Genomic DNA, 144,179 nt, shown 5'->3' on the forward strand with positions numbered 1-144,179 from the left:
CTTGCACAGCTAGATTGTGCATTTAGCCCAGTGTGCGACAGTCAAGACGAGAAGTATATTTTCAAATTTGAGACGAGACGAGAAACATGACAATTCTCGTCTAATTTTCGAACGAGACGAGAAATTCCTCAAGCTTCGTGAGCAATACTAAAGCAAACGCCAAAAATATAGGCGGGTTGCGCGCGCAACAAAAAGTGGGTGGAGAAAGCAACAGCCAACTAGCAACCTACGCACTTGCCACATTTACATTTGTCTTCCTCAGTCACTGTTAAAGTTTCATGTTTCGCGCGCGTGTTGAAGATTGGTTACGGCAGAACGCAGGCTTTGAGCTGTGGCTAGGTAAACGGCTGTCGTCTGCTTACTCCTGCAACAGGAGGGAAAGGAGGTGGCACATGACAAGGGAGAGTTGACAACAGCGGGCTGTAAGGTGCGCGCGCAACCCGACTATATTTTTGGCGTTTGCTTTAGTTCACCCATATCATAGATTTCAAAGTCTGCTCTAGTGTTACATTATTCATAGTTTAAAATCTATGAATTGACAGTGACAGTACGAATAACATTTATCAACGTTTAAATATGTACTCCCATGCGAAAAAAAAATTGCGCGTATACTGTAACTCACGATTTTTCGCAATTATTTCATTTTCCTTATGTTTATGGGTAAAATTCAGTTATTAGTATGTGGGGATAATAGAAAGCAATCCATCTAAGGAGATATTTCCAAAAAAATATAATAAAATAATAAAAATATAAGCAAAAAACAAAATTATGTTCGGTTTTGTGTATACTGGCAATAATTTTTTCTAGGGAATTTTTGGAGTAGCACAGCACGATTGTAGAGGGAATTACAGAATTGGTAACAGAACAGGGGGAGAATTGAATCAAGGAACAGGAAAGTGGAGTAAAATATTGCATTTATTGGCTTAAATCTAGGGTGTAAATTGTCTGCCAAATATAAATTAGCTTCTGTAACCAAGATGTTGTACGGAAATATATAAACAAAGAGAAAAATTGTTGTCTTAAGTACGGAAGTGACATGGTCTATAGCCATGAGCATTTATTTCTTAAGAAAAAGGTAGAGAACAACAGAAAGTCTGTGTGGTCAAGTGGATAGAGTGACGGATTAGTAATTCTTATACTGTTTTGACCTCAGATCGAATCCCATCCGATCCTGTTCAATTTTTTGAAACAATATAATAATGAAATAACTTTTTTGTTTTTCTGATGAAGTATTTATTCAGAATTAGCATACTATTTATTACTAATAGCGATTGTTTTTAGTTTATGGTATGGTATGCTTAATCATTCCCTCTCCGTTTTTTTAGCACAGCAGAAGTAACTTCAAACTTCAACTCACTGCGAGTGTGTCTGTAAAAAACAAAACAAGCGCGACCTGCAGCTTTACACACAGCGTGACGAACACAATCACAACCATAGCTCGTTGTCTGTTCTAGTGTTTCTGTGTGTGTGTGTTCCTTTTTAGAGCATTGACTCTCACTCTCTCCTTTTGTTTCATATCAACAAGTGCAACAAATGCAAGTCTGTGTAAAAAAAAATCAAGAATGCTTTCTTTAAACAAAACTAAATTTTACAGCTCTCTTTGTGAATAATACGAATGCTTCCGACGAATTATACAGTTGCGTGAAAAACTGATAATAAAATGATCTAACATGCATAAGCTTCTTTTTCTAGCGTGACAACACATTAAACATAAAAAATTAACTTTTTGGGATTACAAATTATCACATTACGTGTCGGTGTAGGCCTATTCGTTTTCACATTCGAGCGACGAAAGAAGAAAGTGTGGTTATAGTTATAAAAACCGAATACCAGATTTCAATGAATTCAAGTTACATGGCTCCTACATATCGAAAAAATGATTTTTCGATGTCTGTCCATCTATTCGTCTCTCGGTTCGTCACGCTTTTACACGCACTCAAATAGAGGCCATACTGTTCAACGTATCTGGACCGAATTCTAGACATAACGTTTTAATAACATAATATCTTTCGAATTTTATGTCCTTCGACATCTAAAAGTAAGGTTAATTTACTGAAGGATTAAAATTTAAAACAATTCAATTTTCTCAAGTAAAAAAAGCTATGACGATTTTATTTACTTTTTATAAATATATATTTTATTAACGAATCTCCACCGCATATGAATAATTTTTCTGAAAAAATATATAAGGTGTAATTTACTGTATGGTATGCGTCCTTTTTGCGGAATTTTTTCAATCACATTTCATAAATAAACGTATCATTAATAACCTAACAAACAACTCGTTCGAAGGAGTAGCTTAATCTTAGGGTGAGCTTTACCCCGATAGTTTTCCCATTAACGCCTCAGGCAATTTTGTTCATATTTCGTAAAGAAATGTTTCATTAATAAACTAACATACAGCATAAATCGTTTATTCCGATAGCATACAGAAGAAGTGGTTTTCTCAAGGGTTGAATTTTTTTGGACAATTTTGTCAGTAATAACTGAGACAAATTTGTTCTAATTTCAGTAAAATATTTTCTGTAATAATCTTACAATATGGTATAACTCGCTTGTTCCGAAAAGAAAAATCCAAAAGAGATACTTTGACAGTGAATTTTTTCCCGACGATTTGCTTAAAAATTACTCGATATACTGTCAAAATTACAGATAGAAGAGTTTACCTTTAGGGGTAAGCTTTTCCCGATGACCTTCCTAAAAAACACTCAGGAGATGTTTGTTGTTCATATTTTATAAATACATGTGACATAAATAACCTAGCTATATGGTATAATTCCCTCATCCGGAAAAACTAGAAATGGTATATTACTTTTGACAGTACGTTTTACCCTGCCATTTTCTCAAGAACGACTCAGGCGATTGTGTTCGTATTTCATAAATAAATGTTTTACGAAAACGCTAAGAATATAGCATAGCTCGTTTGTCCTGAAAAGATCCACAAGGGATAATTTATTCTTGGGGGTGACTTTTTTCATGATTTTCTCAGAAATTACTCAGACGCTTTTGCTTATAGTTCACATACAATTATATCCTTAATAATTCTAATATATGGATCAAGTTATTTCTAACGAAAATATGACCAATGGGTACTTTACTTTTGGGCCTGAAGTTTCTTCTAGCAAAGTTTTCCAAAAGATTATTTTATTCGCAATTTCCCAAATAAATGTTTCAATAATAGTTACAGCCTAACATAAGTCAGTGTAAAAAATTCGAGCGAGAAAGTACAGTGCGTTTGCTCCGTATCCTTTCTTAAATATATTTTTTGTTACACTTAATCACAATTTTCCGAACAAAATCGAAACTTCTTTTTAAATGTGTCTTGTTGTGGTCAAATGGTTCAAGTGTATTGGTTCTGGATTTGATTTCCAGTGAGAGCTAATGTATTTTCATCCAAGAGATGTGACACGTCGGTGCAAAGAAAAAAGTGTTTAAATAAGCCTAACCAAGCTAATCAACAAAAGAAATAATACAATGTTACGAAATTATCATAGAAATGTTGTTAATAGTAGGTAGGTGCGACTGAAATGTCCAAACGATTATTGTCAATTCCAAAGGCCTTTGCTTTCGTCCGGCGGGAGCTCATGTGGTTCGGATTTCACGTTAATCAGTAAGTCCATGTCTCATATAGCCTCGCTGCAGAAAGGGACGTTAAACTCAAAATCACATCACACATCTTTGTTTTCGCCTTTGTTTTAAATGTCTCTATTCATGAGCTCCTTAGTGGCTAAGCGGTTAGCGTACGAGCCTTTGGCGTGGAAGACCCGGCTTCGATTCCCGGCGAGAGCTCACGTGCTTCGGAGTCCACGTTAATCAGTAGGCCGACGTCTCATATAGCTTCGTTGCTGAGCGAGACGTTAAACTCAAACTCAATGTCTTCGTTCATAAATGTCTTTGTTTATGGTTTTGCATATACGTGGCATGGACATTAAATTTTGATTTCTACGTCATATGTATCTAATTACTTACACAGCTATAGAACGAACACAACAAACTTGGAATATCTACATTGTTTGCGTATGGAAAATAATCACGCTCTACTGCACAGGACAGCCGTGTGTATGGAATTCCATACACATGGCAATCAACGTAATAAGAAATGTATAATAATAAGAATTATTATTATTATTATTATTATTATTATTATTATTATTATTATTATTATTATTAATAATAATAATAATAATAATAATAATAATAATAAACAGAAAACGATACGATCACTTACATAATTTATAAATATAAGTTAACATTTAATAAGCACATAACTGCAATGGAATTAAGTTGTTTCTCTCTCTCCCTGAACGCAACAGCCTTATTGTGCTAAGGCGTAGAAGGGAACTTGTGGCACTCACGATTTGGGGCGGTGTGTGGTCACAACTTCGGATCCCTTTGTTGTTAGTCCTAGCTTTCTAGACGGATGCAGTTATTCCCGGTAGAATATACAAGCAAATAGATTTTGTATTACTATTAAAGTAAATAATTATACTCATTCCCTCAATGTGATACTTGTGGTTGCTTAACCGTATACAAACAGCTGATCCATGGAAGAATCGTTGATAATAATAATAATAAACTTAATAATAATAATAATAATAATAATAATAATAATAATAAATAACAGAAGCTCGACAAATATTCTTGCAAATCATAGGAAAAAGTTTGCGTCACACAGTTCACTTTGCTGGACACACCAGTGTGCCGCGTTATACCGATTGTGGCACACTGGAATATAGGGTATGTTTTTTTTTCAACTATTCCAACTGCTTCAATTGAAATGGATCTATAATAATAAGAGAGTGAATTTAGTCTTCTTACCCTTCGATTTAGAAATAAGGTTCGCGAGAATTTCATAAAAGAATAATATACTCAGAATTGTATATAGTAGTTTGTTTTATTCGAAATTACTTACTTCCTGCAACTGTTTTTTGATTGAAATGATTTGAAATGAAATCTTTAAGCTTTACGTCCCACGATTATGCCGGATAGGCTAAAGGAGACAGTGATGATAAGAAATGAATGAAATGATCGAGTGAAGAAAGTGGGATAAAACGGGAGAACCTCGAGAAAACCCACGCACAGTGTTTGTCCAGCACAAGGTTCACTTGGCGCGAGCATAGATCGAACCAAGGACTCCATGCACCAGAGGTGAACGCTCTACCACTGAAACACCGTGGGCTCTGAAATTACTTAAAGGAGAAAGGGACTACTTTATGAAAACTTGATGATGAACAGATTTGTTAAAAAATACCAGCTTTTCGTGAAATATTGCTTATAGACAGGGGCGGATTAAGGCTTTTGGGGACCTAGAACCGACTGTTTTAAGGGGGCCCTATGTTAAGAATAGTTCCATTGCATAAATTTTCTTTTCTGCCTTCCACAGCCTCATAGGCTTATAGAACTACCGAGAACTATGCTGTAATATTTGAATGTGCTCCAAGTTTAGAATAATTAGTTTAGTTAAATTCATTATTAACAGTTAAATAATTGCATTCATTATTAACAGGTAAATGCTGCTGATAGAAAGACTTAAATCTAGCGATACCGCGAGCGTAACGAGCGGGAAAAAAATAGCATCGGTCTGAAGCCTATAATATAATAAGTTGATTACTATATTTTATATTAGACAGAGGGATTTTAAAGGGCCTCCTGAGCTTGGGGCCCCGAAGCCTGGGCTCCATTGGCTCCGCCCTTAATCCGCTAATGCCTATAGATTATAAATTAAAGGGGACGGGCCGGGTCCGTTCTAAAAATTCCGGCCCGTGCAGACCTCTAACCCCTGTGTATATGCTATCTTTGAAAATACAGTAGAGTTTCGCTTATCTGACATGAAACAGGCAGGCAGAACGCCGGATAATATGGATGTATTAAGGAAAGACCTATTAAAAGTCAAACTATGATATAATTTTACATATTACGCATCTAATTATCATGTTTTGCAAGAAACATATACAATGCATTGACTCAGTGACGTATCCAGCGTGAGGTCCTGGAAGCTTTCCCTTACCAAACCTCAAGCACTTTTTAATAAACCTACTTTTTCCCTTTTGAGGTTCTTTTATGTCAGATTACTTTGAGTCAGTGTCCAAACTGTGGACAATGAATTGTTGTTATAATTCTAACAAGTAACACTTCCCAAGTGTAACACTCCTATTTTGATAAAATTTGGCAGGTAGATACTACACATAAAATAAACAAATAAGTGATTCTTTATTTTTTGCTGAAAAACGGTTTTAGGGGGCAAAAGCCCTCACCCAAAACTTTGAAAGTTGACGCACGAAAGGCAAAAACAAGTGGACCAAAGTGAACGAAATTGTGAACAGATATTGCGGACATAAAATTAGGAAATACGTGCTTTGTATTTTCCTGGAAAAAACAGTTAGGTGGGGCACAGACTCCTCCAAACCTTTGATCATGAAATATCAAAAGTGCTAATAACAGTATGCCAGAAGTGCCTAAATTTACACGAAGAATTGGAACAAAACTTTGTGTTAGTACAATAAGCAAAAAAAATAAACAAATACGGCTTTTTTATTTCCTGTGAAAAAACGGTTTTAGGGGCAAAAGGTCCCACCCAGAATTTTGAAATTGGACGCAAGAAAGGCAAGAAGAAATGGATCGAACTGAATGAAATTGTTCACAAATGTTGTAGAGGTAAGATGAGGGAATTACGTGCTTCGTATTTTCCTGAAAAGAAAAAAAAAACTGTTGAGTAGACCGAGGCGTTGAGTGTCGGAAGGAGAGGACCGAAGCGAATGAAATTGTGTAGATATTGGATATGAAAAATAAAGCCTCTCGTGTTTCACAAGCGTCTCCATCAGATTTCTTCAAATTTGGCAGATCAAGAACAAGCACAAACAGTTAGCGTATTTTGTAGTATATCACGAGGCAACTGTAACCCTTATAATGTTTTTCCGCATAAACAAAAACACGTGCCGATTAATTTCCTGTTTGTTGTTGATGTGCCAAAATTGATAGGGACATCTTAAAAACACGAAAGTCCTTATTTTACATACAGTCTATACAATATCTACACACAATTTCATTTGCTTCGGTCCATTCCTTCCTGCACTTTTACGGTAATATTTACTTTTTTTGGGAGGGGCTCTAGGTCCCAACACTGTTTTGTCGTACAAATTAAAACGCATTTCATTTATTGTTTTGCAAATTGTCCCTATACGAAGTTTCGTTGCAATTCTCCATACTCTTTAGGAACTTCTGACGTATACTTATTTGCATTTTTAATATTTCGTAATCAACAGCTTAGAAGGTCCGTTCCCCACTCAACCGCTTTTTTCCCAGGAAAATACGAAACACAATTACCTCAATTTACGTCTAGAATATCTATGCACGATTTCAAAATTTTGGGTGGGGAATTCTGCCCCCTAAAACCATTTTTTCGCAGAAAATAAACACGTATTCGTTTGTTTTTTGCGTATTGTCCCTACACAATGTGTCGTTCAAATTATTCATGTCCTTTAAGCACTTCTGACATACTATTATTAGCACTTTTGATATTTCACGATCAAAGTTTTGGAGGGGTCTGTGTCCCACCCAAACGTTTTTCTTTTTTTCCAGGAAAATACGGAACCCGTATTCCCTCATTTTTTGTCTGCAATATCTTTGCACAATTTTAATCATTTCGGTTCACTTCTTCTTGCCTTTCGGGCGTCAACTTTCAAAATTTTGGATGGGGGTTTTTGTCCCCTAAAACCATTTTTCCGCAGAAAATAAAAAAAAAACAGGTATTCGTTTAGTTTTTGCGTATTGTCCATACACAAAGTGTCGTTGGAATTCTTCGTCCTTTACACACATCAGACATATTGTTACTAGCACTTTTGATATTTCATGATCAAAGGTTTGGAGGGGTCTGTACCACACCTAACCGTTTTTCCAGGAAAATACAAAACACGTATTCCTTCATTTTACGTCTGCCATATCTGTGCACAATTTCGTTGGTCCACTTTTTTTTCTTTCGGGCAGTAACTTTCAAAATTTTGGGTGAGGGCTTTTGCCCCCTAAAACCGTTTTTCCGCAGAAAATAAAAAAAAATGTATTCGTTTATTTTATGTGTAGTATCTGCCTGTCAAATTTTAGCAAAATCGGAGTGTTACACTTGGGAAGTGTTACTTGTAAGAATATACCGTAATGCCATTGATACCAGGTGGAATTAAAGAACACTTTTAAATGGGATTACAATTTCGTTTCCGTTCTGTTTATAACATTACTGTATTAGAACGATACACTCATTGCCATTTGCTATTTTTGTTATGTTATATACGTAGCAGACAGTTTTCCTTACATGTCTCTAGAAAATATTTTTTTGATTTCGTTTGTGTTAGAATGCAGTTTGACCGGTTCATAAATGAAAAGTAAGAAATGTTTAAGAGAAATACAGAACTGTTGCATTATTATTATTATTATTATTATTATTATTATTATTATTATTATTATTATTATTATTATTGATATTTTTGAAACATTAGAATTACGTGCTTACGAGCTTTCGTGTCGGGCCCCCTCCGAAAAGTAAAGCTGGATATGTGCCTGCACTGAATGATAGACGTATGACTCTAGGTATAGACGGGCGTGCTAGGCGATCGAGTCCAGAGCATCAAAAACAGACTAAGACCACAACTTGCAGTTTTTCTTGCCGACTGATGCTGCTTTTTACCTGCTATGATATGTCGGATAATAATGTGAAATAAACGAAGGTCAAGACCATGGCGTATTGGTGTTTCATGCACCTAGACCTGTAAAATATTTGTGCCGAAAACATCTTTCACCCACTAGCTAAATTTGTGGGTATGATCGCACATCTTGCCTTATAAAGTATAGACTTATAAAGAACATATATAGCATGCTAAAAACCTAAAGACCAAATTCAATGATTTTCTATAGTTTTCTTTTTTAATAACGGGAAACTTGTTTATTTCATCACGATAAATCACGTTTGATACTAAGATGTTTGTTTCTGTCTATATATATTTTTCATACTTTATTGGAGACAATTTCTTGTTTTTTTCAAGAAAAGAGGATGATAACAGCATAAACTGAAAGCAATGGCTATTACTAATGGTACACTAATTCTAAATGAATAAGTCATCAGAGGAAACAAAAAGTTATTTCTTTATTGTATTGTTTCAGTTTTTATTAACATACAAATTATACACTTCTATAATGTTTCGTAAAAAAAATGAACAGGATCGGATGGGATTCGATCTGGGGTCAAAACAGTATAAGAATTACTAATCCGTCACTCTATCCACTTGACCACACAGACTTTCTGTTGTTCTCTACCTTTTTCTTAAGAAATAAATGCTCATGGCTATAGACCATGTCACTTCCAAACTTAAGACAACAATTTTTCTCTTTGTTTATATATTTCCGTACAACATCTTGGTTACAGAAGCTAATTTATATTTGGCAGACAATTTACACCCTAGATTTAAGCCAATAAATGCAATATTTTACTCCACTTTCCTGTTCCTTGATTCAATTCTCCCCCTGTTCTGTTACCAATTCTGTAATTCCCTCTACAATCATGCTGTGCTACTCCAAAAATTCCCTCGAAAACATTATTGCCAGTATACACAAAACCGAACATAATTTTGTTTTTTGTTTATATTTTTATCATTTTATTATATTTTTTGGAAATATCTCCTTAGATGGATTGCTTTCTATTATCTCCACATACTAATAACTGAATTTTACCCATAAACATAAGGAAAATGAAATAATTGCGAAAAATCGTGAGTTACAGTATACGCGCAATTTTTTTGCGCATGGGAGTACAAGTCAATAAAAGTTGACTGAAAAGTGTAAAGGCTTTCGCAAAACAAAATGTAAAAATGAAATCTTTTATCTAACTGATTCATACTAGCTTTGCTATATTTAATAACTTACACTAAAATACAAATGCTGAGCAAAGCAACGTTTTACTATAAAATAATAAAATAATAATTTTGACAGTTTCGGATATCTAACATATCCTTCTTCGGAAACTATCGAAATTAATTAGATTGCATATATATATAGTCATTGTTATGACAATTTTAAAATTCTTTAACAGACATATATTCATTGTTAAGTAAAAATTAATTTCTTTTAACATACAAAAAAATAGTAATTGTTAAGAATTTTAAAATTCTTAACACGGAAAATTCTGAACTTGATTGGCTGATCAATAAAAAAAATATCCAATCATAATAGAACTTGATCAAATTGAAACTAAACACCAAGATCCTCCCTGGTCCAGTGGAAACTTATCTACATATTAAGATTTTCTAATAACTTGCCCCACTGCTCGTCATTTTTAACCCCTGTATTCTAATTCATAATACAGCTTTCCTCTTTTTCAATGAACCTGGCCTCCTTCCACTTTCTTATTAACGTCCTTTGTTCCCTTGCTAACACTTCACCCTTGCACCAATTAATTTTATTTTATTTATTACCATTCTTCTTCTTCTTCTTCTTCTTCTTCTTCTTCTTCTTCTTATTATTATTATTATTATTAAGAATTACTCGCACCAAGTAATTCTTACACCAATTGTATTCTAGTGTAAGAAATATTTAAGTTTTACGTCCCATGTTATGCCGGTTAAGCTACAGGAGATTGTGATGATGAGAAATGAATGAAATATGGTGGAATGAAGAAAATGGGAGGAAACGGAAGAACCCAGAGAAACTCCACGCACATGGTGTTTGTCCACTACGAAGCGTACTTGGCGGGAGCTGGGATTGAACCAAGGACCCCTTGCACCAGATGTGAACGCTCTAGCACTGAGCCACCGCGGCCTCCCAAACGAAATGGAGTTAGCGTCTCAAATCGCAGGGTATATGAGTTGCAAAAGCACAGGCCTAACGTCATTTGGTAGCAGACAGCTCAAGCTAGAAGAACTAACTAACTAATTAAGTAACTAACTCTTTGGCTTTTGGAACCCCGACGTTTAATGCCGCGTTCACAAAAGCTCTCCACTGACTTCTATTCTTAGCCAATTGGATCCAGTTTCTAATTTGTATTCCTATCTCTGCGAGATCTATCTTAATATTGTCCTCCCATCTGCGCCTAGGTCTTCCTAACGGTCGTTTTCCGATTGGTCTTCCAGTTAAGATTTTGAAAATGTTCCTACTTTCTTCCATTTTGGCTACATGACCTGCCCACCTGAGCCTCTTAGATTTCATGACCCTAACAATGTTGGATGAACCGTTTAAATTATGTAGTTCCTTGTTATGAAATTTCCGCCATTCCCCATTCCCGTTTCACTTGGGTCCGAATATTCGTCTCAGGATCTTGTTCTCAAAAACTTTCAGTCTATGTTCCTCCCTGAGAATAAGTGACCATGTTTCGCAACCACACAGAACAACAGGCATGATTAACGTTTTATGTATTTTAAGCTCCAAATTCCTCGAAAGAATTCACGATAACAAGAGATTTTGAACTGAATAATAACACGAATTTTCTGGTTTTAGTCGACATTCAATCTCTTCGTGAATACGGGTTTCGTCTCTTAATATTGATCCTAGATATTTAAAAGTATGCACTTTATCAAAAGTATTATTTAATATTTTAACGGATCCATAATTTGCCATATTACGATCCCGATGAACTTCCATGTATTTAGTTTTCTCTGCATTTAGACCTACTACTAAACCCGTGTCCCTCCAAGCGTTTAATAAGATTTCTGCATTTCTTTCTATTGTTCTATCATCCCCATTAAATTTACATCATCAGCATATGCCATAACTTGGTAAACCCCATTCAACTCTACGCCCTGGTTACTATCTTTGATTTTCGTTATAGCATATTCCAGAACAAAGTTGAATCATAATGGCGACAACGCACCTCTTTGTTTCAGGCCATTCTCGACGTGAAAGCTAGTGAACAAAAATTTTCCTACCCGGAGTTTACTTGGGATTCATTTAAGCATATCTTAATTAATCTAATTAGCGTTTTAGGTATTTCAAATTCTGTAAGAATGTCGTACAATGCTTCTCTCCTAACCGAGTCGTCAGCCTTTCTAAAATCAATAAATAGTTGATGTACCTGAATATTGAATTCTCACTTTTCTCCGAGTATTTGTCGAACGTTAAATATTTGGTCGATAGTTGATCGATTTCGTCTTAATCCGCGCTGATAATCTCTAATAATTTCATCTCCGTATGGGGTCAATCTTGCTAACAGAATGTTTGAAAGGATTTTATAGGACATTGACAGAAGAGAAATGCCTCGATAATTATTACAGTCAGTTTTGTCGCCTTTCTTGTGAATTGAAACAATGATTCATTTTTTCCACTCTTGTAGTAATTTTTCCTTATTCTAGAAAAGGAGAATGGGTTTGTGTATCTTGTTGCACAATTTATCGCCTCCAGCTAAAAGTAACTAAGCTGGAATTTCGTCTACACCCGGAGATTTGTGTTTGTTTTATTTTCCTTATAGCGACTTCTACTTCTTTTCGGCTAGGTTCTGGAATATACGGTTCTGCGGTGTGTATTTCCCTCTCCCCGCGCACATTAACTTTGGCTGCGTGTTAAGCAATTCGTCAAACAAATCTTTCCATCTATTTAGATGCTATCTGTGTCAGTGAGAAGTGTTCCGTCAGCTTTCTTTAATATATAGGCACGAGATTGATAGCCTTTCTTAAATTCGTTGATCTCCTTATAATGTCCCGAATGCTTTTGTTTTTACTATTATCTTCAAGTTCCTTAATTTTAGCTTTCACAAAACCGCGTTTCTTTGTTCTAAAAGTTTTCGAAGTTTCTCGCCTGATGTCTACGAAATTTTGTGCAGTTATTACATTGGGATTTAGTAGGCAACGTTATTTTGTCTCTTTTGTCTTCTCCGATAGTGGAATGCATTCCTGGTCGAACCATTGTTTGCTCCTACTTACTTCCGCATGTCCTAATTTGTCTTTTGCTGAACTTCTAATGCTATCTCTAATTTCAATCCAAGTATCCTCGACATTAGTGCACTCCAAATCTTCTAAAACCGAGAATCTATTCAAAACTTCAATCTGGTATTCCTTTCTTACCTGGCTCTCTTCTAATTTCTTTAATTTAAATCTCTCCGTTTTCAGACATTGAATATTTCCTTTATTCAACATTAATCTCTCTCTCTCTTATTATCGCTGCTACCAGCTAGTGATCAGTATCACAATCAGCTCTTCTAAACGACCGGACATCAATTATGCTATATTCTCTTCTTCTATCTACTAAAACGTGATCGATTTGAATATGTGTTTTCTTCTCTGGTGAGGTCCAAGTAAATTTGTGAACGTCGAGATGTGGAAATTTTGTACTATTCATGATAAGTCTTTTGACGTTCTAAAGCTCACGAGTCTAACACCGTTGTCATTACTTTCCTTATGCAGACTTTCGTTCCCTATAATCAAAGCCGTAGCTAGAGGGGGGCCAGCGGAGTGTTGCCCCGGGCGCTGAAAGCAAGGAACCGTTGAACGTGCAAGAAGAAAGGAAAAGTATTGGAAATGAGTCAACGATGTGTCTCCCTGAAAAAGTATTGGCGCCCTATTAAATATATATTTGTCGGTTTGCAAAGAAATAATTTCATTAACATTTTCTTGGTTGCTTCGCTCGCAACCCAAACGTTTTAATAAGAGTCAAAAGATTTTTTTAAATTTCACTTAAAGAAAATTATTATATATGATTTGTTAATGACGATGTAATACACAAGGTGCATAGTAACCACTTATATTGTGTGCAGGAGCGTTTTAAAAGTCAGAACCGGCCAAAATCTGAAGTACATGTGTTGTCGTTTTGATGGTGATTAATTTGCTTGGCAAATCATGTTTTTCTACACAATAGGATTAATCACGGCGTGACGGTGAGAATGAAGGTATGACAATGAGAGAAGTGAAAAGACACAAGCAAGCTGTAGTTTGCGCGGGATTATTAAAAATGAAGGTAAACAAGGAGAATAATAACATTTTCGAACTTCAAGCAGTTGTAGAATAGGAATTTAACGGATTAGAACTTAACGAATTTCGTCTTTTTCAAAGAATCATCACACTACCATGCTTTGTTTTATTCAATTGCCATATGAAATCCTTCAAATTTGAATGAATTTATCTTGATCATTTCTCCATAAACTACTTGTATCACAAGTGTATATATATATATTTACGATTTTGTTTCGGGGGACTTAAGCCCGGAAGCCCCCTGAATACGCCACTATATATATATATATATATATATATATATATATATATATATATATATATATATATATATATTTCGACTTATTTTACATGTCGAGGTTAAGGCTGTATGAAGCCTTCTCTAACGCCTAAACATGATACAAAACTGAAAAATCAAAAAATATTATAATCAATAGCAAAAGAAAAAAGTAAGGGAGTAAAAAGAAACACAAGAAACAGACGGTCACTTGAACACACACACACACACACACACACACACACACACACACACACACACACACACACACACACGCACACATAACACACACAAATATAATATAGTGCTACACGAAAGTACATACATGTTACAATATGTAATAAATGTTGAGTTTTATATCTTTGTGACAAGCTTCTCTATTGGCCCTTCTATCTCTGTGTCCATTCAATCCTGCTTCGATAACAATAAATTATAAACTGCTCTTCTGAAAGATGCTAGAGAGTTTGACTCACGTACCGAGGTTGGCAAAGTATTCCAATCACGACACGTTGAGATTATATATGATTTCGAGGAATAAGTTGATCTATGAATAGGAATTGAGAGCTGGCTATTAAAACGTGATCTTGTGTCCCTCTCATGAAAATCGCTTAAAAAATTAAGGTGTTTTAGAAGATAGGAAGGTTCTCTAAAAGTAAGCGTTTTATACAGCAGTACCAACGAGTGCAATTTTCGCCGTTGCTGCATCTTCAGCCATTGCAGCTTTTTAAAGAATGGCGTTACCTTGATCGGAGAATTTTAAGTTAAAAATAAAACGTACATAAGCATTTTGTACTCGCTGCAAACGCTTTTGTAAATGTATATCAGCGTCAGTTAAGGCGGTGTCACAGTACTCCAATGTGGTACCACTAGGGTTTGAACAAGAGTTTTTTTCAACTGTGTTGGTAAAAAGTTTTTTAATTTGCTGAGAGAATGAAGAATTACAAAAGCCTTCTTGCATGATGCGTTAATTTCATCGGACCAAGTTAAATATTTGTTAAGTATGACGCCAAGATTTTTCACAGAGGAAGAGAAAGGAATATCTACGCCTTCTAAAGTTATATTGGGAACAAGTGAAGCATCTATTAATGTCGTTGCACGTTTGGAAGTAATTAAAATTGACTTTGATTTGACTGGATTTAGAATCAAACAATTATTTGCTGACCATTTAGCCAAATTACTCAAGTCTTCGTTCATCTTTGTAATACAAGTATCTATGTGCCTTGGTGAAGAAGATAGATACAGTTGAACATCGTCCGCATGCATGTGATACTTACAGTGTTTTAGAGATTGTGGTAAGTCATTAACATAAAGGCAGAAAAGAAGAGACCCTAAAACACTACCTTGAGGAACCCCACAAGGAAGGTTACGCTGACTAGAAACTAAGTTGGGCACAGCCACATACTGTTTTTGGTCGCATAAATAATTTTGGATCCACTTGTCAGCTGAAGTAGAGAAACTAAATTTTTGTACAAGTTTCTGTAGCAAAATGTCGTGGTTTACTGACTGGAATGCTTTGCCATAATCCAGTAAGGTAAGTATGGTTATCTCTCTCTTGTCCAAAGCCGAACGTATATCATCAGTAATACTGGTAAGGGCTGTAGAAGTGCTGCAATGTTTACGAAACCCGGATTGAGAAGTGTCTAAAAGGTTATAAGTTCGAAGGTGCTCACATATTTGGTCGCTCACAATTTATTCAAGAGCTTTAGATAGGACAGGTCTTAATAGGCCTTAAGTGTTCTGCAGACCGGACATCCTTAGTCTTAGGGAGAGGCAGGACTCGTGCTGTCTTCCACAAGACTGGGAATGTTCCAGTAGTAATGGAAAGCTTAAATAAATTGGTAATTGGGGAGAGGACGAAAGGTAATATATATACCGTGTGGCCAATTTTAATCTTTTCACGGAAATATCTCGAAAAAGGTTGAACATAAATGAAATGAACAAAAACTCAAATAGGAAATACCATAGGGCAAATCGAATGGTGATGTCATGGTGTCCCCCAGGGTCGCTCTTCAAGAGGACCCAAGGGCAAACTTGAAAATTTTAAATGGAAACATGGGGCGAATGACACTTCGTTCAATAGATCTTTAAAAACTAAAAAGCGATGTGCAAAAGATTTTTCATGTCGGTCACCGTATTCAAAATGGCCACCAAAATATGTTACCTGTATCAGATAAACGTCCAGTATAACTAATATGTAAACGGTTGAACATAAATGAACCAAACGAAACTCAAATAGGAAATTACTAAGGGGCAAATCGAATGGTGATCTCGTGGTGCCCCCAGGGCCGCTCTTCAAGGGGGCCAGGTCCCAACTTTAAAATTTTAAATTGAAACATGGGGCGAGTGACACCTCGTTCGATAGATCTTCATACACTAAACAGCGTTGTGGCAAAAAACTGTTGTCCTTTCGTTTGATCTTTATTTCTAAGTCAGTGAACACTTACTCGCTGTAAACACTGACTTGGGAATGAAGAACAAACGAAAGGACAACAGTCTCCTACATGAGTTGACAGTTAAAACCAGAATAAATAGGATTGAATATAATGGATATAGCAAACAGCAAGAACAATGAGTACTTACGGACTTTTTGTCAAGTGTGCATTTTGACTTGTATCGCCTTCTTCACCAGTGCTGCTGTGAATGTGATAAGACAGTGTTACAACTAGAGGAAAGAAACGAGCTTGAGAGCCTTGACTGGACTAACCATTCATCCTACTTTATTTTACGTCACAACAACGAATTTGCAGTTGAATTTGTGAACAAAACACTTCCTAGCGTATGACGACATTACTGAATACTTTGACCCCGCTTCTGTTACAAACACAAAACGCGCTTTGTTGTGTGCTATGGTATACTAAAGGACTAACTATTCCCAAAAATTCAGATTTTTTCATCCAGGCCTATTGGAGATATTGGACAGTGAAACATGCCAAATTGGCATAAATCCCCAATTTTACGATTTTTTCAGGCCTTTGGGAGCAGCTATAGGTCTGTAAATTTTTGTGTATTAACTTATGATCCCACAATACATGCACGCACAAATTCAGACCTCTACGTCAGTTGTTTCCTCTTCCCAAACATGTCTTAAATGCCCAAAAATATTGCTACTGTAGGCCCTGGTTTCACCCCCTTCAAGTGGTTTTAGTCAAAAATATTAATAGATCAAAGTTGAAACTCTGCACGAGTTGGAGACGTCCAGCAATTTTCAATTTGGTAGCACAAATACATGCTGAGATATTGAAAACAACGTAAACGCCTAAAATCGAAAGAATGCAAAATGGTGGCAGCCACTGCGTCGCCATGGGGTGTTGTAAAAAATAATTAATTGTGGTTTTGAAGTACCCTGATATAGGATAAACATTCATGAAAAAAATAGATTTTTTTTTTGTGATGGTCGAGGGGCACATGCTTGATCACTTAGAATGGATTGACTCGATTACATTTCATATCAGCGGCATGGTGAACATCAACAACTGCAGAATCTGGGGCAGCGAAAACCCACATCAAACCACTAAACATGTCCGTGACAGTTCAAAGGTAAATGTGTTTTGTACTATTAAAAAATTTAAAGTGAATGGCCCCTTCGTGTGTCACTGGTATCGTATATCTTGATGTGTTTGATTTTTTTAAAATTTCTCAGATAGATGAAGACGTCCAACAACAAAGCATGGCCTATTACTACCAACAAAATGGCGCACCACCTGAAATCTCCAATGAAGTTCGAGATTTCCTTGATATTCGCTTCCCATGTCAGTGGATTGGCTGTGCAGGTCCAATTGCATTGCCATCTCGCCTTATGAATTTCTTCCTGTGGAGTTTTGTTAAAGATCGAATGTATGTTTCACCCCTACTAGACACTCTTGCAGACCTGAGAAATCGCATCTACTGTGCCGTTGCAGAAGTTACCCCCGATCAGTTGGAACGGGTGTTGAAGAAATTGAGTTCCGGTGGAATGTTCGTCGTATCACCAACGACAGTCACATCGAACCAAAATAAGACTTTGATGTTAACCTTGAAGTGTTTTGCTACAAATTGACACCTCTCTCGTTCCTGTAAATAATCTAAAAAATAATCTATACGATTTCAAAGCTGTAAAGTTCTTTCTGACTCAACCTGTACAAATATTAAACTATTTTTCACTTCCATCAATCAATATTGAGGAATTTGCAAAGAAGACTTCTTCTAAATTTCCATTACATTTTACAATTTCTTTTCTACCGTAAAAGAATATAAATTAAAATGCTAACTGTGTGGTTACATAATAATAACTTGCAAAAACTTACAACTATTACTGGAAATTTATGCTGTCACTCATTTCAAACATTTTAAGTATTGTAAATAGTTATAAATTTCCAATACTGTTCATCAAGGGAATTTATATACAACCAAAGGTAGTTTTGACAAGTTTAACAAAAAGTCCAAAATAAGCCTCTTCAAAACAGCTCTTATTTGTAAAAGAATACATAATGATCGCTTTTGGCTATTGCAGTGGTTTGTCCAAGCAGCTTGATCAAAATTCAGTGTAGCGTAACAACAAAAGTTGCTTCTCTTATAAGAAAAAAAAAAAAAAGCAGGAAAAGATTGGAAGGTGAGTGTAGGGGGCACCGAATTCTACTTCGCTCCGGGCGCCGAAATCTCTAGCTACGGCTTTGCGTACAATCGGTTTGAAAATATTCTCTCGTGCTACCTTCGAATTGAAATTCCCTAATAGAATTTTCATATGGTATTGCCGGGGTTGGTCAAATATCTTTTATATCGTCATCCTTATCTTCTGTTGTTGAATGTACATTCATGTCCAAAATTATTGTCGCATGTCTATAAATATGTTGTTGTAGAAACATAACCTGATAAAGAGTTCACCCGGTATTTCTTATAATGTTAGTATGTGTATAATCGGCAAAGACATGGACGTGGAAAATTTTATGTCAAAAGAGCAGTAAATAAGAACAATAAAACGAAAATAAAACTTTCTTGTCCATTTAGCAACATTTTGTTTTACTCATTGTAATTTTCGTATTTATGATTCTTTTTGTATGAAATTTACCACAAATATAAATTTACCGATTATACACATAGTATCAGTATTAAAAGTACCCTGCAGAATCATTATCAAATTATGTTCTTACAAGAAGACAGCTATAGATATGCGACAATAATTTTATGACACGACTGTACATTTAAAAGAATAATATCACACCACCGACCCCTAAAAGTAATACAAGAAAGTCTATCATTAACAAATTAAACCCGCTTAATTGCTGATATTCGTTTGTGAACAAAAAACCCTGTTCCTAATTGATGATGTTTATTTCCTTCCCCGTAAAACAACGTAAAATTTCCGGAATTCGCAGTTCCATTTCCTTCTCACCTATCTTCCTGAACCCCTACTAGGTCCATCCCCTATTTCACTAACTCATTCGTTACTGATTTTAACGCGCTTGCCCTATAAGGCTAGTAGTTGAGCAAAAAATATTGGAATACCTATAATCAGAGTAAAGTATTTCACTATGAAGATGAGTTAACTTTGCAGAAAACTGCGCTACATTTTAAAATTTAATTTAGATAAAGGTGCAAATGCTGCGAGAAAGATTTCTTGTAGTATCGGGAGACGAGAAAGAATTCTTGTAGAATCGAGAGACAAGAAAGAATTCTTGTAGAATCGAGAGACGAGAAAGAATTTTTGTAGAATCGAGGGATGAGAAAAAATTCGTGGAGAATCGAGAGATGAGAATGAATTCTTGAAGAGTCAAGAGACGTTAAAGAATTCTTGTAGAATCGAGAGACGTTAAAGAATTCTTGCAGAATCGAGACAAGAAAGGATTCTTGGAGAATCGAGAAACGTTCAAGAATTCTTGTAGAAGCTAGAGTCGTTAAAAAATTCTTGTAGAATCGAGAGACGAGAAGAAATTCTTAAACAATCGAGAGATGTTATAGAATTCTTGTTGAATCGAGAGACGTTAAAGAATTCTTGTAGAATCGAGACAAGTCTTGGAGAACAGAGAGAAGAGAAAGAATTCTTGTAAAATCGAGAAAAGTTAAAGAATTCTTGTAGAATCGACAGACGAGGAAGAATTCTTGTAGAATCGAGAGAGAAAAATAATTCTTGTAGAATCGAGAGATGAGAAAGAATTGTTGGAGAATCGAGAGACGAGAAAGAAATCTTGTTGAATCGAGAGATGTTAAAGAATTCTTATAGAATCGAGAGACGTTAAAATAATTCTTGAAGAATCGAGACGAGAAAGAATTCTTAGAGAATCGGGAGACTTGGAGAATCGACGACGAGAATGAATTCTTGAAGAATCGAAAGGCGAGATGGAATTCTTGCAGAATCGAGAGATGAGAAAGTATTCTTGTTAGACCGAGAGACGAGAAAGTATTCTTGTAGAATCGAGAAACGAGAAAGAATACTTGGAGAATCGAGAGAGGATAAAGTATTCTTGGAGAATCGAGAGACGAGAAGAAATTTTTGAAGGATCGAGTGACGAGATGGAATTCTTGGAGAATCGAGAGACGAGAAAGAATTCTTGAAGTATCGAGAGACGAGGAGGAATTCTTGAATAATCGAGAGACGAGAAAGTATTCTTGCAGAATCGAGAGACGAGAAGGAATTCTTGAAGAATTGGGAGACCAGATGGAATTCTTGGAGAATAGGGAGACGAGAAATAATTCTTGAAGTATCGAGAGACGAGGAGGAATACTTGAAGAATCGAGAGACGAGAAAGAATTTTTGGGGAATCGAGAGGAGGCAAGGAAAAATTCTTTGAGAATCGAGAGAAGAGACTTTTACAAAATATACGAGTCGAGACGAGACGAGAAAGTCTTATTCCTCATCTCGTGAACAACACTACTAAAATAAACTATATTAGTGAACGATAAAGGTATTTTGTGCGCATAACTGTTCATTTTATTACCAAAAAAAAAAAAAAAAAAAAAAAAAAAACTTCTCAACTAAGCAGCTGACTTCTCTTTATGAGAAAACAAACATTGCTTAATTGTTTCTGAACGTTTATAATGCTCTCAACTCTCATACATCAAAAATAATAGCGGGTTTTACCTCTTCCCCTAAAGAGTGGAAACATTATTCATGAGGTGATTATGGATGACAGCGTGCCAAGAGATAAGTCGTATATCTTGCAGTATATCAGAAGTGACAATGTAGTTTCCTCGTAGTAGAGCAAGAGCGAAGTCACCGGATACAGGCATCAGATAATTATTTCCCCTAGGAAGCCACATAAGAATAAAACTGTTGTGTTTTGCCTTCCTTTCTGAAAAGGATTAAACGATTCGAATGTCGCATTTATACCGCTTTATACAACGACAGAATTAGTTACTACTTACTTGTCTTCAAGGCTTCATTTTCAGGACGTGTTGTAAGCATCCTGCATGATTACGTCAACGTAGTATACACTTCTCTTTGAATGTAAATATACTGTTTTCATGTGATAGATACAAATAAGATGAAACGAAGATTCAGTTTAACATTTCATGGTTATGTTTTTTATGTTAAAGGAGGTGAATAATTAATGAAAGTGCATGATTATGAAATTAAATATTTTCTGCCCACACCCAGAATCACGTACACCAAAGGGCACGCTCTAGTCACTAGCCTAGTGCACAGGACATAAATACAAAGAGGATGAAGGTTGAAAGGTACCTAGTCCATGACACATATAAGGTCGTTTGGGGTAGTTCCGACATTTTGGGAAGTCTGACAGTTCTAAGCTTGCAGCCCTGTAACTCGTTTCATTTTTGTGGGAGACAATTGACATTAGTAGACTCACAGAAGTTCAAGTATGTTGTAAGTTAAGACCAGTTCATCATTTCTATGATTATTATAGTATCGGATAGACGTGTTTAAGTCAGATGAGTTGCCTAAATACCTGTCTATAAGGTAATTCCATGTAAAATTCGGTTTCACGTAGCGAAACGTTCACTTGCTTGATAAGAAAGGAAGGAGAAAATAATACACCATACAGTATAAGACGGCACTCTAAAGGTTAGAATATGGCAGGTGAATGTTCCTGTTTCAGTGTTTATACGTATATTTGGATATATTTAACTAACAGCAAGTTTCGGGGTATTCGCGACAGTCAATGTTAGGGAGTTGCGAGACTTCTGCAATTTTGCAATTGTTTAAATACATTGTTTAAATACTGTGATAACAGTGTAACTACATTTCCTAAAGCACTTCGCTAAGCGCACCACCCTCTCCCTTTTTAAATTTTAGTGAACAACTTTGGAAGTAAGCTAGATAGTAACTTCAAAGCACAAGTTCTATTAAAATCTGAAAATCTGAAAATGAAATTTGCAACTTTAGCGCTGTGTTATCGTGTAGGATAGTCGCTGACGCTCTCTCGTCTTTGGTGGGATCGGTCTCGCGTTTGATTCCCGATCGGGACACTCGATCGAATAGGTCTGACTAGTTTTTCAGGCCAGCCATATTGAGTAAGGTTTGTCTTGGGTTGTTTTCCTCATTCACACCAGATAAATTCTGGAATGGTACATAACATATAGAACCCAGGTCGCTTCCTTCCTTCCCCGTTCCTTTCTTTCTTGCCCCTTTCCCGAATAATGTGCTCGTCGAGGGACGTCGTCCTTCGTACGTGACGAGCTAAGGATCCTAGATGCCGGTAGTGTCCAGAAATAATGTGTAAATATGAAATATGCAACTTCAGTGCTAAGAACAAATTGCCAGACAAAAGTCTTTCAAGGTGATGTTGTATGTTTCCAATGAATCAACGTAACTATAATGTAATTTAGCACTTTCTTCATAATATATATTTTCTCCCTGATTTTCCTCATTGGAGACGAAAATTTCCAGTTTTCGGACTTCTTGCTTTACATCTATTACAAATCCTAGACTTGTGCAAAATTTAAAGTTACTCGTGTAACTGTTGTCAGACTATTCACAAGTTTTTTTTTTTAAAACTATTATTGTGACCAATTACAGAAATCGTAGAACGTTATTTGTTACTTGGCATAAATGCCAAATATATTGCGAAAAGCGTTAAGACTATTTACTGGCTGTGAACAATGCAAATACTCAAAACCAGTAAATAATTATATCTGATATGCTCGGAAGGCGATATCACTCGTACTGAATATAAACCCAAGTAACACTTGTAAGGGGTAATCATTTAGTGTTGGGTCACCTTTATAACCAACTGACGGTTTAACATTAACCACATGTTGGGGAATGTGACATTGACTTTTTTTAACCCATTATCTCGTCATGTTTTAACTGCACCGTGGTCAATTTTACCTCATTGTTAGATTATTTGCATTTCCTCCCTTCTCTAAGCGACCCCACAATATGGTCATTTCTTACCTCACGCTTGTTCTCTTTTACCCACACAGCAATGAAATATTTTCAAAACGTTTCTAAAACGTGCCATCATTTTCCTTCAGAAAATGTATCCTACTTCCCTTAAGGAAATATATTCCATATGTTGTTGAAAACATTTTCCACATAATACTGAAAATATTCTCTGAATACACTCAAAAACGTTGTAGAAATATTTTATACGCCGTTAGAAAAGTTTTCCAATAAATGTTTCCTGTACGATTTCCAAACATTACTGAAAAGGTATTTGAAACGTTTTATACAATGTTAACGGAATGGTTTTTAAAATGTTTCTCATGGAATATTTTAAAATTATTTACCAATAACGCAGACAATATTTTCCTACATATGCCAAAATATTTTCTTTACATGACAGAATATATTTAGTGAATATTTTTTTGTACATCACAGAAAATATTTAGAGAATAGTTTCTGTGCATGACAAAATACTTAGGGAATATTTTCTGTACATGACAAAATATATACAGAATATTTTCTGTACATGATAGAACCCAAAGCCCATAGGCCAACTCGGTTACTATTGCAGATACGAAAACAAGGTAAGATACAGAAGGAAATTTTTAAAATGCAGCAAGTTTTGTTTTTATATTAGTATACTGCCCAATAATAACGAAAAGTACAACGCTGCCACTGTTGGACAACACTGAATGAAAGAAAGTGTGGTTTGAAATTATTTGGACCAAAGGGAGCGGAAAGACACAATGAAAAATATAGTGCAAGACCAAATTTCGCGTCCTTCGTATCTGCTCCCCCCCCCCCAACACCGTGGTTGCTACGCCACTGGCGTGGATACTGCATTTGCCTGTTTATCCTTCACTGTGTCTCCTTTCAATTCTTCTCGGTGTAGCTAATTTCAAACCACACATTCTTTCATTCGTGTAGCCCGACATGATGTATGGTAACGCATTTTCTTTATTGAGCGGTACACTAGTACAAAAACAAAGTGTTGCTGGAATTTAAAAGAGTCCTTGTGTTACCTTGTTTCCATACCTGCAATAGTAACCGAGTTGGCCTATGGGCTCCGGACTTTTGCGTCACTGCATATATGACGGCTTCTTGCTGGGAACAAATAGTGGGTTGAAAACAAGGCGGCCAGGCTGTGACATAGCAGCTGGAAGAAAACATAAGATTCTTCTGTAGAATTTTACCTGCTTAGACATCTTTGCCTCACTCTGTCTTCATGACGAGGAACCATAGCGGTCTACACTGACAAAAATAAATAAATAAATAAATAAATAAATAAAAACAAAATAAAATAATAATAATAATAATAATAAACAGTGTAAATTGTAACTACATAATGTTAGCTTGCTCTCATAATTTTAAGCATTTTTTTTTAACTCAAAATCTTATTTACACACAGAATATTTCTGGGTGTTTCCCTGGTACTACTGGTATGTGGCCACGCCGTGTATATATGTTGGGGGGTCTTATGTGACTTGCGAGATTCAAACTGCATATCAGTGTGTTCACAATCGTCGCCTGTCAGTTTTGAAAGCGGCTGTATTGGACTTTTTTTTTTTTAATACGAAAAAGGATTGAAGTTTAGACATCCATTTCAAGAAACAATTGTTGGCAATCCTTTTCCTATCTTAAAAATAATAAATCCAATATAGCCGCTTTGAAAACTGGCACGCGATGATTGTGAAGGCTCTAATTTGCAGTCTGAACCTCGCAACATCACATAAGACACCCTAACATACATAGACGGCGTGGCCACATACCAGTAGTAGCAGTGGAACACCCAGAAGCATTCTGTGTGTAAATAAGATTGAGTTAATAATAATAATAATAATAAAGCAGCTTATTATGAGAGCAAGCTAACATTATGTAGTTATAATTTACACTGTCCACTATAATAAATATACATATATATCAGTTTATATCGGTTAGTAGCTAAATAAAAATATAAACGTACACTATTCTGGCTTTATTTATTTAAATTCTCTTCAGCAGCATCTTCATGCTGCTCGTATTATTTGTTTCTATACATTAAGAACAATCTTCTCAAATATCAGAAATTCACATTTTAACTTGTATACACTTGTTAAGGAAAATTATGTCACTGACACTAATTAAATAAAAATCAACAACAATATTTACTGAAAATATGTTCTACAAATCTACGCCGCATGGGCAATAGATCTTTTCACGAAATGTCACTTTTTGTATTTTCAAGAAATATCACATTGCTGAATAACCAGATATATATATATTTGCTTCTTTATAACGTCACTTTTGATTACCACAACTAACTATAATTTCGATGCTGTGAATTGTCAGTTAAAGTTCTGTGGAACTGCAGCTGAATTCTTAACTGATCTTCTTATTCGTCCCTGTATGTCATGCTGAAGCCATATCCCAATAATCTACGCGATCTCATCGTTAGTTACGTTTCTCTTGTGTTACACAATTTCTGAAAATAAAAATAATAGGCAATGTTTAATAACATAATAACAGCAAGGAATGATTAAAGATTAATTTTTACATCTTAAACTTACAAAAATATTTAAAATGTTTGTGTAGGACCTACAACAGCTTGTGAAGACAATATTGTGTTACAAAAGTAAAATCCTGAAGAAAATGTAAACGGCAAGGAAGACAACAGCTACAGCTGAAAGTGACATACCTCAGACTGCAGCTTACTTACGGACGTTGTAACATGTTGAAGCGGTCACACATTTATTTTTAAAAAGTATAGCATCTTATAAATATTAAACCTAATATTAAAAAAAAAAAAAAATAAAAAATAAAAATAAAATAAAAAATTGAAAACATGTGGGCAGCATTTGAGTTGATGAAGAACTAGCGTCTCATTCCGGAGGCTCTGATATCACATCTGGACCCGATCATTCTTTTTCCCTCAGTCGCACCAGGTGAATGCCGAGGTGGTTACTAAGGCCTTGATGACCGCTACCGTGCTCGATTTCTTTCCCCACGGAGCAGGCCATACATACTACTTTACCTTATACAAATGAATAATTTTGTTAACGTTGCATTGCAAAGAATACAAAAAATCGCGAATGTAGGGATGAATCATGAAATGCTCAAGAAAACTACCATGACAGAACAATTCAGTAAAAGGATGAAATATACTCTATACATATTCAGCTCTCTCTTCCACGGACACTTAAATGTAACATGTCACTTGAAGATGGGAAAATTGCACATTTTGCTAAAATAAGGATTTTCAAAGTGTTTTAAATGTTATAACAGCGCTTGTAGTACATGCTTTTGAAAAATAAAGTTTAGGAAGATGATTCTGAGAAGTATCCATGGCACAATAGTATGTATTTAAAGCGAAAGAAAATAAAAAGGGCACCAGAAAGTTTTTCCTTTTTTACAAGAATTTAAACATAGTGTATCCCTCTTCAAATGACAACTTCTATAATTTTTTTCCACTCTGAAAATGAAATTAAAGAACAGTAGGGAGAGTTTCTTACCTATTATTGTGTTAGTGATTAATGAGTGAAAGCTGTTTCCTTTTGCACCGTGCCAACTAAATTGCTCAGCTATTACACTTCTCTTTTTCATGATGTTTCATGTGATGGCTTCTGAGCTGCGACCTCCAAGTTTTTCATTTCTTAGACCTGTAACGAAATACACACTAAGCACTCAAGTAATAGTAATGGAAATTTAGAGCATACAACTGATGCCCTTAAACAAATTACATTGATTTTAGACGACGGTGTCACAGAGTCAGTTGCAATTGGCGCATCCTCAAAAATTAATATTTGCACTGACGTTTCGTTTTTCCAATAAAAGAAAGTTACATACTAATTTTCAAGCAGTTGTACAGATTTGGCAAAAACCATGGTTTTTATTGAAAAAAAATTTTTTTTTTGTTTAAATAATTTACTCTATGTATTTATATTAGATATGGACAGAAATTAGTTTGTTTCGTCTTGGTGTTATTATGCAACAACAAGGTTATGCTGGAAGGGAATCCAAACCGTTTCTCGGCTTACATCCAAGAGAAATTGTCTATTTCGACAGGAAACCGGGACTAATTGGTCACAAATGAGATTGCCGACTCATTCACGGACTCCTGATAAAAATACGTTGTACTGATCTTTACATAGGCCTAGTGGTTAATATAATTGTCAAGAGTCATTTCAGAATTACAAAAAGATAAGCAGTTACACAAGTAAAAACATTATACAGAATTACATATAAATCGGGAAACTCCCGCCTTAGCCACTGGGAAAATCCTGTTATTAGTTTAAATGTGTTTGTATGTTAAATTTTAAGGTCAACGTATCATATTAATTACAAATTTGTTATGTAGATAACATTCAACAAAATTAAAACAAAGTCGAATCCAAGCTGATGTTGGAAGCTACGTAGGCAGTTGATACATTTTGCCAATTTCTATCAATATATTTAAGCAACCTTGGCTTCTTTATAAAACAACAGACATTCATTCAAGTAGAAATATATAATTTGGTTTCGTTTCGTATGTTTAGGCTTAACATCCTTATGAAATACCAAGGTTATCACGGAGAAGACTTTCGCTTAAAGGGACACCTTGAATGGGTTGGGTTGTGGTTCGACCGAGAATTGAACACGGGACCCTTTGATTAAAAGGTGAAAAGTAGATAAACGTAATGCAGATGGTGCGATATGTAAAGACGTCACCATGAAGTTCACATGATTAAAAGTTTTTTTTTTTTTGTTTTGTTTTGTTTAAACCAGCTAACCATGCAGTTGTAAATTAGGAATTGATGAAAGCAACGTATCTATAAAAATATTACGAAATCTACAGGAAGACAAGGAATAATTTAACAGTTTCAGAATATACACGGTGGTTGTAAAGTCAATACCTATTTTTAATCTAGATTATCCTAGAAACTAGCATCAGCTTTAGCTGGCGTGTAATACTGTTAACATTTTAGAATTTGTGAAAAATGCGGGTGTATACGTTGAAATTTAACTTAACCAAATGGTACACTCTAATAATGTATTCGATGAAAATAAAACTGTGATAGGTTGTTTACTTTTAGAAATATACATTGTTACAAATAAGAACTGACTTTACACGCACGCTGTATTCAGGGAGTAGTAATGCAGAAAACACAAACTATTCGCGAACTTCAACATGGATGAGAGATACTTTCCGGCATGCATTGAACAAGTCACGTCTTTCCAAATTACTTCCAAAGCAAAGCCTACACGAAGTTGTTCTATCAGAATTCATAAACATCAGAAAAAAATGAAATTTTTGAGTGTTACGTTCCACGATTATGCCGGTTAGGCTAAAGGAGACGGTGATGATGAGAGATGAATGAAATGGTGGAATAAAGAAAGTGGGAGGAAACGGGAGAACCCCGAGAAAACCCACGCACACGGTGTTTGTCCACCACATCATAAATATCAGAATTGTAGGCACTATAACGTCAGCAACCTATATTAATACACTAGTTTAGCATTGTTCACGGATTGAAAATATTATGTATGACTCAAGAAGCAGGTACTTTTACATGGAAATTAAGATGAAATGAAACATTTAGTTTAACGTCCCACGATTATGCATCGAGGTTAAGTGAGACGCTGATGATGAAAAATGAATGAAATAGTGGAATGAAGTAAGTGGGAGGAAACGGGACAGCCCCGAGAAAACACACGCACACGGTTTGTCTACCACAAAGCCCACTTGGCGCGAGCTGGGATCGAACCAAGGACCCCATGCAGCAGAGCTGAACTACGTACTTTCTAAACGTTTCAACTAGCTCTAAACGTACTCGTTTCGCTGTCAGACCAACAATTAAGCCCTTTTCACTCTAATATATGGAATTTTCAAAAACTCTTGGACACGTGTCTACTAATTTTTACCAGCTCCATTCTCCCTCCATCGCCGTCAGCGGCCTACTTCTTTCCTTCTAGAACATATATTTAAAAAAGAAAGTTTAATTATGTATCTAATTATTTTAAATTAGAAGTCCAAATACCAAATTCCTTGTTTCTAACCTTCAAACCAATTTTTTTTTTTCCTTTGACCCTCTTTTCTTCAAATTTTTACTAAAATATCAAAAATCAGTGAAGCACGTACAAATTATTTTGAATGAGGAGACTAAATACAAAGCATCAAGTTTTTAAGCTTAAGGGATTCGGAGATGTGGCCATCTTATTAAAATGCTTTCACCCCTTTCCGCGTATCTGCCCTTTTTCTTCCATTCTAAGTTGTGTCAAAAAGTATATATACAATAATTTTTTAAAAAAATTGAAATACGTGTCTAATTATGTTAAATGATGAGTCCAAACTCCATGTTCCTAACCTTCAAATGTTCCGGGATATCGACATTTGATTACAATAATTGCAAACCCATCTCCTGTTTTTCATTTTCCCTTCTTATCTTCCCATTTTTACTAAAATATCAAAAAACCTTTAAAAACGTATCAAATTATTTTAAATGAGAAGTCCAAATAAAACTTCAAGCATCTAAGCCTGCGAGATTCAGAGATATGGCCACCTTATTAAAGTACTTCCCACCCTTTATTGCCCCTTTCCCGTAGAATTACCAAAAAATCTTCCTTAGTGGTACCATATGTCACAAATCCTATGTACTGTCCAAATTTCAAGTTTTTAAGTTAATCGGCTTGGCTTGTGCGAGGATCAATTAGTCGTCACTCAGACCTTTAAATTTTAGGTGCTGGTTTACTTTTGGCGCACCACATTTTGGAAGATATAGAGATACAATTCAAAACTATTCAATACAGGTAGATTTAAATGTATAAATACGTACACATTCAATGTTCTTGTGACGTGTCCAACTCATACGTTCACGTTGTGAATAATTTGTATGAAAACGGGTAAAAATAAATACAATACAATCAGGGTTTGAAAACCCCGGCTTTTTTTGAAAAAAGCCCAACCCACCTGGGCCCATATGGGGGTCTTCGGGTATTTTCGGGTTTAATTGAGTTTTTTTTTTAAAGTATTCCAATGCCTTTGGGGTAAAAGTGCTAAAATGTGATTTATATTTCAAGATTATGATTGTCACAACTTGCAATGATTTTCTATTCACTGCTGTCTTGAAAAATGACTGTCATTTTGAAATTTTACGTTGGATCGCCGCCAAAATATATACAGTTTATGTAGAGTGTCTTGTGCTTCTACTCTGAAAATTTCAACTTGAAAAACAGAAAACTGCGGCGTGGATACCAACTATTTTGAAATTTTAGGTTAGTATGTCGCCAAAATCTGTACAGGATATTTAGTGTGTCTCGTAACCTGAAAATTTAAACTTAAAAGACGGAAAGTGGTACCCTGTTGTATGTGTGGTACAGGCAGACGAACGAACAAATGTAGAACGACTCAGCCCAATACCCTCAGTGACATTCGCCAAATATGAACACCAAATATATTAATTTAATTTAGAACAACTCAATCTATAACTCATGTTTTATAAAATAAATGTTTCAAAATGTCTTAAAATAAAATTAAATATTTTCTCGCGTAAAATAATTTTTTTTTTTTTTTAAGTTCACTTCCGATAGTTTGTGCGTTCAATTACGGGAATTTTCCGAGCACTTGTTGCAAGACCGTACTCCCAGAAAATTAATTTAAAACAATTAATATATATGCAGAGTGTTTCAAAACAACACCGACAACGCTTGGGAGGTGATACCTGACACCAAGATAAGACAAAAGTATAGATCAACCTAGATGAACAAATGCTTCCTTTCGGAGTTATAAGCTGCCGAAAACATGAAAAAGAGGTAGTTGGTGAGTACCGCAGGATTCTGAAAACTGTATTTTTCTATAGTGCACATTTTTGTTCCTAAGTGAAGTCTCGACACGACTACGGTAGCTCCCATAGTTTTGGCGCTATACACCATTAAAGTTCATCTTTTCATATTTTCGGCAGCCTATAAGTCCGAAAGGAAACACTTGTGCACCCAGGTTGATCTATACTTTTTGTCTTATCTTGGTGTCATGAATCATCTCCCAAACGTTGTCAGTGTTGTTTTGAAACACCCAGTACAATTCATATTTCATAAAGTAAATAGTTTTATTAGGGGCGCGGTGGCTCAGTGGTAGAGCGTTCACCTCCGGTGCTTGGGGTCCCTGGTTCGATTCCAGCTCGCGCTGTGTCGACTTTTTGGTGGACAAATACTGTGCTCGTGGGTTTTCTCGGGGTTCTTCCCTTTCCTCCCACTTTGTTCATTTCACCATTTCATTCATTTCTCATAATCACCGTCTCCTTTAGCCTAACAGGCATAAGCGTGGGACGTAAAACTCAAAGATTTTATTTCATTTTTTTCAAATAGTTTTATTGTTGAAGTATTCAGTTCCGATGCTTTGTGCGTTTAATTGCTGGAATTTCCCGAGCACTTCTTTCCAAGGTTTATTATTATTTTCCGAAAATGCAAGCTTTCTTTACTGTACATCGAAACTTCTACTAGTACGAAGGTTCAATGCAGCACTTGAAATAGTAAGCGTTACGTACTCTTCGAAACTCAGAGCATTAAGATTCTTAAATTTGACACGAATTTTTATGCTATTGCTGCTGATGATTCTACAGAAAGCTTATTTGAAAACTAGCAACAAATAACTAAACTAAACTGTTTAATACACTACATATTTACTAGTAGTACCAGCACCTATGGCCCTAAATCTATCAGATGTATGAGGGATAATGTCCTTCGACGTCGGGGAGTGGGCGAGCACACTATTCACGGAAATTATTTTCTAAAATATAAAATTGCATATTTTACTTCAAATAGGCTATAAGGACAATCCATACATTAATTTGTTCTATAATTATCTCAATCTAAGGTACGGCTTTTTTAATGCATTCAGAACTTTATAAAGGTCTTACGTTGAATGTTGTATATCTTAACGTGAAAGCAACTAATTCGCCCAAGGAAAGTCCAAAATCTAATAAGAATCACTTCCAATGTGATCACCTTAATTGCACCAATAATATACTAACGAAAACCTCAAAAATCCAGGTGGGTTTTTCCGGGCTGAGCCCACTTGGGCAAACCCTGAATACAATACACACATATATCTATATATCTATCTATCTATCTATATATATATATATATATATATATACACGCAAATCGCAAAAGAATAATTGTAATCTTTCGGCAAATCTAGTCTGATGGTCCCCTTTTATTTTATATGTGCCAAGTGAAATATTTACATGTCGCCTGCCGCAAACCATTCAAGAGTCAATAAGAAAATTAGCGAAAGAATTATAATTTTTCAACAATTATTTCGAGCGGCACGCCAGTAGTAAACCTGCACGCAGAATTAGGCAATACTAGAGCAGACTGTTTTACCAAATTTTGACGCATTTCTTCCATCTTTCGGTTCCTTTTTGCAGAACATGCACTAAACGAAAAGAAATCCTTAAGTTTAACATCCTACGATTATGCCGGTTAGGCTAAAGGAGACGGTGATAATGAGAAATGAGTGAAATGATGGCATGAAGAGAGTGGGAGGAAACGGGAGAACCCCGAGAAAGTCCACACAGCCCGAGCTTGGATCGAACCAGGGACCCCAAGCACCGGAGGTGAACGCTCTACCACTGAGCAACCGCGTCCCCCTATGCACTAAATGAGGAGCTCTAAAAGAAAAAGCGAAACAACTTCTGCTAGGTGGCCAGTAAAAAAACACGAATGCTATCTAAGTGAGTCAGGGCAGAAGCACAGCAGTTGGGCCCGAGCGAAAGCGTAGCGAGCACGCACGTCAGTGACAAGGAAGGGGGTACGCATAAACGAGGATAGTGGAAAAACATTTACAATATTTGTAATTATTCTTATCTTCAGAAACACTTAATTTCGATCCTTGAAAGAAAATATACCTTTCACAGGTAATACAGGAGTGTTACACCGCCTTTCTTTCTTATCTTTACAACAGAAAATAGTGTATGTAGGGCTATTACCTCTGTTCTGAATTTTTCTTCTTGAATAAATCTTTTCCACACTTTGCGCAGTTGATTTTACGCGCTTCACCATACCATGACTGCAGAAACTTTATAATCCTTCTCTCTTTATTACATAATTCTTTTAAAAAAAATGTTTACATTACGGCCATCGCAATGTCCACAACTGACGTATAAACCGCAAATTCCCGGAGCTTACTTCTACCCTATTTGCATTCAAAATCCATTTCAATAAGCTGTGCAATGACAGAAATATTTACATTAACGCTCTCATTCCTTCACGAAAAATATTTCACATCACATTTTATCTATAAAATTTGTTCTCGGTGTAAACGTCTGCTCGAGTGAACCCCAGAATTATTATAGCCCAGTGGTGTATTTAACGGGGGCTTCCGGGCTTAAGCCCCTTGAAATTGTTCTTACTATATTAAAGTAAATGAATTATCTTGCAGAAGAAAGTTAGCCAAGCCCTTCTACCCTGAAAAAAATCGTAAATACGTCATTAAAATAGTAATATACGCGCAATTAACCCATCATCAAAATAGAAATGTACGTGCCTACTCCCTTCGGAAGCACCCCCCTGCCCCCTCCCCCGCCTTCACCCTCCCTGATTCGGTTAGATCGTATTCGTGCTTTTTAGTAGCCCCCTAACACAGATTGGTTTGTATTTCTTGTACTGTACTTCTTATCCACACATCAGGAATCAACATAAATACGCAAATCGTAAAAGAATTGTAATTTTTCGACAATTCTGACGGTCCCCTTGAATTTTATCTATGCCAAGTGAAAAATTTATACGTCTCTTGGCGAAAATCATTAAATAGAAAACAAGAAGGAAAGTAGAGAAAGAATTATATTTCACTAAGTATTTCGAGCAGTGTTTCTTCCAGACCTGTTTTTGGGAGGGCAGTGGCTCCCCGGAGCAGACCAAAATAATACGTTTACAATAATAACTAGAACAGCATGAGCAATGTCCCCGGAAAAATACTTCTGAGATACTGCTTGCGAGTGGCACACCAGAAGTAAAACCGCACGCAGAATTTTTATAACCTGTCATAAAAATGGTAATGTACGCATCTTTTGTAACTCTTTACTTTGGGCATGGTAGTTATATTATGTCAGTACATAGTATTGCCGACCGAGCGTTAGCGAGTGAAGGCGGGTTAGAGCCCCGCAGGGCACGTCGTTTTCTCTCTCCCTTCTTAGGAACTGTTACTGCAGGAACCGGTTCAGATCAATATGTTATTGTCACTGCCTTACCTAAAGTAAAGACTTGCCCGTATCTTTTCCCTTTGGAAGCATCACCTCGCTCGTGATGTCCTCCACCTTCGCAATGCTCTGACTCAGATAGTATCGGTGCGGGAAGGTTCTAGAACACAGGTCCTCCATATAGGTTAATAGATATTTTTTTCTGTACCAAAGTAAAATATTTAATTCACATAGTATTGCCGAGCGAGCGTTAGCAAGTGAAGGCGGGTTAGAGCCCCGCAGGGCACGTTGATTTCTGTCTTTATTACAGATAAATGGAAAGAGGAACTTAGGTTCTAGAACCCTGCCTATTGGTGCTTTTTAGTGGCCACGTAGTACAGACTGATTTATATTTTTTGCACTGTAGTTTTTACGTCATACATCCGGCAGCGTATATATATACGCAAATCATAAAAGAGTAACTATACTTTTTCGACAATTACTTCTGACGCTCCTTTTGAATTTCATCTATGCCATGTGACGTATTTTAAATCACCTAGCGCAAATCATTTAGGAGACAATCTAGCATCCCACATGCCTCACAGAAAATAAAACTAAATTATTTTATGTAGTCGTTATACTTACCGACTTTTCTTGTCTGTTCATTTCATTTCATTTCGGCCTCCAATTGGACACCTTTTACATAGGCATGACAGTTTAATTCCAGTTGCCTTCTTCCTAATTATGTAATACGTATAACTGTGAAATGATATTCGAATTAGTGTTTCACATGAACTTCATGTATGTTGTCATGTATTAATTCAACATAGCGCGCAAGGAATGCTGGTACTTCTGATAAACAAATGACGGTTGATGTAGCGATACTAATTTGCAATCTCACATAATGCCTATGCGAAGGCAGGATGTCATAAATTTCAAATTTTTAACAAATATATTTCGTTGATGCTGCTATAATTAGTATAATGATTGGTAATAATGCTACTACGATACTCTCGTGAGAGAATTTATTCAACATTCCATAAAATATTCTGGAAATAATTCTAATATATTGCACGAAAATATTTCATTTAAGTTACAGGACAAGGTAACAAAAATATTTCCATACAAAATTAATACGCGTTTTAAAAATATTTCTTATATTACGAACGAAATTATTTTTAAAGTATTCGAAATATTTTAAAAATTATATTTTATGTTTTCTTGTAACAATAGAAAAGATTGTAAATGACATGTTGGAAAACATTTTATTCTGTTCATAGGCCTATTCTGTTTTCTTTATCATGCATGTAAAACATTTTTAGTGCTACTTCGAAAACATTTTCTCTCTCAACTAGTGGTAAAAGTGCGGGGGAACGCCGCCCCCACCTCAAAAAAATATATACGGCGTCTCCCCATTTCCTAAAAAAACAAAAATACAATGGGCAAAGATAGGCAGGGGGAACGGTGTGACGTCATCCGCTACCTATCGTCCCCCCCAACTTTTCAGATCCACTTTTACCCCTGCTCTCAACATTGAAAACATATTACATTACATTCAACACAATATTTCCATTACAATTCGTGAAAATTTTCCTTACATTATTTTCCTACTAACGTTCTAAAAATGCACGTCCTGTCAGTGGCGTATTTCCAATTTTGTTTCGTGGAGTGAATCTTTGCTAACTTTATTACTGGAAATGTGAAAATTGTGCAGGATATTTCATTTACTTTAATATAGTAAAACGACGCCACTGCTTCCTGTACTTCATTAAATGTTCTCCAAACACATTTTAAAAAATATTTCCGGCAAATATTTGGGATACTTCTCAGATATAACAAGGAATATGTTTTCTCCAGTAACGGAAGAGTATATTTTGAAAACAATGTAAAAATGTTTCTATAATAGACCTATAACAGAAAATGTTGTTCACTAAAGACACAAAATATCTTCCAAAACACAATGGAAAACATTTTCTATTCATTTTTAATGTTTTCTTTTACCTGTTTTAAAGTTTTATATTCAAAATTCGATAAAATATTCTGGAAATAATACTAAAATATCATACGAAAATATTTAATCTAAGTTATAGGAGAAGATTACCAAAATACTTTATTAAAATTAAGTAAACCTTTTTAAAACATTTCTGAAAAATATTTCTTATATTACGAAATAATTTATTTTTAAAATATTCTAAATGTTTTTAAAAATATATATTTAGTACGTTTTCTCGTAAAAATAGAAAATATTACAAATAACGTATTAGAAAATATTTTTTAAATATGTGGAATATATTTCGTTTCATTGTTTTCCGTATCATATATGGAAAACATTTTTAGTATCATTTCGAAAATATTTCCCTTCTTAACAGTGAAAACATATTAAATTAGATCCAAAACAATATTTCTTATATATTTTGTGAATATTTTCCTGGTTTTACTTTCCGGCAAGCATTCTCAAAATGTACTCCCGGTAATTTCTAAAATCTTTTACAAACATTTTTGGGAAAATATTTTCAGAAAATATTCGGAATACATTGGGGAAATCAGCATGGAAATCTTCAGAGAAGGAAAACCTTTTGGAAACCAAGGAAAATATTTTCTTTTGATTGAGGAAATATTCCTTGCTGTGTGGGTAACTACACGTTTAGTCAAAGGCATAACCGGGTTAAGGGAATTTACACTTTGTTGGGTCATATTGTACACCAAGTTGGGTTAAACGTATTAACCGGTTATGCGATTACACACCAATTGAGTCGTTGGGTTGGACGCCTACATTTAACTACATATTGAGTTGAATTTATTTCAACTCAGTTTAACACTTTGACCCTATTTGGATCGAAGCAGTTTTAGCCACCTGGTTGGGTTAAAATATGCACCAATAGGGTCAATTTCAAATCAACCATTTTCATCAGTAAACTGGTTGTAATAAAGTGAAAAGATCAGAGTTAGAATCTGTTCTTAATCAGTATCAAAAAGCTATTATTTGCTATTCTCTACTATTTTTGTTCTAAGGAGAAAAATTAAATGAAATGAAATTTTTGAGTTTTACGTCCCACGTTTATGCCGGTTAGGCTAAAGGAGACGGTGATGATGAGAGATGAATGAAATGGTGGAATGAAGAAAGTGGGAGGAAACGGGAGAGTCCCGAGAAAACCCACGCACACGGTGTTTGTCCACCACAAGGTTCACTTGGCGGGAGAAGGGTTTGAACCCGGGACCCCAAACAGCAGAGGTGAACGCTCTACCACTGAGCCACCGCGGAATCACGTGACAGTTGCCAGTCTGTTCAATGAATCTTTGCACATTTTGTGTCCGAATGGTTTGAAATATGACAATGTTTTGCTTTTTCTGACTGATGGTGCTTCTTACATGAGGAAAGCTGATTAAGCTCTTTCTGTATGCTACTCTAATATAATTCACGTGACATGCGTCGTATACACCCTACATCGATTGTGTGAAAAAATCCTAAGCCTTTATCCTAAAGTAGACAAGTTAATGTCAAATGGGAAAACATTTTCGTAAAATCGCCAACTAGAATTTAACTTTTCAAAGCAACAAATGCCGATCTTTCACTTCCTTTAACATCCGTAATCACACGGTGGGGTAACTGACTGAATACAGTATCATTTTATGCTGAGAATTTAGAAGCATTTATACCTGTAGTAATTAAACTAAACCCAATCAATGCTCATCCATTCAAATTGTTCAAAATTTAGTAAGCGAAAGTTCAAAAATTTAATGTAATGTAATTTAACTTTCATATCTGTCAATTACAGTTTCTTGACTCACTCTATAAAGAAACTACAAACTATGGCAGATTCATTGAGTACTTCGGTTAAAGAAGTACAGGTCGTTGAGAGAAAGCTGACTGTTTTTTTCTGCTTCGAAAGATGAAGTAAGAAAATATTTAAGGATTTGTTTGAGAAAAAGATTGGTTATAAAACCCTATATAAAATATCTTAAGTATTAGGAGACCAAAACACATGTGAAGTTGATGGTGTGAAAATTCTAACATTATGTGATGTAGAATGTTCCTTTTCTCAATAAAAGGCATTATTCCCTGACAATAGGCATGGCTTTACGATGGACAATTTGGAAGAGTCATTAGTTATTCATTGCAATGCCCACAGAATTTCGACACTTGATGAATAGAAGCTATTTTTCTTATTTTGGGCTTTTTTCCCATACTTTTCCTTGACATATGTTTCCTTGATATATGATTTTGTTAAATAGTTTATAATTTTTATCAAATATTTTTTTTCATTTTAAGCACATAAAAAACAAATATTTTAAAGTTTTCTAGCACATAAAAATCCGGGCCCTATTAATAAGCCTCTCGCGGACATATTATGTATTGTTCAACTCCATTTTTTCAATATTTAACAATGTGTCTGCAACTTCTGTTTGTACAATATTTCTGATGGCAAGTACCAGAAAGTCAGAGCTGTTTTCACTAAATGAGTTTCCCTCCATCAGGAAGTCGCGGTCGGAAAGAGGGATTGCCGCCGTGGACGGTGACGGGCCGCAGGAGGCAGCCGGCACCCGTCCACGGTGGTACGACAATCTACTTGTTCAAAGTTGCCGACCTTTTGCCGAGGCTGCAAGAGGTCAAAAATCGTAAAGTATAATGCACTTTGCCAACTCTTTGCCGACCATCAGAGTCGGCAGAACAGTCGGAAAGGCCTCTTTCCGACCCTCTGCCGACTCCTTATGCCGGCCTCTTTTCGACGGCGGCGCAAGCGCATTTACTGCGCCTTTACGGTTTTTTGCCAACTGCTCGACAAGGCAACTTTCCGACGGCGGCGCCGGCGCATTTAATGCTCATTTCCGGCTGTTTGCCGACTGCTCGGCAAGACAACTATTCGTTGCGGTCGAAAATCGTGCGGAAAGACACTGGTGTCCGGCGCCGGCAATCCGACCGCGGCATCTGGTCGGCATGGACAAATTGTCCGATTGTAGGCGGCAGGATCCTGATGGGACCAGATCTTGCATTACATATGAATAAGAGACTAGATATATTTTGCAAATGCCATTTATTAATGCTTGTTAACTTCGTCATCTTATTCCATCTCTTTATTCTGGTAGAATTAAATTCTTCAAGTAAGTACCTCATCTCTGGTCCAGACACCATTCAACGATGCAGCGCTTTTGATTTTTCTTTTAGGCCTACAGCTCCTCCATCATCTTCGACCGATGCATTAATTTGTTCATGGATTTCGTGAATATCATAGCACAGAATATTCTACTCGTCTTGTTGCACTCTGTTTCTCTGAATTATCCAGATGTATCATCAGTATTGAACGGATCCATCCATCAGTTTATTGTATCAGTATCCATTCAGTTATGCGCTAAATCTGTATTTTTTACTATTTTTTCTTGTTACTGCGTCATCTGAGAAAAGATAATGGCATGAGTATATGATACTGAGATACACATTTATATTTATATGCATATTTATAGTAATTCATGTAAAATCAAACCTAATGTGCTAATAACATTAAATAACAATAGAACAGGAGCATTATAAAATATATTCAGAGACAGCCATTTTGAATGTCTGCCATTACTGTAACAGCGGAAATTTGAGATGCCCTCACATCCAAAATTAAATCTTTATGTGCTTATATGCGTGCTCTAAGTTAGATGCTTCTATCATCAACACAATTCTTACAATTATTTTACCTATCTGCAATACTACTTCATAAAAGAAAAGTTTATGGCACAGTTATATTAAGTTCTTTAAAAATACTTACTTTATTACACTTCTGGAATTATCTCATCCTTTTATTACACGTTTACTTTTTTCCTTAGAAAATCTAAGATGGATAGAGAATATTCTCAAACGTGACAATATTTCATGTGAAACTTACGTGAATTTGTTTTGAAGAAGTCTTTACTGCAGTATATTTGTCTCACAGTAAAAATATAAATATTGTGAGATATTGAAAAGAACTGCAATTTTACATGCAGTTATAAAATATTTAAAATAAGGTTATGAATGTGAAAACAAGAATGAAGTGCGTCTTAGAACAACTTGCTAGTAATTAACCGTTTCGTAATTTTCAATACTATGTATCGTATTGAATATCTTTACGATAATTAAATACAGTAAGCATTGGAACTCGTGTGTGAGATTTCCAAAGGCCGCTATTAAAGGTAAAAATATTTCAAAAACGAAGAAGATACAAGAATCTTCCAATTGTCTATGTTATAAAATATCTGATGCGTATGAAAAGTTTCGTAATGCGTGTTTCCTTTCGTGCACATCATACGAGTGTTCGTTCACAAGTGTGAAGAAATATATAAAAAAAGGTTAGCAATTAAGTAGTCGTAGCGTCTCATGAGGGGAAGAGAAGTCTCCTCCGTAACACTTCGTTTAATTTTCACTCTTTGCTGTATAAAAGCTAGTGCTTGTTGGTCTGATAACACAGAAAAACAAACGACGACTCAAGGCTGTTGGTGTTGTTGCTGTTTGAGCGCCGTAACAAGGAAGTGAGCCTAATTGTGTTTATTGTCGTAATGGCTTCAAAAGTTCTTGTAAGTGAAGTGTGTTGTTATTAGTTGCTATGCTGATGTTGAAAAGTAATCGTATTTAAAAATGCGAAGTGTGCTTTCAATTATTTATGTATTTAAATATGTTAGTAGTGGTACTATTCACCGGTTGTTAAAATTCGTATTTCGAGTTCGCAGAACCGTTTGTTATACCCAGTGAAACTCACACATAAACACCCAGCTGGAAGGGAGATCTTATTCAATACACAATTGCACAGCCAAAACCAATCGACTTACATAAAGAACCTTTCCCGGCTCTGTACATACCAAAACATTAATGGGGGGGGGGGGGGCGGAAAATTTTATTTGAAGTGTCTTTGTTTTTAGAAATTCTTATAGGTACAGGGTTAAACACGTGAGCCATAAGAGCAAGATAAAACCGTTTATTCCCTATTCTTAAATGATCAAATATCAAAAATAAAAACTGGGAACGTATGATTGAAATGGTGAGGGTTATTCATATTTGAAACACATATGGGACATTCCATGTGAAATCAACCAATGAAATGACAAAATCTGACCTGATGATCTTAGATTTTTGTAAAACTTGGTGCACAGCTTTGTTACAGTGGGAGATGAAAATGTCCCAAATATTACCTCTCTCTTCCTGAAAGTGTCCAAACACAGGGTGTTATGTGTCCTAATACAGGAACGACATTTTCTCAGTTACAGTGATTATTAAAAATTGTCATAAAATGGTTAATATGTGCATTAGAGACTTGGAACAAACACCATTGGAAGGCATAAAGACCGTTCTATAAGATGTACTATATTAAAAGATTTATAAAATAAATAACACTTCAAAAATTTAAATTAAAATTTGAATTTTGAACTTCGCATAGAAATGTCCCTTTGAATTTGTTCAAAATTGTCCAAGTTGTAGGCTCATATGTGTACTAAAACACCACAAAGTTGCATTTTGGGCACTCAATGGGATCCGAATCAAAATTTAACAAAAACCAAATATTGCACGATATTGACCATCCAAATATCTGGGTTCAGATCGATAACCATTTGCCTGTAGCTATTTACCTGCAGCATCAAAAAAATTTATATTCAATTTCATTTGTTTCTTGATGTATTCATTTGAATTTGCACAATTATCCACCTTTCGAGTTATTTAGAGTGGTATTACGTTTCCGAACAGTACTCAATACAGGTTATTATTCTTGTTAGTCAGTATGGATGTTTTTAAATTTTTATTAGCTACATTGATACATGTTATTTTCATTCCTTTGCTTCAGGATTGCTGTTATAGAACTTATTATGAAAGGGGGGAGGGATATATTTTCCTCCCTTTGAAAATATTTGTATCAAATATTATGAAACACAGTGACGATGTTCATAATCACTTCATACACTTTCAGCGCAAAAAATTAATCAATATCTTTTTTTCTATTTCAATTATGCACTTCCACATAACTGTGACAACAATCCTGAAACAAAGGAATGAAAATAACTTGTATCAATGTAACCAATATAAATTTAGAAACATTCATACTGACTAACAAGAATGATGACCTGTATTGAGTACTGTTCGGAAACGTAATACCTCTCTAAATAACTCGAAAGGTAGATAATGGTGTAAATTCAAATGAATACATCAAGAAACAAATGAACTTGAATATAAATTCCTTGGTTTGGTTTATGTTGAATTTTGACTCGGATCCCATTGAGTGCCCAAAATGCAACTTTGTGGTGTTTTAGTACAAATATGAAGCTAAAATCTGGACAATTTTGAACAAATTCACAGGGACATTCCTATGCGAAATTCAAAATTCAAATTTTAATTCGAATTTTTGAAGTGTTATTTTTTATTTTACAGGTTTTTTTTAAATATAGCACAACTTATAGAGCAATATTTAAGCTTTCCAATGGTGTTTGTTCCACGCCTCTAGTGCACATATTAACTATTTTATGACAATTTTTAATAATCACTGTAACTGAAAAAATGTTTTTTTTGACATTTTTGAACACCCTGTATTTGGACACTTTTAAAATGAGAGAAATTTATTTGGGATATTTTCATCTTCTACTGTAATAAAGCTGTGCACTAATTTTTACAAAAATGTGAGATGGTCAAGTCTGATGACTTGTTGATTTTACATGGAATGTCCTATATAATGTTATCAACAATTGAAAACTCGCTGTAGAAAACGATGTAAGTGCACATTGAAATTGTTGCACTTATTTTATTTTATTTTATTTTATTTTTTTTAAATACCTTTATGCCTTAGTTAGATTTTCATACTTCGTTATATGCTAGGTTATACTTCTAAGCAATAGTATTTTCTATTTTGTGAAGCTTGGGCACAATTTACTGTTTTGTCTCTACTGTTACAGTAACTATTGTTGTTTCTGGCACTTACATTATTTTCTACAAGGTGTCTTCAATTGTCGATCCATTGCTGGATGAAGGTCTTTCCAGTACTTTTTGGCAACCATATACCTTGAAAAATTCGTTTCCAGAATATATATTTGAGAGTAGATAGATAGATATAATTTTCCTAGGAAACAAACAATACAACGTAGACAAAAGCAAATTTTTTACTGGATACCATGAGTGGCAAATGGAGACCTACACAGCTTCCTAATACAGGGTGGTGTGAAGAAATTACATAGCAGTGCGAATATCTTGGAAACGAATTGTTCAAAATTATAGGCTATATTATACACACAGAACCGTCTATATACATAATTGGTTGTTAAAAAATTAGAATAGCACCACCGTATATTAGCGACTAACAGTTCTTTCTTGATTCAGAATCAGTGGCGTGTTTTGTAGTACTGGTGCACGTGGTCCCGGATTCGATTCCACTTTCGAGAGCAATAAAAATGTAGGCAGGACGCCCACAAGAGTAGACGAGACAAGAAATAACGTTTCCTGGTCTCGTACCGTAAACTGCGTCGAATTCTCGTCTCGTCTCGATTCACGAGCTCCATTGCTGCTATATGGATAGGTAGGAGGCTTTAGTGTGGGGTACATGGGTTCGATTCTCAGTGAGAGCTCTTGTGATTCAGATCCCAGTTATCAGAATCATTCCGCGTCATACGAGGTCCACAAAAGGTATTATATAACATGTAAACCATATTTATTTTTGAGTAGGCTATATTGTGCAATGACTTGCGTACCTTTAAACGTCGGAAATTGCTCTTCATTATGTTTATAAAGCCACTTTATGAATTTATAGTGTTTTACCATGAGTATGAATAATGACAACACTAATAAAACTGTTTGGGATCTAGGACTTAAGTAAACTAGCGTTACCCATCAGACTCGAGAAATTTCTCGTCTCGTTTCGAAAACAAGAAGAGTATTGTTATGTTTCTCGTCTCGTCTCGAATTTGAAAACACATATCTCGTCACGAATTTGAAAATACACGTTTCGACTCGTTTTCTAGACGAAACGAGTTCTGGTGGACAACATTTGCGTAACTTCTCTGCCCCGATGCAATATGAGAGATGAACGTAAGCTTAATATGATATCCTAACTAAGTTAAATACCAATACTCAATATCCTACCACCAAGAAGGAACCCAGGACCACTTTCACCAAACTGTAAAGTTTAAATATATTACACGTTTACTGTAAACTTGTCTAATAGCTTTACCAATAACTAAACACAATGCAAGAACTCCTTGTGATAAATAAAAAAAATCTTTATTTTTTTTTCAAGATGGACAGGCACTCACATAAGCATTCAACAGGATCTCTTAACTTAGCCAGTTTTCGAGTTTGGTCTTCGTTTTAATGAAGCCTGCAATTTCTCATGAAAATATGGTTATTTATTACTAATTTTTTGCTCGATAAATTCCTACCTGCATATGTGTAGATACGGCTCGTGAGGGAAGTCTCATTGATAAAAATTACTTTTATCGCTTCAAACAAAGGGAATGAAGCTTATCAAATATATTAATTGTTACATACTACAACTAGCTGAACGCCCGTTCTTCGCACAGAAAGAACAACATTTAGGGAAAATATTTAAAAGCTATGTATAATATTTTTCTACTTTCAAATATTTGTCCATGCAATTTTGATTTTGATAAAATTATGCTTAAAATTGCTCATTAAATTGCTCCTAAAAACATTTTACTATGTTAAGACTGAGTTAAGCCACTTTCTCGTAATCGGAAATTGGTTCACTCAAATCTATACAAATTCTTAGGCAAATTTTTAGTCTATTTCCGTCATCGCGAAATATATATTTGTGTAGGCGTCAGTTTTTGTCAAAGTTATATTGTTAACTCACTTTCTTAAACACGAAATAGGAAATATTTTGTTCATCTTGTAAAAAGTATTACTCAAAATATCTAAAAAGTCAACCTTACGTTCTTGCCTAGTGTTGATAATTAGCCAAATTTTCTTCTTGTATGCTATGCATAGTATACATTAGTGCTCTCAAACGGGTCGGGTCGGGTTGTCTGGTCAGGCTACTCGGGTCGGGTCATTCGGGTCAGTTCGGGTCCGGTTATTCGGGTCGGGTCAATCGGGTCAGCTCGGGTCGGGTTGTCGGGTCGGGTTGTCAAGTCGGGTCAGTCGGGTCAGTTCGGGTCAGGCTGTCGGGTCGGGTTGTCGGGTCGGGTCAATCGGGTCAGTTCGGGTCGGGTTATCGGGTCGGGTCAGTCGGGTCAGTTCACTTTGGTCAACTGAGTTTTAGTTAAGCTTAAACTCGGCTGGAGTCGAAAGCTGCTGTTTTTCACTAGCTGCCTCATTAAAAATAGCAATTTTTAATTGATTTTATAGAAATCATAAATCTATTTTGAACACTTGCAGCTAGTGATTTTATGGTAAATGCTTATTTTTGTGCTTGTGTGTACTTTAATTTTTAAATGTGGAAGATTCATTTTACCAATCGACTGTAATATTAATATCTACGCCAATATGGAGTCTGGATTTAGAACAAAACTAGAAGTTGTTTAAGCAAGGCCAAAAGAAAGATTGGATATGGACGACCAAGCCCAAGCAGGGCCGCGGTGGCTCAGTGGTAGAGAATTCATGTCTGGTGTATGATTCCCATGGTTCGATTCCAGCTTGTGCTAAGTGGGCTTTGTGGTGGAGAAACACCGTGTAGTGGGTTTTCTCGAGGTTCTCCTGTTTTCTCTCACTTTCTTCCTTCCACCATTGCATTCATTTCTCATGGTCACCATATCCCTTAGCCTCGGTGCAGAATCGACGGACCTTAAGCTGAATATTTCATGTTATTTCACCAAGCCCAAGAACATCGATACAAGAATAAGATAAAGATTGGATATGCATTACGAAGTGCATAGTAATCTTGCTCTTGGCCTTCTTTTGGTGATAACAAAGTAGCGATGAGCATATTTTCTTGCTTTCCGTTTAGTACGAAAGAGCATAATGAAAATCACATTTGGTCTTCATTTGTACCGATGAGGCAAGCATTCTTGGGTCTTGTATAGTATGAAAGAGCTCCAAGACTACGAAATGCGGGACCAAGACTTGACTGTGCAAGACAAAGGATAAGACGCAATATTGATGACCAAGACCCAGGGTGCGAATTGTTTGAATTTCATTTGTTGGGCTGAAAGTGATGAAATAAAATTAGTACTTTATATATAACTAATACTAATACATACTGGTAATAACTAATTATCATACTGTATTTTTAAATTTTAAATTACAAAATTCATATTATGTATCTTCTTACTTGCAACTATATATAATGTAAAATACGTTTTAATTACCGAGAAAGAAAAATCAAAATGGCGCAGGTCCCGGAATCATAAGAACCTATTTTGGAATGAAAGTTGAAGCGTTGGAAAAAATCACAGGTGTTCTCCCGTTTCCTCAACCCTTATCATTGTAGTTAAACGATTTCCTTTTGTCTCCGCCAAGAGACTCTTGCTACTGGCTTCCGAGAAGACCCCCTGCCGTCCGAGCACGTGAGAACACTGACCTTGAATAAAAATTTCGTCACATAGAACTAAAGCAAAAATAAATAAATAAATAAATGAATAAATAAATAAATAAAAATAAAAATAAAAAAGTAAATAAATAAATTTCTCCCACGTCGGACATTGGTATCAGTTATAAAAAGAAATAACCAAATCTCAAAAGTGCCAAATATTCATTAAGATTCATATACAAATCCCCCGCTTGATCTAGCTAGTGGTTAACGTGTAAGACTTCGGTACACGTGGCCCGGGTTTAGTTCCCAATGGGAGTGCATTTTGGCGTTCACCCAGTGTCGTGACCATAGTGCTCTGAAACGGATCGGGTTGACCCGACCCGACCCGACTCGAGTCGGGTTACCGATCGGGTCGGGTCGGGTCAGTCGGGTCAGCTGAGGTTGGGTTGGGTCAATCGGGTCAACTCGGGTCGGGTTGTCGGGTCAGCTCGCATCACGGGTCGGGTCAGTCAATTCGGGTCACGGGTCGGGTCGGGTCGGGTTGAGGACCGACCCGACCCGTTGAGAGCACATATATGATTCATACAAATATATATGAATCAGTACATTTTAGTATTTGTATGACTGTCATGAAAACAAATATATATATATATATATATATATATATATATATATATATATATATATATATATATATATATATATATATATATATATATTTGTTTTCACGATATTCATAAATATAGTATACAGATTCTATGGCTGTTTGCTGAACTGTTCAAGTGAAGTTCGTATTAATAATGCATAACTTTTCAATAACTTTAAGTCCGCTTCGATATAGAATCACTAAAAGCTTGTTAAAAAATTTCAACTTAATAGATCAAGAATATATTTCTTCCCTTTTTCTGCACTGTTAGATCTCGATTTCGGAAATTTCTATCTTATTCATTGTCTGGAGTCTGAGGAAAACATTTTTAGTTCATTTGAATAAGCTACGCCCAACTGGTTTAGAGATCTCGTGAAAGCAAAACAATCCAAGCTCACTTTGTCCTCTTAAGTTCACTTTTCATAAAACTCTGTCCTATGCTCAGGCTAGGATTCAATGAGCAAATATGTACAAAATTTACATTCTACACCCAAGAGACCGAAAGATCTTGGAAAAGTCAAAGGAGAAGTTGAAGACCTCATTTTCCCCTGTAAGAGTGCCGCTTCCTAATACTCTATATCATCCTCACCCTAAGGTTCAAGGAGACCATTCGCACGAAACCTCAAGTTACTGAGCCCAGGAATTCCGAATATCTGGTAAATATAAACCAAAATGTACAAAACCTGCTTTTGATCTGTAAAACATTTTATGCCTACAGTCTAGGGCACATGCAATATATATTTCTATGCAAAATGTTTAGGTTCTTCTCCTGATAGTTTCTCAGATCTCAATAATGACAAACAAATATTCAAGTCTTCCACCCCATTGACTGAATTGCAGAGAAAAAAAGAAAGGAAACAAAGAAAAGACACTCATATACTCATATAGTCTTGAGTATAAGGAGAACACTTATATAAAATTTCAAGATTCTATCATGACCTAATAGTTTCGGACATCTCGCGAACAACAAATAATTATTCATGCCTCCCTATCCTTAGAGACCACATTTCGCAAAGTACTATTTTATCTACAGCCTAGAGTGTATGGAGAACAAAAATACGGAAATTTCAAGAAACTACATCTAATAGTTTGAGATATCTGGCGAACGAAATAATATCGTTCAAGCACTCTTATTCCCCCTCTTAACTGCCATATTTCGCGAAAAAAAGAACCTAGAATCAGAGAGCAAAAGAAACTTATCTAAAATTTCAAGGATCCACGCCTAATAGTTTCCGAGATCTGACGATCGCCAGATCTTTCCAGCCGCGCTCTTCTTCTTTAGGGATAGTATTTCAAAAAATCCCGTTATCTACACAGAGAAAAATCCGTTCTCCGGACAGCGGTATATTGTACAAATATACGGTATCCTCTTGCTTACTATAGAAATCAGCACGGAGCATACGTTATCCGTATGCTACATAGGTCTGCCCTTAGATGTTACATCATACCGTTGAAGGATGTCTGACATCTAACAGTTTCCTGTATATCACATGCATATACTTATATTACATTCCTCAGCTATATGTTATATACGTCCATTTGTGAGATTCTGACCGCCTATATTGTTTCATACGGAAAGTACGTATAGATGGAACACTTATACGGAAAGTATTATAAAACATGCGTTTTCAGTTATACGTCTTCTGTACGTTAAGTCCAAAAACTACAGGAATTACGCATGTAACCTATCTTTTTAAGTACGCCACCTACATTTTTTTCTCAGTGTACACACTAGAATGCAATAAAAACATTCACGCAAAATTCGAAAACTTTACGTGTAATAGTTTCGGAGATGTGATGAAAGTCAAAATATAATTCAAACCCCGTTCTACCCAGAGTTATAACGACTCTATAGAAAAGCGTCGTCAACCTGGTTCGTTTTGTAACATATAAATTACGAAGCGATAATTACTTTTCTCAATGCAAAAATCAACTCAGATATTTAAAGATTATTAGTCTCACCTTTATTGCTTGATATGTCTTAATATTCTTTTTAAGACCGTAAAATACATAAATTCACTTGACTAGGTCAACACATAACATGTACATAGTCACAACTATCCCATAATAATCTCTCTTACAGATATTAAAAACATTCTTCTTTTCTGTTAATTTAAAATGAACATTCTACTAAGTATATTACATATTTATGAACACTTTTTGCCCACGGTACAGGTAAATATTATGCAAACTAAAGTATTTCGTTATAGAAAATGTCGCCCGATAAAGGGACTGAATATAAAAGTCATGAGTGGGCTTGGCTTTTATATTCAAGAACCACTGGTCTGATTAGATTAATGTTCGTACATTACGTATGTTCTTTATATTTCGATCACACCTCGTATATATCTTCATTACATTTTGGTTAACCCTCATATATATATATAAAATATTAGTTATTATCATTCACATAAATACATTTACAATAAATCTTTGATTTCATTAATATTTCTCTTTTATTACATTATTATTTATTCTTTATCATTAAAAACATCGTCGCTTATAAATATAATTAACGAGGGTGAAATACAAACTATCAAGATTACTAGTTTCGATCATTATTACAAACGATGATATGACAAATAATATTTGTTCTTTTCGGGCGCATTGTATAACAAATAAGTTAGATGTTGCAATTGCAATGTATACAGAGTAGCACTAAGATGTCCAAAATAAAAAAAGAATTTCACTCAAGGTAGTCATTGAATAATTGATTTTATAGAATGGATCTTATTCTTAATATAATCTTTGATAATTAAACACAAATCAATCTAATATAAAATAATTTTTGTCTTTAACTAATTATAAATTGAATTATGATTCTTCATATTAATAAGAAAGAATAAAAATTAAACATAACCTACGTTTGAATAATCAAATGGAAGTAAATAAATTTATTTTACAGAAACAAAAGACACCCTTTTGTTATTAAATAAACACATTTTTCATTATTATTGTTATTTTTCATTCTTATTTATTTGATCAAGAATGTTGGGTGATACTAACTCTTTAACTAGATGCATTTCAAATATTTATAACCATCGTTTTCATTATTAATATTAACACAAACTTTAAAACGAAAATTCACAAGAATCTATAATCAACATGGGTGTAACCTAATTTCGTTAACGGTAATCATGTTACATTCGCACTGGCATATGAATCTAATAAAGTGCATTGTACCGCACAATCGTGGTTAGGTTCTACATTAGGTTGTACATGTCTTTCATCGTGATTTGAATTTGGATACGAAGTACCATCTCGTGAACAATGATTATATCTATACATAGGATTGGTAGCATCTCTAGGATTTCGATATGTATTTCTATTAATTTTGTGTCTACTTCGGTTGCTTAGGTTAGGCGGATTCCCTACATAACCTTGTCTATTTTGTTCATTTTGACTGCTAGAGTATATTCGTCTTAGGTTCGGTTCATTATTATTCACACTTCGGATATTCAAATTCCGAATAGGGACCAAATGATCTGAATTATTCTTATTTTTACCCATTCCTGATTGTGTTAGATTCATAGCATGGTATTGAGTTTCGTAGCATTGTACAAGCATTAATAAATGACTGAAACTCATACACTGTGTGGAAAATAAGATCTGCTGTAATTTAAATGGAAGCAAATTGCGAATCGATGCAATTATTCTTGATTCCGATTGCAAGGGATTAACAACCTTTAATTCATTATAGACATTTACAACAAACTCTACAATAGATTTGTGCAATCGAGGATTAAAATGTTGATTTCTAAGAGTGGCATCTCTGTTTGCCAGCAAAAAGTCATTTTCGTAATTCGCGATCAATGCCGCTTTAAATTCCTCATATGTACTAATATGATCACGTATTGCCTTAAACCATAAGGAACAAGGTGGGAGTAATACATGGGGTATTAATTTCATGTATTGTGATCGGTCGATAGACATTATATTACATTCGTCTTGGAACTTCTCTAAGAAAGAACTAGCATTTTCATTGCACTTACCACTAAATTTACTCATGGCTTTGATTTCGCTCATCTTGACACTTAACTTAACCTTTCTTTTCTCACTCCTTGTTCTTGTGGTGTGATTGTTCCGGTCCGTAGCGTGCTGTGTCATGATACCATTTATATTTCGTTCATCAGTGATCTTCGGGCAATTTTCCTCTAATATAATATCCTCCTCAGATTCCGGCGAAGGCGTATTTATATCCGGTGATCGGGGAAACTCGAAGCGATCACTGCCCAGATTATTGCAATAAATGTTATCTCTCGCCTGTAACATTTTAATTTCTTCCTGCATAGTAGCCAACTGGATCTTTTGATGCTTAACGGAAGATTCTATTGACGTTAAATCCTTTTTTACAGCACAGATTTCATGATTTTGATGATCGTGCTTTTCTTGACATTCATCGGCTAACCTTTTTAACTTCTCTTCAAACTGCGAGGATATGTCGTTCATCACCTGGACGATTGTTTGTTTCGTATCGTCTGATTTCAGTTCTATCCGTTCTATTCGTTTACTTAATTCTTCATACTCCTTGCTAGCTTCGTTGAATTTCAATTCTATCTTCTGTTCCATGGTCTGGTTAGCTTCATAGAACTTCTGTTCCATGTTTGTGTTAAATTCATTGAGCTTCTGTTCCATGGTTTGTTTTATCTCAGTCGTCATTTGCATAATTTGTCGCTGCACAGCTAACAAAAGTCGATCCTCAGATGACAAACTTGGTGTTGCACTAATTTCATCTGGATTACTGGTATTAGATTCCTGTTGCACTATTTCACTATCCATTTTTCTTTTGATGACCTTACCGCTTCGTAATACGGTTAAGTTCGTATTCATAAATGGTAATATCCAAGTAAATTCAGCCCTACTTTCCTTCTTCGGGAACTGAATTTTCAAAAGTCCCGGGTTTGGTAAACCAAATTTTTATAACGACTCTATAGAAAAGCGTCGTCAACCTGGTTCGTTTTGTAACATATAAATTACGAAGCGATAATTACTTTTCTCAATGCAAAAATCAACTCAGATATTTAAAGATTATTAGTCTCACCTTTATTGCTTGATATGTCTTAATATTCTTTTTAAGACCGTAAAATACATAAATTCACTTGACTAGGTCAACACATAACATGTACATAGTCACAACTATCCCATAATAATCTCTCTTACAGATATTAAAAACATTATTCTTTTCTGTTAATTTAAAATGAACATTCTACTAAGTATATTACATATTTATGAACACTTTTTGCCCACGGTACAGGTAAATATTATGCAAACTAAAGTATTTCGTTATAGAGTACAACAAAGAGAACTTGAAGAGGTCAATAATTTCAAGTATCAAGGAAGTATTTTGACGACAGACACTTACTTCACCAAAGAGACCAGGTCTAGAATTTCCATATCCAAAGAAGCATTCAACAGCAAAAGATCACTCTTAACTAGTAGGCTCAATATTGTACTTCGGAAGAAGTTAATCAAGTGCTGTATGGGGAGTATTGGACTGTATGGTTCAGAGACTTGGGCATTACGAAATTAGAGAAGAAATATTTAGAGAGCTTCGAAATGTGATGTTGGAGGAAAATGTGAAAGATAAAAACTGGACAGAGAGATCAACAGACAAAGATGCTTTAAAACGCATAGGAGAGAAGAGCACACTTCTAGCCAGCATCCTTCGTAGAAAGGCCAATTAGGTTGGACATATCTTGCGACGAAGTTGTCTTCTTCATACAGTCATAGAAGGAATGATGGAAGGGAAGCGAGGAATAGGAAGAAGAATAACAAAACTGATTGATGATTTGAGAAATAGAAGAAAACATTGGGAATTTAAAGAAGAAGCTGAAGATCGAGAAACGTGGAAGAAACATTTTCAAGCACAAATCTAAAATAAATAAATAAATAAAAAGAATCCTCGTTAGTCCCCGGACCTACCGGAAGGCAGAATACTTAATAATAATACTTTTCATCCCCTTTAGAAGCCACATTTCAAGAAATCTCATCTTAACTACAGTTTAAACTACAAGAAAATCATTTGTACAAAATTGAAAAGTTGTACCTCTATAATTTCGAAGATCTGACGAATCGCAACAAATTATTCAAGCCACGCTATCCACCTTAGGTGTCTCATTCCATTAAAAAGTTTGTCTCATCTACAACTTGAAATGGAAGAGCACTTATACAAAATTTCATGGTTTTACACTTAATAGTTTCGGAGAGATCTGGTGATGAGTGAATCAATTGATTTACTCACTACACCCCCCCCAAACACCGACAACGTTTGGAAGGTGATTCCTGATACCAAGATAAGACAAAAAGTATAGACCAACTTGCCTGCACAAATGCTTCCTTTCGGAGTTATAGACTGCCGAAAACACGAAAAAAATGACCTTTAAAGATCCATAGCTCCAAAACTATGGTACCTACCGTGATCGGGACAAGACTTCACTTAGGAACTAATATGTGGGCTATCTAAAAATCCATGTTTCAGAATCCTGCGGTACTCACGCAACAATTTTTATAGAGGGAGTTTGGCTATGGGCATATAATTTGAAGTACTCAGAAACTACCTCTATAAAACTTTTTGGAAGTACTGCATGATTCTGAAACATAGATATTTGGATACAGCATATACTAGTTCCCATAGGCGCCGACTTGAAGAAAACATTGGGGGGTCCAAGCAATGAATAAATATATCATCATCTTATTCAACCTTTTTCAATTAACTGTTTGATGAAGCCCCCCCCCCTCAAATCTCGATCCGCTACTCCGCTGCAATATTCACACTGCATTGATCTTCACTTGTCAGGTCAGTGTTGCCAGAGTGTTGGTTGAAACTTCAGTGCTCTATTCAACACCAGTCTGAAAACCACCTTTTCTATCGAATAATAAGGCTGTAGGGATGGCCACGAGCGACTTCGAGCGAGTTTTCTTTGAAACTCGACTCGACTCGAAACATATTTAAGCTCGGCTCGAAAAATTTCCTCCAACTCGACTCGAATTCAGGTCGAGTTTCGATTCGAGTCGAGCCACAACGAGCCAAATGGAGCTAAATTTTATGTAGTTTCAAGTACTCTCTTCAACTATCCTACATAGACAGTGTAATTATTTTCAATGATATTACTGTTACTACAATTTATTATTATTATTATTATTATTATTATTATTATTATTATTATTATTATTATTATTATTATTATTATTATTATTATTATTATTATTATTATTATTATTATTATAACACCGTGTATGAACATGAAAGATAGGTGGTTTCTATCTGAATACTAAAAACTAATTGACTGCCGACCTCGGTAGTCGTGAAGTCTAGGAGGCATGGCCATTGTTGACGAGATTCTGGATTTGAGTTCCGGAGAAGCAAGGATTTGGCTAAGGCCAAATATTGTTAAAAGTTATAGGGCGATGGCCAAACATGTTCAAAACTGCTCGGCTCGGGCTTAGGATTGTCGGCCTGGGTGAGCCGATCTAAGCCGATGGCTCACCCAAACCGAGACGAACAGAGCTGATAACTCAGTTGGGGCGAATCGATGGCTCATCCCAACCATGCCGGCTCAAGGATTTCGCTCCGTTGAACTGAGCCGAGCAAGTTTACATCACTATCCAGATTGAGCTTCTGTTTGGGCTCAAAAATTCGACCGTGCAGGTCTCAGCCTTGATGGTAAGAACTAAAGTATGTACTTGAATTGTTGCTAACGACATTTGAGGCCTCGTTATAAAATCTTTTGTCGTCTTGTTATCAAGACGAAACGAGATACAAGCAGTGTCCCCTCTCGTGAACAATACTAAAAGTATTCCACTTTATCGCTTACATTTCTCATGGCTTTTGCTTTCCAGTCTAACCATGATTCGCTTTCCAGTCTTCGCTTTCATGCCATGATTTTAAAACGAGTTAAAACGAGCTGAACGAGCGATCCATTTATCAAACTCGACTCAACTTGAAACTCGACCTAAAAACAGCGACTCGGTTCGGGATTCGACTCGAGAAAATTACGTTTGACTCTACTCGGACCTCGATTCGAGTCGAGTTTTAGCTCGACTCGTACCCATTCCTAGAAGGCTATTCCTAACGTTGAATTAAAAGAATGACGAAGTTTACAACAGAAATTTGTTGTTCCTCTTTGTTAAATTTTCCTCGGCCGGATTATATTGGAGGGGCGAGGACCCCACCTCTAAATATTGTGGGGGGGGGGCAAAAGTGTCCTGCCCTCCACAGTCGGTGCCTATGCTAGTTCCTAAAGTCTTGACCCGACAACAAAAGGTCCCATAGTTTTTGAGCTATGGACCTTTAAAGTTCATATTTTCATGTTTTCGGCAGCCTATAACTCCGAAAGGAAGCATTTGTGCACCCAAATTGGTCTATATTTGTTTTGAAACACCCTATATCTATACACTGGCTATATATAGACTGGTTTTCCTCTGTGGTAAATCATTATGCTTATTCTTCATTCTAATATAAAAATAGTAAACAATTGCAGTGAAATATATGACTCGGTTTTTTTTTTAAAAAAATCCACTTCCTCTTTCGAAAACTGTATCCAATCTTTCACTAAAAAGGAAGATCACTAAATAACGAACGAATAAACAAATCTCTTGTACCTTTAAAACACAAATGTAGGTAATTTTTACGCATGTTTGCTTTGTCAGAAGGAATGAATGATATTTTAAAATTTCAAGTTACCAAATAAACTGCAACAACAATGAATTAATAATGGTCATTACAATGATAACAAATACTTTTCTCAACATTAAACAATGTACAGAAAAGTAACACAGTATAAAACTTTTGTAGATTCATAGTAGAGGTTCATAGTAATGTGAAATACAAATATACATTTTTCGATATGTCTTGCAATTTGATTCCTATAGAATTAGCAATTTTGTTTCGATTTCCTGGCGGCACACCAGCAACCTATTCGCGGCACACCAGTGTGCCGCGGCACACCGGTTGGGAAACGCTGACGTAGGGACAGCATATAGTCTTTTATAACTCTTGCACGGTGACAGGGGGCAGAATCGTCTTGAAAAATAAAGGAACCACCGTTGGATAAATATCTACCTGCAGGTAACACTGTCGTTTCAAGAATATGTTTATAGGTTTGTGCATTAACAACACCATTACGAATGTGAATTTTACCAATTCCACTAAAAGAAGAAAAAAAAAATCTCCAAATCATTACACAAGTAGAGCACCTGGAAGTTTTATAATGCACGCAGAACTAAGTGCTTCAGCAATCATGCGATAAACTCTAGCGCGTGAATCATTGCCATAAATGGTTATTTTCGTCTAATTACTAAATAGAACTTTGCGCCACTGGTCACTTGTCCAATCCTTGTGAGTTTTGGTCAACTCTACAAGCCTTTTATGTTGTTTTGGTGTAAGATATGGCTTCGTGACAGCTCCATGTAAACGCAAATCTATTGATTTTAATTTGTTTCTCACTATTCACGGACAAATGTCGACAACAGATGTTTCTCTCCAATTTCTAGCAAGGTAGGAGCAGTCCTATTTGCAGGGTCCACGACAGTGGCGTCAGCATCACAACGGGTAGGGGCAGGAAAGAGGAGATATACGACGAAAATAAACAAATGAAAATAAGTCGTGTCCTTTTCTGATAGGTTTACTGGGACCTGCAAATAGACGAGATGCAATTCCCTGTCGTGGGCCCTGCAAATAGGTCTGCTTTTTTTTTTTTTTTAATTTGCTCCCCTTTCTATTCTCCTTGGCCCAGGGTATTTCACGTTCTAGATTATTTCATTCCATCTTGTCTTCCACAGACGTGGGAACGTTGAATTTTTCTTTATTATTGGGTGTTATACCAGTGTCGAGCTTAAAATGGTCGGTCCGATTACGAAAATTCCACCATTTTCGATTGACAATCCACACTTGGCAATCAAAATGCTTTCTTATCATTTTTTCATATATTCAATACTTACCGAGTTGGCCTATGTCAAGGGACTTTTGACTCGTTCGGTATGTACAGGGTGGGTCAAAATAAGTGATACAAGCCAATATCTCGCGAACTATACATTGAATAAGAAAATGAGAATGTTGAGAATCATTGTACAACACAGAGGGGCCTAAAAGACGGGTCAAATACTAGGTTTCCCCGCCCCCATTTTGGGGAAAGGGGGTGTACGTGAAATTTTCAAATGGGAACGTAGGTCGAGTGATACCTCGAAAAATTGCACCCGAAAAATTCGAAAGAGCTCGGAAAATTGAACAATTTTTGTAGCAAACAATTTTTGATATGGAGCATCGTTTTCAAGATGGCCCTCCAAAATGGTCCTGTATCAGATAAAATTTCCAGTACTTATAAATCAGAAACGGTTGAGTAGAAAAAGATGAAACAAAAATGAAAAACGGAAAAGCCATAGGCAACGTGGAATGGTGTTGTCGCGGTGTACCCAGGGCCCCCGTCATGGGGCCCCGGGATCAACTTAGAAATTTCAAATGGGAATATAGATCGAGTGATACCTTGTTTGATAGATCGTGGAAAACCAAACAGCTTAGTACAAAATTTGTTTTGATTTCGGGCGAACCTGTTTCAAAATGGCCACCGAAACTTTTGTACAGGATGTTTCATCCAAAAACCGTGATTTCTAGCGGCTACAAAATTTATTGAATAATAGGATAGAAATATATATATGTAAATACACCGCAAACAAAGTATAAATTTTGTTTTACAATGTTTTGTTTTTGATTCAGTTTGCATAGTCCAGTATAATAATGGCGGACAGTAGACTTACGTTGTAGCAGAAGATCTAATTTGTGACTTGGTTCATTGAATCACGCTCCCTTGTTGGTGTCCAATGACAATTCCGACAGCAGAATCATTGTGCATGGGAACCATCCACCAAGTTCATATGACGTTATGTTGATCAGTTCAATAAGACTGGTTCGCCCGAAATCAAAACAAATTTTGTACTAAGCTGTTTGGCTTTCCACGATCTCTTAAACAAGGTATCACTCGACCTATATTGCCATTTGAAATTTTCAAGTTGGTTCTGGGGCCCCACGATGCGGCCCTGGGAACACCGCGACAAAACCATTCCACGTTGCCTATGACTTTTTCCATTTTTCATTTTTTGTTTCATAGTTTTCTACTCAGCCGTTTCTGATTTATAAGTATTAGAAATTTCATCTGATACAGGACCTTTTTTGGGGCCCATCTTACACCATCTTCTCTCCAAAATGGGGGCCGGGGGAAACCTCGTGTTTGACCCGTCTTTTAGGCCCCTCTGTGTTGTTCAATGATTCTCAACATTCTCATTTTCTTATTCAATGTATAGTTCGCGAGAGATACACACGCAATCCAGAACTGTATATTTCATCAATGTGCAACGGGTGTGCAAGAAAGTGTCACAGAAATTATCCCCAGGCATATTCCCAGGCATATTCTCAACAGAAATTCTGATATACTCTGATTTCAAGGTAGGCCCAAGGTAGACAAAAGACAAGCCTTGACAACAGTAAAAGCGAAATGCTTCTGTGGAAAGTCTGAAGTGTTAAAGAACAGAAACACCATGGTACCGCGTGTTCGGAATAACGCATGCTGTGATGTTTTTTGTTTCACGTTTATACATGAAAAAAAAAAAACCGTGAAATATTCAGATATATTATTAATTTTTTCTTAATTCAATTACAAGAGAAAGAAATGACTTCCCTCACTAGCCGCCTCTGCATAGCTGCTACAAGTTATATGTTGCTTGTTCTTCTTATTGGTATAACATTTTTTTAATTTTACTTACATATTGTATAATATATTACAAACTTCCTGGACCGAGCAAGTCTATCAGAACAACTGAAATGATTGCCAAAGTTCGCGATATTATTAAACTTCCAAACTATGTTATGCAAAAACGGTCAAAAATATTGAGAAGAGGGTTTTTGAAATCAATTTAGCATCGTAAGAATCGGTTTCATCTTCTCCGTTAAGCCTCTATTCATGCAGGAAATGGTAAAAATGAACCTTTCCGGTTCTAAAGTTGATTACGATAGAAGGAAAACGGTAATATAAAGTTAACAGAGAAAGTTCTGTCGCTTTTTATGGATGTCTGTGTTCAATTGGCCCTCACACCGTGAGTTGATTGCGAATTGAGATAAGGCCAAGGTCAGTTGTTGCTGTGGGTATATCCAACATACTACCTGGTTGTGACAGTTCAGTTACCCCGTGAACTTGAGTAAGGACAGAGTGAACATGGGACCTCCACAGAGCGTTATAAGGCCGTGAATGCTGTACGAGTTCAAACTAGGGTCAAACACCGCTGCAGCGGGGAGGAAGATATGCCAGGCCTTTGGTGAGGGTATCGTGATTTCGCGGACAATAGAGCGGTGGTTTAACAAGTTTAAGGACGGTGATGAAAGCACTACGTGCCGGATGACCAACACATGTACAAAATGAAGATCTTCAAGCAGCAATTAAGGTGAACACTGGTCAGACGTGAGGAACTGGGACTAGAATTCAGTGTGAGTGGACAAACCATTCAGCAGCACCTCCATGAACTTGGAAAACACTACAAGTTGGGTTGACGGGTCTCACATGATTTAACTCCGGACCAGAAAGCAACGCGAGCGGACACCTGTGTTTCTTTGTTGTTTCGTCTGAGGAAGGAGCCATTTCTGGACAGGGTATTTATATGTGATGAGATGTGGGTCCTGTACGAAGCTCCACGGTGTCGTCACCATTGGTTAGAATTTCATGAACCGGTTCCAAAACAGCCGAAAGCAGGACTGCACCAGAAGAAGATCCTCCTCTGTGCCTGGGTTTCGACTGCTCGCGACATCGTGCATCGGGAACTGCTACCAGCTGGTCAGAGCATCAACTGTGTACTGTCAGCAGTTGAGCCATGTTCAAGGAAAACTGAAAACTGTGAAGCCAGCACTTCTTAATAGCAAAGGGATCCTCCTGTTCGAGGACAACGCTAAGCCCAACATGGCTAGGATGACACGGGACACCATTCTGCGCCTTGCATGGGAAACACTATTCAACCGCCATACTCCCCGGACATTGCACCGTCCCATTATCACTTGTTCCATTCTTTGGACAATCAGTTTAGAGGACGACAGTTTAAATCTCTGGTAGATGTGCAAAATGCACTCGATGCCTTCTTCGCTTCATGGTCCAACAAATTTTACCGTGATGGGATCCATAACCTTCTAGGACGTTGGCGGAAGATCATCGATGCTGACGGGTACTACTTTTCGTGTTCCAGGTACGTCTTAGGTGACATATCGATGTTCGAAGGTGGTTAGTGAAAAAGAGATAGAACTTTCTTGGTTGCCTTTATATATATAGCGACAGGGAGTTTTCTACGTTGGATGCAGTGTTTTAAGAGAACGTTCCAGCACTCCACTATGGATTTTTGACACAGATTCATCGTCCTAAAAATATTTCTTAAAAAAAAAGAAAGAGCGCGCGTATCTAGGGATTTACACGACGGAACGAGTTTGGTAGACTAAAAGTTACAAGTATAAGTAAGATCAGAAAACAAGGAAATCCCTTTCGCACATGTTGGTCATGTATATGTACCCAAATTCTCACAGAATATCTATAAAAATTCTAAATGATACATTCTGGAACTGGAAATTTTCCTTTAAAGGTTTATGTTGATTTTCATTGCGCAAGGCAGTTTCCGTTTAATGAAGGGAATTTATCATGTTTATCATCACTAAATTCATAGGGCTGTAAAATATTTCCGTTCAAGATAACTTTCCGTTTTATAAGAGCTCCGTTGAAGACAGATTTTACTGTATGTGCTTCTATTGGAAAAGCCCTGTCTCGTCTATTCTCTGAGCAACTTTAATGATGAACTCCGTCACTAAATTCATAGGGTTGTGAAATATTTCCGTTCAAGATAAGTTTCCATTTTATAAGGGATCCGTTGAAGACAGATTTTACTGTATCTGCTTCTATTGGAAAGGCCCTGTCTCGTCTATTCCTGTGAACAACTTTAATGATGAACTCCGTCACTAAATTCATAGGGTTGTGAAATATTTCCGTTTAAGATAAGTTTCCGTTTTATAAGGGATCCGTTGAAGACAGATTTTACTGTATCTGGTTCTATTGGAAAAGCCTTGTCTCGTCTATTCTGTGAGCAACTTTAATGATGAACCCCGTCACTAAATTCATAGGGTTGTGAAAAATTTCCGTTCAAGATAAGTTTCCGTTTTATAAGGGATCCGTTGAAGACAGATTTTACTGTATCTGCTTCTATTGGAAAAGCCCTGTCTCGCCTATTCTGTGAGCAACTTTAATGATGAACTCCGTCACTAAATTCATAGGACTGTGAAATATTTCCGTTCAAGATAAGTTTCCGTTTTATAAGGGATCCGTTGAAGACAGATTTTACTGTATCTGCTTCTATTGGAAAAGCCCTGTCTCGTCTATTCCTGTGAGCAACTTTAATGATGAACTCCGTCACTAAATTCATAGGACTGTGAATTATTTCCGTTTAAGATAAGTTTCCGTTTTATAAGGGATCCGTTGAAGACAGATTTTACTGTATCTGCTTCTATTGGAAAAGCCCTGTCTCGTCTATTCCTGTGAGCAACTTTAATGATGAACTCCGTCACGAAATTCATAGGACTGTGAAATATTTCCGTTCAAGATAAATTTCCGTTTTATAAGGGATCCGTTGAAGACAGATTTTACTGTATCTGCTTCTATTGGAAAAGCCCTGTCTCGTCTATTCTGTGAGCAACTTTAATGATGAACTCCGTCACTAAATTCATAGGGTTGTGAAATATTTCCGTTCAAGATAAGTTTCCGTTTTATAAGGGGTCCGTTGAAGACAGATTTTACTGTATCTGCTTCTATTGGAAAAGCCCTGTCTCGTCTATTCCTGTGAACAACTTTAATGATGAACTCCGTTACTAAATTCATAGGACTGTGAAATATTTCCGTTCAAGATAAGTTTCCGTTTTATAAGGGATCCGTTGAAGACAGATTTTACTGTATCTGCTTCTATTGGAAAAGCCCTGTCTCATCTATTCTGTGAGCAACTTTAATGATGAACTCCGTCACTAAATTCATAGGGTTGTGAAATATTTCCGTTCAAGATAAGTTTCCGTTTTATAAGGGATCCGTTGAAGACAGATTTTACTGTATCTGCTTCTATTGGAAAAGCCCTGTCTCGTCTATTCCTCTGAGCAACTTTAATGATGAACTCCGTCACTAAATTCATAGGACTGTGAAATATTTCCGTTCAAGATAAGTTTCCGTTTTATAAGGGATCCGTTAAAGACAGATTTTACTGTATCTGCTTCTATTGGAAAAGCCCTGTCTCGTCTATTCAGTGAGCAACTTTAATGATGAACTCCGTCACTAAATTCATAGGACTGTGAAATATTTCCGTTCAAGATAAGTTTCCGTTTTATAAGGGATCCGTTGAAGACAGATTTTACTGTATCTGCTTCTATTGGAAAAGCCCTGTCTCGTCTATTCTGTGAGCAACTTTAATGATGAACTCCGTCACTAAATTCATAGGACTGTGAAATATTTCCGTTCAAGATAAGATTCCGTTTTATAAGGGATCCGTTGAAGACAGATTTTACTGTATCTGCTTCTATTGGAAAAGCCCTGTCTCGTCTATTCTGTGAGCAACTTTAATGATGAACTCCGTCACTAAATTCATAGGACTGTGAAATATTTCCGTTCAAGATAAGTTTCCGTTTTATAAGGGATCCGTTGAAGACAGATTTTACTGTATCTGCTTCTATTGGAAAAGCCCTGTCTCTTGTATTCCTATGAGCAACTTTAATGATGAACTCCATAGTTTACTTTCGATTTCCATGAAACATGGTGAATGTTTTCTTTGAGACTAAACAATTGCCATCTTTATTGCTTAGGGTGACATTAATCCAAGAAAAGGCGTGAATTCACTCCATCTTAAAAATGATATTAAATTAAACCTTTTACTTTACTACAAGTTACTCGATTTTAAGGAAATGTAACGAGTGTCTATGTTTGTTTTAATAGATTTCGCAATAGAACTGATTGTTTGAAGGTAAAATAAATCAGAATAGGTATGAATTTATAAAAGAAGTTTAACTTCCCCTCAAGTATAAGTAATGTTAATGGTGTCGATTTCAACTTTTGAATATTCTGTTTTTAATTAATTCATTTCAAGCATTCGGACGTAAGTACATGCGTACATTATATGTTCTTACCTCTAAGCTTATAGTAAATATCTAAATATAAGAATTTAGTTTAAAAAACGAAGTTCAATAGAAAAGTAGTTCGTAAGTTTACTTTTGGTTTGCGTAATTTTGCACTTTATTTTGCTAGAGAATTATAGAATGGCGATTACTTATCAAATTATAAAGTAAAAATGTTCAGATATATTTAATATAAGGTCATTTTACACTGTAACTCGCAATACAAAATGGCGATTTCTTACAATGTTAAATATCTTTAATCTTAAGCGTTTTACGGTTTAGGCTAAGGGAAACGGATAACTAACGAAAGTGAATTGTTCCGAAAGAACAGGTGAAAGAGAATATGACTGGAAATGGGAAACCAAGAGAAAACTCATGTCTACCAGAAACTCACATGGACGATAGAGCGCTCACCTTCGGAACGCTGGCACGACATGTGAGCTCTCTACCGCCGGGTTTCCGTGCTCCTGTGAATTTTCGAAGAGTATTTAGCCGTGCATTTCCTTAATGGGATTGAAGAATTCCTTGAAGAAACAATCAGGATCACGGACTACGGAGTCCGATGTCCGGACGACTCCGGTACCATGCATGAGCGCTAATCTTCGACTCTTCAGTACGTTCAACTGTACTTTTTCTTATATATATTTTTTAAATTACTAAATAGAAACATGTATTTTTGTTACTTACTACTTTAAGGGGGCAGACTACTAAAAGTGATACAAAACCTAACCATTTTTCTTTTACCTGCTTTCGTAAGTCAAGAAAGATAATGAAATTTACTTACCACAATAATAGATAATGTTATTCTACACCCGAAAATACGAATCGGAAGAATTTTCAGTGTTGCCGTCCAGTGTGGCCAAAATTTGAATTACCCAAAAATCTAGGTTAAGGCAGCGACTAGAAAAATGAACTCAACGTTAATTGATGACTTATGTTGTCTTGGTTCTTTAATTACTTTTTAAATAATATTTGTGTTTATTTTGTACTGTTTATTAAAAAATATGTATTTTTTACTGTTTGTCACAAAGTAAACGCAAATATTATTTAAAAGTAGTTAACGAGGAACCAAGACAACATAAGTCATCAATTAACGTTGAGTTCATTTTTCTAGTCGCTGCCTTTAACCTAGATTTTTGGGTAATTCAAATTTTGGCCACACTGGATGCCAATACTGAAAAGTTTTCCGGTTCGTATTTTCGGATGTTGAATAACATTATCTATTATTGTGGTAAGTTAAATTCAGTGGCGTATTTAGGGGAGTGGCTTCAGGGCTTAAGCCCCCCCCCGAAATCTTACTTAGTATAGTAAAGTAAATGAAATATCTTGCAGAATTTTCACATTTCCAGTCAACCCCCCCCCCGAAAGTTAGCAAAGCCCTTCCCGAAACAAAATCGTAAATACGCCACTGGTTAAATTTCATTGTCTTTCTTCACTTACGAAAAACGGGCAAAAGAAAAATGGTTAGCTTTTGTATCACTTTTAGTAGTCTGTCCCCTTAAAATACTATTACTTGTAAGTTAATATTTGGTTTCATGACTTCTCATATATGAAGTCATACACCACTAGATTTGAGCTGTTTAAACTGTTTTCTCTCTTTGAGCTTTAAACAGTGCTTCGAGCGAGGACAATGAACTATGTGGAAGGTACTGTACTTCAATCATATGCTAAGGAATTGTTAATTATTGAACGAGAAACACGCTAAATCACATGTCTGCACATCACACGGAAAGACGAGTTTCCTTTATAATGTTAAGCTTTATAATTGTACTTGCTTAATGGAGTTACTTTTGCAAACTTTCATTTTTGCTAAAACAAAATGTGAAAATCATAATAATAATTATGTGATAATAATTGTTAATTATATTTGCAACATCCTATTTTCATTTTTGCAGCAACGTGGACTCTCTCGTCTCCTTCAAACTTACCATACTAATTGGCGTGGTAACTGGAATAATTTCACCTGACGTTAAGCTTCTTTGAGCAACCCCTTAATGGTTTTTCGACATACTATTTCTGACGAAGTGGAAACACTGACGTTACTTCGTTGATTTTCTCATAACAATCTTTGGCTGCCCGGTTGAGCAAATCGACTCACAAGATTTTCAGGGAATGAGCAGAATTCTGAAGGAGCATGCACGAAGTAGTACAGAGATTTGGTCGTTCGTTATATATGACGTTATGAAACGTATACCCAGATTTCTAGCCTACAAGAAAATTAAAAGAAAAATAAAGAAAAGAAAAAGAAAAATAAGATGAGTAACATATGGAAAACCGAATCCATGCTTGTCTTGCATGAGAAAATTGGATATCTCCAGAGAATTTAGTGCAAGATAGTTAGGCCTATGTCTATTTAACATAAAGTACACTTGAAGTGGACAAATGGAATTGAACTGGAACTTATTCCTCAGCACGAAAGATGAATGTTTTTCTACTAAGTCCTCGATTCTCCGCTTCCGAAACCTAAACCATTCAAATATAAGACTTTTCCCCTGAGAAATCTTTATGTTCTAGATTCATTTACAATGATGTATAAACATCAAACAGAGTACATCTCATTTTTACTTAAGCGGATGGAAAATATAAGCGTAATGTATCGATATTTTTATAAGTACAACTTTCTCACTTTAAGACTCATTTGCTCATAGAATAACATAATGCATTTGAGCTTTAAGATCTCATATTTCTTCTTGTAATTTATGCTACGTTGGTGGTCACACGGCATGTTTTGTTAGGTAATAAAACACGTAATAATTTTCACTTCAGTGCTTCTCTTAAGTGATGTTACTATTTAACGCTTTTGCAGCCATGTATGACGTGTATTGCACTATATACAAGTGTTAGAAAAGATGGGGATGTAACTTTCTGAGGTTTAAGTTTTATTTCTAATTTTGTTTAGTAGATAGGGCCAGGAGTGATTATTGGTAATTGGGTTTGTTTTCCAGATTGGATACATTTGAAATGAAATCTTTAAGTTTTACGTCCCACGTTTATGCCGGTTAGGCTAAAGGAGACGGTGATGATGAGAGATGAGTGAAACGGTGGAATGAAGAAAGTGGGAGGAAACGAGAGAATCTCGAGAAAACCCACGAGTACGGTGTTTGTCCACCAGAAAGTCCACACGGCGCGAGCTGGGATCGAACCAGGGACCCAAGCACCGGAGGTGAACGCTCTACCACTAAGCCACCGAGCCCCGTGGATACATTTGAAATGTTCTTAATGTTTCTTCGCCTGTAGATATATATTTTTTTTTTTGAGTTAGAGTTCACATTGGCGTTTATCACAGAAATTTCACAAAGCTAGAGGAACTTGGTCAGTGGCGTATTGTGGATTTTGTTTCGAGGAGGGCTATGCACAACACGCGGAAGCATGAGGTTCAATTGCTCACCTGAGTTTGAGAATTAAATATGTTTTAATTTACGCATAAATTGAAGTCTTAATGACAAGGACTGCAGACTGGTGAATCTTATGTGATACGATCTTATGTGATAAGTGCTCATCAAATCTTATCTAGAGATACTGTTATTTTGGCTCTAATGATCTCTCATTATGTTCCTGAAGTCTCCTTGAGACAAATGCATATACATATACAGTGTACAAAGGCGCCCATCGGGGGGGGGGGGGCAAGGTGGGGCGCTGGCGCCCCTAGAGGAAATTCTACTTGAGAATATCGAAAACTCAACAGAATTTTTACATTAATTACAGCAATATTTGAACTTATATTTGAAACGTCGCTTATACTTGCCCCCCTTGAAAACCACAACATGGATGCCCTTGATGTCATATGCAAGATCTTGAAAGGTACTAGACATAGCAAATACTAGACATAGTTTTCCTTTCCCCTAGCTTTGTTTTCATTCGAGATACCTAGTTTTGAAAAATATTTTCGACCCATCACCTATGTCGATATTTCAGCTTAGCGCTATCCTCTATGGATGCTTCGCACATATACTAAATGCAGTTGCATACTGATTTTATTCCTATATTGATGTCATTCGTAAAAGCTCTCATTTCTCTAAATCACCAACGCCTCATAACCTTTGCTGCCCTTTCTGACTAACTTCCTGAGGCTTTAGGGCCAAAATAACAGTTCCTCTAGATAAGGCTCGACGAGTACTTCCTATTATACCTATTGGTTAACGTCTACTTTCTGGGCCCCTTGCCAATGGAACTGTAAATGAAACCCTTTAGATTCTCAGTTCAGTTCCCTTCGAAGTCTTCAGTTTTGAAATCTTGGTAAATGGCCCTTTCCTGAATATCCGCTCTATCACACTAAAGAAAGAAGATAATATTGAGGAAATTGAAATTTGAGAGTGGTTTAGGGTCAAATGCTACGCTTTGCTATGGAACAACTTGTTTACCGTCTGTGATTCTCGCGATCTCACTTATCCTATGCGCATTAAGAGTTGAAGAGTCCATCGACCAAATGTAGGTGCCAGTGATCTGCAATTTTTTAAATGAGGTGACGTTTGTTTTTCGAATCTCACGGCAAACAGGAATAAAAATATATCCTTGCAATGATATTGGGAAGCATGATCCGATAAATTGAGTTTTCCCAAACACTGTATTGAACACATTTCTTTATAACATAAATATTGGTTTAAAGTGTAAAATTTTGAATGAAAGGCAAAATAGGCCTATTCTGCCTATTTTGACATGTAGAAATGGACACTAACAATATCAGACGTTCACCGCATATAAAATACGCAACAAATCGTGAGGAGGCTCTAAGAAACACAAAGCGCCCCTCTTGTGACAAAGGAGCGTATTTTAATAGTTACCAAAACTGAGATGATTATCGCTATAACCTACTTATTGAGCTCCACAAGATGTCTCAGTGAAGCTTATTACCTGAGATACAGCTTCTAGAGCGATGGGTGTATCTCAGGAGTAATGAACATGTCTCATAACAAAGAAGTGTATCCTGAGATACGTCTTTTTAACGTTTCATGATATAGATAAGCACCTTTGTTACGAGCGGGACTAATGATAAACGCTACTTCCGGCGAAATTGAGTTATTAGGTTGAATGGGTTCTTATCGGAGCACAGAAGAGGACGTAGGTAGTTTAATTTTGGAAATGTACCTGTATATAGCAGGGGGATCTTGTTGGGCATGTATCATTGCATTGCATTGCATGAGAATGTTGAGTTTTTTTCGGCTTTTTTCAGTTAAAAAATGTCGCTTACTATTATCTTTACCTACGCCGCTCATATGTTAGGAATAGGGATGGCCAGAACCGGTTTCTGGCGGAATCGGTTTTCGGCTCTGAACGGATCCGATTCTAGAAGATCCGGTTCCAGAACAGGGTTTTTGGATCCATGTCTGGAATCGGTTCCTAAGATCCGGTTCTGGAACCAGGTTTTCGGATCCAGGTGTGAAATCGGTCCCTAAGATCCGGTTCTGGAACCGGGTTTTCAGATCTAGGTCTGGAACCGGTTCCTAAGATCCGGTTCTGGAACCGGGCTTTCGGATCCAGGTCTGGAACCGGTTTCGAAACTGATTCTGAAAATCAGATCTCCAAGAACCGATTCCGCCGGAACCGAAACTTTGTGGCCATCCCTAGTTACGAATCACCCATAAAATTATGGAAAGAACTACATGGATCAGAAAGATGATAGGAGTTACGGAGATAATCATAAAAGTAAAGGCACCTACACGACAGTGGACAAGAAGAAATGATGAAAGATGGAGAGAAGGAATTCTTAACTGGATACCAATAGACAAAATAATACCTAAAAACCGTTCTCATACGAGGGGTCGTAATAAAAAAAATAAGAAGAACTGCGGAGTAACCACGAAATTAATTGCCCAAGATATATGTTTGTGGAGTTGTGTGGTGTGCTTGTGGTGTTGAAGAGAGTTGTGAAGAACTTATCTCCAATTTAATACACTTAAATTAGAAAAGAAATAAAAAGAAGCGTCATAACTCCCATCCATCAGTGGATTGACAATGCATTTATTAAACGTTCAAGAAATTTATGTACGATGATTGTTAAACATGATGTTTAGTAAACTATAAAATAATTGCTAGTACTTTCCATTAAGAACTGCGATAAATTTGTAACGCTGCCTGATTTTGAAATGTGAAATGTATGTAGTAATTATGTAAGCATTACCCGGAAAAAGCTAAATAATAAAGATATTTTTAGTCGTGCGTTGTGAAAGAGCGTGAAATTGTTACAAAGAATGAAAATAAGTGTGTATGTAAACGTATGAAGAGTTGCATTCAATTAGTGATCTCACACCTCCAGTGGCTTTCTCTTACATTGTTCTACACGTCCTTTTGTAACATTGCTGTCAATTGTTACCATTATCACTTTCTCATTTATTTTACTTTTGCCAGTAGCGGTTTTTCCTGCAAAAAATTGGAGCAATGTGCCTCGCAAATAACTTGAAAAACACATTTGTATTAAACATAATTACCGTTTTAACCGAGGATTTCTCGACTGGGACTTTAGATTTCGGTTATCAGTGTTATTGTTCATTTTTGTTTTAATAGACTTTTGCATGTTTTTCTTCATTAATACCATAAATTATTTTTCACTTAAAAGTAATGTAGTTTGTACAATCGTCAGAAAAAGAATCTGGGAGACCCGGGTTTTATTCTCGGTGGGAGCTTATGTGGTTCGGATCCCATGTTAAACTATAGGCCCACGTCTTATATAGCCTCGCTGCTGAACAGCACGTTAAACTGAAAATCAAAACAAAAGAAATTGTCTACTTAAATCACTTGTATACTCGGAACCTTAGAAATGAAAACAATAATTTGGGAATTATTTGTTTAATTTAGAGAGGTTACGATTTTCGTAAAATCGCAGTACACTTCACTTAAATTGGCTCTTACGTACTCCAAGAGTTTAGAGAAAACAAATTACGTAATTGAATACTCACTTTCACTAGCAAGTGTACGCGCAGTATTGGTTGGGTGCGATTCAAACATCCAATTTAACATACGATGAGAAAATACCCTCTCTAGTAGTATTAAATATCTATATCTGTATGTATGTATATATTTATGTATGTATGTATGTATGTATCTCTCTATCTATCTGTCTGTCTAGCCTAGTTAAATCACATTTAATACTTTTGAATAACTGTCGAAATTCGTTAATCTTTCTCTTTCTAGATTTTTTCCATGATTTTGCTGATAGCAGGCGTTTTGCTAAATGAAGCAAGTGGTAAGTTTGTTAACGCACTTTAAGTGAAACTTTCGAAGTAGAAACTGAAGTAAAGTGTTGCAATGCACTCTGTTTCCTTTGTGCAGTTTCCTTTATGTGCTAATTATGCATCAAGTTCCCTTTACATAACTATTTTAGGAGTTATGCTTGTTATACATAAAGCTGTTTTTATATATTTATATTTTTTTCATATGTTCCTCACTTATATAAATACAGAGGCATACTTCTATATAAGCATACTTCTAGGTAAATGTTGAAAATAGATACTAGGCTATTTACAAATTTTAAAATACGTATATAAAGGGAAGTAGGGATTTCAAAATTTATATTTAGAAATAATATTTCACGAGCCTCTCATGCTAGATACATGAATTGTTATATAGAGGACACCCACGATAGAGGAAAGTGTAGAAATAAATTGAAGACTGGAACATCGACCCCATGTAAAGATTGAAGAATGTAGAGAAAAAAAATAAAAGTATTTTTGAAAATTCCACTTGTTAAGAAGGAAGAAGGGAAAGTTTAGTAGTCTTTTTTTCTTTTGCATTCGAATCGATGTTCTTCGTTTCATTTTGATGGGATAACGTCTGAATCGTTTGAAACGAATTTCAAAACAAAACTAACATATGGACGCAGATTCTTGTTAAGTCCCTTTTTTTGTAGTGAGAAACATCGAGTCCGTAGGTTTTCTTGGGGTATTCCAGCAGGGGCGCCGATTTCTCTGTAAATTTGGGGGGGGGGGCATTCAGATGTAGAAATCATATATGAGGATTTTACGACAAATTGCATTCAAATTATGCCAAATATTGTATATCCTTAAATACAATAAGGGGCACACATGAGCTTTGTGGAGCCCGGGCCCCTCGGTCCCCCCAGAATCGGCGCCTTTGTATTCCAGTTTCTTCATACATTCTCCCCTTAGCTTAAAGGGCATATTTTTGGGACTTTAAACTGAAAGATTTCATTCAGGATAAATAGAGTCTTGCTAGCTCCTCAAGCATTTAAAATAAAATTCGGAAAATAATTGAAGTTATCACTTGGGTTTCCCTGGGTCTTTATAATTACGGTTTGATTGAAATGTGCATAATACGAGGAAGGAGTTTAAACTTTTATCAAAGAATAACGACTCTAACAATTTTTGAACATAGTTAACACTTGAATTGAGCGGGACTTTTATCGTTTCTTTTAAGCTCAAATGAGCATTTTAATAGTGGAGAAAGATATTTAAATATTTACCTCTTAAATGTTTCCCTAAACCTATTATTATCTTGCGAAGAAGTGCATTTCGGCCAGTAAAGTAACAATAATAACTGAAAAAACCGTATTACGAGAACAATCTATGGGATTTTCTATTATCGCGCCACATAACTATGTTATAGCATCTCGGTTTTCTACAAAACATAACCTAATATCGCGCAAGTGGGCATTGCCACTTTAAGTAGCTTAGATGATTAATTAGAAATTACTCTAAAATTATTACAATTTATTAAGAATTAAGAGACGTTTTTCGGGGATTGAAGTTAACGATCTCTTACGCAACTTAAGTTCAGGGCCTCATTTTCCGCTCACGTCTCTTCAGAAAGAACAAATTTTATACGTGACGATTTTAACTATGCTACCCCAACGAAGTGGAGGGAAAGCCCACTCACACTCAGAAAGGCCTAAACACTGCAAATACAGTCTCGTTGTGTCTGTTTATTCTTTAAATAATTATCTATATATTAGTAAAGACAAAGCAAACATATCTGCAGAGGAAAGATGGCAATTCTTTTCATGGAATTCAATATCGAGCTTCAATGTCAATATATCAGTTTCCCATTCTAGTGCAACTAGCTCTTTCATCTTTATTTCTGGATTTTCCTTCTACATCTGTTAAAAAATTTTTAAAAAAGCTTGTTTTCACCTTCTGTGATAAGAAACTTGTTTGTGACAAAGACAAGACGAGTTTTCATATTAAAATTGTGATAACTAACTAAATGGAAAGGTATTCTCTACTGTTCGAGAATTGAGTTCTTGTATTTAACAACAAGGAAATAACAATCAAATTGACAGGCACTTCCACTCCACACTCGACATTTAACAGTGAAGTCGATTAGTTTTGTGCAAGGAGGGCGATGACGTTGCATTCATTTATCTTCTCGAAGCCTCGTGCTAAGGTGAAATCAATGTGCAAGCAAAAGGAATGTCCTGTTTATTTTTTTTCTTTCTCTGTAGAATGACGAAAAGAGTTGAATGATTTAACAAATTTTTATCTGAGTAGAACAGAGACAAAATGTTATAGAATTGAATCAGTGTATTGAATGAAACTTAACGAAAACTTTAAAAATTTGATAATAATTTAGGAAATTTATCGAGGGCAAGGTCCTGGGAGCTGCACAGTATCATTCATACGATATTTAAAAAGTACTGCTTTTCTTAGTCACTCACACTCAAGTAATAGGCGTAATCTACTCTCTGTCACTCATTTTGTTGAATGTCGACCGATTATTTAATTATTTCTTATATTCAACTAAGAGCAAGCGTGTTAACTATTACTAAACTTTACATTTTCATAGGGTATCCCGGCTTTTTAGTCTGAAAATATGTGAGCTGTAACCAAAGGAAAAGATAATAAAATAGTATAAATTGAGAGTATCAATGGCGTTAATTCTCTTAAATAGCTAATCAATTAAAAAACAATTACTCGTAAGTACCAATTAAATCATTTGTTTCAATATTAAAGTTTGAGTAGTTTTTTTTCAAAAACATATTACTATTTAATGATTAGGGTTATTTGTGCTATTAATGATGTAGTAATACTAGCATACCACTAACATTAGTTCTAAACAGGGATGGATACAAAATATAAACACCTGGCACAAAAGAAGTAGCTATTTCAAAGACGATTTGCGTCTGAAAATGGTAGGTGTCGCTGTGGTCATCGGCACATGTGTGGTATACTACCTGGCCAATCGAACAGATAGGCCAGATACAGTTCACCGCCCGGTCCGTGTAGGTTATCATAAATCGTGTCTGTGCTGACAGAGTTTCAGAGCTGTGGGTGAGCGTATGGAGACAGCTTCCGTAACGAAAGTAGCGGACATGTTTGGTGTATCAAGAAGCACAATTTCGAAGATCATGACTGGCTACGAATGTTCCGGTAAACCCGCATCAGCGAAGCACTAGCGTGGACGCAAGTGTGTGTTGCGTGATAGAGGCAGACGCACATTGGTGACCAAGTAGAAGATCACCACGATGCCAAAAGTCGCAACTCAGCTGAATACAGTGTTTACAAACCTTGTTAGCGGTGAAAACAGTCGGCAGAGAACTCTACAAGGAGGGAATTTTTATCTGATCTTCAACTCCCTAACCACTCGTGACTGTTTACCATGCTGCTACACGGAGACAGTGGTGCTACGCTCATAAAAATTGAACAATGGAACAGTGGAACTGTCATCTGGTCGGATGAATCTTCCTTTACATTGTTTCTAACTGTTTACAACTTTACGTGCGGAGAACGCCAGCACAAACGTACGATACAGACTGTCTGTTACCAAGAGTGAAGCATGGCGGTAATTCAGTGATGATTTGGTCAGCCATTCCCTCGTATTTTTCCGCACTTGTCATTACCATGCATGAACACGTCGCTGCCAAGGACTATGTAATTATTTTGAGTGACCAGCTCCCTCCCGTGACGCAAACTTCGTTCCTAGATGTTAATGCCGTATTTCAAGATAACAGAGCTCCTGTTCATACAGCTCAAATCGTCCAGGGCTGGTTTAGTGAGCACGAAAATGAAGATCACATCTGCCACGGCCCCCATAATCGCCAGACCTCAATATCATTGAGCCCTTGTTTTCGGTTTCAATGCACAAAGTGCAAGACTGCTATTCACCACCGTTGCATATACAAAGCTAGCAACTGATTTGATGGAAGAATGCTACAACATCCGTTTGACAAACACACGCGACCTGTATTTCTCCATTCTCCATCGAGTGCAAAAAAGTGGTCCTACTCGCTATTAACAAAGGGAATGTGCAATTTTGCAGGTATTTCCGTATTTTTGCCCATTCCCTGTAAGTAACTCATAAATATTACTCAGTTTCAACTGTCTGATTTATTCAAGAGATAGAGTTGCACTGGAATCCCGTTTAAGTGAATTTGATGGAATGGGTGGTGTTTCAGTTCTACGTAAATTTGGTTAAAGTGGAATAAAATCTTGTTTTGATATACAATACTGTGTATTAAATATTTGCAGCTGAAAAGACATTATTGGCAATACGTAATGCCTTCGAAACTGAACATTGCTAACATTAGGCCATACAACTGAAACAATGAAGTATAAATTAGCTTGTAAAACAATTTGACAATTTCTTTTGGCTTTGTTTAGGAATCGGTTTTCTTAGGGGGTTTGATTAATCCGGAAATTCGGTTAATTGTAGTGTAGCTAAGATTTTTATTTGAGTAAATCTTGAGTTTTCTAAACATGAGAAATACAATGTCCCCATCAAAATATTATCATAATTTAAAGAGTTATTACGTCGCTTGGAGAATCATATTTAAATGAAATTGGTCACATTTGAAAGAAAAACTCAAATATGTTTGTGCCTGTCAACAATGGACAACAATGGACAACAATATCAATAATGGATGGGATCAAACACAGGAAAAGTAAATTCATTCATGTTTACTTTGTGATCAGACTTCATTGTTGGCTATTTAGCAGGCAATTGCTGTTTCTGCTGGAGATCACTTGAAAAGCTTTTATGTTTATGCCGTTACGTGCTAACGTAAATTTATTTCCTTTCGTTGTGTTGTGTTGTCATTAAAGAATATGTTGTAATTATTTATGTCCACCCGACAAGAACGGAGTTGGTGTGTTTTGGAATATGACAGCACGCAGAGTCTGGTGGAGGTTCAGCGTGCTTTTAGGCAAAGGTTTCAACATAAGGCTTCTACACGCACGTCAATTTTCAAGTGATACCGTGATTTTGTGGATCGTGACTGCATATGTCAACAAGGAAAGGCCATTGAGAGAGACCATCTATCAATGCGGGAATTGTGAAACAAGTGCGGGAGGCATTTGTACATATTCCTTAGAAGTCTCTCCGTAGAGTTAGTCAGCAGTTGAACATCCTTAAATCCACCGTGTCTAAGATCCTCCATGCACAACTGAAGTTTCATCCATACAAACTGCAATTAGGTCTACTGCATAGGTTTAAACCTGATGACATTGTAAAACGATTAGATTTCTGTGAACATTTTATGGTAGAAAAGGAGGGCAATGAAGAAGTGTCAGAAAAAGTAATTTTCAGTGATGAGGCAACATTCCACGTTAGTGTAAAGGTAAACATGCATAATGTTAGGATTTGGGGGAGTGAGAATCCCCATGCCATTTTGGAAGTTGAAAGAGACTTTCCTTAATGTATTTGGTGCCGTATGGAAGTGGCCCATTTTTCTTTCGAGAGGCTACTGTCGCAGGCCCAACTTATCTTAACATGCTCACTAATTGGTTATTTCCACAATTGGAAGAAGAAGAAGGCAATGACATTATTTTCCAACAAAAGGTAGCACTTCCTCATTGGCATTTACATGTTCGGGAACATCGTAATGAGCGGCTTCCAGGTAGATGGATTGGACTAGCCAGAAATGATGATAATGTCTTCTACAAGTGGCCGCCTAGGTCGCATCATTTAACGATCTTTGACTTCGTTTTATGGGTTACGTAAAGAATTGTGTTCATGTACCCCCATTGCCTCAAAACCTGCAAGAAGTGCAGTTCGTATCAGTGCTGCAATCCAGTCCATTTCATCAGATATGTTAGAGCGTGTGTAGCGTAATATCGTCTTGATGTCTGCATCGGCACTCCTGGATCTCACATTCAATGTCTATGAGGTATAGTAAGAAATATTTGAGCTTTCTTTCAAATGTGACCAATTTCGTTTCAATACGATTTCGCAAAGTGGCGTAATACCACTTTAAGATATGATGGTATTTTTTATTTGAACTATTTTTATTGAATTTTCGAAAGCGATTTGAAATGTTGAAGTTCGATTTTGTATATAATAACAGGCATTGGCAGCTCATGAGGGAAGTCACATTGATAAGAAAATACAATTTTATGATGTGTGTTAAGAAAAGAAATTTTATCCAATGACTTAACTCTTGTAAAACAATTGTGATATTAGATAAATTCTTTTTTGGCTTGTTGCAATAAAATTATAACTTTTACCCGTTTGGCATCTCTTGAAAGCCGCGATTGGAACATTGAAATATAAATATGAAGAATGCTTCTAATTTGTTTAAAATGATTCTGTTTTACTGTCTTTACAGCCGCTCCAGTCTTGACAGGCGACCAACTACGTTTCGGTGTTGGAGGTGTTGGTCTTGGGCTGTTTAGATTCGCCTTACTCAACTTAATCTTCCTGGGATAACTCCAGTTTTAAGTAGATTTTAATGAACTTTAGGATGCACTTCAGGATGGAGCGGAGGATATAATAGTTTGTTACGATAGAGATGACTACACTGTGTCAAATAGGCAATTTTTAATAACATAATGAAATGTAATTGAAAATTAAAAATGCATTGCTATATAATTGTTTGTCTTTAATAGAACACATATCGTTCTATTACAGACCTTGAAGTTTTTACGAAGTGGCGAATATCCCATTTTTCATATATCACAAAGAGGCGAATGTCCAAAATAAGACATGTTGAGTATTTTGTTGCAATTTGTATTGGAACAACTTGTGCTTTGTTCGGACAAAATGTGAAACTACTAGTAAATATTGTTTAGATTTTTTCAATGATTCATAAATAACACAAAATTTTCTACCTTTAAGTTAGTTTTCTCGAAATCAATATTTTAAACATTTACCGGTTCGTGATACATGGAAATGGAATATTTGCCAGTACGTGTAAACATCGTCGCTATATAGTATTACGTAATGTAAAATAAAACAATTTAATTGCTAAAATATGCTGAAAAGATACCTAAGTTTGCTAATTATACTAGCTGAGTTTACATAAGATGTTCGTAGATCCTATATCTCTAACTACCAGTATCCATTAATAGCATTTCGCATTCTTAAAGAAGGACCTCGCATAGAAATCGCAATTAGACTACCATGTTTTACGCGAAAGAAACTTATAGAACAGTGGTCGCCAAACTGATAAAGATTCTGAGCTACTATACCGTTTTTAGATCCTACTGTGAGCTACCAATCAAAAGAACTACCAACATTTTTTTTTGAAAAATCTTACATTTGTTTATTGCCTATAAACTTATATTTTTTAGTAAATATGAAATCAACCTTTCCAAGTTACCAAATGTCTAATATACACACGAAAAACAAAGTTAGCAAATGTCTAATATACACACGAAAAGCAGAAAGTTAGCAAATGTCTAATATACACACGAAAAACATAAAGTTAGCAAATGTATAATATACACACGAAAAACATAAAGTTAGCAAATGTCTAATATACACACGAAAAACATAAAGTTAGCAAATGTCTAATATACACACGAAAAACATAAAGTTAGCAAATGTCTAATATACACACGAAAAACATAAAGTTAGCAAATGTCTAATATACACACGAAAAACATAAAGTTATTAAATGTCTAATATACACGCGAAAAACATAACGTGCACAACCCCACGCGTGTACAATCAACGGTGAGATGAGACTGACAATGGCAGTTGCACGGGAGAAACGAAAAAAGCAGTTATTGTCGTCAGTGCCCCATGTCGTTAGCATCAGCTCAATGGAGGAATCAAGGTTAGCTAACCGGAGGTTAACGCGATCTACCGAAAATGTCCCCGTGAGCTACTAGCAGTTCGTAATTGACCGTTTGACGATCACTGCTACAGAACTTTAATTTTTTTTGGTAGAATACAAGGTAGGCTATGTAGGAAGGTATAGAATATGCACTTGGGTTTTGAGTTTAGAATGATTACGTTTTTTGTTAGTTTTTCGAACCAAAAACATACCATGTCTTCGAACTCAATTTCATTTGTGTTACAAACTTCCAACTAACAAACTAGTTTAATGTAACTTGTATTCTGTTCAGTTTATTTACTTTTTACAACAATGATAAATTTTTATGCGTAAAAAAATTTAGCGTCACTTGGTGATAATTTAACAAGAATTAGTTCAAAATTGCAGCTTTATTATAAGTAAGAAATTTAATCCAATATGAGTAAACATGTTAAATGGTTTCCCCGTTATTTGAATTATTAGAGTACTTTTAATTTTAAAAACCACGTTAAAATTCTCTATCCAGAAAACAATGTATTAGAAATATTCAGATCAATGCTTTTCAGAAAAAAAGGGAAGCTTTGAATTGCAAACGAAAAAAAGGCATCTTGCGTTTAGAAATATAGAATTCTACTAAGATTTAACTGGACAGTAAATAAGAATTTAGAACGACACAAAATCAGCTCATACTAATCACTATCATAATTCTTTTACATCACAATAATGTTGGTTTTATTTAAATATTAAGTGGCATATAAGGGAGGAACCAACAGAGTATATCCTAGCAAAGTTTCAGGAATTCAAGTTTACATAGAACATATTTGTGACTTTAAAACGAATGGTCACTTCTTTTTACTACATAATTCGAACAAACAAACGCCTCAGTACAGGTTTCATTTCTTAAAACGGTTAACTCTGTTGGCTTTAGCGTAATTTTAACTTCGCATTGAAGTCTAATCATTGCGAAATTAAAATACCACTAATTTTACAGAGATTTTGTGATATCTTGAAATAGATAGAAGATAATCGAAAAGTGGAACAAAAGCGCGCTGGACAATATTACTTTGCATGAGGTACTGTTATCACGAGTCACCTAATAGCTTTTTGTTTGCAGTCATTTACAAACGCAAAAATGCCGATTTTCTAAATGCCTGGAAATCGAAAGCAGATAAAAATGAGTCGTGATAACGGTGTCTCATGTAAGATAATATTGTCTAACGAGCTCCTGTCCCACTTTTCAATTATATTTTGTCTATTTGAAGATATCCCATAATTACTGTAAAATTAGGGTTATTTTAATTTCACCGTGATGGGGCCTCTTTTGTTGGATGACAATGAAACTAATATTTTTTAAAAAAAAAATTGACAACGATGTAGAAAAAACTATAAGCTAATACCAACATCGGAAAAGTATTCTTTTGAACATTAAGTGTGTGATAAGAGGATTTAGAAACTACATTTTTTTGGTTATGGTTACATATTAAGTTAATAAATCATAATTGCATTATGCTGCTATTATACCTTCTGTGAAGCTAATGTGAAGTATATTCTGACGATGTATAAATAATTTTATATTTATTGTATATTACATATTTGTTATATAACATCAATAAAATGCTGTTTTATTTACTACAAATGGTGTATTTACTGTGCTATTCATACAGTGAAGAAACATAACTACACAATTGAATTTTTAGGGGTAGCCCAGTAGTAGAACGCTCACCTGAGATGTTTGGTTCGATCCCAGGCAATATGAGTATGTATTGGATAACATCGTGACTGTAAATTTTCTGAGATTTCTCTCACCTCCTCTCACATTCTCATTTTACTTACGAAACGTTTCATAAAACCTCTCATTTTCAGTAATCACCAGTCTCCTTTTGCCGTGGGAAAAGTAAAACTAAGAATTTCGTTTAATTTGATTTCAATAGAATTACTAAATAAAATCTCACAGAAATTGGACTGTAGAATGAATTGGTAAAGTTGCGTGACGTGGTGGAATTGTGATAGAATAGACTATATATTTTGTCACAGATTGTCATACTTCGTTGTGCAAAGATTCTTGATTGAAATTATCGTCTTGATATAGGAATTACATTGCGTTACACTGAAGTTTATTTCCCGCAAAATAATAGGTACTCTGAAAGCATGTTACCTCCTAAATTTAATAATGAAAATAATTGTAATTGTATCATACTCCAACTTTGAGGAAATCGTGAAATTTTTCGGAAAGTGATAAATTTTATGGGGGAAATTTGAGTATTTGTTCCGAAGAATATCTGAGTGTCGATATAAAATCAACACTTAAAAGTTTAAGCTTATTACCAACAGGGTGTTTACATATTTGCACTAATGGAAGAACTTAAAGGATGTTCATTCTGATATTTGCATCGCATTGGCAGAGAGTATTGCAGTGTAAAGTAGGAAATGTAACTCTTCCATTTCATTTGCAAGGCACTTTAATCGTTGATAACTTACCAAGTAAATGTCGAAATAATCCTAATAGTTTCTGTTACGTATTTGGAAGAGTAAGTGAAAGTTAAATGATGCTAAATAATATCTAGTTTGGAAGGAGCATAATTTGTATCTCAGTCCTTCCCACTGGTCTAATAGATAGCGCGTGCACTGATGGTGCAAGAGGTCCCTAGTTCGATTACTGGTGGGAGAACATGATGCAAATCTTGGAGGTTACTAAAAGGTATATTTATACATCAATACAATCTGTTATATCAATTCTGTAGTGTACACCACAGAATTACCCCAGTAATTGTTTAATTTGTAAAATGAGTATAAGGAAATAAAGTAAGGAAATCTGTTAAGTACCCAGACCTACCATTCGCTAGATTTCTTATTCTCACAATGTAAAGTTACATGCACCTTTAAACGAACATGCTGTTGATATTAGTGACGCAGATAGCGTAAGTGGTTGCAGTAATATGAATGATGACTTTATGTATTTAGAAGTATTAACAGAACCAGAAGAAAACAATTGATCTAACTAGGGCAACAGTGTACACGATCTCAATCATCGCTCTTCGCTTCAAGATTGCAAGGTTAGAATCTCTTGCAGAAAAATGTGAAAAAATATGCTACCGTCATTGACAAAGTAACATCCAGACATGTACCGACATTTGTGAAAATGTCTATTCCAAATATGTCGATGGATTTATGCAGAAATTGTGCAAGCGACATGAAATGGATTAGTGGCTTGTCTTCATTGAGTTTTCAAAAAAATCAGTATTGGGCTGAGTTACCAATTCTGCTATCACTAAATGAAACTTGTTTTGCGGCAATCATGAAATACATATACTAAAATATAAAAAGTTTGCTGCAAAATATAAAGTGATAGTAATATTTATGACGTAGAATCTACAAGTACCAAGCAGCTGCTGCTTTTGCATCAGGTAATTCAAAATATTGTTGGTTACTATCCCATTGGGACAGTAGGACTAATGAGAAACATTATGTATAAACTGCCCTTCCTTTGTACGACTTACTCCTGAAAGGATATTGTAATATTCTACACGTGGTCTATATTTCTAAAACACCAACACATACATCTTATTTGTAAATAAAAACACGCGTTTTCTTATTACAAATATTACAAACAAGTAAACGGCAGGCATCCTTGTCAACGTTAGGTAATGGGACAGAAGAAGAACACCAGCGCCACCGCTGTCCAGAAAAGGCTATAAAACACTATGTAAGGTCTCCATCAACATATTTGCATATTCCGCTAGTCAAATGCCCTCTCTTACCTTGCCTGGAGCTATGAAAAATCTAACGGGCCGCTGTGGCTCAGTGGTAGGTGATTCGCTGACTGGCTGTTTCCGAGAGTAGACGTTGACAGTTAAGCTCCGGGAATAGTGATTTGTTTTTGCGAGCTTCGACTTTCTTTCGACATTACTATAACTGAACAGGATTTTCAAGTTTTGGTAGTGTTTTGTGGCTCCAGTGTTAGTGGTACCATGCAAGAACTTCGCAAGAATACTGTAAAATTTGGTTTTGACAAAGCAACACACACGATACACCCTAGCCCAGATGAATTACATGCATTGTTATGTGCATATTTTCCCAACATATTTGAGGATATCCAAGCTTTACAGCTCCATAACGAAGAGTATTGCATGTTTGTTCAATCCAAAAATAGTGATAGTTACGAAAAGTTTATGTCTAAGGCTCCAGACAAATTATTTTTTATCCATTTTGATTAATCTGTCAGTGATATGTATATTATGGACGCTCAAGTTAATCTCACGAGAGTTAAAATTATGGATTTGCCATTCGATTTTCCTAATGAACAAGTGTCTAAGGTATTATATAATTATGGTGAATTTAAAAGTGTTGAGTATGAAGTCTGGAAAACTGTTCCCTACACGCCTTTATAATGGTAACAGGATTTTTTCGATGACAGTAAAAAAACATATCCCTACTCGATTACATTTTGACACTATTAAAGACAATGTCTCCTATCCAGGACAGTTACAGATGGTGATCAGAAAAATGGAAACACCTGTAGTTGGCAACACGTCAGGTGTATGGGTTGGCAGTGGTGTCGTGGCGCCCGCAGGGCTGGACCGCTGGTGGTGGTGTGTTAGGTCGGTCTCTATACTACATCAGGCGCAGTGGAACAGCAGTGTCCGGTGGCTGCAGCAGACGGAGGTAGTGTAAAATGGGAGACCTCTCAGATTTTCAAAGAGGGCAAACTGTTGGTGCGCGGTTGTGTAGAGTGAGTGTGGCGGCAGTGGCTACTGTGTTAGGTGTCTTGCGTGGGACAATGTCGAAGGTGATGACGGCCACAACAACACACGGGAAAACCACATCGGGGAAGCGGAACAGTGGGCGGAAGAAAATCATGAGTGACAGGTCACGCTAGGTATTAAAGCGCATTGTCACGCAGAACCGTCATGTCACTGCCGAGCAAGTGACGGAGGAACTCAATCAACACCTCCCCCACCCTGTTTCGACAATCACAGTCCGAAGCGAATTACATGACATGAACTTACGGGGTCGTGTTGCACGGGCCAAACCGCTCATCAGGGACCATAACGCTTTCGCACGCCGCAAATGGTGCCGCGACCATGCAACTTGGACCGTTGAGTACTGGAAACGTGTGATATGGTCGGATGAGTCATCCTTCACCCTATTCCCAACCACGAGCCGTGTTTATGTGTGGAGAACGCCAAAGAAGCTTATGATCTGCAGTGTCTCCGCGCAACTGTGAAACATGGCGGCGGCTCGATGATGATGTGGCATGATGTGGCTCGGTGATATGACATGCTAAAGATACCAATCACAAGTTTTGTCAAACGGTAATTCTATAGTTAGATTAAATTTTTATACATTCGAAGTTCCATTTGTCTTTTAAGGGCGGCGGCTTGGCTGAGGGTAATAAGTATTATTCACAAGTATTATTATAAGTATTATTATTTGATAAGTATTATTCACAACTGTTGTTACTAATATTCTCATATTTATTGAAACCTAAGTAATCGAATCGTTAATTATATGCAGTCTCACGACTAAGGTACTAAGTAACTTGATCGAAGAGTGATTCGGATCTAATATGGACTAGAATACTGTAAAGTTAATCACAGTAAGCCAGGAACCATTACAAAATGCAGTGTCGGATTTGAGCAAAGTCATATGCATAAAGATCAACAACGGAGAGCATGGACTCTTAACCCAAAATACAACAGTAATCTAAACCTAAACAATAAATCAGACTCACGTATAATCCATCTTAAACGTTATAACATAAAGAATTAGTGTTCCTTCAGAAATGCATCACTGAAAAGAAAGGCTTGGAACAAGGATGATTTGGATTACCTTGAGAGGTCAGCCCTTTAGCACTGTTAAACAATTAGCATATCAAATTCATAGACTAAATATTAAACATGTAAGTTTCTGGGTGTATGTACTTGAATGTAAAGAAGATCCTATAGGAATCTTCAAGGAGGTGGACGATGCTTACTTTATATATCATTGTAACAATTTATCCCGAGGAAAAGAAAACCTATCTCCGTAAATAAGACTTATTTTAAGTACTGTTAATATTTGTACAGGAGAGTTTTCTGACGAAGCAGGTTCTCCATACATTTTTCATTCTGATCCTCGCCTAACGGGAATAAAATATTATGTCAATGCAAGAAATAAAAATACTTTTAAAATATGAAAACAGAAATAATTACTGCAATGGCGGCTCCTGAGCCATACCCATAATACTATTAGCTTTAAGCACGAGAAACCTTGATGACATCAGCCACAAACAACTTACATAATATCAACTAAAGCCAACTGGAATAGTCAATGGCTCATTTGGTCTAAAATTACATATGTATACATTGCTCAAAGGAGCTTCATGGAGGGATATCGTTTCTTCCTTTCCTTTGGTTTAGGACAATAATCTAGTGAAAATGAAATAATACAGCAATAATTCACATTAACTAAACATACGTATTCAAAAATTATACTTAATTTATATGCAGGTAGTGCTGTTCTTACGTTTAAAAGTAATTTCTTCAGATTAATCACTCGACAAAGCTCGATGACATCAACAGAGATCTACATAAAACACTATTAACTAAGAAGCAGAACAAAAGGCAATGGTTCATTCTTAAGGAAATGAAACACTTAAATTTAGCAATGGGAACTTCAGAGAGGGAAAACGAGGAGGTCCTTTAACTTTTCTTCGTGAACTCTTGTTTAATAGTGATTAAACAATATATCAACTTAACTATATATTTTTGAATTTGTCATGAGTTAAAAGAGATCATGAGGTCAGTTTCTCCATTTCGATAGTTGTAAAACTATATTGAGTAGTTTGAGTGCGACGGGCTGCTTAAACTGGTAAACAGCCATTAATCCGGGCAGGTGGTTAGTGCAATATGAAATATTCAACTATTTTAGATCGAAACTACCAAGTAAAAAGACAAACTTTTGTACCGTTCTATTTTATCGCATTTTTACTCATATGTTATTTTGTAGTACTTAATGCATATGATTTCAGTAGTTCCTCTTCAAGTATATGAAAGGATTATAGAGATGAAATATTCTTGCTACTGCTTTATTTTTATTTCAAACAACATTTCTTATAATCATTATTAACCGAGGTATCCGACACCTCCGACTCCAGCGTGAAGGTTGCTGGCAACTCTTCTCACAATTGCATTAAATCCATTGATATCATCAGCTCCGTATGTAACAATTCTACGACTGCCATCAGGTTCAATAAGGCTGTATTGTCCTCTGACGACTGGACCATCACGAACTTCAGTCTGTTGTTTGTTGTCTCCTGTGAGGCGATCACTGACTGCGTAACCAAATTGATATCGCGGGTAGGCCTAAATTAAACAAAAATAACTTAGAAATATTTCTACACTGATTAATTTATCTCATAAGTAATTAGTTACATTTTATGTAAACTGAAAATATCTATAAGGAAAGGATAACATCTAAAACATTTTCGAATCTATATAATGTAATATTTCGTCAAAAATAGATATCAGCAAGAATTGTTATGTAATATCGATAGTACTTAAATGTATATTCTAATAAATATTGGCTCCCTAAAACTGATATATATTTCTAGAAGAACTTTTAATTTTTAAATATGTACCTGTAAATGAATAGTAATTTTTATTTAAAATTTTATTAATTTGAACCTATTGATAATTGAATTCATTGTTTTTACAATCCAAATTTTTGTTGTCAGATATTTTAAATAATTACCTTAAATATTAACAAACTCACAATTCCTCCATAATAAACTTGTAACATACACCTTCGGACACATTAATATTTTGGAATCATGATTCAGATATAGTTGCTTAACGAGACTTACATAATAATCAACTCCACCAACACCTCCTAAAATGCCAACTGCATAAGCAGAAGATGCGAGAGTGATGAGAGTGAAAATGATCTGAAAGAATGAAACCATATATATTCTTAAAATATCTTTATAGTTTATTAACGAGTAATATGCACAGGTAGCAATGAAAACAATGAAAACACTCAAGTACTGTAAAACGCTTCCTTGTGAGCTACTCACAGGAGACATTTGAACATCACTATTATTGTGTGTTATACACGTATTTTGTGTTGTGTGATGGTGAGTGATTTCAGAGTACTAGTTTATTATACCTTCTATCAAAGTGTTGTGACCTTGCTGTCTAAGATCAACCCTGGCTGCTGGAAAATGTTTTTCTCAGAAAGTACATGTGTAATGTACATGTTTAGAATAGACTAATGTGGTTTGATAGTCAATTGTTTGTTCTTATTTCCTTCATTATTTGAAAATGAAACATTGTAGCTCTGAACTGTCTACTTCCTACATTTAAAGCCCTCTGTGTTGTGGGATTCATTGGAATAGAATTACGGCTAGCCTGTTATTATTTAAACAAATATACATTGTCAATGATTATTGGTAGAGATACGCGATGAGCTGCATCATATTGCATATATATGTGTGTGCGTGTTAAGTTTATCTGTAAGAAAATGTTTTCTTTTATTATAGCATGGAATTCACCTAGAAAATACAATTAAATTCTCTGGTCTTGAGCATGTGATGCTGATATATTTCTCCTTCAACAAATTACACTTTGTGGACATTCAGTTATTTCACATGTTTAATCTGTCCAGTTCGTATTGCATGTGTTGTTGTCTTTTATGACTTACTGTCTTTCAAATATTATCTTTATCCATACGTTCTACAGTTAGATGTTTGTGAGGCGTTTCCTTTACCCAAAGAGTAGGTTACATTGAAGAAAGAAAGAATTTCCATTCAGTCAAATAAAATAAATCTCTTAATCAGTATTTAAGATTTAAGTTTCTACTTTTCAAGAAAGAGCAACTGTTATTGTTATCACAGGCTTATATTACTCGTACATTTCTAAAATACATATAAGTGCAATGATCTTTATAAGAATATTCGTGAATTGTACTTACTGTGTAAGTGTTCATTTTTCGTTTTTAATTTATACAAAGTAATTTGTTAAACTGTATTATCTGCAGTCAGTCCAGAAGATTTTATTTGTTTTCAAGCGGAAAGAAAGTTGATAATGCGACGCAATTGGGAAGGAAATATTTAGTTTCTTGGTTACCAACTATAATTATTAAATCTTTATTATTTGTGTTTTCAAATATATCTTAGCCAAATATATCTTAGCCATATTGGAGTGTGGTTACATCAGAAAATAATAATGAAAATTGTAAAGTGTTTCTTAACGATTTACAGCAGTTAATTAATATAATGTAAAATAACAATTTGATTTGAAAATTTTACTTGTTAATCAAAATGTAGACATTTTGATGTAAGAATTTCCTTAATTACTTGATTCATTTCCTGAGATGTTTATATAAAAATGGTTCAGCATTTACCAAGATAACATATCTCTTTCTAAGTTTGAAAGAGAAGCTGAGTAATCGCATCCGACATGGTAAGGAATTTGTAAATGTTCACATAATTATGATTATTGTTGCACGTAATATAGATTTGTTAGATCTTTTTATGCTTGAGTTTTACGAGTAAATTGGAAATGTTTACTAGAAAATTCTATATTTACCAAATTTATAGTGTGATTGTTATTTCGGGAAAGTGATAGACTAAAATGTTCCACTGCTTTAGATAATCATTATAAAAGCATTCTGAAGTGCAATACATACAAATCACTGTAAGTATGATGAAAAATCTTATATTTTTAAAAATTAAAATTCCATGAGTTTATTATGATATTCATAAGTGTCGGAAATCTTATGGTTCGGCTTTGTGTGCTCTTCCGTCAATTGAACGTTCCAGGAACAGATTCTATCTCCCTCATTTAGTCTATTCAAACTGGAAGTTCGTACAAATTAGCCACTTTCGGCTTCATCGTTTATCGCAGTAGATCAAAAATTGAAACAGAAAGAGGGTAACGGTTATTCCCAAACAATTCTGTAACTTAAGCCAAAGAATCCTATCTTTGCGGACACTCTACCAAACCATATTTGGTACAAAGTTTAGATTACTTGGAATTTCAATACACGTTTCCACAGAGAAAAGAAAGATAAATGATATTGAGATACGACGTAGGCAATCGATTAACTTAAAAAAAATAGGTCCTACGTTGTTCATTAACCATCTTTGAAACTGCACGTAGTTTAAATAAGCGATTTCAGTTTCAACACTTATCGTCATGGAAGAAAACGAGACTACTTTTCTGCAATCGATCACTGTCTTAAGGTGTATATATTAATACATAATGAACACTTCACTAAAATCGGAAGTGATTGAAATTTACTATTACTTCTGGTTTTAATACTGAGTCCATAGAGTAAGAACAGTAAGAGATACAGGGGTGTGATTACTTAAGAACTAAAAATGTTCCCTGGCTTGGCATTCATTTTCTAGATTAACACCCTACTCAAACTGGAAACGGTTCGAATTTGAAATTTCCTGTTTCAACGCTTAATAATATATAAGAAAAATATTATATATATAGTGACAAGTGAATCTCTGTAAAAGAATCAGGATATCAAGAAAACATAAAATTATAATGTCCATACCCTACCAAACTTGGCAGGAGATGGAATTTACTAGTGTTCTCGGTTTCAATACTGATTTGCTTAGAAGGAAAATGGTAAAAATATCGACATGCGGTTACTTACAATTGATTCAGCTTCCCGAGGAAATATTGCAAATTCTCTTGTAACTCTCTACCCAAACCGAAACAGTTGAAATTAAAAAAATCGGGTTCTTCATTTATATTCATAGCATAGACATAACGACGAGCGGTTTTCTGTAACCGATTTAGGGTGTTAAGAGAACATACCATCAGCCACCGATCATCTATCAACATCCCGCAGGGAGTGAAGTTTAAACCATTTTCTTTTTAATAATGATTTTTGTAGAGCAAGAACTTAAGTAAAACCGAAACGCAGTTTATTGCAATCAATTCACTTCGCAAGAGCTGATTCCATCCCCTCTTACAAGCGCCTATATTATTCAGAAGTGGTACAAATTAACGATTTCCAATTTCAACCTTAGATTCCAATTCCGTCATAGAACAAAATCAGTAAAATAGCTATTAGGACTAACTCCTTTCTATAATGTATTAAGTGTCCGAGAAAGATAGTATATTTTCGATCTTGTTAACGATTTGCAACCAGTAGATAAAGATGTACATTTCATGTTTGAGTATTGAATTCCCGTAGTTTGTATGGCTGCAATCGTTTCAGACTGGGGAACGGAATACGCTTATTTAAAATGTCAAACTTCTCTGTATTTTAACTATAGTATGGCTTAAATTATTTTTGTCATGTTTTTAAGGACTCAAAATTTATTGCGGTAAAATACATATACAGTGCTTTTATATTGCAGATGACCTCAACATTTATCTTTGCCCTCTTGATGCTAGCCAGTACTTGCCACGGTATGTATGAATAATGTTATATAAATTATAACTCTAAATCATATAATATCAAAAACCAAAGTATCTTAAAATGCTCTTAAAATATAGTGAATTCAATGCATTACAAGACTCTGCCTTTGCTACTTGAGCGTAAGGAAAGATGGAAAATGACATTTGCTTTGTCAAGGAGTGAAAGACTTTGAAATAATTCATTAATTTAATCACATAATTTTGTCTCATTCATATCGTATCAGTAAATTACTAATTATGAAAAAATTACTGAGTGAAATTTCTATCTGATGAAGTGTAAATAAAATGAAAAGTCTAGCTATTATATTCCTTATCACACACTAAGAAGTTTCATAAACTATTTAAATTACTTATTAACTCAGTTTTAAGATAAGCAAGATAAAATATTAGAAAAATGTACGACTTACGCGTATTTAGAGAACTGCATGTAGTATGGATAGGGAGCAACTACTTTTCTGTAATGTGATACAATGTTTCTGAGTAGAATTAGGACATGAAAAGGATAGTTATGACAATTATTGCCAAATGATGACAGCAAAAAATGTTTTATCCGAGCAATAAATAAAAATGTGAAACGTATATTTTGTTCCCTTTTAAAGTGCATTTGTATTACGAAGTGCGTAATTGACCTTAATAATACACCTGAATCAAGACTTAATTTTAAATGTGAAAATATTTTCTTAATGTTGTGGCCATCAAGATCACTCTGTAAAGAAGATGGTTGTTACAGGTAAGATTGTTTAAGAGTTCTGTTTACCAAAGTTCTTTTATATCTTGTCTATTCGTGTGAATCTTCGTCCAAGACAAAATCACCTGAAGAGCTACCTCTTTATCTATTTGGCCAGCAATGAAATGGCCAAAAGCAAAGATCGGAATTCATTGCTGGAGATGAGATTCAAATGGAAAACGATAGTAATCTGAATAATTTCATAAAGAAAGTGAGTGAACCTTTTGTTTACTGGAAATAAAATTAGTCTGTAGTTATAGCAAATTATACTGAAAGTCCTCAACAAGGGACGTCATTTGGGTAAGACAGGAGGGCAATTGCTACCTTTTGCGTTTAAGAAATACTGATAGTTTAGTCAACTGTATTATAACATAATAATAAAAACCCATGGAACTCGTATACCCTCTTTAGGCAAGGTAAAGAAACGTGACTCCACAAGCAAAATGTGAAGTGACGCTAAGGTCTTAAGCAAGAACCAAAATGCCGTTTCCTTGTTACTCTATTTGTTCTCCCTCAAATGTCGATACAAAATAAGTCGTCGAATGTATTGACAATATAAACAACGTATAGGAGCTCTGAACACATTGAAATTTCTAGTGTATGAAATGGCTATTGTGTAATCTTTCAAGTTGTTTTACATCTTTTGTTAATAGTTACTAAATGTAAAATAATGATCCTTGAATAAGTGAGTACAAGTTTCGTATGATTTAATGGGGAGTCATTTTTTGATTACAATTAAGTATTGTTCGATAGGCATTTGAAGAAGTTCCGACGATATGACTTACTAAAAGCTTTTTCTGCTATATGTTGAATCCAGTATATTTTCCCCACACGAATTTTACGAATCTACTATATTTCCTCTGTACTAATGCATTTTAATGAGATAACTCATTGTTTTTAAACTATTAGACGTATTCTACTTATTCATAGTATATGTCGTAATGTAAATTATTATCTGTTTTATTTCTAGGCGTACTTGTCGGAACCGGAGTAAGCAGCCAGAATAATAACAGAATTTCAGTGCGTACAGTTCCTGTAGTTGGAGCCATTGGTGGATATGGTCTTGGTGCTACTGGACTTAGCGGTATTGGACTTAGAGGTGTTGGACTCGGCAGTATTGGAGTTGGTGCAGCTGGTCTAGGTGTCACCGGACTGACTGGTCTTGGATTAGGTGGTCTTGGTGTTGCTGGTTATGGACTTGCCGGACCAGCACTCTTGCGTGGTGGATATGGACCATGGGGTTACGCTGGACAAGGTCTCCGAGGAATTGGTCTCCTTGGTTAAGATATATGGTAATAATATTTGTAAAATATAATTAGAAATATATCCATGCAACTGAACAAGAAATTCGTTTCTTATATTAGTGAAAAATTCCGTTGTTAATATCTTCCTTCCTTGGTGTAATCTAAAACCATAAAGAATGCTCCTAATTTAGTGGCTATCACACAATCACACTTGGTCGTTGTAGGACTAGTTTCTAAGATCTAGTTATCCAAATGTCTGTAAAATGAAACAAGTATATTCTATGCATCTGAAGCAGAACTACAATTAAATTTTAGAGAACAGACCTAAACAGACAGTTAGATGTGAGGTAAAAGAGCCAGAGAAAATAAATTCGAAATTCCATTTACAAACACATGAACATGCTAAGAGGAAAATAAATGTTATTACTGTCCCTATTAATTTCAGGAACAACTTCCTCAAACAGCGTTAGGTTAACAATTTAGTACAACTCTGCAGTTAGCTTCGCAGACAATTTTTGGTGAATATGATTTTTCAGCAAAATGTATTTTATGGCGAAACTATATATATTTCAAATCAGAATAAACATGAATGAATCTAATTTAAAACAAATTAAATGTGCGAATTGTTACCTACATAGTGTAAATTAATCAATTTTGAAGCGAGGTTCGCATTCTATAGCAAAAATTATTTATAAAGAAAATTACAAGAAATTAGTCTACGGAGGCTCTGATTTACATGAACAAGTAAAATCAATATGTTTTTCTACCAAGACCTATCAAATTTGAGCATTTTGGTAACTCTCGTAATGCAAACTTGCAATAGAGCATTTTTATCACGAGCAGGGTATATCGGAAATATACTGAATACTTTTAGACATTTCCAAATAAGACTAGCATTCAATGTGTACCTTTTTAAATGATAGTGTTAATGTGATGCAAAGTGTAATGCTTCGTACATAGATTGTCGGGTGTCATATGTTTAGTTATTATTAATATTAGACTACGGGTTTCATAGTGATTTGCTGTTTCCAATTTTTCTTGGTATACTATTGCAGAATTTCTTATTAATATTTGCACTTTAAATTTCAAGGCGCAATATTCACAGAAGGATTTCTAAACATTGTATTAGAACAGTTTTAAACCTCAAGATTAATTATCTTATAGTGCATATTCAGAAGGAAATGTTGAACCACAGAGAACTTAATTCTGTAGGATCACACTTTCCCTAAACTTTACATACGAAATACCAGGAAAACCTCCTCAGATGACATGCTAAAGATATCAATCCCAAGTTTTCTCAAACGGTAATTCTCTGTAGTTAGATTAATCTTTTATACATTCGAAGTTCCATTTGTCTCTTAGGGGCGGCGGTTTAGCTGAGCGTAATGAATTGGCATGAATTTATCTGAACTGGTTTAGACCAAAACATATGTTGACTTACTCAAACTCTCCAAAATATATTATTTGATAAGTATTATTCACATCTGTTTTTACTAATATTCCGATATTCATTCAAAGCTATAATCGAATCGTTAATCATGTGCATTCTCACGACTAAGGTACTAAGTAACTTGATCGAAGAGTGATTCGGATCTAATATGGACTAGAATACTGTAAAGTTAATCACTGTAAGCCAGGAACCACTACAAAATGCAGTGTCGGATTTGAGCAAATTCATATGCATAAAGATCAACAACGGAGAGCATGGACTCTTAACCCAAAATACAACAGTAATCTAAACCTAAACAATAAATCAGACTCACGTATAATCCATCTTAAACATTATAACATAAAGAATTAGTGTTCCTTCAGAAATGCATCACTGAAAAGAAACGCTTGGAACAAAGAAGATTTGGATTACCTTGAGACGTCAGCCCTTCAGCACTGTTAAACAATTAGCATATCACATTCATAGTCTAAATATTAAACATGCAAGTTTCTGGGTGTAGGTACTTGGATGTAAAAAAGATCCTAAAGGAATCTTCAAGGAGGTGGACGATGCTTACTTTATATATCATTGTAACAATTTATCCCGAGGAAAAGAAAACCTATCTCCGTAAATAAGACTTATTTTAAGTACTGTTAAATATTTGTACAGGAGAGCTTTCTGACGAAGCAGGTTCTCCATACACTTTTCATTCTGATCCTCGCCTAACGGGAGTAAAATATTATGTCAATGCAAGAAACAAAAATACTTTTAAAATATAAAAACAGAAACACTTACACCAATGGCGGCTCTTGAGCATAGACATACTCATAATACTATTAGCTTTAAGCACGAGAAACCTTGATGACATCAGCCACAAACAACTTACATAATATCAACTAAAGCCAAGAGAAATTGTCAATGGCTCATTTGGTCTATGTATACATTGCTCAAAGGAGCTTCATGGAGGGATATCGTTTCTTCCTTTCCTTTGGTTTAGGACAATAATCTAGTGAAAATGAAATAATACAGCAATAATTCACATTAACTATACATACTTATTCAAAAATTATACTTAATTTATATGCAGGTAGTGCTGTTCTTACGTTTAAAAGTAATTTCATCAGATTAATCACTCGACAAAGCTCGATAACATCAAGAGAGATCTACATAAAACACTATTAACCAAGAAGCAGATCAAAAGGCAATGGTTTATTCTTAGGGAAATAAAACACTTAAATACAGCAATGGGAACTTCAGAAGGGGAAAACGAGGAGGTCCTTTAACTTTTCTTTGTGAACTCTTGTTTAATAGTGATTAAACAATATATCAACTTAACTATATATTTTTGAATTTGTCATGAGTTAAAAGGGATCATGAGGTCAGTTTCTCCATTTCGATAGTTGTAAAATTATATTGAGTAGTTTGAGTGCGACGGGCTGCTTAAACTGGTAAACAGCCATTAATCCGGGCAGGTGGTTAGTGCAATATGAAATATTCCACTATTTTAGATTGAAAACTACCAATTAAAAAGACAAACTTTTATAGCGTTCTATTTTATCGCATTTTTACTCATATGTTATTTTGTAGTACTTAATGCATATGATTTCAGTAGTTCCTCTTCAAGTATATGAAAGGATTATTGACCTGAAATATTCTTGCTACTACTTTATTTTTATTTCAAAGAACACTTCTTATAATCATTATTAACCGAGGTATCCGATAGCTCCGACTCCAGCGTGAAGATTTCCGCCAACTCTTCTCACAATTGCATTAAATCCATTGATATCATCAGCTCCGTATGTAACAATTCTACGACTGCCATCAGGTTCAATAAGGCTGTATTGTCCTCTGACGACTGGACCATCACGAACTTCAGTCTGTTGTTTGTTGTCTCCTGTGAGGCGATCACTCACTGCGTAACCAAATTGATATCGCGGGTAGGCCTAAATTAAACAAAAATAACTTAGAAATATTTCTACACTGATTAATTTATCTCATAAGTAATTAGTTACATTTTATGTAAACTGAAAATATCTATGAAGAAAGCATAATATCTAAAACATTTTCGAATCTATATAATGAAGTATTTCGTCAAAAGTAGATATCAGCAAGAATTGTTATGTAATATCGATAGTACTTAAATGTATATTCTAATAAATATTGGCTCCCTAAAACTGATATATATTTCTAGAAGAACTTTTAATTTTTAAATATGTACCTTTAAATGAATAGTAATTTCTATTTAATATTTTTTTTTAAATTTCAACCTACTCATAATTGAATTCACTGTTTTTACAATCCAAATTTTTGTTGGCAGATATTTTAAATAATTACCTTAAATATTAACAAACTCACAATTCCTCCATAATAAACTTGTAACATACACCTTCAGACACATTAATATTTTGGAATCATAATTCAGATATAGTTGCTTAACGAGACTTACATAATAATCAACTCTACCAACACCTCCTAAAATGCCAACTGCATAAGCAGAAGATGCGAGAGCGATGAGAGCGAAAATGATCTGAAAGAATGAAACCATATATATATATTTTTACAATATCGTTATAGTTTATTACCGACTAATATTCAAAAGTAGCAATGAAAACAATGAAAACACTCAAGTACCGTAAAACGCTTCCTTGTGAGCTACTCACAGGAGACATTTGAACATCACTATTATTGTGTGTTATACACGTATTTTGTGTTGTGTGATGGTGAGTGATTTCAGAGTACTAGTTTATTATACCTTCTATCAAAGTGTTGTGACCTTGCTGTCTAAAATCAACCCTGGCTGTTGGAAAATGTTTTTCTCAGAAAGTACATGTGTAACGTACATGTTTAGAATAGACTAATGTGGTTTGGTGGACAATTGTTTGTTTTTATTTCCTTCATTATCTGAAAATGAAACATTGTAGCTCTGAACTGTCTACTTCTTACATTTAAAGACGATCGTAGCCCTCTGTGTTGTGGGATGCATTGGAATAGAATTACCGTTAGCCTGTTATTATTTAATTAAATATACATTGTCAATGATTATTGGTAGAGATACGCGATGAGCTGCATCATATTGCATATATATGTGTGTGCGTGTTAAGTTTATCTGTAAGAAAATGTTTTCTTTTATCATAGCATGGAATTCACGTAGATAATACAATTAAATTCTCTGATCTTGCGCATGTGATGCTAATATATTTCTCCTTCAACAAATTACACTTTGTGGACATTCAGTTATTTCACATGCTTAATCTGTCCAGTTCATATTGCATGTGTTGTAGTCTTTTATGGCTTACTGTCTTTCGAATATTATCTTTATCCATACGTTCTACAGTTAGATGTTGGCGAGGCGTGTCCTTTACCCAAAGAGTAGGCTACATTGAGGAAACAAAGATTTTTCCATTCAGTCAAATCAAATAAATCTCTTAATCAGTATTTAAGATTTAAGTTTCTACTTTTCAAGAAAGAACAACTGTTATTGTTATCACAGGCTTATATTACTCGTACATTTCTAAAATACATATAAGTGCAATGATATTTATAAGAATATTGGTGAATTGTACTTACTGTGTAAGTGTTCATTTTTCGTTTTTAATTCATACAAAGTAATTTGTTAAACTGTATTATCTGCATTCAGTCCAGAAGATTTTATTTGTTTTCAAGCGGAAAGAAAGTTGATAATGCGACGCAATTAGGAAGGAAATATTTAGCTTCTTGGTTACCAACTATAATTATTAAATCTTTATTATTTCTGTTTTCAAATATATCTTAGCCAAATATATCTTAGCAATATTGGAGTGTGGTTACATCAGAAAATAATAATGAGAATTGTGAAGTTTTTCTTAACGATTTACAGCAGTTAATTAATATAATGTAAAATAACAATTTTATTTGAAAGTTTTACTTGTTAATCAAAATTTAGACATTTTGATGTAAGAATTTCCTTAATTACTTGATTCATTTCCTGAGATGTCTGTATAAAAATGGTTCAGCATTTACCAAGATAACATATCTCTTCCTAAGTTTGAAAGACAAGCTGAGTAATCGCATCCGACATGGTAAGGGATTTGTAAATTTTCACATAATTATGATTATTGTTGCACGTAATATAGATTTGTTAGATCTTTTTATGCTTGAGTTTTATGAGTAAATTTGGAAATGTTTACTAGAAAATTCTATAGTTACCAAATTTATAGTGTGATTGTTATTTCGGGAAAGTGATAGACTAAAATGTTCCACTGCTTTAGATAATCATTATAAAAGCATTCTGAAGTGCAATACATACAAATCACTGTAAGTATGATGAAAAATTAGAATTCCATGAGTTTGTTCTAATATTCATAAGTGTCGGAAATCTTATGGTTCGCCTTTGTGTGCCCTTCCGTCAATTGAACGTTCCAAGAATAGATTCTATGTCCGTCATTTAGTCTATTTAAACTGAAAGTTCGTACAAATTAGCCACTTTTGGCTTCATTGTTTATCGCAGTAGACCGAAAATTGAAACAGAAATAGGGTAACGGTTATTTCCAAACAATTCCGTAACTTAAGTCAAAGAATCCTATCTTTGCGGACACTCTACCAAACCATATTTGGTACACATTTTAGATTACTTGGAATTTCAATACACATTTCCACCGAGAAAAGAAAGATAAATGATATTGAGATACGACGTAGGCAATCGATTAACTGAACAAAAAATAGGTACTACATTGTTCATTAACCATCTTTGAAACTGCATGTAGTTTAAATAAGCGATTTCTGTTTCAACACTTATCGTCATGGAAGAAAACGAGACTGGTTTTCTGCAATCGATCAGTGTCTTAAGGTGTATATATTAATACAGAATGAAGACTTCACTAAAATCGGAAGTGATTGAAATTTACTACTACTTCCGGTTTTAATACTGAGTCCATAGAGTAAGAACAGTAAGAGATACAGGGGTGTGATTACTTAAGAACTATTAATTTTCCCTGGTTTGGCATTCATTTTCTAGATTAACACCCTACTCAAACTGGAAACGGTTCGAATTAGAAATTTCCTGTTTCAACGCTTAATAATATATATGAAAAACATTATATATATAGTGACAAATGAATCTCTGTAAACGAATCAGGATATCAAGAAAACATAAAATTACAATCTCCATACCCTACCAAACTTGGCAGGAGATGGAATTTACTAGTGTTCTCGGTTTCAATACTGATTTGCTTAGAGGGAAAATGGTAAAAATATCGACATGCGGTTACTTACAATTGATTCAGCTTCCCGAGGAAATATTGCAAATTCTCTTGTAACTCTCTACCCAAACCGAAACAGTTGAAATTAAAAAAATCGGGTTCCTCATTTATATTCATAGCATAGACATAACGACGAGCGGTTTTATGTAACCGATTTAGGGTGTTAAGAGAACATACCATCAACCACCAATCATCCATCAACATCCCGCAGGGAGTGAAGTTTAAACCATTTTCTTTTTAATAATGATTTTTGTAGAGCAAGAACTTAAGTGAAACCGAAACGCAGTTTATTGCAATCAATTCACTTCGCAAAAGCTGATTCCATCCCCTCTTACAAGCGCCTATATTATTCAGAAGTGGTACAAATTAACGATTTCCAATTTCAACCTTAGATTCCCATTCCGTCATAGAACAAAATCAGTAAAATAGCTATTAGGACTAACTCCTTTGTATAATGCATTAAGTGTCCGAAAAAAATAGTATATTTTCGATCTTATTAACGTTTTGCAACCAGTAGATAAAGATGTACATTTCATGTTTGAGTATTGAATTCCCGTAGTTTGTATGGCTGCAATCGTTTCAGACTGGGGAACGGAATACGCTTATTTAAAATGTCAAACTTCTCTGTATTTTAACTATAGTATGGCTTATATTATTTTTGTTATGTTTTTAAGGACTCAAAATTTATTTTGGTAAAATACATATACAGTGCTTTTATATTGCAGATGACCTCAACATTTATCTTTGCCCTCTTGATGCTAGCCAGTACTTGCCACGGTATGTATGAATAATGTTATATAAATTATAACTCTAAATCATATAATATCAAAAACCAAAGTATCTTAAAATGCTCTTAAAATATAGTGAATTCAATGCATTACAAGACTCTGTCTTTGCTACGTGAGCATAAGGAAAGATGGAAAATGACATTTGCATTGTCAGGGAGTGAAAGACTTTGAAATAATTCATTAATTTAATCACATAATTTTGTCTCATTCATATCGTATTAGTAAATTACTAGTTATGAAAAAATTACTGAGTAAAATTTCTATCTGATGAAGTGTAAATAAAATGAAAAGTCTGGCTATTATATTCCTTATCACACACTCAGAAGTTTCATAAACTATTTAAAATACTTATTAACTCAGTTTTAAGATAAGCAAGATAAAATATTAGAATAATGTACGACTTACGCGTATTTAGAGAACTGCATGTAGTATGGATAGGTAGCAACTACTTTTCTGTAATGTGATACAATGTTTCTGAGTAGAATTAGGACATGAAAAGGATAGTTATGACAATTATTGCCAAATGATGACAGCAAAAAATGTTTTATCCGAGCAATAAATAAAAATGTGAAACGTATATTTTGTTCCCTTTTAAAGTGCATTTGTATTACGAAGTGCGTAATTGACCTTAATAATACACCTGAATCAAGACTTAATTTTAAATGTGAAAATATTTTCTTAATGTTATGCCCATCAAGATCATTCTGTAAAGAAGATGGTTGTTACAGGTAAGATTGTTCAAGAGTTCTGTTTACAGTGTTCTTTTATATCTTGTCTATTCGTGTGTATCTTCGTCCAAGACAAAATCACCTGAAGAGCTACCTCTTCATCTATTTGGCCAGCAATGAAATGGCCAAAAGCAAAGATCGGAATTCATTGTTGGAGGTGAGATTCAAATGGAAAACGATAGTAATCTGAATAATTTCATAAAGAACGTGAGTGAACCTTTTGTTTACTGGAAATAAAATTAGTCTGTAATTATAGCAAATCATACTGAAAGTCCTCAACAAGGGACGTCATTTGGGTAAGACAGGAGGGCAATTGCTACCTTCTGCGTTTAAGAAATACTGATAGTTTAGTCAACTGTATTGTAACATAATAATAAAAAGCCATGGAACTCGTATACCGTCCGTAGACAAGAAACGTGACTCCACAAGCAAAATGTAAAGTGACACTAATGTCTTAAGCAATAACCAAAATGCCGTTTCCTTGTTACTCTATTTGTTCTCCCTCAAATGTCGATACAAAATAAGTTGTCAAATGTATTGACAATATAAACAACGTTTAGGAGCTCTGAACACATTGAAATTTCTAGCGTATGAAATGGCTATTGTGTAATCTTTCAAGTTGTTTTACATCTTTTGTTAATAGTTACTAAATGTAAAATAATGATCCTTGAATAAGTGAGTACAAGTTTCGTATGATTTAATGGGGAGTCATTATTTGATTACAATTAAGTATTGACAACCTAGCCACTCTGTGCCTAATTGGGGATGCAAAGATGAGTGCTACTAGGCGCCTTCCACTCACCATCTAGAATGAGTGGGACAAACTATAGAATTAACTTGCGAGAGGTTTTCATTTGGGGATTAGTTAAATAACGATACGTCCACTTCATTTAATATAAAAACACTGTATTTCATTAAGCTTATGAGTGAACTGTAAGATCTCAGAATATTAGTTATGACGGATATTCAGATTCATTTGCCAGACAGGTACAGAACGATCAAGTATTGAGCTTTTGAATTCTGACTCGGTGCCACACATACCTGGATAAAACTGGTGTACTCCCACGTCGTTCTGGCGTCGAACTCTGCTCCTTTTACGCTGAAACTCCTTGTTGGTGGAAAACAAAAATGAGCATTGAGGTATGGCTCCTCTCAATGCAAGTCTCTGCCGAAGTTCTGCGAAGTGTTGTCTCCTCCTATCATCTGGCTGATTCTCCAATAGAACGTGGTTCTCCAAACTCGAACCCAAGAATGATCACGGTAACTTAATCATGGACTTCCAAGAATTGTTCAATCTCAACTCTCTGAGAACTCTCCTTGAACTCTCCTAGAACTGTCCTAGAACTCTCTTCCAAACTGTCATCAAACTGTCCTCGAACTGCCCCAAAACCTTCTCGTCCTCCGGTTTTGTTTGGCGTTGTTCAACTACCATGGTCTGCTTTTTCGTCTGCTGCGGCACGTGTAACACCGTTTTCACATGGAGAGACAAATTCCTTCCATGTGTCAAAACTCAAAATTGCAATCCTCGACACGTTCTGATTTCCCGATTCTAAGCAATTCTCCGTACATCCGTAATCTCATGAAATTCGTGAAATCCTACAGATTCACTTTATACAATTTCTAGAATCTGGCTAATGTGAGGAAAGACACATTGTCAACATTTCCTTCCTACATTGCCAGACTCTCAACGATGACATTCTTATACACATGTGTTTACAATAAACTGCTGACACAAACATTAACGAGATTGTGCAGCTTGCATTTACTCACATATACAACATTTAATTCCATAACCTTAATTAATGATTTCGTGACATAAACATAAAATAAAATAAAAATATACAAATTATTTTCCTCGAAAATCGAGTCCTGCCACATGGCCTCCCCTTAAAACTTTGGTTGCTCCGCAAACCAAATTCGACATCGTAAGAGGGCGATTTTCTATAAACACCCTGTACATGATATATACTGAAACCATATTAAAAGATAAACATAAACTTGAAATGAAATAAAATATGTATTATTATGCAAAAATAATTATATAAATAGTAATCAATATTCCTTCACCTAAAATTATTCAAAAATATATATATATTTGAATTTTTAATCTTTCTCTTAATTCCTAAAAATACAATGTTTCAAATGTAATGTAGCAAAGTATATCCTCGCGACATCTAGCGAGTTTTTTCTGAAATACTTGCACATCACATTTTGTCAAGAGTGATTGTGCATGAATACATATATGTTAGTTTGCAAGTATTCTTGAGTTATCTCCTCTTAGCGACAACGCTTTTAGAGTGTCATATTACCAAAAACTTCCATTACTCTGACTGTCCATACGTGCCAACCAATGAATTTATTGGCCGTATCAGTAATGGTTCAACATCCACCGCTATGTGAATGGAAATCTAACACAAAAACTTATAACATAGTTTTTAGAACATAGTCAGTTAATATATTCACATTTGCACTGTAAAACCTGAAAATATTATTGTTTTATTTTCATGAAAATTTTATTCACTGACATTTTAACATGAACGGAAAGAAAATCCTGCCACAGGGCATTGGATATCCTGAATCTACTTCCAGAATGGTAACTGCAAAATCAACAGTTTTTCAATCAAGCTTGTCAAGGTTAACTTAACTTCCTGCCTTTCTGTTCACGCGTCACCGTTGACTGGATAACATCGAGTGCTAATATTCCATCGCAATTATTACATTATTCGTTTTAAAACACTTTATTTTACAAGACCACTATGTCGCATGGAACAAAGTATTCACTTTTCATCTTTTTCGGGCACTCAGTTTTCCCGTGTTTGTCGGAATCTTCGTTGAAAACGTCGGTTTTCGTGAATTTATAGTGTCCCATTGATGTATTAGTGTCTTTCTCATCTTCTGTAGTGATGTGGTGCAATTGTGTGTGTTCCCGTTCAGTTTCAGTGCTCTTACTATAATCTACTATACTACCATCTGGCAAATTCGTTCGTGATTAAAATATTCAAAAAGTGATATATTAAAAATTAAAATATTATAAAGTGATAAAACGTTTAAAAGTGAAAATGTTATTGATTAATATGTGATATACTTAATGGATATTATTACTTTATGGACATTACACAGGATTACACAATGGACTAATTACTGGATTATCTATATGGGTAAGTACCAAAAAAAAATTTACACGCGAATATATATTTAAATACTATGACTATTTATAAATTTATTCACATCTAAGTTCGACAAAATATGATAGGATAATTGGTTGCTAAGTATGTCGTTGAATATTTTCGTCACTCTTTCTCTAGCTAAATGAGAAAATAAATTAGTCAAAATTTTCCTTTGAGCTTGCTGCAAGTAGCAATACATCTCTTGCAGTTTACTCCTTACATTCTGAAGAACATGATGTACCTTAACTACCACACCATGTATTATTGAAATTTCCTCGTTATGCGATATTTTTAATTTATGAATTTCCTCAGCCAATACATTTTCGTGTTCAGACAATTTTTGAATTGAGGTCGACAACTGTTGTGTGTGTATTAGGTTATAGGTCGACAACCCTATAGACCCAAATCCTAATAGCATAGACCAAATTGAACGTTTAGTCCTTGCTGACTCCATACATTTAGAACTACCATTTATGAATACAAACTGACATGGTATTGAATTCTCTTTAAATCTACTGAGACCGTTACCAAAGGCGTAAGCCACCAGCGTCTCCAACATGGGAGGGAAGGGAGGGCTTAATCTACTTACTGAGATCCGATCCCAGCTCTACACCATGTTCTAAATTAATACTGGAATCGTACCCTTGATCTAAAAACATCTCACCACCATGACACGGGTGGGAAGGGCGGGAATTAATTTACTAGGATCTTTACCCAGCTCTCAACCATGACAACCTAGCCACTCTGTGCCTAATTGGGGATGCAAAGATGAGTGCTACTAGGCGCCTTCCACTCACCATCTAGAATGAGTGGGACAAACTATAGAATTAACTTGCGAGAGGTTTTCATTTGGGGATTAGTTAAATAACGATACGTCCACTTCATTTAATATAAAAACACTGTATTTCATTAAGCTTATGAGTGAACTGTAAGATCTCAGAATATTAGTTATGACGGATATTCAGATTCATTTCCCAGACAGGTACAGAACGATCAAGTATTGAGCTTTTGAATTCTGACTCGGTGCCACACATACCTGGATAAAACTGGTGTACTCCCACGTCGTTCTGGCGTCGAACTCTGCTCCTTTTACGCTGAAACTCCTTGTTGGTGGAAAACAAAAATGAGCATTGAGGTATGCCTCCTCTCAATGCAAGTCTCTGCCGAAGTTCTGCGAAGTGTTGTCTCCTCCTATCATCTGGCTGATTCTCCAATAGAACGTGGTTCTCCAAACTCGAACCCAAGAATGATCACGGTAACTTAATCATGGACTTCCAAGAATTGTTCAATCTCAACTCTCTGAGAACTCTCCTTGAACTCTCCTAGAACTGTCCTAGAACTCTCTTCCAAACTGTCATCAAACTGTCCTCGAACTGCCCCAAAACCTTCTCGTCCTCCGGTTTTGTTTGGCGTTGTTCAACTACCATGGTCTGCTTTTTCGTCTGCTGCGGCACGTGTAACACCGTTTTCACATGGAGAGACAAATTCCTTCCATGTGTCAAAACTCAAAATTGCAATCCTCGACACGTTCTGATTTCCCGATTCTAAGCAATTCTCCGTACATCCGTAATCTCATGAAATTCGTGAAATCCTACAGATTCACTTTATACAATTTCTAGAATCTGGCTAATGTGAGGAAAGACACATTGTCAACATTTCCTTCCTACATTGCCAGACTCTCAACGATGACATTCTTATACACATGTGTTTACAATAAACTGCTGACACAAACATTAACGAGATTGTGCAGCTTGCATTTACTCACATATACAACATTTAATTCCATAACCTTAATTAATGATTTCGTGACATAAACATAAAATAAAATAAAAATATACAAATTATTTTCCTCGAAAATCGAGTCCTGCCACAGTATTGTTCGATAGGCGTTTGAAGAAGTTCCGGCGATATGACTTACTAAAAGCTTTTTCTGCTATATGTTGAATCCTGTATATTTTCCCCAGACGAACTTTTCGAATCTACTATATTTCCTCTGTACTAATGCATTTTAATGAGATAACTCATTGTTTTTAAACTATTAGACGTATTCTACTTATTCATAGTATATGACGTAATGTAAATTATTATCTGTTTTATTTCTAGGCGTACTTGTCGGAACCGGAGTAAGCAGCCAGAATAATAACAGAATTTCAGTGCGTACAGTTCCTGTAGTTGGAGCCATTGGTGGATATGGTCTTGGTGCTACTGGACTTAGCGGTATTGGACTTAGTGGTGTTGGACTCGGTGGTATTGGAGTTGGTGCAGCTGGTCTAGGTGTCACCGGACTGACTGGTCTTGGATTAGGTGGTCTTGGTGTTGCTGGTTATGGACTTGCTGGACCAGCACTCTTGCGTGGTGGATATGGACCATGGGGTTACGCTGGACAAGGTCTCCGAGGAATTGGTCTCCTTGGTTAAGATATATGGAAATAATATTTGTAAAATATAATTAGAAATATATCCATGCAACTGAACAAGAAATTCGTTTCTTATATTAGTGAAAAATTCCGTTGTTAATATCTTCCTTCCTTGGTGTAATCTAAAACCATAAAGAATGCTCCTAATTTAGTGGCTATCACACAATCACACTTGGTCGTTGTAGGACTAGTTTCTAAGATCTAGTTATCCAAATGTCTGTAAAATGAAACAAGTATATTCTATGCATCTGAAGCAGAACTACAATTAAATTTTAGAAAACAGACCTAAACAGACAGTTACATGTGAGGTAAAAGAGCCAGAGAAAATAAATTCGAAATTCCATTTACAAACACATGAACATGCTAAGAGGAAAATAAATGTTATTACTGTCCCTATTAATTTCAGGAACAACTTCCTCAAACAGCGTTAGGTTAACAATTTAGTATAACTCTCCAGAATAGCTTTGCAGACAATTTTTGGTTAATATGATTTTTCAGCAAAATGTATTTTATGGCGAAACTATATATATTTCAAATCAGAATAAACATGAATGAATCTAATTTAAAACAAATTAAATGTGCGAATTGTTACCTACATAGTGTAAATTAATCAAATTTGAAGCGAGGTTCGCATTCTATAGCAAAAATTATTTATAAAAAAAATTACAAGAAATTTGTCTACGGAGGCTCTGATTTACATGAACAAGTCAAATCAATATGTTTTTCTACCAAGATCTATCAAATTTGAGCATTTTGGTAACTCTCGTAATGCAAACTTGCAATACAGCATTTTTATCACGAGCAGGGTATATCGGAAATATACTGAATACTTTTAGACATTTCCAAATAAGACTAGCATTCAATGTGTACCTTTTAAAATGATAGTGTTAATGTGATGCAAAGTGTAATGCTTCGTACATAGATTGTCGGGTGTCATATGTTTAGTTATTATTAATATTAGACTACGGGTTTCATAGTGATTTGCTGTTTTCAATTTTTCTTGGTATACTATTGCAGAACTTCTTATTAATATTTGCACTTTAAATTTCAAGGCGCAATATTCACAGAAGGATTTCTAAACACTGTATTAGAACAGTTTTAAACCTCAGGATTAATTATCTTATAGTGCATATTCAGAAGGAAATGTTGAACCACAGATAACTTAATACTGTAGGATCACACTTTCCCTAAACTTTGCATACGAAATACCAGGAAAACCTGCTCCGATGACATGCTAAAAATATCAATCCCAAGTTTTGTCAAACGGTAATTCTCTGTAGTTAGATTAATCTTTTATACATTCGAAGTTCCATTTGTCTCTTAGGGGCGGCGGTTTGGGTGAGCGTAATGAATTGGCATGAATTTATCTGAACTGGTTTAGACCAAAACATATGTTGACTTACTCAAACTCTCCAAAATATATTATTTGATAAGTATTATTCACATCTGTTTTTACTAATATTCCGATATTCATTCAAAGCTATAATCGAATCGTTAATCATGTGCACTCTCACGACTAAGGTACTAAGTAACTTGATCGAAGAGTGATTCGGATCTAATATGGACTAGAATACTGTAAAGTTAATCACTGTAAGCCAGGAACCACTACAAAATGCAGTGTCGGATTTGAACAAAGTCATATGCATAAAGATCAACAACGGAGAGCATGGACTCTTAACCCAAAGTACAACAGTAATCTAAACCTAAAAAATAAATCAGACTCACGTATAATCCATCTTAAACATTATAACATAAAGAATTAGTGTTCCTTCAGAAATGCATCACTGAAAAGAAACGCTTGGAACAAAGAAGATTTGGATTATCTTGACACGTCAGCTTTTCAGCACTGTTACACAATTAGCATATCAAATTCATAGTCTAAATATTAAACATGCAAGTTTCTGGGTGTATGTACTTGGATGTAGAAAAGATCCTACAGGAATCTTCAAGGAGGTGGACGATGCTTACTTTATATATCATTGTAACAATTTATCCCGAGGAAAAGAAAACCTATCTCCGTAAATCAGACTTATTTTAAGTACTGTTAAATATTTGTACAGGAGAGCTTTCTGACTAAGCAGGTTCTCCATACACTTTTCATTCTGATCCTCGCCTAACGGGAATAAAATATTATGTCAATGCAAGAAACAAAAATACTTTTAAAATATAAAAACAGAAACACTTACACCAATGGCGGCTCTTGAGCATAGACATACTCATAATACTATTAGCTTTAAGCACGAGAAACCTTGATGACATCAGCCACAAACAACTTACATAATATCAACTAAAGCCAACAGAAATTGTCAATGGCTCATTTGGTCTATGTATACATTGCTCAAAGGAGCTTCATGGAGGGATATCGTTTCTTCCTTTCCTTTGGTTTAGGACAATAATCTAGTGGAAATGAAATAATACAGCAATAGTTCACATTAACTAAACATATTTATTCAAAAATTATACTTAATTTATATGCAGGTAGTGCTGTTCTTACGTTTAAAAGTAATTTGTTCAGATTAATCACTCGACAAAACTCGATGACATCAACAGAGATCTACATAAAACACTATTAACCAAGAAGCAGATCAAAAGGCAATGGTTTATTCTTAGGGAAATAAAACACTTAAATAGAGCAACGGGAACTTCAGAAGTGGAAAACGAGGAGGTCCTTTATCTTTTCTTCGTGAACTCTTGTTTAATAGTGATTAAACAATATATCAACTTAACTATATATTTTTGAATTTGTCATGAGTTAAAAGGGATCATGAGGTCAGTTTCTCCATTTCGATAGTTGTAAAATTATATTGAGTAGTTTGAGTACGACGGGCTGCTTAAACTGGTAAACAGCCTTTAATCCGGGCAGGTGGTTAGTGCAATATGAAATATTCCACTATTTTAGATCGAAAACTACCAATTAAAAAGACAAACTTTTATAGCGTTCTATTTTATCGCATTTTTACTCATATGTTATTTTGTAGTACTTAATGCATATGATTTCAGTAGTTCCTCTTCAAGTATATGAAAGGATTATTGACCTGAAATATTCTTGCTACTACTTTATTTTTATTTCAAAGAACACTTCTTATAATCATTATTAACCGAGGTATCCGATACCTCCGACTCCAGCGTGAAGATTTCCGCCAACTCTTCTCACAATTGCATTAAATCCATTGATATCATCAGCTCCGTATGTAACAATTCTACGACTGCCATCAGGTTCAATAAGGCTGTATTGTCCTCTGACGACTGGACCATCACGAACTTCAGTCTGTTATTTGTTGTCTCCTGTGAGGCGATCACTCACTGCGTAACCAAATTGATATCGCGGGTAGGCCTAAATTAAACAAAAATAACTTAGAAATATTTCTACACTGATTAATTTATCTCATAAGAAATTAGTTACATTTTATGTAAACTGACAATATCTATGAAGAAAGCATAACATCTAAAACATCTTCGAATCTATATAATGAAGTATTTCGTCAAAAGTAGATATCAGCAAGAATTGTTATGTAATATCGATAGTACTTAAATGTATATTCTAATAAATATTGGCTCCCTAAAACTGATATATATATTTCTAGAAAAACTTTTAATTTTTAAATATGTACCTGTAAATGAATAGTAATTTCTACTTAACATTTTTTTTTTAAATTTGAACTTAGTCATAATTGAATTCACAGTTTTTACAATCCAAATTTTTGTTGGCAGATATTTTAAATAATTACCTTAAATATTAACAAACTCACAATTCCTCCATAATAAACTTGTAACATACACCTTCAGACACATTAATATTTTGGAATCATAATTCAGATATAGTTGCTTAACGAGACTTACATAATAATCAACTCTACCAACACCTCCTAAAATGCCAACTGCATAAGCAGAAGATGCGAGAGCGATGAGAGCGAAAATGATCTGAAAGAATGAAACCATATATATATTTTTACAATATCGTTATAGTTTATTACCGAGTAATATTCACAAGTAGCAATGAAAACAATGAAAACACTCAAGTACCGTAAAACGCATCCTTGTGAGCTACTCACAGGAGACATTTGAACATCACTATTATTGTGTGTTATACACGTATTTTGTGTTGTGTGATGGTGAGTGATTTCAGAGTACTAGTTTATTATACCTTCTATCAAAGTGTTGTGACTTTGCTGTCTAAAATCAACCCTGGCTGCTGGAAAATGTTTTTCTCAGAAAGTACATGTGTAACGTACATGTTTAGAATAGACTAATGTGGTTTGGTAGGCAATTGTTTGTTCTTATTTCCTTCATTATCTGAAAATGAAACATTGTAGCTCTGAACTGTCTACTTCTTACATTTAAAGACGATCGTAGCCATCTGTGTTATGGGATGCATTGGAATAGAATTACCGTTAGTCTGTTGTTATTTAATTAAATATACATTGTCAATGATTATTGGTAGAGATACGCGATGAGCTGCATCATATTGCATATATATGTGTGTGCGTGTTAAGTTTATCTGTAAGAAAATGTTTTCTTTTATCATAGCATGGATTTCACGTAGAAAATACAATTAAATTCTCTTATCTTGCGCATGTGATGCTAATATATTTCTCCTTCAACAAATTACACTTTGTGGACATTCAGTTATTTCACATGCTTAATCTGTCCAGTTCATATTGCATGTGTTGTAGTCTTTTATGACTTACTGTCTTTCGAATATTATCTTTATCCATACGTTCTACAGTTAGATGTTGGCGAGGCGTGTCCTTTACCCAAAGAGTAGGCTACATTGAAGAAACAAAGATTTTTCCATTCAGTCAAATCAAATAAATCTCTTAATCAGTATTTAAGATTTAAGTTTCTACTTTTCAAGAAAGAACAACTGTTATTGTTATCACAGGCTTATATTACTCGTACATTTCTAAAATACATATAAGTGCAATGATATTTATAAGAATATTGGTGAATTGTACTTAGTGTGTAAGTGTTCATTTTTCGTTTTTAATTCATACAAAGTAATTTGTTAAACTGTATTATCTGCAGTCAGTCCAGAAGATTTTATTTGTTTTCAAGCGGAAAGAAAGTTGATAATGGGACGCAATTAGGAAGGAAATATTTAGCTTCTTGGTTACCAACTATAATTATTAAATCTTTATTATTTCTGTTTTCAAATATATCTTAGCCAAATATATCTTAGCAATATTGGAGTGTGGTTACATCAGAAAAAATAATGAAAATTGTGATGTTTTTCTTAACGATTTACAGCAGTTAATTAATATAATGTAAAATAACAATTTTATTTGAAAGTTTTACTTGTTAATCAAAATTTAGACATTTTGATGTAAGAATTTCCTTAATTACTTGATTCATTTCCTGAGATGTTTGTATAAAAATGGTTCAGCATTTACCAAGATAACATATCTCTTCCTAAGTTTGAAAGACAAGCTGAGTAATCGCATCCGACATGGTAAGGGATTTGTAAATGTTCACATAATTATGATTGTTGTTGCACGTAATATAGATTTTTTTAGATCTTTTTATGCTTATGTTTTATGAGTAAATTTGGAAATGTTTACTAGAAAATTCTATAGTTACCAAATTTATAGTGTGATTGTTATTTCGGGAAAGTGATAGACTAAAATGTTCCACTGCTTTAGATAATCATTATAAAAGCATTCTGAAGTGCAATACATACAAATCACTGTAAGTATGATGAAAAATTAAAATTCCATGAGTTTATTATTATATTCATAAGTGTCGGAAATCTTATGGTTCGCCTTTGTGTGCCCTTCCGTCAATTGAACGTTCCAAGAATAGATTCTATCTCCGTCATTTAGTCTATTCAATCTGGAAGTTCGTACAAATTAGCCACTTTTGGCTTCATTGTTTATCGCAGTAGATCGAAAATTGAAACAGAAAGAGGGTAACGGTTACTTCCAAACAATTCTGTAACTTAAGTCAAAGAATCCTATCTTTGCGGACACTCTACCAAACCATATTTGGTACACATTTTAGATTACTTGGAATTTCAATACACATTTCCACCGAGAAAAGAAAGATAAATAATATTGAGATACGACGTAGGCAATCGATTAACTGAACAAAAAATAGGTTCTACGTTGTTCATTAACCATCTTTGAAACTGCATGTAGTTTAAATAAGCGATTTCTGTTTCAACACTTATCGTCATGGAAGAAAACGAGACTGGTTTTCTGCAATCGATCAGTGTCTTAAGGTGTATATATTAATACAGAATGAAGACTTCACTAAAATCGGAAGTGATTGAAATTTACTACTACTTCCGGTTTTAATACTGAGTCTATAGAGTAAGAACAGTAAGAGATACAGGGGTGTGATTACTTAAGAACTATTAATTTTCCCTGGCTTGGCATTCATTTTCTAGATTAACACCCTACTCAAACTGGAAACGGTTCGAATTAGAAATTTCCTGTTTCAACGCTTAATAATATATATGAAAAACATTATATATATAGTGACAAATGAATCTCTGTAAACGAATCAGGATATCAAGAAAACATAAAATTACAATCTCCATACCCTACCAAACTTGGCAGGAGATGGAATTTACAAGTGTTCTCGGTTTCAATACTGATTTGCTTAGAGGGAAAATGGTAAAAATATCGACATGCGGTTACTTACAATTGATTCAGCTTCCCGAGGAAATATTGCAAATTCTCTTGTAACTCTCTACCCAAACCGAAACAGTTGAAATTAAAAAAATCGGGTTCCTCATTTATATTCATAGCATAGACATAACGACGAGCGGTTTTATGTAACCGATTTAGGGTGTTAAGAGAACATACCATCAACCACCAATCATCCATCAACATCCCGCAGGGAGTGAAGTTTAAACCATTTTCTTTTTAATAATGATTTTTGTAGAGCAAGAACTTAAGTGAAACCGAAACGCAGTTTATTGCAATCAATTCACTTCGCAAAAGCTGATTCCATCCCCTCTTACAAGCGCCTATATTATTCAGAAGTGGTACAAATTAACGATTTCCAATTTCAACCTTAGATTCCCATTCCGTCATAGAACAAAATCAGTAAAATAGCTATTAGGACTAACTCCTTTGTATAATGTATTAAGTGTCCGAGAAAGATAGTATATTTTCGATCTTGTTAACGATTTGCAACCAGTAGATAAAGATGTACATTTCATGTTTGAGTATTGAATTCCCGTAGTTTTTATGGCTGCAATCGTTTCAGACTGGGGAACGGAATACGCTTATTTAAAATGTCAAACTTCTCTGTATTTTAACTATAGTATGGCTTATATTATTTTTGTTATGTTTCTAAGGACTCAAAAATTTATTTTGGTAAAATACATATACAGTGCTTTTATATTGCAGATGACCTCAACATTTATCTTTGCCCTCTTGATGCTAGCCAGTACTTGCCACGGTGTGTATGAATAATGTTATATAAATTATAACTCTAAATCATATAATATCAAAAACCAAAGTATCTTAAAATGCTCTTAAAATATAGTGAATTCAATGCATTACAAGACTCTGTCTTTGCTACTTGAGCGTAAGGAAAGATGGAAAATGACATTTGCATTGTCAAGGAGTGAAAGACTTTGAAATAATTCATTAATTTAATCACATAATTTTGTCTCATTCATATCGTATTAGTAAATTACTAGTTATGAAAAAATTACTGAGTAAAATTTCTATCTGATGAAGTGTAAATAAAATGAAAAGTCTGGCTATTATATTCCTTATCACACACTCAGAAGTTTCATAAACTATTTAAAATACTTATTAACTAAGTTTTAAGATAAGCAAGATAAAATATTAGAAAAATGTACGACTCACGCGTATTTAGAGAACTGCATGTAGTATGGATAGGGAGCAACTACTTTTCTGTAATGTGATACAATGTTTCTGAGTAGAATTAGGACATGAAAAGGATAGTTATGACAATTATTGCCAAATGATGACAGCAAAAAATTTTTTATCCGAGCAATAAATAAAAATGTGAAACGTATATTTTGTTCCCTTTTAAAGTGCATTTGTATTACGAAGTGCGTAATTGACCTTAATAATACACCTGAATCAAGACTTAATTTTAAATGTGAAAATATTTTCTTAATGTTGTGGCCATCAAGATCACTCTGTAAAGAAGATGGTTGTTACAGGTAAGATTGTTCAAGAGTTCTGTTTACAGTGTTCTTTTATATCTTGTCTATTCGTGTGTATCTTCGTCCAAGACAAAATCACCTGAAGAGCTACCTCTTCATCTATTTGGCCAGCAATGAAATTGCCAAAACCAAAGATCGGAATTCATTGTTGGAGGTGAGATTCAAATGGAAAACGATAGTAATCTGAATAATTTCATAAAGAACGTGAGTGAACCTTTTGTTTACTGGAAATAAAATTAGTCTGTAGTTATAGCAAATTATACTGAAAGTCCTCAACAAGGGACGTCATTTGGGTAAGACAGGAGGGCAATTGCTACCTTCTGCGTTTAAGAAATACTGATAGTTTAGTCAACTGTATTGTAACATAATAATAAAAAGCCATGGAACTCGTATACCGTCGGTAGACAAGAAACGTGACTCCACAAGCAAAATGTAAAGTGACACTAATGTCTTAAGCAAGAACCAAAATGCCGTTTCCTTGTTACTCTATTTGTTCTCCCTCAAATGTCGATACAAAATAAGTCGTCGAATGTATTGACAATATAAACAACGTTTAGGAGCTCTGAACACATTGAAATTTCTAGTGTATGAAATGGCTATTGTGTAATCTTTCATGTTGTTTTACATCTTTTGTTAATAGTTACTAAATGTAAAATAATGATCCTTGAATAAGTGAGTACAAGTTTCGTATGATTTAATGGGGAGTCATTATTTGATTACAATTAAGTATTGTTCGATAGGCGTTTGAAGAAGTTCCGGCGATATGACTTACTAAAAGCTTTTTCTGCTATATGTTGAATCCTGTATATTTTCCCCAGACGAACTTTTCGAATCTACTATATTTCCTCTGTACTAATGCATTTTAATGAGATAACTCATTGTTTTTAAACTATTAGACGTATTCTACTTATTCATAGTATATGACGTAATGTAAATTATTATCTGTTTTATTTCTAGGCGTACTTGTCGGAACCGGAGTAAGCAGCCAGAATAATAACAGAATTTCAGTGCGTACAGTTCCTGTAGTTGGAGCCATTGGTGGATATGGTCTTGGTGCTACTGGACTTAGCGGTATTTGACTTAGTGGTGTTGGACTCGGTGGTATTGGAGTTGGTACAGCTGGTCTAGGTGTCACCGGACTGACCGGTCTTGGATTAGGTGGTCTTGGTGTTGCTGGTTATGGACTTGCCGGACCAGCACTCTTGCGTGGTGGATATGGACCATGGGGTTACGCTGGACAAGGTCTCCGAGGAATTGGTCTCCTTGGTTAAGAAAGATGGAAATAATATTTGTAAAATATAATTAGAAATATATCCATGCAACTGAACAAGAAATTTGTCTCTTATATTAGTGAAAAATTCCGTTGTTAATATCTTCCTTCCTTGGTGTAATTTTAAACCATAAAGAATGCTCCTAATTTAGTGGCTATCACACAATCACACTTGGTCGTTGTAGGACTAGTTTCTAAGATCTAGTTATCCAAATGTCTGTAAAATGAAACAAGTATATTCTATGCATCTGAAGCAGAACTACAATTAAATTTTAGAAAACAGACCTAAACAGACAGTTACATGTGAGGTAAAAGAGCCAGAGAAAATAAATTCGAAATTCCATTTACAAACACATGAACATGCTAAGAGGAAAATAAATGTTATTACTGTCCCTATTAATTTCAGGAACAACTTCCTCAAACAGCGTTAGGTTAACAATTTAGTATAACTCTCCAGAATAGCTTTGCAGACAATTTTTGGTGAATATGATTTTTCAGCAAAATGTATTTTATGGCGAAACTATATATATTTCAAATCAGAATAAACATGAATGAATCTAATTTAAAACAAATTAAATGTGCGAATTGTTACCTACATAGTGTAAATTAATCAAATTTGAAGCGAGGTTCGCATTCTATAGCAAAAATTATTTATAAAAAAAATTACAAGAAATTTGTCTACGGAGGCTCTGATTTACATGAACAAGTCAAATCAATATGTTTTTCTACCAAGATCTATCAAATTTGAGCATTTTGGTAACTCTCGTAATGCAAACTTGCAATACAGCATTTTTATCACGAGCAGGGTATATCAGAAATATACTGAATACTTTTAGACATTTCCAAATAAGACTAGTATTCAATGTGTACCTTTTTAAATGATAGTGTTAATGTGATGCAAAGTGTAATGCTTCGTACATAGATTGTCGGGTGTCATATGTTTAGTTATTATTAATATTAGACTACGGGTTTCATAGTGATTTGCTGTTTTCAATTTTTCTTGGTATACTATTGCAGAACTTCTTATTAATATTTGCACTTTAAATTTCAAGGCGCAATATTCACAGAAGGATTTCTAAACACTGTATTAGAACAGTTTTAAACCTCAGGATTAATTATCTTATAGTGCATATTCAGAAGGAAATGTTGAACCACAGATAACTTAATACTGTAGGATCACACTTTCCCTAAACTTTGCATACGAAATACCAGGAAAACCTGCTCCGATGACATGCTAAAAATATCAATCCCAAGTTTTGTCAAACGGTAATTCTCTGTAGTTAGATTAATCTTTTATACATTCGAAGTTCCATTTGTCTCTTAGGGACGGCGGTTTGGCTGAGCGTAATGAATTGGCATGAATTTATCTGAACTGGTTTAGACCAAAACATATGTTGACTTACTCAAACTCTCCAAAATATATTATTTGATAAGTATTATTCACATCTGTTTTTACTAATATTCCGATATTCATTCAAAGCTATAATCGAATCGTTAATCATGTGCACTCTCACGACTAAGGTACTAAGTAACTTGATCGAAGAGTGATTCGGATCTAATATGGACTAGAATACTGTAAAGTTAATCACTGTAAGCCAGGAACCACTACAAAATGCAGTGTCGGATTTGAACAAAGTCATATGCATAAAGATCAACAACGGAGAGCATGGACTCTTAACCCAAAATACAACAGTAATCTAAACCTAAACAATAAATCAGACTCACGTATAATCCATCTTAAACATTATAACATAAAGAATTAGTGTTCCTTCAGAAATGCATCACTGAAAAGAAACGCTTGGAACAAAGAAGATTTGGATTATCTTGAGACGTCAGCCCTTCAGCACTGTTACACAATTAGCATATCAAATTCATAGTCTAAATATTAAACATGCAAGTTTCTGGGTGTATGTACTTGGATGTAGAAAAGATTCTACAGGAATCTTCAAGGACGTGGACGATGCTTACTTTATATATCATTGTAACAATTTATCCCGAGGAAAAGAAAACAATCTCCGTAAATCAGACTTATTTTAAGTACTGTTAAATATTTGTACAGGAGAGCTTTCTGACTAAGCAGGTTCTCCATACACTTTTCATTCTGATCCTCGCCTAACGGGAATAAAATATTATGTCAATGGAAGAAACAAAAATACTTTTAAAATATAAAAACAGAAACACTTACACCAATGGCGGCTCTTGAGCATAGACATACTCATAATACTATTAGCTTTAAGCACGAGAAACCTTGATGACATCAGCCACAAACAACTTACATAATATCAACTAAAGCCAACAGAAATTGTCAATGGCTCATTTGGTCTATGTATACATTGCTCAAAGGAGCTTCATGGAGGGATATCGTTTCTTCCTTTCCTTTGGTTTAGGACAATAATCTAGTGAAAATGAAATAATACAGCAATAATTCACATTAACTAAACATATTTATTCAAAAATTATACTTAATTTATATGCAGGTAGTGCTGTTCTTACGTTTAAAAGTAATTTGTTCAGATTAATCACTCGACAAAGCTCGATGACATCAACAGAGATCTACATAAAACACTATTAACCAAGAAGCAGATCAAAAGGCAATGGTTTATTCTTAGGGAAATAAAACACTTAAATAGAGCAACGGGAACTTCAGAAGGGGAAAACGAGGAGGTCCTTTAACTTTTCTTCGTGAACTCTTGTTTAATAGTGATTAAACAATATATCAACTTAACTATATATTTTTGAATTTGTCATGAGTTAAAAGGGATCATGAGGTCAGTTTCTCCATTTCGATAGTTGTAAAATTATATTGAGTAGTTTGAGTGCGACGGGCTGCTTAAACTGGTAAACAGCCATTAATCCGGGCAGGTGGTTAGTGCAATATGAAATATTCCACTATTTTAGATCGAAAACTACCAATTAAAAGACAAACTTTTATAGCGTTCTATTTTATCGCATTTTTACTCATATGTTATTTTGTAGTACTTAATGCATATGATTTCAGTAGTTCCTCTTCAAGTATATGAAAGGATTATTGACATGAAATATTCTTGCTACTACTTTATTTTTATTTCAAAGAACACTTCTTATAATCATTATTAACCGAGGTATCCGATACCTCCGACTCCAGCGTGAAGATTTCCGCCAACTCTTCTCACAATTGCATTAAATCCATTGATATCATCAGCTCCGTATGTAACAATTCTACGACTGCCATCAGGTTCAATAAGGCTGTATTGTCCTCTGACGACTGGACCATCACGAACTTCAGTCTGTTGTTTGTTTTCTCCTGTGAGGCGATCACTCACTGCGTAACCAAATTGATATCGCGGGTAGGCCTAAATTAAACAAAAATAACTTAGAAATATTTGTACACTGATTAATTTATCTCATAAGTAATTAGTTACATTTTATGTAAACTGACAATATCTATGAAGAAAGCATAACATCTAAAACATCTTCGAATTTATATAATGAAGTATTTCGTCAAAAGTAGATATCAGCAAGAATTGTTATGTAATATCGATAGTACTTAATGTATATTCTAATAAATATTGGCTCCCTAAAACTGATATATATTTCTAGAAAAACTTTTAATTTTTAAATATGTACCTGTAAATGAATAGTAATTTCTATTTAACATTTTTTTTTAAAATTTGAACTTACTCATAATTGAATTCAGTGTTTCTACAATCCAAATTTTTGTTGGCAGATATTTTAAATAATTACCTTAAATATTAACAAACTCACAATTCCTCCATAATAAACTTGTAACATACACCTTCAGACACATTAATATTTTGGAATCATAATTCAGATATAGTTGCTTAACGAGACTTACATAATAATCAACTCCACCAACACCTCCTAAAATGCCAACTGCATAAGCAGAAGATGCGAGAGCGATGAGAGCGAAAATGATCTGAAAGAATGAAACCATATATATATTTTTACAATATCGTTATAGTTTATTACCGAGTAATATTCACAAGTAGCAATGAAAACAATGGAAACACTCAAGTACCGTAAAACGCTTCCTTGTGAGCTACTCACAGGAGACATTTGAACATCACTATTATTGTGTGTTATACACGTATTTTGTGTTGTGTGATGGTGAGTGATTTCAGAGTACTAGTTTATTATACCTTCTATCAAAGTGTTGTGACTTTGCTTTCTAAAATCAACCCTGGCTGCTGGAAAATATTTTTCTCAGAAAGTACATGTGTAACGTACATGTTTAGAATAGACTAATGTGGTTTGGTAGGCAATTGTTTGTTCTTATTTCCTTCATTATCTGAAAATGAAACATTGTAGCTCTGAACTGTCTACTTCTTACATTTAAAGACGATCATAGCCCTCTGTGTTATGGGATGCATTGGAATAGAATTACCGTTAGTCTGTTATTATTTAATTAAATATACATTGTCAATGATTATTGGTAGAGATACGCGATGAGCTGCATCATATTGCATATATATGTGTGTGCGTGTTAAGTTTATCTGTAAGAAAATGTTTTCTTTTATCATAGCATGGAATTCACGTAGAAAATACAATTAAATTCTCTGATCTTGCGCATGTGATGCTAATATATTTCTCCTTCAACAAATTACGCTTTGTGGACATTCAGTTATTTCACATGCTTAATCTGTCCAGTTCATATTGCATGTGTTGTAGTCTTTTATGACTTACTGTCTTTCGAATATTATCTTTATCCATACGTTCTACAGTTAGATGTTGGCGAGGCGTGTCCTTTACCCAAAGAGTAGGCTACATTGAAGAAACAAAGATTTTTCCATTCAGTCAAATAAAATAAATCTCTTAATCAGTATGTAAGACTTAAGTTTCAACTTTTCAAGAAAGAACAACTGTTATTGTTATCACAGGCTTATATTACTCGTACATTTCTAAAATACATATAAGTGCAATGATATTTATAAGAATATTGGTGAATTGTACTTACTGTGTAAGTGTTCATTTTTCGTTTTTAATTCATACAAAGTAATTTGTTAAACTGTATTATCTGCATTCAGTCCAGAAGATTTTATTTGTTTTCAAGCGGAAAGAAAGTTGATAATTGGACGCAATTAGGAAGGAAATATTTAGCTTCTTGGTTACCAACTATAATTATTAAATCTTTATTATTTCTGTTTTCAAATATATCTTAGCCAAATATATCTTAGCAATATTGGAGTGTGGTTACATCAGAAAAAATAATGAAAATTGTGATGTTTTTCTTAACGATTTACAGCAGTTAATTAATATAATGTAAAATAACAATTTTATTTGAAAGTTTTACTTGTTAATCAAAATTTAGACATTTTGATGTAAGAATTTCCTTAATTACTTGATTCATTTCCTGAGATGTTTGTATAAAAATGGTTCAGCATTTACCAAGATAACATATCTCTTCCTAAGTTTGAAAGACAAGCTGAGTAATCGCATCCGACATGATAAGGGATTTGTAAATGTTCACATAATTATGGTTATTGTTGCACGTAATATAGATTTTTTTTAGATCTTTTTATGCTTGAGTTTTATGAGTAAATTTGGAAATGTTTACTAGAAAATTCTATAGTTACCAAATTTATAGTGTGATTGTTATTTCGGGAAAGTGATAGACTAAAATGTTCCACTGCTTTAGATAATCATTATAAAAGCATTCTGAAGTGCAATACATACAAATCACTGTAAGTATGATGAAAATTTAAAATTCCATGAGTTTATTATTATATTCATAAGTGTCGGAAATCTTATGGTTCGCCTTTGTGTGCCCTTCCGTCAATTGAACGTTCCAAGAATAGATTCTATCTCCGTCATTTAGTCTATTCAATCTGGAAGTTCGTACAAATTAGCCACTTTTGGCTTCATTGTTTATCGCAGTAGACCGAAAATTGAAACAGAAAGAGGGTAACGGTTATTTCCAAACAATTCTGTAGCTTAAGTCAAAGAATCCTATCTTTGCGGACACTCTACCAAACCATATTTGGTACACATTTTAGATTACTTGGAATTTCAATACACATTTCCACCGAGAAAAGAAAGATAAATTATATTGAGATACGACGTAGGCAATCGATTAACTGAACAAAAAATAGGTTCTACGTTGTTCATTAACCATCTTTGAAACTGCATGTAGTTTAAATAAGCGATTTCTGTTTCAACACTTATCGTCATGGAAGAAAACGAGACTGGTTTTCTGCAATCGATCAGTGTCTTAAGGTGTATATATTAATACAGAATGAACACTTCACTAAAATCGGAAGTGATTGAAATTTACTACTACTTCCGGTTTTAATACTGAGTCCATAGAGTAAGAACAGTAAGAGATACAGGGGTGTGATTACTTAAGAACTATTAATTTTCCCTGGCTTGGCATTCATTTTCTAGATTAACACCCTACTCAAACTGGAAACGGTTCGAATTAGAAATTTCCTGTTTCAACGCTTAATAATATATATGAAAAACATTATATATATAGTGACAAATGAATCTCTGTAAACGAATCAGGATATCAAGAAAACATAAAATTACAATCTCCATACCCTACCAAACTTGGCAGGAGATGGAATTTACAAGTGTTCTCGGTTTCAATACTGATTTGCTTAGAGGGAAAATGGTAAAAATATCGACATGCGGTTACTTACAATTGATTCAGCTTCCCGAGGAAATATTGCAAATTCTCTTGTAACTCTCTACCCAAACCGAAACAGTTGAAATTAAAAAAGAATCGGGTTCTTCATTTATATTCATAGCATAGACATAACGACGAGCGGTTTTCTGTAACCGATTTAGGGTGTTAAGAGAACATACCATCAGCCACCAATGATCTATCAACATCCCGCAGGGAGTGAAGTTTAAACCATTTTCTTTTTAATAATGATTTTTGTAGAGCAAGAACTTAAGTAAAACCGAAACGCAGTTTATTGCAATCAATTCACTTTGCAAGAGCTGATTCCATCCCCTCTTACAAGCGCCTATATTATTCAGAAGTGGTACAAATTAACGAGTTCCAATTTCAACCTTAGATTCCCATTCCGTCATAGAACAAAATCAGTAAAATATCTATTAGGACTAACTCCTTTGTATAATGCATTAAGTGTCCGAGAAAAATAGTATATTTTCGATCTTATTAACGTTTTGCAACCAGTAGATAAAGATGTACATTTCATGTTTGAGTATTGAATTCCGGTAGTTTTTATGGCTGCAATCGTTTCAGACTGGGGAACGGAACACCCTTATTTAAAATGTCAAACTTCTCTGTATTTTAACTATAGTATGGCTCATATTATTTTTGTTATGTTTTTAAGGACTCAAAATTTATTTTGGTAAAATACATATACAGTGCTTTTATATTGCAGATGACCTCAACATTTATCTTTGCCCTCTTGATGCTATCCAGTACTTGCCACGGTATGTATGAATAATGTTATATAAATTATAACTCTAAATCATATAATATTAAAAACCAAAGTATCTTAAAATGCTCTTAAAATATAGTGAATTCAATGCATTACAAGACTCTGTCTTTGCTACTTGAGCGTAAGGAAAAATGGAAAATGACATTTGCATTGTCAAGGAGTGAAAGACTTTGAAATAATTCATTAATTTAATCACATAATTTTGTCTCATTCATATCGTATTAGTAAATTACTAGTTATGAAAAAATTACTGAGTAAAATTTCTATCTGATGAAGTGTAAATAAAATGAAAAGTCTGGCTATTATATTCCTTATCACACACTCAGAAGTTTCATAAACTATTTAAAATACTTATTAACTAAGTTTTAAGATAAGCAAGATAAAATATTAGAAAAATGTACGACTCACGCGTATTTAGAGAACTGCATGTAGTATGGATAGGGAGCAACTACTTTTCTGTAATGTGATACAATGTTTCTGAGTAGAATTAGGACATGAAAAGGATAGTTATGACAATTATTGCCAAATGATGACAGCAAAAATTTTTTTATCCGAGCAATAAATAAAAATGTGAAACGTATATTTTGTTCCCTTTTAAAGTGCATTTGTATTACGAAGTGCGTAATTGACCTTAATAATACACCTGAATCAAGACTTAATTTTAAATGTGAAAATATTTTCTTAATGCTGTGGCCATCAAGATCACTCTGTAAAGAAGATGGTTGTTACAGGTAAGATTGTTCAAGAGTTCTGTTTACCAGTGTTCTTTTATATCTTGTCTATTCGTGTGTATCTTCGTCCAAGACAAAATCACCTGAAGAGCTACCTCTTCATCTATTTGGCCAGCAATGAAATTGCCAAAACCAAAGATCGGAATTCATTGTTGGAGGTGAGATTCAAATGGAAAACGATAGTAATCTGAATAATTTCATAAAGAACGTGAGTGAACCTTTTGTTTACTGGAAATAAAATTAGTCTGTAGTTATAGCAAATTATACTGAAAGTCCTCAACAAGGGACGTCATTTGGGTAAGACAGGAGGGCAATTGCTACCTTCTGCGTTTAAGAAATACTGATAGTTTAGTCAACTGTATTGTAACATAATAATGAAAAACCATGGAACTCGTATACCCTCGTTAGGCAAGGTAAAGGAACGTGACTCCATAAGCAAAATGTGGAATGACGCTAATGTCTTAAGCAATAACCAAAATGCCGTTTCCTTGTTACTCTATTTGTTCTCCCTCAAATGTCGATACAAAATAAGTCGTCGAATGTATTGACAATATAAACAACGTTTAGGACCTCTGAACACATTGAAATTTCTAGTGTATGAAATGGCTATTGTGTAATCTTTCAAGTTGTTTTACATCTTTTGTTAATAGTTACTAAATGTAAAATAATGATCCTTGAATAAGTGAGTACAAGTTTCGTATGATTTAATGGGGAGTCATTATTTGATTACAATTAAGTATTGTTCGATAGGCGTTTGAAGAAGTTCCGACGATATGACTTACTAAAAGCTTTTTCTGCTATATGTTGAATCCTGTATATTTTCCCCAGACGAACTTTTCGAATCTACTATATTTCCTCTGTACTAATGCATTTTAATGAGATAACTCATTGTTTTTAAACTATTAGACGTATTCTACTTATTCATAGTATATGACGTAATGTAAATTATTATCTGTTTTATTTCTAGGCGTACTTGTCGGAACCGGAGTAAGCAGCCAGAATAATAACAGAATTTCAGTGCGTACAGTTCCTGTAGTTGGAGCCATTGGTGGATATGGTCTTGGTGCTACTGGACTTAGCGGTATTGGACTTAGTGGTGTTGGACTCGGTGGTATTGGAGTTGGTACAGCTGGTCTAGGTGTCACCGGACTGACCGGTCTTGGATTAGGTGGTCTTGGTGTTGCTGGTTATGGACTTGCCGGACCAGCACTCTTGCGTGGTGGATATGGACCATGGGGTTACGCTGGACAAGGTCTCCGAGGAATTGGTCTCCTTGGTTAAGATATATGGAAATAATATTTGTAAAATATAATTAGAATTATATCCATGCAACTGAACCAGAAATTCGTTTCTTATATTAGTGAAAAATTCTGTTGTTAATATCTTCCTTCCTTGGTGTAATCTAATACCATAAAGAATGCTCCTAATTTAGTGGCTATCACACAATCACACTTGGTCGTTGTAGGACTAGTTTCTAAGATCTAGTTATCGAAATGTCTGTAAAATGAAACAAGTATATTCTATGCATCTGAAGCAGAACTACAATTAAATTTTAGAAAACAGACCTAAACAGACAGTTACATGTGAGGTAAAAGAGCCAGAGAAAATGAATTCGAAATTCCATTTACAAACACATGAACATGCTAAGAGGAAAATATATGTTATTACTGTCCCTATTAATTTCAGGAACAACTTCCTCAAACAGCGTTAGGTTAACAATTTAGTGTAACTCTCCAGAATAGCTTTGCAGACAATTTTTGGTGAATATGATTTTTCAGCAAAATGTATTTTATGCCGAAACTATATATATATTTATATATAGATCTCAAATCAGAATAAACATGAATGAATCTAATTTAAAACAAATTAAATGTGCGAATTGTTACCTACATAGTGTAAATTAATCAAATTTGAAGCGAGGTTCGCATTCTATAGCAAAAATTACTTATAAAGAAAATTACAAGAAATTTGTCTACGGAGGCTCTGATTTACATGAACAAGTCAAATCAATATGTTTTTCTACCAAGATCTATCAAATTTGAGCATTTTGGCAACTCTCGTAATGCAAACTTGCAATACAGCATTTTTATCACGAGCAGGGTATATCGGAAATATACTGAATACTTTTAGACATTTCCAAATAAGACTAGCATTCAATGTGTACCTTTTTAAATGATAGTGTTAATGTGATGCAAAGTGTAATGCTTCGTACATAGATTGTCGGGTGTCATATGTTTAGTTATTATTAATATTAGACTACGGGTTTCATAGTGATTTGCTGTTTTCAATTTTTCTTGGTATACTATTGCAGAACTTCTTATTAATATTTGCACTTTAAATTTCAAGGCGCAATATTCACAGAAGGATTTCTAAACACTGTATTAGAACAGTTTTAAACCTCAAGATTAATTATCTTATAGTGCATATTCAGAAGGAAATGTTGAACCACAGAGAACTTAATGCTGTAGGATCACACTTTCCCTAAACTTTGCATACGAAATACCAGGAAAACCTGCTCCGATGACATGCTAAAAATATCAATCCCAAGTTTTGTCAAACGGTAATTCTCTGTAGTTAGATTAATCTTTTATACATTCGAAGTTCCATTTGTCTCTTAGGGGCGGCGGTTTAGCTGAGCGTAATGAATTGGCATGAATTTATCTGAACTGGTTTAGACCAAAACATATGTTGACTTACTCAAACTCTCCAAAATATATTATTTGATAAGTATTATTCACATCTGTTTTTACTAATATTCCGATATTCATTCAAAGCTATAATCGAATCGTTAATCATGTGCACTCTCACGACTAAGGTACTAAGTAACTTGATCGAAGAGTGATTCGGATCTAATATGGAATAGAATACTGTAAAGTTAATACTGTAAGCCAGGAACCACTACAAAATGCAGTGTCGGATTTGAGCAAAGTCATATACATAAAGATCAACAACGGAGAGCATGGACTCTTAACCCAAAATACAACAGTAATCTAAACCTAAACAATAAATCAGACTCACGTATAATCCATCTTAAACATTATAACATAAAGAATTAGTGTTCCTTCAGAAATGCATCACTGAAAAGAAACGCTTGGAACAAAGAAGATTTGGATTATCTTGAGACGTCAGCCCTTCAGCACTGTTACACAATTAGCATATCAAATTCATAGTCTAAACATTAAACATGCAAGTTTCTGGGTGTATGTACTTGGATGTAGAAAAGATCCTACAGGAATCTTCAAGGAGGTGGACGATGCTTACTTTATATATCATTGTAACAATTTATCCCGAGGAAAAGGAAAGCTATCTCCGTAAATCAGACTTATTTTAAGTACTGTTAAATATTTGTACAGGAGAGCTTTCTGACGAAGCAGGTTCTCCATACACTTTTCATTCTGATCCTCGCCTAACAGGAATAAAATATTATGTCAATGCAAGAAACAAAAATACTTTTAAAATATAAAAGCAGAAACACTTACACCAATGGCGGCTCTTGAGCATAGACATACTCATAATACTATTAGCTTTAAGCACGAGAAACCTTGATGACATCAGCCACAAACAACCTACATAATATCAACTAAAGCCATCAGAAATTGTCAATGGCTCATTTGGTCTAAAATTACGTATGTATACATTGCTCAAAGGAGCTTCATGGAATGATATCGTTTCTTCCTTTCCTTTGGTTTAGGACAATAATTTAGTGGAAATGAAATAATACAGCAATAATTCACATTAACTAAACATATTTATTCAAAAATTATACTTAATTTATATGCAGGTAGTGCTGTTCTTACGTTTAAAAGTAATTTCTTCAGATTAATCCCTCGACAAAGCTCGATGACCTCAACAGAGATCTACATAAAACACTATTAACCAAGAAGCAGATCAAAAGGCAATGGTTTATTCTTAGGGAAATAAAACACTTAAATAGAGCAACGGGAACTTCAGAAGGGGAAAACGAGGAGGTCCTTTAACTTTTCTTCGTGAACTCTTGTTTAATAGTGATTAAACAATATATCAACTTAACTATATATTTTTGAATTTGTCATGAGTTAAAAGGGATCATGAGGTCAGTTTCTCCATTTCGATAGTTGTAAAATTATATTGAGTAGTTTGAGTGCGACGGGCTGCTTAAACTGGTAAACAGCCATTAATCCGGGCAGGTGGTTAGTGCAATATGAAATATTCCACTATTTTAGATCGAAAACTACCAATTAAAAAGACAAACTTTTATAGCGTTCTATTTTATCGCATTTTTACTCATATGTTATTTTGTAGTACTTAATGCATATGATTTCAGTAGTTCCTCTTCAAGTATATGAAAGGATTATTGACATGTAATATTCTTGCTACTACTTTATTTTTATTTCAAAGAACACTTCTTATAATCATTATTAACCGAGGTATCCGATAGCTCCGACTCCAGCGTGAAGATTTCCGCCAACTCTTCTCACAATTGCATTAAATCCATTGATATCATCAGCTCCGTATGTAACAATTCTACGACTGCCATCAGGTTCAATAAGGCTGTATTGTCCTCTGACGACTGGACCATCACGAAATTCAGTCTGTTGTTTGTTGTCTCTTGTGAGGCGATCACTCACTGCGTAACCAAATTGATATTGCGGGTAGGCCTAAATTAAACAAAAATAACTTAGAAATATTTCTACACTGATTAATTTATCTCATAAGTAATTAGTTACATTTTATGTAAACTGAAAATATCTATGAAAAAAGCATAACATCTAAACCATTTTCGAATCAATATAATGGAATATTTCGTCGAAAGTAGATATCAGAAAGAATTGTTATGTAATATCGATAGTACTTAAATATATATTCTAATAAATATTGGCTCCCTAAAACTGATATATATTTCTAGAAAAACTTTTAATTCTTAAATATGTACCTGTAAATGAATAGTAATTTCTATTTAATATTTTTTTTTAATTTGAACCTACTCATAATTGAATTCACTGTTTTTACAATCCAAATTTTTGTTGGCAGATATTTTAAATAATTACCTTAAATATTAACAAACTCACAATTCCTCCATAATAAACTTGTAACATACACCTTCAGACACATTAATATTTTGGAATCATAATTCAGATATAGTTGCTTAACGAGACTTACATAATAATCAACTCCACCAACACCTCCTAAAATGCCAACTGCATAAGCAGAAGATGCGAGAGCGATGAGAGCGAAAATGATCTGAAAGAATGAAACCATATATATATTTTTACAATATCGTTATAGTTTATTACCGAGTAATATTCACAAGTAGCAATGAAAACAATGAAAACACTCAAGTACCGTAAAACGCTTCCTTGTGAGCTACTCACAGGAGACATTTGAACATTGTGTGGTTAGTTCGAATTCGAAATATTTGCCTGGAACTGATTTCTGTAATCATTCATATGTGTTGAAACAAATAGGAATTTTACCCTCTTTTAAGATATTAGATCTTAGCAAGGTAGCATAGTTAGGTTCATAAATAACAATAGGCACTATCTACTCCATATTTGTAATCTTAACTTTACCTGGACAAGGTTGATCATTCTCATTTGTTCCATCTTCCTTTTTTGTTTTCCAAATAGAAATGCGTTATCATCAGAACCACTTCTTTTAAATGTGTATTTCAATTCTCCTTTCCTTATATCTTTAAAATCTGAACAAAATCCTAGTAAAGTCTTAGTAAAAGTAGTATTTCTTCATCTGTCTTTCGCCATGTAATTCCTTCCCATCCGCATTCATCATAATGATTAGCTTCTGGTTTTGAAATCGTACATGTCTTTAAAGCTGTTGAAGATAATCCAGGATAAACTATAATATCCAATATCTGCCCATGTTTACTAACTTGAATTTGAGAAAACAGATCTGGGAAGAAGTTAATAATAACACTGATGTACAGTGGATTTTTTTGCAGGAACGAAAGTAGCCAATCTTTGTAGATTTCGAGGCGCTGAACACGAATATCACAGTTAAAATTAGCTGGTAGCTCAGGGTTGCCAGTAAATGTGGAATTTACCTAAAAAATTCATGTTTTTTACATTTATTTTGTTAGGTTTTACTCAGGAACTTATAATTTCCCTATTTGTCGTTGCGGAATGTGTTATACCTCTTTCTTTTCGTCGATGACCGTACGTTCTGAAAATTTGACAATTGTTCCGGTAACCGGTACCGTTGGGAAATTATATACCCATATATTTGAAAATATCCCTTTTTTAGAGGAAAATCCAATGATTTAAACATGAATTTTTAGGTAAATTCCGCATTTACTGACAACCCTGAGATACCAGCTAATTTGAACTGTGATATTCGTGTTCAGCGCCTCGAAATCTATAAAGATTGGCTACTTTCAATTCTGTAAAAAATAAAAAAGTGAAAATTTGTTGACCAGTGGACGTCTAATTTTTGACCGCTAGTATATTTGCCATCAGCATCTTTGCTTCTTAATTTCAAAAGTTACATAAATATCAGCATAATAAGGAGAACAAACCCATCTCCGACATCTATATCAAACTCAATAGATCTCTTTGGTTTAGTTAAATTTTCAATTGTCTTTTGATTAGGTGTAAAGGATTGTAATTTACATGTCTCTATTTTATCCATATTTATTATAAAAAATAATTTTATCGCTTTATGAATTAAACCCATAAAACAAACTTAAATATGATTTCTGAAAAACTGTACCCATCTGTAAACATTTTTAATACTACGATACATAAATGCCCACAGATTACCTCGTTAAAATGTTGTATACCATTGCTACTGTATTCTATATCATGACCAAGATGTTTTGGTGGCTCTTTCCGAATGAATCAAATACATACTTTCTATTTCCTTCTTTTCAATAACAAATCCAATGAGTTCCTATATTTTTAGACGTATAAAAATTAACAATTGTACATTCATTCTTTTCTGGCTCTTTAGGTAATTTATCACTCATAAATACACCTCTAAAGTTTCTTTTCTTAAGCTGTTTAACAAGATGAATTAGATCCAAGTTTCTTAAACGTTTAATTGGCTTTACGTATTTTGGAAGCTTACCACCGTGCTTCCCTTCCATTGCTAGTTATGCCTCTTTTGTTCTTCTAATTCATTTTTATTCTTTTTTGCATTATCTACCGTTTTGGCTATAGCAGCAGAACCTAGAGCACCTATTATAGCCAAAGTTGTAGGAAGAGTAAATATAAAACCACCATAATGAATATTGTCTTTAGTTTTCATTCCTTTGTTTATTTTCTTCGCTTGTGCTATAGAAAGAGATAACTGCATTCTCTACCTTCTTTTATCTGGTCAGCTTTACCATTTAACTGTTTCTTTTTTAAAATGTGATCAGTATCTAATTTCTTAAGTTCTTCGTTGACTATTGTAAACGTAAAACTACTTAACTTCATTCTTATATTTACTATAAAACTTTTGTGGAAAATCCACAAAAATTAAACACAATACTTATGAACCTAAACCAAACCTTACTTTTGTGTTCATAGCCAAAGCATTCCAAAACCTGGTAATCGTTCTGTTATCAAGTTTGCATCTTTAAAAAAAACTCTTTCCCATGCTTTATTTTCTAATTCTTTGTCTGCAATATGTCTAGAAGCTTTATCTTTATTATCTCTGTAGTAAATATCATGTTCTCTCTAAGCTTCATCTAGTGAGTTAATACCTTTATATCCCTCTTTCTAACCTTTATTGTAGCTTCGTGTAAGGATCGCAAAATTCATAGCCTGGTATATGCAACTCTGACGTTCCCTTTATGTTTAAAATCTTATTCATTAATCCTTTTCCATACTTCTCATTATTCCAAAATTTTGGTGGCAACGTATTCAATATTTTTTATCAAATAACCTATACCCTTCGGATAATTAGGAATAAATTCCGAGAGTTTAGAATTAATCATATCCATTATGCCTACTTTCTCATTATAAAAGTTACCATTTCCAGATTTTTTCTGTCCGTCAATAACTAATAATCGATCAATTAACTTTCTCACATCATCCATCCATATATGTTCTTTTGGTAATTCGTTATATATTTTGATCCCTTCTCCTGTTTTCTTTCTTGTTGGTGTTGGACCTGAAGTTGGTTTTATATATCTATCCCGAATAGGTTTGATAATTTCTTTATATTTTTCACTTGTACTAGATCGTTGTTTTCTTATATTTGGACCACTGTTATGAAATACTACATTAGAATCAATGACTAATTGTATATATATATATATATATATATATATATATTAAATCATCTTCATTATAGTTTTTGGGATTATGTTTTGTTAGTAATTCCCATAAACCTTCTGTTACTGTGTAATGTCGATTATTAATAACTAAGTCATCACCATGAATTTTAACTTGTGTATTCCCTATCATATGTATGATTTTCTCATCTTCATCATATGGTTTTGTTCCAAAACTTTTATCATCTCTAGTTGCATAATACATTGAAGCGTTCTTACCAAAATGAGTAGTTGGTAAAGATTGTATTCCTTCTACTTTATATTTAATTTGCTTTTACATGTTTTATTTCTTCTCTTATAGGCGTATCACTTTCATTTATTGAACTGAACATTATATTTTTATACATAGGAAGTGTCACTATACAACGAGATACTTTGTATTGTTTAATAATTACCTGTACCTTGGGCAAAAAGTGCTCATACTCAAGCACTATATTTGATATAATGTTAATTTAAAATAACAGAAGAAGAATGTTTTTAATATATGTAAAGAAATAGGCATTATTGTATAATTCGTTGCTATGTAGCTGTTTATAGATACCTAATCAACATGTATGTTTGCAAGACAGTTTGAGTGAAAATACGTTAAAAGAATATCAACTAATAAACCATTTAATACCGATCATCGACTTGTAATTCGATAGAAATGGTGAGAATAATAGTTTATATAATTATTGAAGATATTTTTATGTGTAAACAATTACTACCACTCAAGATTTACTGATATCATTAGCCGAACCAGGTTGACGACTACCTTTGGTGAGTCGTTGTAAAATTTTTGGTTTACCTCACCCGGGATCTTTGTAAATTCTTATCCTGAAGTATAAAGTAAGGGTGAATTTTCTTCTGTAATAAGGTTCATGACTACGAACTTTACTATACTTCGAAGTGGTAAAATAATCACAAGAAAAATGATGATCGGTGAGGCAATGGAAAAAGAAACTGGTGACAGTGGTAACGAAGAACAAAATACAGCTCCTGTTGTACCCGAGACGTAGAAGACAAAATCTTAATGGCTTTACAGAAACAAGAACAACGATTGGAACAAAGTTTAGCCCAGATGTCGGAAAATTTAAAGCAAACTTCCAGTAAACAGTACGAGGAATTAAGTAAACGATTGGAACAGACATCCGGAGAGACGAAACAATCTATTATCCAGGCGGTGAGTGACATTACATCACAGTTCGATGAAAAGCTAAGAAGAGTATCTGAAGATTGCCAGGATAATTATAGCCATACAATTCAAGAAGTCAACTGTGTAAAAAAGGATTTGGAAGTAATAGAGTCTTCTATACGGCAACAAAAGATTCAGGTCACGGATAATTCTACCAAAATACGCGCGAATACTCAGTTGATATCTGCATTACAAGAGGAAATCAGGATGCTACAGATTAAGGACAACGCATACCAAAACAACACGGTTAATGATCATTTGGAGTTCCCTTGTTCACAGGAGATGACCCCGCGTTCACCCGTAGCAGATCAACGTGGACCTCACATTATATCATCGTCAAGTAATCCATCCGATGAGGACATAATTTTGGAAGAAATTCATCCAAGGAATACAGATGGGCGTAAAAGAGATGGTGGAACTACACATCATGCAGTAGGTAGGAATTGTCACTCAACACGAACACGGAAAGGTGAAAGACAGGTAAAGTTAAGTGTAAAGATGAGTGAAATACGTGCTATGAGTAAGTTCAGTGGTAAATGTAACGAAAACGCTACCTCTTTCTTAGAAAAATTTCAGGATGAGTGCAATATAATGTGTATAGATAAATCGCAATATATGAAACTAATCCCTCATTTATTACTCCCACCATGTTCTTTATGGTTTAAAGCAGTACGAGATCACATCAATACATATGATGAATTTAAAGCCGCGCTGATTGCAAATTACGAAAATGACTTTTTGCTTGCAAACAGAGATGCCACGATTAGAAATCAACCTTTCAATCCTCGTTTGCACAAATCTGTGGTTGACTTTGTTGTAAATACATATAACGAATTAAAAGTCGTTAATCCGTTGCAATCGGAATCCAGAGTAATAGCATCAATCCGAAATTTGCTACCGTTTAAGCTACAACAGATCCTGTTTTCTACCCAGTGTATGAGTTTTAATCATTTATTAATGCTTGTACAATGTTATGAAACTCAATACCACGCTCAGAATCATCAAGCGGGAGTAGGTAAAATTAAAAATAATCCAGATCACTTTGTACCTGTTCGTAATCTAAATATCCGTAATGCGAACGATACGGAACACAACTTAAATCGAGTGAATTTAAGCAATCCGAACGAGCAAAATAGGCAAAGATATGTTGGAAATCCACCTAACCTAATTAATCGTGGCAATCCTTATGTTAGACCATATAACCAAAATAGATACAAAAATAGACGAAATACATGGCGAAGTTCAAGGAATACAGTAAACTACATGGATAGACGTAGTCGTAATTCAAGAGATGGCACTTCGCATCAAAATCAAGAGAATGACCCAATTCTTGTACAGAATAACAATACGGGACATAATCACGATTGTGCAATACAATGTACTTTATTGGAACCATACACGAGTACGAATTTAAACTAACTGCAGCTGATGTGGTAGGGGTTAAACCCATATCAGCTATAGATTCTCATGAACATTTATCTTCAAATTCAAGCGATAATGTCAAACCCATATCAGCTATAGAATTCCTTGACTACCAAATTGATGCGTCTAGTGAAAAAATTAGTTGCGCCTGACATTCTTCCTCAAATTAATAAGAATGAAGGAGACTAAAAGAAAAAATAAAAGAGTGTTTTCTGTTTGTGTAAAAATAGATTTATTTTCTTCCTTTTGTTCGTCTAAACGTAGGTTACGTTTAATTTTTGATTTTTATTTAATTTAATTTTCTTTAATTCTCATTAACCAATGATAATTTTCAAATGATTTTAATTTTCTCTTGTTAATGTGAAGAATTATAATTCGATCTTATAATTGATTAAAGGCAAAGGTTATTTATATTATACGGATTTGTGTTGAGAATTTGTTGTCAAAGATTATGTTAAGAATAAGGTTCATTCTATTAAGCCATTTATCCGACGACTGTCTTTATGCGCTACTTTACATATTACCCGAATAAGATTCTTCTATATTCTGATGCCTTATGGATACAATGTATATTTTAAAACATCATCTAACGTAGTTATCATATAATGCGCCCTGGAAAGATCAAATATTATTTTTCTTAACATCACCGTTTTAATAATGATTGAAACTGCTAATCATTGTGATTTATGTTTTTAAAAAGTAATTTGCCTCTTACGATTTTGAACTCGCACCCTTCATTAATTATATTATTAAGCGACGACGTTTTTTTTTGTAATAAAAGATAAATGATAATGGAATAAAAGATTTATTATAAATGTATATATATATATGAAGCTTAATGAAGATATATATACGAGGGGCGATCAAAATGTAAAGGACATAAGTAATGTAACATCATTATTGTAAACGGACCAGTGATTCTTAAATATAAAAGCCAAGCTCGCTTGTAACTTTTATATTCAGTCCCAGCGTCGGGCGACATTTTTATACAACGAGATACTTTGTATTGTTTAATAATTACCTGTACCTCGGGCAGAAAGTGCTCATACTCAAGCACTATACTTGATATAATGTTAATTTAAAATAACAGAAGAAGAATGTTTTTAATATATGTAAAGAAATAGGCATTATTGTATAATTCGTTGCTATGTAGCTGTTTATAGATACCTAATCAACATGTATGTTTGCAAGACAGTTTGAGTGAAAATACGTTAAAAGAATATCAACTAATAAACCATTTAATACCGATCATCGACTTGTAATTTCGATAGAAAAGGTGAGAATAATAGTTTATATAATTATTGAAGATATTTTTATGTGTAAACAATTACTACCACTCAAGATTTACTGATATCATTAGCCGAACCAGGTTGACGACTACCTTTGGTGAGTCGTTGTAACTAATAAGCTTGAATCTACTTTCGCGCTTTTATTTACAACTGGAACTAACTCTTGAATTATATTTTCTTTTGCTACTTCTGATATACCTTGTCCTACATTTCTAATTGCAGCGATAACAGGTTGATCTTGTTCTTTATATTTCTCATATTTAATTCCATTAGCCTGTTTAATTTCCTTAAATCTTTTAGCAAGTTCTCCTTGTAACATTATATATTTCTTAGCTTTATTAAAATCCATTTATTATATAAAGAAAAAACAAAAAAACATAACACACCCAACGTAACACAATATACACGTTCGTCTACGTTTATCCACGTTCAATCACGTTTAGGTACGTTCAATTACGTTCAAGTACGTTCGTTTGCGTTTGTTTGTGTTTAAGGTTTACTCCAGTTTGGTTTGATCTCATAATAAATTAGTACGGGCAAGGTTCGTTAATAATAACTGTGTGAGAATGCATGTTTGACAAGCGAGGCATTTTATCCCCCTTTAATTCACTATACTTCTAAAACTTCTTTCATTTCATCTCTAAATTTGCCATTATTCGTTTTCCCAGTCATATCTATTGTTAAGAAACCATTGTCTTCTTCCCAACACTTATTGCATAAAGATTGTAATTTTTCAAACGACATTATCAGATCTAACAAATTCATCATCTATGTGCTTTAAAATCACATTGTCCTGTCTAAAGTAACAAAGAAAGTTTAAGTTATCTCTAATTAATTGTTTTGGTACTTTAGAATAGTTTTTTTCTAGATAGAAGCAGTTCAAACCTTTATGTTGACCTTTATTGGTATCATTCTCAATTCCCGATGGGAGAGCAGAAAATAATAATTTAACAACCCTTCACTTTCATTAATCATCCTTCACCTCTAGCATAAAGGGTATAACCATGATACGTCACCTATCGAGTGTCACTTGTTGCGATAGATTTGTTCCGGTAGGTCACCTATTACATGACTACAGATTTTGATTATTAAAAAATATATATTTTAAGAAGTTTGATTGTGCATCCAGAGGACCCAACGCTACTTTGATGAATCACTATCAACTTTGAAAAGAATTCAGAGGGCACAATTAGGAATCAAATCCGTTAATAGAAGTGGTTATCACAGTCGAGGTTTTAGAAACAATTCATTTTGATTTTTGTATATTATTACGTACATTACCCCATTTATGTATATAACATACTAGTACGTCGTTTCGAAGATTGCATAATCTCTAAGGGGTACAGAAACTCCTTCACGTGACATTCTGTATGTTGTTATTTACTAGTGACTTAGGTTGTAAATATTGGAACGAGAAGTGTCCACTCTTTGCAGTTTATGTATTTTTATCTAGTTTTGCTTTGTTTCTTCATTTTTCAGGAAAATGAAGAGAAACACCTCACTGAATATAGAAAATAAAGTGAATGAATGAAGAAGTACTTCTCGGTGCACACAAGATAGTTTGTTTTCTGCTGAATAAAATATGAAATGAAATCTTTCAATTTAACGTCCCATGATTATGCCAAATAGGATAAAGGAGACGGTGCTGAATGAAACAGCAGTACTTAAGGATTTCAGTGTTGTATTTAAGCATTTGGAATATGACATTTTAAAAATTCAATACATTAAAAATTTTGCATACTCTACGTATATACTATGGTAGGTCATACGTGCTAACAATACACGTACCTTCAGAAGATGTTTAAAGTGCTATCGTTTCCTATCTATGCAAATGTGCTTTTCGTGGGTTTCGAATTCATTCCATCACTCCCAATGTTGCGTAACTGTTCACACGCATCTTCAATGTCGTTTTGTATATTGACAAGTTCCTTTCCCCTAAGTGTGGAGTTCCTTACATCCTATATTCGAGGCTATCTATTTCCGCCCCCGTCCACTTCCGAACTATATGTCATATAAACTTTTCTCTTGTTTTGCTACCAGGAATCTGTGGTTTCATTTTTCACCATTACTTTTGGGACACCCTGTATAGTAGAGAATAAATAGTATATTAAAATTTCAGGACACAATTGACAACCTTTAGATGAGAGGAGGCGACGATATTACATGCTTTCCAAAAATCACTTAGAGACTTGGTTCAACATATGTTCTTCAAGAATTTTTAAACTCGAAAACCATGGGAAACTATACGAATCTCCCCCGTAATATGGAATTTCTTCTCCTCCTGATGTACAATGAATTACGTTTCCTTGACATCACTGATGTTAATATCAATACTAATATGAGAGGATAAATTGAAATAGACTTATTTCAATTTAAATAACGAATATAGTTGAAATGAATATTTGTTCCGAAAAGAAGTACGGTGCAATGTTTTCCACAGCAATAATATACAAATTATTAAAAGAATGAAGATCAATTAGTAACTTTCGAAAATAAAATTTATTTCAAAATTGAAGTTACATTGCTTGTGTCTAGATTTCCCAATGTTTATTATACACAAGTAAAACATAAGTTAACAACTTTTGAATTTGTTTACATTTTTGATTCTTCTTTAATAATCACTTTATTACGAAGTAATTTAAACTCTCATTTTCGAATTATCACAAATTAAGCAAATAGTTAATAAAGTGAAGTCAGGTACAGTGTCATAAGAGGAACAAGTAGAAGAACAGTGTGGGTAATTTAGTACTCAGTCACATAAAAACCCAACAGTTAAAACATGAAATGTTCTTGACATTTTATAGAATCAGTACATTAATGCGACACTTTTGCAGTCTTTAACAGAGAACATATTATGTTTGTAGTAATTACTTTTATAAATATTTGTGAGCAGAAAAAAACGAAAGTTGAAAGTTTTAGCAAAAACGAACCTAATAAATTTAAGTATGCAAGGATGTGAAAATTCTTCAGACAGCATTTTAAATTATAGAGCACTTGCATAAGAATACTTATAAGGTAGTTACTAAATTCGAATAACGAGTAGTAGTAGGACAAATATGAAACTTACACAAAATTTGTTATAGTAAGTATTATTAAATATAGAATATGAAAAAGATGACAATAATACGATTAATGACATGATATGAGTAGTGATTACTGTGACAAGCAAACAAATGAACAGAGTATATTTAGAGCAAGGTATTGCTTATACGCAAGTATATTGTAAGAGATAAGTTTATATTCTAGTTCATATATAATACATTAAAAACTAGATCAAATCGAGGAAGAAATTGGGTTAATACATAAAAATAAATTTATGCCAAACGCAAACATGGTTTGTATGAGAAAAACGAGTAAAAACAAGGGAACAATCACATTTAAAGTTGTAATATTTATCGACATATGAAAATGACTACTCAAATCTAGTTCAAAAGTGTAAAGTTAAATAAGACCAGCTCGGACGACAGCATTGCAAAAGTTTTGAAACTGATAACAGAGAGAAAAAGTGGGAAAAATTAAGCGAGCATATAAAGAAAATAATAAAGTAAATTTTACAGTTTTTGACTGTGTAATTTGTACAATCTTGTTTTGATAGCGTAAGTAAGAAGTTATTCACACACTGTTAGCCTTGTTGAAAAATACAGGGAAGACGGATATATATCACAAGGTGTGCTAATTCTGCAACATTGTTCATACATCAGTAATTATACACTACATGCGTTCATTTTACAAGAGTATTATATATATATATATATATATATATATATATATATATATATATATATATATATATATATATATATCCTAGAATTACATGAACATGCATTAATAATTATAAATATGAATATACATAAGTTAAGTACTTCTCTTTAAATGTATAATGCACAATAATGGAAGACAACATATACAATATCGATAGTATTAAAAATAAAATATCTGTGCTATAATACTCCTGATGGAAACATATAGGCCTAGGTCAAAAACATACTTTCTTCGTAAAAAAATATTCACCAAACTTAACTTTAATAAAGCAAATCATATGCTAAATGTTCAGTTAACCCTTTTTAGCCCGTTGATAATTTTTGGAATCACTAACTTTTTGTAATCATAAATCTAATAATAATTCATGCAGTTTCCCATGTAATCATTACACTCTTCGTTTCGGTCAATCTCATAGGTTGGTACCTGTATTTACTCGCGGTGAAGCGAAACAAAGGATCTAGGACGTGGCATAATTACAACAGGAAATACTGTGAACATATGTTTTTTCCATCATACACAGAAATTCGGGCTGGAAAGCGTTAAGCATTAATTTACCGTCTGTATATGAGTAAACTATTCTAAGAGTTTCCTTTTATGGTAGTTCAATAATTTTTGCTTTTATTTGACACTTCATGTAGGATTCTTTGTTACTACAACATTAGAATGAAGTAACAGAAAATTTTGAAAAAATAGATACATAAGAGTAATACAATATAAGGCTACAAAGAATATTGTCAAGAAAACATTCGAATATGTTTAGATTTATACGAACCAGGAAGTGTAGAATATGGTATTGTTGATTTAACCGAAGTATCCATAACCACCGTAACCAGCATGAAGATTAGGTCCAATCCGCTTCACAATTGCGTTGAATCCGTTGATGGCATCAGCACCATAGGTAACAACCCTAACACTGCCGTCTGATTCTAGCAGACTGTATTGCCCCTTTACAAGAGGGCCATCACGGAATTCAACTTGATTTTTGTGGTCTCCTGTTAGCTTGTCACTCACGGCATATCCAAATTGATACCTTGGGTACGCCTGTAAAATTAAAAAAAAAAAAAACTCTTAATATAGTTATAACTAATCTATTGACTCTATGAAATTATAGTACGTTGGGTACACCAAAAAATGTTGCACTTTTGATTCGAATATGCCACTTTCAGTGGTCAAAGTTTATCTCAAAATGTAACATTTGAGCCGAAGCTCCACTTCGAAATCCATGCGGAACACCAAAATGGCCACCATGAGCCACGATATTCCATTTTTTAAGTAGCTATTGGTTCAACACTCCTCATCCGAATTTAATGATTACTACTGGATTCTCTTATGAATGAAACAATCTTTCAACTTCATAATCGAGCATGTCCGTATGGCATGTGAGAAAACGGAAATTTGGGGAATATTGGAAAATTTATCAAGAAAAAACACCTTTTTTGAAGTTTGGGGTCACCAAGATTGACCTCAGGGAAAAGTGCGCAATCACTTTGTACCCCGAAATGTACATCTATTTATTGGTAATGTTTTTGCCAAATATGAGTATGATATATTAAATATAGCAACGTGGGAAAATATTTCCCAATCCTATCTGAAATTAGAAAATATTTACCAATGGGGAACATTGCGATTTAAAATTCCTTGAGCGAGTACAATCCATCCTAATTTTATGATTCATACGCCATTTCGTCAGAATGATGGAATGTTTCAAATGCAATATTGTCTATGACTCCATGACGTACAAAAAAGAGAAGATAATGCTCCTGAATTTACTGAGAGTTAAATCTTATGGAGTTATTCAAGCTATTTAAGAAGTTCACTAAACTCTTTTGTATCTTATATACTAATTTTCCGATTTAGATGTTCTCAGAGCAGCTCCAGGTTTAACTACGCAACCCTAACATACCACAAAAATTCAAGGGAATATTGTTAATGCTTCTTGCAAACATCATTCTGATATCTTATAACGTCTTGAAAAAACACCGAAAGTTCTTGTTAAGATGCAATTTTTCTGTCCTTATACATTCAACTTAATAGTGAAGACTTTGTACACTGCGACTTTTTGAAGTAAAAAAGAAACTTTCTAAGGTGGTTGACGGAGAAATATTATGGTCTTTGTAATAGAGTAAAACAGTGAACTTATCCAGAACTTGAAGAATCTCGTCAGAAATAGATTGCTGTAGTAGGGATTGCTTGGAAGGCTTCAGTAGCTTTAGGGAATGGTTTCTACATTTTCGAGACAGTCTGTTTCCCTTTCATTGCAAACCAGGACGTTATATGTGTTTCAGTAAATGCTTGGAAGCCATTCAATGCGAAACTTTTATGTTCATTCATACTTTCAAACATATTATTAATGCTCACGAATCTCTGATATTTTCTAAAACCAAAGATAATTCACATGTCCTGAAGTCCAGCAGTATGAAAAGTGTGAAAAAGGATATCGCCAAAACAATTAAGTTAATATTCACTGTATAGATCATAATTTTATAGACTCCATGCTCAACTCTATATTCAGCGTGGAGAACTGCCGTCAGCTTTCTCCTGTTGCCTGAATTGTACTCCAGCAATTGAAGTTTCATCCGGTCGAGATGAACAAATGATGCCATCAATCTCAGTATTGATATAAACCCAATGATAATTTAAAATGCATGTTTTCTAAGTAACTTGAAGAGCTCTGCCTTATTCTGATCACAGCAGAGGAAATCATTAAACATTTTTGGTAATGCATTTCATTATGCAGCTTGGTGACGAAATCCAACTCCTCTCTTATCTCTCACATGTTTGTTCAGGCAAGTTTTCGAGTACGTGTCCCATGAAATGTGTATTCTGTTTGCACAGAATCTCTCAGAATCATTATTTTTTTATTTTTGAATTCCGTAAATAAAACGTTGGTGATGTTTTGGGAGGAAGAGCATGTGCCAGTGCTGCCTCATCTTAAATGAGTATATCACTTAATTATCTGAATCCTGGTGGATCAACAGCTTCTTCCAAGATTTTAAGTAGCTGAGACTTCTGACATGATTGCAGAACACCATTTGATGACCGCAAAGGTCGAGTACTAGTATTCTCATGTTCAAAAGAAGTCCTAATCCAAGTTTCTGTTTTAACTTACAACGAAAGCCCTAGGAAGAAGCTCTACATCATTTTTCAAGTCAGAAATTGTGGGAAAGGAAACTTTCTTCTAGTGAAGCCAAATATCTAAATCCGATTTTGTTTTAGAGGACCAAATACACTCACTGTTGTCTCGTTACTCAAACGTGTTTTCATATAGTTATTGTACAGTTGCAAGGCTTTATTCTCCTACAAAGATGGCTTTTCTCTATCAATCACCTTAGGAAGTTTCTTTTTACTTCAAAAAGTAGCAGTCTACAAAGTGCTCCAACAACAAAAGAGACACTAAGGAAACACTGACTTCATTCAGAGGTAGAGGTTTCAAAATTGAAGAAATACAAGAGCATATTATCTTTGGAAGGTGAAACTTTTTTTTATATAAATTCCTTACTTTGTATAAATAGACAAATGAAGAAGAATGTTAGAAAATTCGCATCTAAGAATCAATTACTATATTTTTTCCAGTATATAGACTGATATTTCGCGGCATTCCTTAATTATAATAAATAGACAAATGAAGTAGAATTTTAGAAAAGATATAAAATTCAATTGCTAGAATTTTCTCAGTACATAAAAATAATATCGATGTTTCTGCATCATCATAACTGAAAAACGGTTGAATCGTTTGAAATGAATTTGATAACTCAGTTATCATTTAGTTTGGGCCACAATTTTATTATGCAACTTCCTTTAAAAGAAATATCACAACGAGTACAAAATGCATAAACAAAAAATACGATCTTAAGAGTTCTTCATGTTAAATATTAAAAAACAAAAGTAACTAAATGAAATTTTTCAGGTTCCACGTTTATGCCATTTGGGGTAAGGGAGACGATGACTAAATCAAGTGAATGATGATGGAACAATTGGTGAAGTTACAAAATAGGTCGAAATGTGAGTACCGCAGAGGTTGTCCGCCATAGACTTACTTGGCCGGGATTGAACCAGGGATCCCATGCACAAGAGGAAAATGTTTTACCACTGAACCACCGTGACCCTCTATTAAAAATTGAATATTGGTGATACCTGTGCTCTAGCTTTTTCAAAATTCCGGAAGAGAGTAAAAATTGTATATTATTTCTTAATGTCTAAAAATAATGTCGACATCTCTGTCATGACATGAAAATGACTGAAGTCAATTTGCAAACATAGTAGGATACATATATCTGGTTCGAGGAATTTCATCATGACATTTTCATTAACATAAGCATATATATTCTAATTAAAATTGGGGTTTCCAAATGTAATACAAAATAAGAGTACCTCATGATAGCCTAAACCAGGGCGCAAAATTTCCGGTCGTCAGGTCGCCATTGGCGTCTAGAAATTTAAAGCTGGCGACCAGTATTTAGTTGGAATGGTTTCTGTCTGAACTTAAAGGGCTGCGCAGTTTCTGTTTTGCACGAAACCAATTGTCACTGAGTGAGAAAAAACGGAATGTGAAGTCTTTCTTTGTCAAACCAAAGGCCTTTTTTGGGGGAGGGGGAATCCTCATAATTTCTACGTAAGAAATACTGGCGACCATCATTTTTGGAATGGCGAGTGCGTCTGACCTTGAAATTTTGCCCTGGTCTAAACCATTTTTCAAAAACTTCACTTCTAAAGATGTATGCGAAGATTTATACATTTCGTTTCTTTTTTCTTTAGATGTATATTGGATAAGT

General features: G+C 34.6%; 2 protein-coding genes and 2 long non-coding RNA genes across 4 annotated transcripts in view; 2 read left to right on the forward strand and 2 right to left on the reverse strand.

The window, feature by feature from the left end:
- Positions 1 to 25,475: 25,475 nt before the first annotated feature.
- Positions 25,476 to 35,458, reverse strand: LOC145684879 (uncharacterized). The gene is made up of 3 exons (XR_014131424.1): positions 35,284 to 35,458; positions 26,998 to 27,144; positions 25,476 to 25,970 (listed from the first exon to the last, which is right to left on the reverse strand). It is a non-coding gene; the product is annotated as an uncharacterized LOC145684879 (long non-coding RNA).
- Positions 35,459 to 41,020: 5,562 nt separating this feature from the next.
- Positions 41,021 to 80,510, forward strand: LOC145684881 (uncharacterized). Its single transcript, XR_014131425.1, has 3 exons — positions 41,021 to 41,175; positions 70,997 to 71,048; positions 77,361 to 80,510. It is a non-coding gene; the product is annotated as an uncharacterized LOC145684881 (long non-coding RNA).
- Positions 80,511 to 89,889: 9,379 nt separating this feature from the next.
- On the forward strand, positions 89,890 to 92,224 carry LOC145684882 (uncharacterized). Its single transcript, XM_081757234.1, has 2 exons — positions 89,890 to 90,202; positions 91,909 to 92,224. The coding sequence occupies exons 1-2, from the start codon at positions 90,151 to 90,153 to the stop codon at positions 92,220 to 92,222; spliced, it is 366 nt and encodes a 121-aa protein (XP_081613360.1). The 5' UTR covers positions 89,890 to 90,150; the 3' UTR covers positions 92,223 to 92,224.
- A 47,294-nt stretch (positions 92,225 to 139,518) lies between these two features.
- Positions 139,519 to 144,179, reverse strand: part of LOC145684883 (cuticle protein 19-like) — a 17,040-nt gene continuing 12,379 nt past the window's right edge. The window contains exon 3 of the mRNA XM_081757235.1: positions 139,519 to 140,448. Coding sequence (XP_081613361.1) covers positions 140,209 to 140,448 — 240 coding nt within the window. The 3' untranslated portion in view covers positions 139,519 to 140,208. The remainder of the gene's footprint in view (positions 140,449 to 144,179) is intronic.

Source organism: Thermobia domestica, chromosome 5, assembly GCF_964235325.1.
Source record: "Thermobia domestica chromosome 5, izTheDome1.hap1.1, whole genome shotgun sequence".
Taxonomy (NCBI): domain Eukaryota; kingdom Metazoa; phylum Arthropoda; class Insecta; order Zygentoma; family Lepismatidae; genus Thermobia; species Thermobia domestica.

What these genes read in the sequence shown, in the direction of transcription:
- LOC145684882 (XM_081757234.1), top strand. Translation starts at nt 90,151, where the DNA reads ATGACCTCAACATTTATCTTTGCCCTCTTGATGCTAGCCAGTACTTGC. An exon ending in GCTAGCCAGTACTTGCCACG is followed by an intron (nt 90,203 to 91,908) that starts GTATGTATGAAT and finishes TTTTATTTCTAG; the next exon opens with GCGTACTTGTCGGAACCGGA.